Raw genomic sequence first — 144,179 nt, forward strand, 5'->3', positions numbered from 1 at the left:
AAAATGAGAAGATTAAAACATTTTAAGTACAGAAAAGCATTTGCTACCAGGCTGTCAGCAGTTATCAATTATATTCCATTTAAAAGAAGGCTTCTGCATCATAAGGATCTCAGAAATAAATTGTGATGAATTTGCGCTTATTTTTATTCCATCCACATACAAATTAATTTTGAGAAGAGGTTTGGTATTACGGTGCATTATACATAGAAATAGCTACCTTTCCATTTAGAAGGTTGTCTTGTCGTCTCCCTGGCTAAACATGAATGGGAAATGTCTGCAGGTGTAACTGCAGTTTTGAGATCACAGTTGTAAAAACTAATCTACAGAAATGTCCAAGTAATTGCCAATAGAAGGGGAAAGGATTTTAATTAAACACTAAATATTTTGCCAGTGAAAGTAATATACAACATTGTCCATCCCAGATGCAGCTCTGACCTTCATTGTCAGAAAATGTCAAACCTTGAATTTACCTTCAATCAGATTTCTCAGAGGTCAAAGTCAGATATTAATTGACTGAACAGTCAAGGATAATGTTGTGACTATAGTAACCAATGCTAAGCAGGTCCTGTATCATAAGATATGCTCTTGGTTCCCTCTTCCTTACCCCTAGTCTCATTTCCTGACCAATCACATAGAGTATGTCTCAAGGGAAGAAAAAGAGAGGAAAATGAAGCATGTAGCTCCCCTGCTGAAGCAAGATACACCCCTATTGCTTACCAGCCCGTGATGCTACCCAAGAGAGCAAAGCCTATGCAAGAAGGGGTGACTTGGCTGACTTTGTCTATTTGAGGGGAAATCTAAAGGAGACACTAGGAAATCAGAGAGAATAGTCCCAAAATTTGGAAGCACGAGCTAAAAAATATCTATGGGCAAATTCTTGGTGGAATCCTAGGAGAGGGGGGTTGCAGAGGGACTCTGTGAGACAGAGAAGCTGCTTCTTTCTGTCTGATTCCTGCTGCCTACAGGGAGACAGAGGCGTTCATATTCCTTGCAGATGAAAGAAGAGGACACTAAGGAAATATCTGCATTCATTATTGATTTCTCCTGCCAACTGAAACGCCTGCAACCTCCAAAATTTGGATAATTGCCAGAAAAAAAAAAAAAAAGTTATAGTAGAAATTCTAAAAATAGATCTGGTGAGTTCCTATTATTCTTTTTGTTGACTGGTCTTGGACATTATATATGTGAGAAGAACGTGCATTTTCCCCTGCATGATTCATCTGTAGATTCACTATTATTCTGAGGGCAGTGAACTCCTTCAGAAACACTCTTTTCTTTTTAAAGAAATATACTGAGAAAATGATTAGGACTGCCTGACATTTGATGACAGATATTTGCAAGTATTTTTGAAAGGAAGTACTCCGTGATTCGAAAATACTGTTCTGAAATGCTAGAACCCAGAGAGATTTTCTAGAATAAGAGTTATATATTACCACTGTTACATATTATATTGAGTATTCCTAACCAAACAGATACTTAACAGTATTTTTCATGGATTTATTCAAACCTGTTTTTCCTGAGCTCTGTTGATATCATTACCTTCAAAAATAAATATTTATTCCTTAAGTAATATGGCTTTGAGCTGACTTGAGAACGCATTTCTTTTTTACGTCATGGCTTCTGACACAGAAGAAACTAAACAGGCAAGATAAAATTTGTGCTGGTCAGCACACATTTAAGGGTTTATATTTTGTCTGCTGCTTATAACAGTCTGTCATCAGTATAGTGTGACATAGCAGTGTTGCAGACATATGAGCAATATTTACTCAATCTGAGGACAGAAGAAATTCAAGACTGGTATATGTGGACAATCATGCTTCAAATTTACAGTGGCAAGACAACTCCTCAGATGCAGATTTTCAAAGCTATCTGAAAATCAAGAAGAATCAGGTTCCAGGATCATACAAGCAGAAGAGAAGACAATAAATTCTGATTTGCACTAAATTATTTTATGAATTTTTTTATGATTTGTACCAGGAAGCATTTACTTCCTCAACAAGAAGGCAAGAGGAAACAGCAGGATGTTTATGATATAACTGCTATTTTGCTTTGCTTAATTTAATTTTTAGCTTTATAGTTTTTTTCCTTCAACCATGAACAAGGAAAATCCCTTTTGACACTGGGCTTGATTGCTGCCTTAGCAGGAATTAAATATCCAGCTTCTTATAGCTCAATAAACTCCTCAAATCCTGCATGAACAAAGCTCATAAGCACTTGCCTCTCTTCCACAGACACCAGTGAGATGTAAGCATGTGATGGAAAAAATATGAATAAAAATGGCAGTATTTATACTTGTAAAGTCATGCCAGGTTAGAGATACTACTGTAAGTTGTAGAGGATCTGTGTAAAAGCAATAGACAGGTGCTGAAAGTAGCATAGCTGTGTTAGTGTGATGCTAATCCCAAGGCAATTTAGCCTAACAAGAACAATTAGCTCCAGCACAGCACTGTGCTGACACAGCTGTGGACCTATCCTTGCAAGGCTGTATAGTCCAGAACTGCTTTAGATACGGCCCACTCAGCACTGCTCAGAGAGGCTAAAAGTTTGGACAGATTTTGAATTCAGCCAGTCTGTTCCCGTGCACACACTATGATGTGCCTAAGTAGACTGGGCTTTTCTGATTACTCTATGTTTTACACTAATTTGGCTATTCCTAACTTTGTCAAATTTGGACTGAAAACCCAGTGACTGCAACAGACCAGCGCAAGTGATGAGTAGCAAAGGGCTCAGCCATGCAGCACAGGAGTTTGCCATCAAGTTCTCCTGGTTGTGAGCCTTGAAAATTATTTCTGATTTACTCTGGTGAAGTGTCAGTACGAGGAAGTCCCTGAGCACTGCTGCAAGAGGTTTCACAGAGCGTGGGGGAAGACTGTCGCATGCTGTTAGACAACACTGATTGTACAAAGCTAAGACTGTGCTGTGAGACTGAGCTCCTGTAATAGCTATTCTCACTAAGGGGAGTGATGTTGGAACTGAGGGAGCAACACCATGAGAAACATGTGCTTGTGGCACCTTCCTTCCATCACCTAAGTACCCTGTTCTTCCAAATCACACAAAAAGCATACATGGGATGAAAGTAAATACCTTGTGTTCTGGATCTTGAACTAGAAATTTTTGTGTTCCTCTAGAACTTCTAGTTCTTTCTTCCAAAGAGTACAAGAAATTATGATGCTGCTGCATGCACTTATTTGGAGAAATGCAGTAGATGCCTAATATCAGCACAAACCTAGCATAGAGATGACCCACTTGTATATCACTCATACCTCAAGAAGCGTTATGGGATTCCAATTTAATGTGATAAAATGTCATTGCAAACATGAATTTCTAAAGCTATCACTCAGTGATTATAATTAGACCATGGCGACTGCTTTGAATACTAAAACAACCATAAGAGGTGAAAATTCTCTTAATTAGCAAGTATGCAGCAAATGTGTGAGGCTGACTCATGGGTAAGGAAGGTTCTAATTAACCTGTCCCAGATTGAAATGATTAGGAGGGCAGCTCCAGTAGTGCAAAGGATGTAAAAACTGTATGTGCTATTAGGACTTGTATTTTTCCATCACTGGACCTGCTCTTCACAGTTATCTTCAGGCACTTCATCTGTTATCATCAGCAATTCTTGAATTAGCTATGGAAAAAAATAAACAAAATCCAACAAACCCTGCCAATGCTTCATGAATATTTTCAGATTTTAACCCTTCCAGTCACTATAGCTGTATGGAAAATTTCTGCATGAACGTCTTGCCATCCTATTCAAGCACATGTTCAACACTGCCAAAGGGAAATCTAGACCAAATGGTTTGGTAAAATTACCACCCACTCCTAATAAAAAGCAAGAAGCCATTTCATGCTATTTGTTGGCATCTTGTTGACATGGCACCTCACACGGGTCCTCTGAGAATGGACATCTGTTTAGTTTTGGATCATTTTAGATGAAAATGTGCTTAGCCAGTATAGATAATACACCTACCAAATTCAGTGGCCATTTTTCAATGACTTCCCCAAGGAAAAGTCAGGCACCTCTTTCAGATTCAGACTACTGCAGTACTGAGCTATCCTGATATGAGAGGCACTGTACAAAATCAGTGCTACATTACTTGCAGAAAATGCAATTTAATTTACTTTCAGCATCAATAACAGCATCACATACTCTACTTTTGATATGTCCGTATGAGCTGCAACCATATGTCTGTGATGCATCTTGGGAAAGATGTGCCTATTCTGAGCACTGAGTACTTACACTACTTTAAAGGACAGAGGGAGAAACAACCATAACAAAATCTGTAATATTCCCAAGTAGAATGTGAATTATAGTTAGAAAGCCCAAAATGATCGTGTATAAGATGGGCAGAGCAAAATACTCTGAAAGTTGTCCACTCTCTGATGTCCATGTTTGAATGGGTACTCACCTCCAATCAGCCAGGATATAAGACGATTTATTTCAGGTGATAGATTCTTATAGCAGCCCCACAGATAATGCTTTTGACCTCTTCCATTGCTCTAAGAGATTCTGTCAAGATTGGGAGTTTCAGGGCCTTACACATTCTTTTGTTACTTGATGTAAGGCTGTGGGCTCTTAGAAAAATCAAATCATAAAAAATACTGCGTCATTTTCCATATGCTGCCATGAAGATATCACCTGTCCTTTACACCACACACTGATTTTTTTCCTTGAGAATCAGTCCATGATCAAGATAAGGATGCTTAATTTCTAGGTCCTCAGTATCCTGATACTTGACACACAGTGGTGCTTCGTACTACCAGAACAGAGTCTTTCTGCAGAGCAGACAGATCCAGCACAACGTCAACACAAGCAGGCACAGCAGCACCTGGTTTAGGTCAAGAAAAATAATGACTTCTCCTTCCAGTCTTCTGGAAAACCAAAGCCTCAGAGGCAACAGCAATAGCTAAAAATAATAATAAATAAAAATTAGGAAAAAAAAATAAACGAAAAGAGAAAGAAGTCCCTATAGCAATGTTAGCGAATGGACTGGTAAACTATTTCTGATATAAGAGCTGTAAGTCAGACTTGGAAACTTGTTAACAAAGTCCTCCATAGGTGAGAGAGTGCATTTACATCTATATGATTCAAACTGACATACATCATCTGAGATCTCTGCTGTACATGCAGGAATCAATGTGATTGATGAGCTTGATTTCCAGAAGAGTAAAGTCCTCATGACATTGACTAACACCGGAGGACATCTGATATGGGGCAAGTATTGATATGTTGCCGCTGCTGAGTGTTATAAAGGCTAATTGCGACTATAAGTTGAAGTGCTTGATAGCCCTGAAGTCCTATCCAGAGACCTGGTGAATTGCTGTAGTATGACTAATGATTTGCAATATACACAGTAAGATGCTAATGAGAAGTAACACAACTATTTAAAAGTCATTTCTTGACTTCTTGTGAGTCAACTGAATAACTTGAGTGTTATACTGCTAACCTACACTCCTTGCATATAGTATTACCCCTGTCTAGCAATGGAGGTGTGTTGCAGCACCAAAACTTCTACCATTTCACCACACAAAATGACAACCAGCTGCTTTTCACTCACCAAGGAGAGTTTCTCTAGCAGGATACAGGCTAAGAGTAGAAAAATGTGTAGTTGTATTCCACCTCCAGCACCAAATGTTAGAAATAATTTTTTTCCATCAAAGACTTTTTTTTTATGCTTTTTAGATACTTTCTCAGTGCCTGTTGGGGAACTAGCTGGAAAACTCATTTAGATAACTGGAGTTTGGTTTAGAAATGGAAAATAAATATGACTGTGAAAAATAACAGGACAAAGAGGGATAGGCCTACCCTGAGTCAGATCCCCTTGCTTATATGACTGACCAGCTTGTGTCCCTTGACAGTGCTCAGCCAGTTTCATTTAAAGGAAAGCAGTTTTGTGGCTAAGTAGAGAACCTCCAGGAGGTTCCTCCTAGGCTGAAGTCCTGAGGACCAAGACTTCAAGATTCTGCCGGAGACTTCAAGGCAAAACCCAAAGATTACAGTTCTCATTTGATGGGAGAGGACTTTCTGCACATGAAGCATGTTCTTGTAACCTCAGCACTAACTCAAACACCTGAGACAAGCATGTGCTGGTATCTTCATTACCAAGAGCAAGAGAAGGGACAGCAGAGAGGCAGGAGCAGTTCTTGTATCTTTGCGGCAGCTCTGAGCTGGATGAGGGAAGGTTCCTTCTGGTTTCCCAGAGGTGATCAGAGAAAGCCTGAGAAAACCAGCCACAGGAGAAAACCTGTGCCTTTGCAGTGAAACAGCCTGAACTCTCAGACCCACCATGGAGGAAAGAGAAGCTGAGAGCTACCAGCAAAGTGGAGGAGAGGGAAGAAGCTGGAGCATGAAAGGAAGAGAGCAAGGAGCTATTTATAAGAGGGAGAGATGAAGAAAGTGGGTTATGTCCTGGAGAGGCAATTATCTAGTCAGCTCTGCCTGGGAAAGTTAAACATTTGGTTGCATCAGCAGAGCTTTGGAGCAGCTGTAAATTGTTTATCTGGCAACAGTCTGGGTTAGACCATATGTCAGCTCAGGGTTGCCAAGGCTTGTTCATCCCTGATATGGGACATCCCCTACTCCTGGTCCCTGAGATGCCTATTCCCTGCACACCTCATGAGGAATGAAGTGCCAATTCCTTATGCTGCGTAAGGTCTTAGTTCATACACTTGTTCATAAAAAAGAAAAACGTATTTCCCTTAAAAAACATATGTAAGGGACAAGATAGCCAATCAAATAGTCCTGTAATATGCATTAATGATAAATATCTTTCTACAGAAGAAAGGGAAAAATCTATTAATAAAGAGTAATAGATTTTATTGAAGATTTCAGTCTTTCAGAGGCATAAATATTTGGTATAGAATTTCACACTCAGGAAAAGGAGGTTATACAAATATGACCATGGTATAATCTTGGAAAATATTAACAGTTTTCAGCAACAAGGGAGTTTTAGGAGGGAGAAAAACAATATTGACTTGTTGTGTTTATTCATAGCATAGTAAAGTGTCCTACACCTGAGAAATTCCAGTAATTAAATACCTAATGTAAAATCATACAAACAAAGGTTAAACAACTTACTTAAACTTTACAACTTAAAGGCTTATGAAAGCTAAACATTGTGGGTTAAGAAAAAAAAACACCTCTTTATCTGAGTTGTAAATGGATATAAATAACACTTGGAAAAAAATGGCTCACTCTTCAATGGTTTGCTTAATTCAGTTCTTTTTCTATTCTTTCTGTGCTGGCTACCAGCTGCTCATGATTGTGTTATTGAAAGGGTTCCCATCACCAAGCTGCATCCTGGAGCTCTGACAACCCATCTCAACCATCCAAAGTAAACACTCAAGTCAATTATTGCCCATTGTTTGAAAACTCTTTATCAAATTCTCATTGAAGTAACAGTGAACATGGATGTCCCCGATGTATGAATCTGACCCACTTTAGACATATGTGCTCAGATATGTGAACTAGTTATCGGGAGGTCCTTTCTAGAGCACTTTCATTTTTGTTTTGTAGATGTTTTGTTGAGTTTTTAATATCTATCTTAGATTCTCATCCTAAAGTAGCTATGTAAGTTAGATGAATTTCTACCTGTTTCTGTTATTTGAGTTTAGCTTTGGAGGGAAGGTCTTCGACATATAACTTTACAAGTATGAGTAAGGATAGCTATACTACACAGCTTTGCTTTCAATGCTGTTGTGTCTTTCTGTGACATATTTGCTACAAACACTACAGGGAAAGATCCATTTCCTTTCAAGATGCTACTTGTCATTAGAAGCCTAAGTACTTATTGTGCCTGTCTTACTATTGAGCTCCAAATTTTAGGGCAAAGGATTTGAAAAGACACTCTTAAGGAGAAAGGATCAGTTACACGGAAGCTTTTTAAGGAAGCATAAAAATTGCCTTGTTTAAGACCCTCAGTCTCTTTTTAAGATTAGAGTACCTGCTTCTCTCACTCCTCGACTGGCAAAGAGTTTTGTGTCCATCTTCATCTATATCCTGATGGCTCCAGTGGAGCCGACAGGACTATTGACAATACATATGGTTTAGCAGCTGCACCTTTTTTGCTGGAACAAAAACTTGATCTTTCTTCCTGGTAGATGCTTTTTACATCAGAGGAAGCCCAGGGATTCCACTCTTCTGTCCCTTTTGTCAGCATTCATATTTAATTTAATTATAAAGCAACAGATGATGCCATAACAAGTTTTACACTGGACACAAAACCAGTATTTTTTTGTGCAGCTGGATTTAACTTCATGGAGGAATTCCTCTTTTACTCATAACAAAGGAGCATCCAGTACTTCTCCAGGGTATCACTTGAAAGAAATCATGAATGACTTTAAATGAAAATATTCATTTTTTTCTTTTAAAGTAAACCCCAGGTGGAACTTTAATTTGGTAAAATACAGTATTCTCATTTTGAGTCAAATATTTTCTTGTTATTTTTCCAGGAAATGTGTTCAGCAAGGCTTTGTTCTTGCCTAAGTATTGTGTGACTGTAACAAATCACTAAAATGTCCCTGAGATGTCTCACATCAGGGAAATTGAAACCCTGAAAAATATATGTGCTTAGCACAATGTTTCTACATATTGTGAAATTGCTACTATAATCATAGGATTTAGTGTGTTATGGGAAATGGCCTTTTTCTTTAAGGCCACATTCTCAGGAAAGCTCATACTTAATTTGGAGCACTGAGATAAGTTTCATCCATATTTAGCTCAGTACTTAAACACATATTTAAATTTAAGGGTGTTCCAGTCCATGAGACTGAAGCACTTGATTAAACTAAGTCATTTGCTTGCGTGTTTTTCCAGATTAAAATATCCAGAAGTAAATAACAGTATGAGCACAGGCTGCATCAGTCTCTAAAGTTCCAACTCCACTAGCAAACTAAACAATGTCAGGGGATGCTCTCTGGCCCTGAAGGCAGCTGGCATTGAAGGTCTGTCAATGCCTATAATACTAAACTGTCCTGTATTCCAAAATAAAGGGTAATTGCAATCAGATTACCTGGTGGGAATAGTCCCTGGGCCATGCGGATGCTGAGACTGTGCCTGGGAATTGTTTGGGAAAGTTCTAATTTTCTGGCCCAAAGCTATGCTGGGGACTGCTCTAGCAATTTAATAATGCTGGGAAATAATTCTAGTGACTGTCGGGCCATGGTGTTGACTAATTTAATAGTATAGCCAAGAAACACATCCAAAGGCATGGGCTTTAGAGTTTTGTAGCTGTTTGGGTGCTATTATAACCTGGCAAGTGCTGTAAGAAACTGCACTCTGTACATCCAAGAACCTTCCATTTATTTCAAGAGGGTTATGCTCTCAGAGTCTTCAAAAAAAGAAAGGAAATTTTTGAAGAGATTAAGACTGCACACAGAAGACTGAAGTACAAAATAATTTGAGCTGCAAAGGAAAGATGTCCTTAGGGAGAAGGATTGAGTAACTTAGTATTATTTAACAGGGAAGCAGTAAGAAAACAAGAATAAGAAAAGAGTGTTTTGGGCACACTAGTGCATTAGAGGAGAAACACATGAAGCAAGGAGAGGTGAGGTTCAGAACTTCACAGTTGTTTGATTTCAGCAGGATTCTGACTGCATGACTGAGCAAGAAGGCCAGATCCCTATGTTGGACCAGCTTTGTGGGTAAGCAACAACATGATGCACCAACATGGACAGGCCGAGCATCTCACTTTGCTTCTACGCTCAAATGGAGCTAGAAACGCTTGGGAAAAAAGAAAGCCTTGGGGATTAAAAACGCTCCTGCTCAGAGGGAGGCAGAGGGTAAACAGGGGGCATGCAACATCTGCTCTGCCACATGGTATGTGCTTCCCAGTTCCTGTTATCAATTTTCTCAGGTGAGTTAGCAGCTCTGAATCTCCTTCCCAAAGGTAGGTGAAAGCCCCCATGGATCTGCTCCTTGAGAAGCTCACACTGGGGCCTAGAAGTCTCCACTGACTTGGTCTGTGATACCCCTTTATTCAAGCCTGTGGTGAGAGAAGAATTCTGCATGCTGGATGAGATTCTTTCCACGTTCAAATCTAAATTTCCTTGCCTGTTCGAATGCCTTTTTGCTCGAGTAAAATAGAAGGAACCAACACGCAAAGTTTTGACTGTGTATAATTTGATTACATGAACCTCCACACAATATACTTCTCAGTTTCCACTTTAATGGGAGAATTTCCATCAAAGGAACACACTCTGAGATTGTCTTAACATCATGTTTTGCTTAGAGCCCTGTTGGAGGGGACACCACCTCTTTGTGAAATATTCCTTTTCCCTGACATTTTACATGTCTTGTTCGCTAAGTGCTTAACTTTGCTTGATTTAGTGTTTCTTAGGACATCAAATGGGAGCTTAAGGTAATCTGAAACTTAGTTCAGGAATGACAAAGAACTTATTAAAGTTTATAATTGCAGAAAAATTAATCAAAGAGACTAGCATGAGCCAAGCACTTGTCATAGTGAAATACGGAATAACTTCATTGAAATAAATCTTAATTATACTTAAGTCACTGCACAGTGTGACTTAATTAAAAATAGAGCAGTGAGAGCATTCTGGGGAAAAAAAGAACAGTGATTATACAACTATTTCATTTCATATTCCTTCTTTCCCCATTCCTTCTTTTCCTTCCCCTGGGAAAAAAAATTAAAACTAAAGTTTCACAAGTAAATTCAGATATGTCTTAACATATGTTAGGTAACATTCTAAGTCTGAAACAAAAAGCTAAGAATGATAACCCTGAAGATAATCTATTTAAATAAAAATAGTTCAAAATTATACATGCAAGGTGCCATGCATCCATACCTATTGTGTCCATAAACAGTATGGTGCTTTGCTAGATTATAGCTTTATGAAATATCAAGTACAAGACTGCAGAGGGGGTTAATTGAAGTTAAAATAGACAATATGGGAAAGTTTAATGGAGACGTTACCAAAGGAAAAGTAGCTTCTCTGCAGCCTCCTGAATGCAGCATGCAACAATGGCTTTATAATATAGACAGATAGCTAAAATGCTCAACAAACATACCAAAAATATAAGAGGTTCATTTGTCAAGACTTCAGTTCTTGATAGATAGAAAACATGCAGAGTCAGATATATCATGGCAATAAATATGTTGATTTCAACAGAGTTATCTCAGCTATGAATTTGAAGCAACACATTTTGAGAGAATGAAACCAAACCAAGTAGAAAAATGTACATAGGGTTTTTGCTGGTTTATGGAGACTGCGTATAAAAATAGGCATTAAAACCATATCCCAGATGACTCCTGGTAGCTGGTTAAAAAAAAAGTAGGAAAAAAAAAAAAAGAAAAAAAAAAAAGGAAAATGCACCATATGTGAAGGTGTCAAATTAGTATGTGTGGGCTGTGTCCTGTCTTCACAGATGCTTATGTAGCTCTACTTGAGCTGAACAGGTGTCATGTGGCCACAAAAGAGGGCAGAATGTATTAAGAAAGACCGAAAGCAAAATAAGTGAACAAAAGGAAAAAAAAGAAAAATATGAGCCCTCCCCCAACACACACTATCCAAAAGAGTCCATTGAGAACTAGAAAACTGGAAAAGTAGTATTTTTCAGCTTGAAATAAAACTTTCATTAATCCACAGAGGTGAACATATCTGCAAATGTGACAATTGCAACAGACTTTCTCGTTTCTGGAAAACAGTTCATAAGTAAAATAATAAATTGGTATCTATGGAAGTTAGTTTTCTGCTCCACATTGCATTTTGACATAGAAATTTAAAAGTGCTAGTTCTAGTGTATAATCAATTTTTCCTGCGTCTGGTATGTGCAAGTATTTGTGTGTATGTCTGATGTTTATAGAGAAGCTGTTTTAACATCTCATCATACTCTAGCTCATTTCAATGTACCATACCAGCAGAATCACCTTTTGTGGACCCATCTTCAATAATATCATCTTCTGATTTCTTAGCTCATCGTTCCCTACTAAGGGAACGCTGGTGCCATTTTTTAGGAGAACTGTTCTGCATAAAAGCCAAGCAAAAATTGATCTGAGTTAAACTGGGAAATTGCCCCAGATGCTTGGGAGGTGAATTGGTAAAGTTTTTTCTTTTCTCTTTCACTTGGTACTTGGACATTGTCAGTAGGATTAAATTAACCAAATGGAGATTAATCTGCAATGCAAGTCTGTGTCTGAAATAATTGCCCTGAGCCCCGTTTATCACCAATGCACAGAAATAGGCACTTTTAAGGTACATTTAATCCTAATGCAGACTTGTAAAATGGGTCAGATGAATCTCATGCTAGAAGTGCCTTTTCCTCTCCTACGGCCATAAAAGAAGCTCAGATATAAATACCTACATTGTCAATGTCTAAAGTTAGATGAGATGAATCACAGTTTTGATGACTTTGGAAAATGCTACTTTCTTCAATACAATGTCTGCCAGAGATCCCTGGGATACATCTGGGCACTACAAGAGGACACAAGCAGCTTTCACTGAGAGACAGAGTGGGTGTGAAAAAGGAAACCTCCAGAAATGACACCCAGGGATCACAGTTATGCTGTAATAATTCAGATTTTGTGCAGACGATGGAGAAGGGAAATGTAAGATGAGATACTAAAATCTTGACATTCACAACTGACTGTTCTAAAAAGGATGGATATTGCACAAAATCTTCAAGATGCAAATCCAGGTCAGTAACACTTGCCAATTGGAGATGCATTTGAGCTATATTCCAACATTAAATACCCCTGCTTAAAAATCTTGCTAAACAACTTGGACCTCAGCTTTACAGCTGGCCAGTAGGTATCTTGGGTCCAACCAGTAATCTTGATGTCGATACACCTGAAGTTTACACCAGGATTTGGACTTTGAAAGCTTTGGCTTTCTACAAAGTTCTCCTTTCTCTAAATCCTATGATATCCAAACGATCCTTTGAACTATTAAGAGCTTTGACCACTCCTAAAACACAGAGGTCATTTTTGGCAAATGATAATGGGGAAGGAGAGAAAGAGGAAAAATTGCATTCCTTGAAAAATGAAGCAGCTAATCAACATCAGAACCAGTGTTCAAATGGCTTTTTGTGTGGCTAGTGAGCTTTCCCTGGCTCTCCCTAAATGCAAACAGTAGGAAGGGATAGGAGATGGCCTGAACAAAGAATGAACTTCTTGCAGAGAGTGAAACATATGTACATGCCTTCATCAGAAAACTTCTCTGCAGGTCTGAGACTGAGTTAACCAGCCACAAAAAAACATGTATACACATTTTGGAAGGCAAACAGCTTCCAGACATCTTTTAAAGGAATCCACAAGTAGTACAAAGTAGACATAAACACTCCATATAGTGATATCTTTACATAGCGTCCTCATGGATACTATATATTCAGGAAGACATTGCTCATATAGGTGATGCTATGCCATATTCCAGAGAGTAGAAGGCAAGCCCTTTAAAACACCGAAAGGGGAGATGGACATGGCAAGCTCCAGTGTAGGACTGGGCCAAGAGCAAGCAGAAATGGCTAGATCTCTTTTCGCTCCTCTTGCGCTACTAAGCTGTATAGTTTACAAAGCAGAGACATTCATAATTCTTTACAGTACAGTTTCTAGCATCATGTAGTAACTGCAGATTTACTGCACTTTTCTATGAAATTTCAACTGCCAGAACAAAGCTTTATGTTGCAGACAATCAGCAACTCAAATATTTAGGAATAATAGGAATAATAAAGACATTCCGCCCTCATCTCCCATTCCCACAGAGGGACTGACCTGTCTTTTTACAGGTAGTGGTTTGCTCAGCCCCACGCAGACTGCAGCAAGTTCTTTTTTCATATGTGGCAAGTATTTGACTAAGATTTTGCTTAAGGAAGGGACAAATCCCACTTCCTGAAGCATATTGCAGGGAGCAGCAAACATATTCCTCTGCCCATTGGACCAAATATATGATGCTAACACTGTGTGGATGCTCCAGAGCTGGCTCAGCTATTCCACTAACACATAATCGTATCTGTAATATACGCTACCCATCATTACTTTTAAAGCAACGGCTTGATTAATATTCAGCATTTAATGTTAGCACTAAAAACTTAGGAGTCTGAAGTGTTACACTGCAGGAACTGCAAATGCTGTTGCAGTGGCAATGGCCTGTATTAGTTCCATGAGATCTATTAGTTCAAGGGGAACTTCATCATTTAAAAATACCAAAATGTAGGTAAGGTGGTGACCAACAGTTGTAACCACTTGGGATAAAGATCATATGTCAGTTTTTAAGGAACTAAACATTACATTTTCAAATGGCCTATGATTATTTCTTCTCTGTATAAACTGCACCTCCATCACTTGGCAGTATAACTTTGCCATCTTAATTCACAATAACATTTTAATTGCGGTGTTATAGATAAACAGTATACTAGAATTGGGAAGTACTTTGGCTTAAAGTGTTTTAAACATCTACTTCCCAAGTGCATAGGTTTTGCTTTAACCAAGTTGCCCAAGAAAATAAGGAAAAAATATCATAGCATTTTTAACTGTCTTGGTTTTGTTCCCTTTTCTCAATTGAAATGTTCATGTTTTTCTGTGGACAGCTTTATCAGACTATTCTGCCTTTTTCCTTCTAATAGCTTAATGGTAACTCATTTTTCACCCCTGCTTCAGTCTTACATGGAACAGATCAAGCAATTCCCATCAGAGTTACAGTCTGAAATTCAGGAACACTTAGTAGACAACAGACTCTTCCTTAGTGGAGAATGAGGATTCAAAGGAAACATCTGATATTATTTTTACTTTCATTATTTTTGTTAAAAAAGTTTGCACCTTGATGTGTCATGAATACCCCTTCTTGATCTTCCTTTGCCTTCTCAGACCTGGCCAGCACAAGCAGCTGAGATCTTTGCTCTATTTTCCCTGCATCTCTGTGCAACGCTTTTTAAAAAGAGATTTTTTTTTTCCTAAGCCTTTCAGACTGCTGTCACATGATCAGGATTCTCCTGAATTTCTATGCATTCAATCTCTTCTCGTTCCTTCCTTTTGGCCCGTTTCTTTTTCTTGTGGTGCTTTTTGGAAGGTGGGAAAAAGGTTAGAAAGACGGGCAAAATAACAAAACAGTGCAGAAGTGTGCAACTGCCAGCAAGCAGCAAGCATTTGAACAGTGTGAAGGTCAAGTTTGAAGGCACAAAGAGAAGGGGGACCAACCCAATAAGAAAAGAAGTAACATTTTGCGAAATGGCTGTCCCGTGCTCTTGGAGGGAGTTCTTTATACACTGAGTTCGGGTGTGCTCCGTAGCTAGTACAAATGTATAAAGCAGGGGTGCACAGTGATCTATGGCAAAATTCAAAGTGTAGATAAGGCACAATATAGAAATGCAATCCATGTCTACATTCCATAAGGTCATCAAGCCAAGGACACCCAGCTCTATTGAGGTGACACTGAGAATTAACCAGAAATTTCCCAGAGGATGGATAACCAGGAAAAAGGTCAGTATTAACACCAGCAGGATGCCAAAACCAGAAATCAGGACAGGCATAGTTACTGATAAACCATAGTGGTCCATGAAGACAAAGGTAGGATTGAACACAATGAACTTGATGCTCTGTATAAGAGAGAGGGGCCTTAACTTCTCTAGCAATTGCACTGCCTCCCTCTGTGTGTTTTCACTAGTCCTGGCCACCAGGTACAAACGAGAAGCAATTATATTGTTCTCATCTCCAGCCTTGGAGAAAATGATATCATTTTTGAAGTGCTGGAATTCTGGCTTTTTTAAAAAGGAGTTCTGGAGGATGCTGATAAAGTCACTTTTGTTGGCTGCTGTTATATTACCCACTCGAAGGTATTGGTAGTACTGTTCAATCCAGGATACTGTATTGAACCCCTGGATCAGTGTTCTTAGGTCTTCTTGCACAGTGCCATTCCAGTACTCAAGAGGTTCGTAAATGTAGAATCCTATCACTGGGCTATAGTTGCTGAAATACTTTTGCTGGATGACGGCATAGGAGACGCTTGGAGACTCACTGGCAAGAAGGTTGATAATGTTGGCTCCATCATTAATTTGTAAGCACCCCATAAAGGAGAAAGACGCATAGATGAGATATAATATCACCACAAATGGTTTGACATAGATATTGGTAATCCACTCATTATAATGTTCTCGGAGAAAATGCTGGATAAAGTGATGCTGGTACGGGTTGGTCTCATGATGAGAAGTGTGATGATGGCCATCATTCATCATAGTCTGGAACCACACAGGTTTCCGGTCCAGGTATTCTGCTGAAGGGATTTTACAGCAGAAGATGCTGTGATAACGGTTCTGCTCCAACTGGCCAGCAAAGACCAGGCAGGAGCCAAAGAAGGAGAAGATATAGAAGTAATTCAACAGAATAGAGACACACATATTCTGGCAAAAGACTTTTACAGCTTCGATGTTGGTGAAAGGGCTGGCACCCATGCCAAAGGCTATGAAGTACAAGGAGCTTGTCATTGTATAGGAGACCATGACATCTGAGTAGGCATCTGCTACTCTGTCTTTGAATGGCAAGTTCTCTCTTGTTCGACGCCATCCTGAAAGTAGTTCAAACACTCCTTTGGTTCCATGACCTGAAATGATAAAACAAAATATGTATATGCATATAGTGAGTGGCAGAGCATATTTTTCATCCTGCAGCAGTTAAAACAATTGTTATGATTTTCATACCAAATAGACAAAAGAAAAATGGTCACATACATCTGTCTAAATCTAGTTATCAGAATTCATGTGCAGGTGCTTAAATAAACAGCCTGATATTCTGAGATTCTCCATGTTCAGTATCCCTGTCCTAAATGATGAAATACACATCAAAAAGATACTCGCTGATTTTATTAACCGTTATATTTCCAAACGAACTGCCTATACAGGACAAAGCAAAATATTAAGTCTAGTTAAGTTTGGGGTTCATTCCTGAAATTCCTTGTGGCAGCCTACTGCATCTTTCAAGGTTTAAGGGATTCCTTTTGACACACTTGCTAATGCAAGAAGCAACATTTCTTCCAGAGCTTAAATAAATAGTGTTACCTGAGAAATGAGTAGATGCAAGCAAGAAATGGACACCTTGGTTCTTGGAAATGAACAAAGGAAAAAAAATACTGTTATTAAACATACATAAACATAACATCTTTTATAATTGTTCTCTGCTTGCTATGTTACGTTGGAAAGTCTCAGTTGCTCTCTGCAAGATTCCTGACTTGTTCCTACCTGACATGATAGTGATGATGACAAAGAATACAATATTTGCTACATCATTAATCCACATTAATTGTCTTGCAAGCTTATGCTTTCTCCATGATCTTGTCTCTTTGTCTCTGTCTCAGCTACGAAGGGCTCCTCCTGGAGAGGTGGAATTCACTCGCAGTGGGAGGATATTCGGAAAAGAGTTACAGGTAGTCAGTGCTCCAGGAAAGATTCCATCCTGAAATGTATTTTAGGGTTATGACCTTTTATGTTAAATTGAAGTCAGAATTCAGGAATGCTACAACCATTAAGTTTTGGGGCAGAGCTATAAAGTTAAAGCTAAGTTTACTTGAAGAGGTTTAACCAGTAAAGCATTGTACATATACACATATATACACACATTCATATATGTCACTTATAGTTAGATTATATATAATCTTTTAGTTCCCTCTATAGAACATGAATTTTGAGGAAAAATAAGAATTAGCGCTAAAAACACAGTCAAAAGTATTGGCTTTCTGTCTATCCAGGGCAACATGTTTCTCCTGCAGGCCTTGCATCATATGTGCCAACCCTGAGGTGGTACTTTGGATATCTGGGTGTGTCAGACAGTACTAGATATGGGGTATCTGAATCATTCTCTGGATATCTTTATGTTTGCATGTGTGCGTCTGAAGCAGTCCTCATAGTCTCCCATCTTCATGGGAGGGGAATCATCAATGGATCTTCAATGGATGGGAAAACAAACAAACAAACACAACAAAAAAGAGCTTCTACAGATTTTAATCAAATGTAGGTCCCTGCTTTAGGAGTTAACCAACTCCAGGTTAACTGCCTCTTCATTGACTATCATGTGTGATTTTCTTGGTGGGGTGACTGTCACCCTCCCGCTCTGTCATCCTGAGCAGGATGCAGATTTCCTCTATGACAAAGGGTATACAGGAATACAGGCATGATAGCTCAGAAATGGAGGGAGGATCAGCCTGGTATCATACAGGCTCTTTTCACCATAAAGTCAAAATTTGCTTTGTTCTGAAAAACTACTTGATGAAATATTGATAATAACCTCAGCAGCCAGGTAGCTGCCAAAGTTCTCCTACCTTCTCTTATCACAGCCTTAAATTACAACACAGCTATTCTGTCTGGAGCTTTCTTAATGTTAGCCAAAATGCAAAAGTTGGCAGTCTTAACCTCAGGAAGGATAAACCCTCTAACTCCCACTCCTACCAATTTAGAATCAATTCTCAGTTTTCAATTCTCTGTTTTTTATGCTCTCATAACAGCAGTTTCATCCAAAACTCAGTGATATCAGTGGAAACACTCCTATTCCGTTTTCTATGCTTTGGATCAAACCTTGATCAGAGCAACTGTAGAAACATCTCCTCCATCCCTGTATGTACATTTAGTCTGTGTCATAAGAGAATTACATGCAGCAAAGCAGGAGGTAACATTCTTGTAACTAAGCCAAAAATACAATAGCAGGAGATTTGCAAATAATGAAGTGTGTAATAGTGAACAAAAAGTCTGTTGATTTAAAGATAAAAGTCTTTAAGTCTTTTAAGACAAAAGTCTTTTGATTTAAATTGTTTAGATTCGTACAGCTACTTATGTTGCCCAAACCAGACTCCTGACAGCAATTCTAGATGAGGAAAATTACAGCGTAAACTGTCAAGTTCTGTAAATGCTATCTGTTTTACTGCAAATCAGCATCCCTAGTGAAAGATAAACACAGAATGTTACAGAAATCTTGCAGTTAGCAAAAAATCTTTGTGGAAATGTTTCCATCTTATGAATCAGCATCTTGCTTTTCAGAGGGACCTTGGATTTCTTGGTAAGTTTGTGGTGAGTCAGTTCATTTCCCAGGGCATGGCATCCTGGCACACCGTCACATTTGACAATCTAGCAGAAAAAAATGGCTGTTTATCTGCATAGATTTACAGAATCTGATGACTTGATACAGAATTATCTTATATTTAAAACAAGCATGTAAATAGCCTCCACTGTGTGGACCATGCTTGCTGGTCATCTGCAAAGACGATGCTGATCCACTATCCATGTCATGGAATTATTTAAGTTAATGGTATAGATGCTGTGTTTAATTTTGGAAACACTAGAGTGCAATGTTTTTCCTAAGATATCTGTACTCATCCCCTTTCCCTCTACCAGTTGATTCTGGGTCATTCTTTTCCAGATGTTTCTGTTGAAGGTCCTGCTAGCCTCTGATTGTACCTCTTGAAATTTCTTAATATCCCATATATATGGCTGTAACACCTCTCCCTTTCACACTCAGTTCCCAATACTTCTTGTTCCTTCTCTTCCAAATGGGAACAGTTATTTAGGGTCTGCACAAGATTTTAAAATGTCTTTCTTCTGCAATCCCTTTTCTCCCTTCAACAACAAAACTGCAGACACACTGGATGCAGCCAAGGTTGCTCTATCTCTGCCTAGTTGACCTGACAAATAATAGAGATAGTTTTTTAAGGTGCATTAGGGCACCCATAGAGTCGTTTTTCCCAGTTTATCATCTGAGATTTTGGCAGGCAGCAGTGAAATTCCTGCCAAAGTCAGCAGCTGCATTTGCAACATCATGTTTGGAGACACTGATGGACCTTCATGAATTTATCTAATTCCTTTTTGAATCCACATAATTGTGGGAACCTCTTGTTAAGAAAGAGAGGTAATAGTGAATCATAAAATCAAATAATAATAAAAAACTACAATAATTTGGAAATACCAAAAGAGTGGATCATTTTGAAGCTTTTAAATCAGAAAATCATCAGAGCAAGTCTTTTCACAAAAACTGTTCAAGTTATGATGAATAGGCACTTCCCAAAGAGGCATGAGGTGAAGAAATGCTCTAACAGCACTATCACCAATTTGTAGTAGTATTGACTTTTTCTCTGTTTATTATATAATCTCACTTATCTGTCAGTCTGTGAGGTTATGTTCACTCTTGCTTCTGTACCATAGCTTTATTCTTATCCAATTTTAAATTGTAGTGCATTAAGTTCTCAGCAATTTGTGCCTGAGTGCATTTAATCTTAAGGTAGGTATATGTTGATAGAATAGAATGGTTCTTCCTTCTGAAACTTGTATACAAAGACCACCTAAGAGTATCCACTAATGTGTATGCACTAAATTGTGTTACAACTGAAGATTAACATGATGTTATTAAACTATAGATTTTTTTTTCTAATGGAATGAGTAATATCTGATTCTGTGATCTTAAGAAATAAAGCATTGAAATTTGCAAACCTCTTTCAGGATGAAACCTGCAAGTGCTTTTCTTATTATTTCACAAATGTAAACTTTTTAACTATGACCTGTTTCCAGAAAACTTCTGCTGTATGACACAAAAATGGGAACTAGGGAATGCTGTGCAGTATTTCCCTTGCTTCTGCTAGAAGATCTGGCACTGACATTTAATACAGAGATTTTAGGGATTTGAGAATGTTTTATAGAGGAAAGGGGCCTCATACCTTTTTATGGAAAGCAGTACAATTTTTATTTAAATTTCAAAATGAGGAACATTTTCAACAGTACATTTAGTATTATGGCAAAAGTCTTATGTCAGTGGAGCCCTGCAGACTTGCTCTCTCAGGCATTGCCCTCTCCATTGCTCAGTGGGGACATCAGCTTTCCTTCATAAGAGAGATAAATGAAGCTCTGCTTCTCATTTTCAGATCACTAAGCACAGCTAGAAGGCACAAGAGCAACAAAGGGGTCCAGATCCTGTGAAATCTGACATTCTGCTTGTGCATACGTGTGTAAAGCTTCTATTTTTACCAGATAGATACCTATTTGATGAAACAGCTATTTTATCACTAAAAAATCTATACAGACTCCCCAAATCTTTCCTTAACTGTTTTCACTATGTCATCACTATGTTAACATGTTTTTTAGTCTTTCAGTCTTTCTTGTTTTTTCAGTTTCTGTTCTTTTCTCCAGATGAGCAGGTTCATTCACCTTCCCCACAAAGGAGAAAAAAGAAGTTTTTTGTCTGCATTAGATATTTTTCTGACATTTCCAATCATTCAGACACCAGAGCACCAGAATGAACCTGTGAAACTGTATTCCTTCAGCTTCACCACTAACATCACTGACAAAATTGGCAGGAGCATTAAGTGCACTGGGCAGTTTTAAGAGGTTCACAGAGTCCTTGACTCTGGGTCAAAACTGCCTGGTTTCCCTGATACTAACATGACATGAACAAAATATAGCAATTTTGAATTTCCCATACAAGCAACAACCTATGACTACTAAGGAAGAGAAAAGACGGGTGGTTTAAGTCCATTATTTGCGGAGAGTAAATAAAGAAGGCTGAGGGGAGATGGAAATATTTGCTACTTTTTCTTTTTCAATCTTCAAAACAAAAGATTAATTATAAGCACATATTTGAAATAAATTTTAAGAGAATAAGTATAGAAACCAGAAGATTCACAGAACTGCAGAATGCTGTGAAATGGACCTCTGAATATCATCTGGTCCAATTGCCCTGTTCAACCAGCATCAGCTGGAACAGGTTGTTCAGGACCATGCCCAGGCGGATTTTGTGTATCTCTGAGGAAGGAGATTCCATAACCCCCCTGAATGAAATAACAGATTAAAGACTACTTTATTCAGATAAATTAATTCAGGTTGGAAGAGTTTGGAGAAGCTAAAAAACTGAGCAGATCAATCTCCAATTTATTAGCAGTTGCCTTAGAGAATTCATATAGGTGGGATGGTTCAAGAAGAATAGAGAGCGCAAGCATAGTATTGATCCTTGAAAAGGAGACAGCTAAAGGCCTATAGAACTTAAAGCCTACTAGCTTAATTTTTATCTCAAACAGTTATAGAACAAGCAATGGTAAACTAATTTACAGACACTGAAAGGATAAGAAAGCAATTGGAAAAAGCCAATTAAGATTTATTAAAAACAAGTTATATCAATTCAGTCTAATTTCTTTATTTGAAAATTGGTTGGTAATGGCAAAAGGGAGGAACATATCTATCTTAGTAAGGTTATTAATACCTTTTTGCTGAACTTACTACATTTTTATACTGTTTTACTTCACACTCTCACAAGCAAATTAACAGAATGCCGTCCAGAGCAAAAAAAAAAAAAAAAAAAAAAAAAAAAGAAATATGTATTCAAGTAGTTGAAAGAACACAAGTACAAAGTTGTTGGAAATATCAACATTGGGATACCAAATGAAAGAAATACCTAATAAACAGTAACAGCTGAGGGAGAAGCAAGACAGATTATTTAGGCAGTATGATAAATTTCAAAGGGAATATGCCTATAACATGTTCTTGCTGAAATATAAACAAAGCTTACCTTTGGCTGAATTAGCAGTATCATATAAGATTATGGAGGCAAGAATTATGCTTGTTTTGAAATTATGGAGGCATAAATTGGAGAACTATTTTGAGTTGGGGCATGATAATTTAAGAAAGATGTGGGAAAAATGGGTTGAATGCCTTCAGGAATAAAAATGACAAACAATATCTTTGTTGTGAAACATGAAGAATGCAAAGAATAGCTGAATGAACTGTTTTTGTTGTTTTTGTTGTTTTTTTTGTTGTTTTGATTTGCTTTCCCTGGTGACTAGAGTGCTGATCGGGACTTGATAGCAGTGCTTCAACATGAAAAAGGTTGTTAGGGACAGCAATCAATTATTCCCCTTGTCCACTGGGAGGAGAACAAGAAGTCATTGGCTTCATTTGCAGGGGAAAAAAAAAGATTTAGGTCAGATATGAGAAAAAGAAATGTTTCTTCTTCTAAGGATCATTAAACACTGGAACAGATTGTCAAAGGAAATTGTAAAGTCTTCTTCATTGCAAGCTTAAAAACACAGACTAGGCTAATAAAAGTCAAGGGAGATCTAGCTATGTCCTGTCTTAGTGCTGGGAGCTGGACTCTGTTTTGACTCTAACATATCCTGAAGTTCCTCTCACCTTTGCACTTGTATAATCCAATTTAACTTTCACCAACAACATTACTTAAGCCTGAAAACCAACCTATTTTTGATACTGCCTTAAAAGAGGCATGTCTATTAAGTATTTATTTGTTGCTTTTGCTGTAACCTGTAAACTCCTTGGGCTTGGAATTTTATCTGACTTTATCTTTTGGCTTTAAATCAAGGTCACAGAAGTGGCCATCAGAAACCACTGCTTTTGGACTTTTGGATGAAGGGCCAGCATGACACTACATACTCTTTTGAATCAAGGTATAAAGAAGAGGATTTGCTCATATAGGTGATAACTATATAAATCTGTATTGCCTCTGATATATTCAATGCAAAACTGAAATGTGTATGGTAATAGGGCTTTCAATAGCATAAGAATAGGGTTTTTAAATCATAGGAAATTGTCATTCAAAGTAAGTACCTAAACATAGTTTTACTCTACTGACCCAGGAAACCCAAGAATTATATTCGGTTTTTATAATCTTGCCATGTCTTCAGAGGGCAAAGACTTTTTTCTTTAAAATCAGGTTGATGAGCACTCATTACATTTTTTACTGAGAGTTTAAACTTCTCTGCAGCTAGGTTATAGCACATGACCTTTCCATTACTTTGTCTAGAATAGAAAGCTATAGTTTTGGGGGGATGGTGGGAGTTATGATTTTTTTTCCCTGGGAATAGACAAACAGAGCACACAGAATATTTTTCTTCTTCATTACTGGAGAGCCTAACTCATAGAATCATAGAGTCATAGAATGGTTAAGGTTGGAAGGGACCTCTAGGGATCATCTAGTCCAACTCCCCTGCACACACAGGGTCACCTAGAGCACGTGGCACAGGGTGGCATCCAAGCGAGTTTTGAAGATCTCCAGAGAAGGAGACTCCACAACCTCTCTGGGCAGCCTGTTCCAGTGCTCTTGTCACCCTCACTGTTAAGAATTTTTTCCTTAAGTTCCTGCAGAACTTTTGATGTTTCAGTTTGTGGCCATTACCTGTAGTTCTGTCGGTGGCCACCAGTGAAAAGAGGCCAGCACCATCCTCCTCATTCCTTCCCTTGAGGTACTTATAGACACTGATTAGATCCCCTCTAATCTCCTCAATTAATCTGGTGGAACATCTGGGCATGTTTCAGTTAAGCAATCCCCATAATAGCAGGGGCCATGGCCATTAGCAGTATATTGACATGACCTGTTCACTATCTAACTACATGTTTTGAGGCCATGTAGTCTATAGAGGTGAAATTTAACCGTCTGTTAACATATTTGGGAGGTAAGGCTAAGCGATCTAATATTCTCTTCTGGCCTTGAACTTTATTAAACTATGAACTTATCCAAGCCTATTTATTTGAAAATATGTTATTTTAGATAATTTAGGCTTACACAGTCCCCTCTTTCTAAGAGGAGAAACTTTCTATTTGAGCAATGTAGGATTCATTTGTTCTTCTGCCTAATGACTAATGTTACTACTCTCATTTACACTGAATAAACTAATGCCCAAAGAGATTAAATAAATCAATCACAGTCATAGAGATGGTGGCAATTATCAATAAAGATATTCAGTTGGGCATGGATAGACTCCATTTTATTTGCATCCATGGAAAAAGCTATAGTCTTCCTGGAAAACCAAACTTATTTGAAGAAAAATTCCCATAGAAGATAGTGCTATAGTGAAATGCCAACTCTTATAATATCTCTTAAATTCAAAGTCAAAAGTTATTCTCTCTAACCCATTATCATACCAAACTGGGTTCTTTTTTTCATGTCTATTCTCCATTAATCGATTTCTCACATTCATTGTATTAATTTTCAGATGTAAAGTTTGTCAATGGCACGTCATAGATTTATGTGCTAAGTAAGTTTAAGTACATGAAAATCTCTTCACAAACATTAACTCTCCTTTTGCCATGAAGGTTTTTATATAGCTGATCCAAATACCAGAACACTTGCTAAAAGATTTTCTTGACTGTTTGGGCATCAACAAATTGTATCTTCCATGGGCAAAGACCATCCACATTTCAGCAAAGAAGAAGTGCTAGAAAGCAAGAATAAATTACTGCAATATGAAACGTCAATAAATCCTTGGAATCCTTGGTGCATAAGGAAAAGAAGAATATGAAACCTAGTGCAACTTCAGGCAACAGGATACACAAGGAAATATGTGCTTCCTTTTGGATCCTTCTTCCACAGAGGCATGTCTTAGGACAATACATTTGGGGAAAAAGGAATCTTTGATACTACTATAATGTTTGTATCTTGTGAATATCACTTAGCTTTAGTTTAGCTTAGTAACAAAAATGAGGAACAAACTTGTAAAGTTCAGCTTTACAATCTCTTGCAGAAATTTTGTCTAACTAATCATATGATTCTGTATCGTAATTGAGACGTGACATTTTACAATCGCTTCAAGGCCACGTACAAAGAGAATAAATAGAGAAATTAAATGATTTCTAGATATGCTCTTCTTGTGATGCCATGGCAGGTGTGCTTTTTCCCATTTGAGCTAAGCAGATTCATGCAGATGTGCTGACAAAGGGCTTTACACCCTGCTACGCCTTTCCATCTTGAACAATATGCAAGGTAGAATTGTTCTTTCAAACCACAAATTCCTATCATAATAAACTGTCTAATTTACAGAGCTGGGCTCTATAGAAGGAGTGCTTAATGTACTGCAATGAAACCTCAGCCTGCTGAACTGCACATCTTTAACAGCAAGGAGCTCCAGGGAAATCTCCAATGCCTTCAAGAGTGTTGGCATTGCTAGATGTTAGCACTTTGGGCAAACACAGCAAAATGACTTGAAGCTATTAATAATATCATACATGAGGTCTGTTATGTCTAATAGATATTCCATTTTTGCCAGTCTATGACTATATATCAGGCCTGAACATATTAGTGCCTTCCAGTCCCTCAGTGGAAATGCATCCCTGGCATAATGTGAGCCCCATTAAGAAAACAACAGCTGCAGTCCTAAAGTGCATGATGGGGCACTTCTGATAAACATACAGGCTGTGACTGATGCTCTCATGTGTACTTCAGCTGATTGCCTATTTTTTTTCTGTTTGCATGAGTACTTCCAAAAGCCTTTTAAATAATTCTGAGAATTGCTGATGAGACCAAAACATAAAAGAGTTAGTCTCCTTGTGGGCATTTCAGTGGAGCCTGACTGATAGCAACCCTGTCAATGTCTGAGGCTGAAAGGCAAGGAGGAAAGAGGCAAGCATTAGTTCTGCCTTGTGTTTGCTCTATATTGGCACTTCACAGCTCAGTATCAGCCTTGTGCAGCTCCCATCAAATGACTGCAAACCCACAGCTGGAGCTGTACATCTCTCTGCAGTCACTACAGCAGGAGACTGACTGCTTTAGCCTAAGGTTATGTATTTACATGACTCCAACTGAAAATATCCCTCTCTTTCCATTGTTTAAAAAGGGAGCTGAAATAACTGGGTTGGTCCAGTTTGGACTGCAAAAGTTACATGAGCTTTGTTCTATCCTCTGTCTCTATACTGATTTCTTAAATCCTGTTATGGCATAAGAAAGCTTATACAGAAACATATGCTTGTAGAGCAAGAAAATGACTTAATAGAGCACCAGTCATAATCATAGAATCATAGAATGCTTAAGGCTGGAAGGGACCTCTAGAGATCATCTAGTCCAACCCCCCTGCACACGCAGGGTCACCTAGAGCACGTGGCACAGGGCGGCATCCAAACGGGTTTGGAAGATCTCCAGAGAAGGAGACTCCACAACCTCTCTGGGCAGCCTGTGCCAGTGCTCTGTCACCCTCACTGTTAAAAAAAAAAATTGATTTTCAAGATCCTAAAGTCTGTAAGTCACATTAATACTAACCTTCTGCTGTTTTGAGAACACAGATGGCAAAAAAAAGAGATGGTTCACTTGCTTTTTTGGTGTTCTTTTCCTTAATGCTCCAGTTAATCAGCTGCACTGTCCTCACCAGCCCCCTTTCACTCTCTTTTCCTCTATGCCTCAAAATAATAAAGAAACACAGATGTTAACATGCCACAGTGACAACTGGGCTAAAGCACACTGTGATCATTTACTTACATACCATATCCCTTCTCCTCATTCTCAATCTTTCACCAGTTTCTGTTTCTTGTACCACAAAACCTCCAAGGCAAACACTGTTTCCGTGTTTGCACAGAGAGCAGCATAATGCGATCTTGATTTGAATTATGAGTAATTAATGTTAACATGAATTTGGCATCTTTTATTTTTAATCTTATTTTATTTATGGATCTTTTGTATTGACAAGGTCTTTCTACATCTACACCACCAGCAGCCCTGGGTAGGAGCCTGGGGTTTAGCCTTGGGGATGAGCCAAAGACCTGCTAGCCCAGAAGGAAACGTATTTCTAACTCAGCCACTTTGTATTCATATGTTGGCTTCCCACAGTTCATTTTAAGATCACATTTTACAGTGCTTCATGCCTAGAAGGTCATCTTTTTGTCTTGCTGGAGAGATTTGAAATATTTAATGGCAACCTGCTCCCACCCCTCTGTACATTGAAATGGAGCTAAACACAGAAAATATTTAAATGGATGGGTTTAATCATTAAACGGCACAGCTTGTTATGTGTGATTTACTTCTAAGCTAATATATACTGTTTGTAAACAGTATAAAACCTTGGATTCCCACTTAGCTTTCTGCTGTGCTTAGCAATGAATTAAAATGTTTTTTTTCTTTTTTCTCATATAAGCATTTTAATAAACAATATAAATGAGGAAATTACTATATGCTGTTAGAGATTTAAGAGGCATATAGAAGAAAAGGGAACTAATTTAGATAAAGCTATTAATGAATTAATCATTTATTCATTTGTGATAAAAATATAGGGTGGATTTGTGACACTGATCACAACAAGTTTTGTTTATGAACATTATATCTGGCTAGTAATATTCAAAAGAAAATCAGATCAGTGAGATGCCAGTGAGTCTCAAAAATTGAAAGTGCTTTGGTCTAGTATGCATCCTTCTAAGCAGAAGGACTGCTTTAAACTTGGACTGGATGTTGTAGAAATGATGAGTTCAGCTTTTTGCTACTTTTTGACATAGAGAGAGCAGCAAATAAAAGGTGTGAATGAATAATTGCCTGAAAAATGAGCAATGAATTTATATATTTGAGAAATGAAGATGGCACATATGTTTAAAGTAATATTACGCATTTCTGTAGCTACCCTTGAGACATACAACATTTTCCACAATGATTGTGTTTACCTTTCAGTGATGAGATGCATTTGTATGGTCTGAAGTTTCTGAACTGCAGGATGCCAGAAAGGAAAAGGGCATAACCCAATAAATAAATAAATAAATAAATAAATAAATAAATAAATAAATCACCTTTTCCTTACCTAATGAAACTGGGCACTCTCAGGGTCTGGAAACTGGCCTGGACAGAGCTTTTTAGGGATTAATCTCCCTTTGCAAGGGATATAGGCAGAGTGATAGAGGCTGTGTGTCATCTATCCCTGAAGGCTAATGGGGCATTCTCTGTTTACACTGGCTGAAGATCTGGTCCTGCAGTTTGCTTGCTTTGTTGGTTTTGTAATATATTAAAGAGCTCATCTGAGATTGGTTCACTAGGGTCAGCTTCTAGCTGAGAAAAGCAGCTATAACTTTTATCACAACAGTTAATGCAGACAAGCTCAGAAATTATTCCGGCTGGTGGCACTGGGGTGTAGAACATCTGCTCTCCTCTTGTCCACTGAGGTTTACACCATTAGACCAAAACTATTTATCTTGATGAAAAAAAGCAACAAACAAACAAAAACCAACAACAAAAAAAAACCCAAACACCTTTTCTGCAATGGAGAGAGAGCTCCACACTGAAGGGAAAGAGCCCATTTGCTGACAGGGTGATATTTTCAGCAGTGCTGTTAGTGTAGAATTTGCTGATGTTTATTTATTTCAGAGGAGGGACCAAAAGGCAATGCTAGCCTTTTGCTTCTGTCTGCTGTCTGTGAAGAAAAAACTACAAGGATCTGACTCAGCAGCTCTTCAACAAGAAAGCAAATCTCCCTTTCCCCTTCCCAATAAGCCACGTCTGTGCTCTGCATTGCACAAGACCATGGAGGAAGGCTGATCTGCTGCTGTTGCCAAGTCTGAGACAGCATTTGGGACCCAGACGAGGTGCACTGCAGAGCTTGGCTTGGCGCTCCACAGCACTGCAGCCCTGGCATGGGTAGACCCGCTGATGGCATCGCTCACGCCAGGAAACATCCTCCAACGTGCGCTGTGTTCAGCTGCAGGACAGGGGCAGATGCCAAGCAGATGATGCAGCATTGGGGCTGCTGCCCTAGATTGTGATATGCAGCTTGCGTTGCTCTTGCACTGGCTTTTTGGAGGCATGACAGCCCTCTTTTGGCTATTCTCAGCTTGTAAATATACCCTATGGATGATGACTTACAGAGCTAGAATCTATAAATGATACAAATTCCATGAAACCAGTAGCTATGCAGGGAGCGGTGGATGGGGGAAGGCTGTTATACTGGTCCTTAGCATGTCTTTGAATGGAAGAGACCACTTCTGGACATGTAAGTTTACTCTCTACGTTGCTAGATGAAGAGTAAAAATAAATGAGAGAAGAAATTACTCATCCAAATGGCTGGAATAAAATCCTACCAATTATGATGCATGATGCAGCTAAATTGGAAAATTACAGCCGTAACATATGGACGCAACGCTAACTGCTGTGACTCTCAGATAGCTACATACCAAGGTTGTTTAAAAAGCTCTAATGTCATATGAGAGGTTCAGAAAGTTAAGAATACTTTCATGGGGGAAAACTGCATGGAGAAGTCACTAAAGTCAAAGACAACAGGTCTGGCCCTGGAAGTTGGTGGGCCAGGAAGGCCTGGGAGTCTGAGGAGGGCTGGAAAAGTCTGGCTTTGAGCCTCCTCTGATTTTATACCCATTTCTAAAGCATTTGCTATGGGCTACCATCAAGATAGGATGCTGAGCTAGATAAAAGACTTTGGCCTGAATAAATATGAATACTTTTATGTATATCTGTGGGACTGACGGCATTAAAATCCATACGCACATGAAGAATGAATCAAAGCTGTGCAACTCTTTCTGCCCTTAAGTCCGGTATATTCTATCCTCTGAGTTTTTAACATTACTAACTTTTGTCTTAATGACACAGAAGCTTGTCTTTGAGTTTGTATAAATATTTGCCTCACTCAGTGTGTGACTTCAGGTCCTATTTACTTTCACCATTTGCATCCTGCGCTGTATACAGAGTCGGTTGCTGTGGGCTGCCTGCCTCCATTCCACATGTACTACATACATTAACAGTATCGTGTATGTGAGGTTGCTATGGGTATTAATTACCCCAATTTTGAGCGTGAAATTGAGACAGAACAGAAACTTAAGCTTAGAATTATCACTGGGATCCATCAAAGCTCACTTCAAGTTGACCAAGCCTTGATGTTCTTGTCTAATGCAGAACTGCTATTGCACTTGACTGATAATGCTCAAAGTCTGGTGTCAGTCAACATATGAATATGTCATACATCTGGGATCCATATCTGGCTTGTTAGACAAATACACAGAAAAGGTGAAACACTTAACCAGTAGGTATCTGCTAAAATATTTTGCTTTCACATTTTCTGCAAGGCCTTTTTTCAAGACAGATGCCACCAGCGAAAGCCTCCTTCCCAGAGCCGGATCATAAGATCTTTCCCAGCTTGTGGTGCATGGCCTCATCTTCAAGTTGCTTCTCAATAAAACCCAGTGAACCTCCTCATCACAGCAAAATTCCCACAGACAGCGGCCAGTGCTGGATTAAAAATATGACTCCACCAGCTTCCACAAACCTTAAAAAGTCCTTACCTAGTTAGAAGCATTTAGTAGCTCATTCATATATCTGAATCCTGATTTCTAGCAGTGTGTCCAGCTGAGTATAATTAAGCTTTCTACTTAATCATTACTCCAGTGAGGCTCAGTGTAATCTTGAAATGATGCATGAGATGTCCATTTTCAGGGATTCTTTTTTTTTTTCTTTCTTTCTTTCTTTTTTTTTTTTTTTTTTAGAGATACCAGGAGCAGTGGACCAATCATCTTAACAGCTCACCTTTTATTTTATTTTATTTTGAATATTTGTAATTTCAGATGTGGATATTTTTGAAGGTGAATTGTTTTGAATGTGTAATTTCTAATAACTTAAGGCAGAAAATGGTGGGAAAGGGCCTAGAGAGGGAATGACTTTTCTGATTAATTTATTGCTCTGTGTAGGTCTCTACAGATTCCTAATCTACACTCATGCTAATAAATTAAATAGTTCATTCTCTGTCACTAAATCAGTTTTTCAGTGTAAGCAACCCCTAAGCTGTTATACAGCTTCAGAACAGAAAGAAACATCCAAGCCCTGATTTGCTCCTGGAAATTATTTGGGAAAGTGCTAGGGACAGGTCAAAAACATTTCAGGGCACACGCTAACATTATAACTCTATAAGCAGTCACGTGCCTGGCTCTGTTCAGTTTTCTGATAAAGGCTTTAGCCAAAGGGTGATACTGTTTTGCCTTTGCACCTGAACAAGAACCACAACCATGCTGAAACTCGTTGGTGCTACTGAGGTATCTAACTTTAGTATTTATACCCATTTATATGTGAAGCATCTTAATCCCTTTGCAGAACTAAGAGAAAGCATAACATAGTAATTCAATTTATTTTTCTTTTATAGGGATGGCTACACTTATTGATTACACTGGTGGGATGGAGATGGACTACCTTATTTTATAGGATAGCTGGCACAAAAGCACATCACAAGTGCAGACTTCAGGATTTGAGCCCTCAAGTATCTTGACCCTGTGATTTCCACCTTACTTTGTGCTTGTTTTCATTTCTTTCTCTGATTATTAAGAAGCAGCAGAATTTTACTCTGTAAAAGAAATAGGGGACCTGACATGCTGATTCAGCTGATCTCTTTTCTAAAGAAACTGATAAGCAGAAGATTAAGCCTTATAGCAAGCACAGTGCTGTGAAAGAAAAAGGAGGAATGAGAAAAGTGCTAGATCCAACTGCTTCAACCTCTCTGCTTTTAGTGCTCTTTGAAAATGGTGGCAATGTCAGTCATGGCAAAATAAAACAGAGATAACCCGAGGCCAGACTACAGACCACATTTAATTCTTTGATAGCTGTAAGTGAGAGACTTAAAAATAGATGGAAAGAAGTTTTTAGTGTGTTAGCCGAAAAGCTTGCTAAGATCAGGAGGAGGAAAATGCTAATCTGTGCAAGAAGCAAGGTGCTAACTATTCTCTATGAATCACTGACCTCATGATGTGCTTCTCTTTATATTACTTTTATGTCAGCGAAGCTTTATGAATAGCACTTAGCAATGTGCTTTCAGTGAATTGAATTTACTCAGAAAGGAGAATAACAATAAATATAAAATGAACAAACTATATCTACAAATCACTGCAGTTTAAACGTGGGACACAATGCAAAGTTATGTTTTGTTTTAAAAAGAGATTTTCAATTTTTTGCCTCCTGCGGTAAACTATATAGTAGTTTATTTTAGACAATTGATTCTGAGAATGTTGCTCATTCATCCACACTGTGATATTGCAAATTACTGTTTCCCTTCAGTTTTAAAGAACTAAAAGTAATTTCAGATGCTGTCATGAGTTATCATTATAAGACTGAGCCAGAAATTTGTACAGATTCATTCTACCTCTCAAGAGTGTTATAATGGTGTTTCCATTCATAAGGCTTCAGCTGTGCTGTGAAAATTATAAGATTGCTAAATGCAAGCCATAATGCTAGGCCAAAAGTTATAGACATAACAGTGAGGAATATTGAAATTCATTTTGTTATAGCAGTACTAGCTGCGGTCTGTAAGACAGGTGTTGTGCCTTCCAAAGCATATTTTTCAAGAAAAGGAGTAGGTTTCTATAACAAATATTTACCCATAAAAATAATGCTACATAAGCCACATCTTGCAACTTGTTTTTAAGATATAACCTTATCCCTACATATGTAGTGTTATTATTAAATACATTTTCCCTTTAAATGGGAAAGTGAAAGCTTCATGTAGTCCTGCTCCCATAATAAATGGACTTATGCTTGTACAGTGCCTCAATTGGTATAAATCTAAAGGTATTGCTGCCTCCCACAGTTTTCTCAGGATTTGCAGCGTGATTCTTCTAATGGCTCTGGTTTGTGGTATCCTGTAACTGTGCCAAAATCCTGACTCTCAGATGAGCAAAACAAAGTTTTCAGCACTCATAGTTTTCAAGAAAAGCCCCTGATGTCTGACACCAAAATATTATGAGAGCAGAAAAATGTTATAGTCTTTTTCCTTCTTACCTTCCCATTTCTTAGTCTTAGAAATTTGAATTCAATTTCATCATGAATTCTGCCACAAATACTCTCACTGTATCAAATCTTTTTCCGGGCACAAGTGATTCGGAAACACTTCTCTTGCATCTGGATAAAATCCAGAAAATTGGAATTGTGCATTCCCATAAAGTATCTCCTTATTTTCTAATTCGTAATTGTTTACTGTTTAAAAAATTGTTTATCAAATGTAAAAGGTCTCCCTCCTCAAACGTATCTACTTTCTCTCCTGAATGTTGGTTAAGTAGCAAACCAAACAACTTCACCTCAGTCAATAATATCTCACAGAACCCATATAAATTATTAGCCTTATCCGGTACTATTCTCAATGATAGAGACTTCATTTTTCATCTTTTTTTTCTCCTCTACAGCTAACTTCCATGATTACCTGGGCTGACTGCATTCTAGATTTCAGGATGATGTTTTTGCCCAGTATCTTTGGAAATCTACTCTTTTGCCCGTCAGGTCTCCAGCTAATAGTTTGAGCCTGTTGGCCAATTTCAGTCAAATTTAGTTCCATGGAGAGCTGTCAGAGACAGCAGTTTTCTCTGAGTTTCACAAGAATCAGGCATTGACTAGAGGCTGTGGGTTTCCTCTGTGCCTTCCTCCAGGCCAAGACAAGGAGGGAGCTTTCTTCTTATTTCTTCTGCTCAGTAATGCCTCCTGGCCAGTCAGCATGCCCATACGAGCTAGGCATTTCTCTAAATCAACTATATCTGCTTTAGATCATTCACTGCATGACAGAAGGAGAGGAGGAGATGTCTGGACTAAAGATGGGTTTAGCATGAAAACATCTCTGTGATCTTCTGTGGCTGAATGATGGAAAGGAGGTCACATTTGATCTATTGGAGTCTACCCGAGGGCTAGTTTTGCTGCTGCATTTACTCCTGCCATTGCCAGCATGAGGAGCTACATAGGGACCAGCTATTGCTGGAGAGGACCTGCTTAGCTGCCTTTGCAGGAGACCTGGAGAATGAATGAAAACATTATGTTTATGGAAACATTGTGTTTATGAGAAAAAAGAACACAGCTGAGCTGATGGTATGGAGAAAAGTGTGAGATAAGTGGGATGGAACTGGGGGTATTTTAGCAGCAGGGCATAGAGAATGAGGGAAGACTTTAGTGTACTGTTGAAGTAGATGAAGAACAGGAAGAACTGGGTATATGTTGGGGTATGTTGGGATATGAAAAGAGGTAGGAGCATAGTGGGAGTATGTGGAGCTGTCCTGACAATTTGGAGGTAGAAAGAAGGAATCTTCAGAAGGCAGAGTTTCAAATGTGGACAACTCAGTTATGTCCGAGGGAAAAAGTCCAAGCCCTATATAAATAAAGGTCTAGATTATCTCTTAGGAGTTGCTGCATTTCATGAGGTAATAATTTGTCATCAAGCCAAGGGGAAGCCTGGCAAAGCTGGATTTCCACTCCATGAAGCAGTCAGGCAGATTGTCAGATTTGGACTGTTAAGTGTTGGGACTGTATTCTGAGGCCTTATAAAATATGTACTGAAATGAGCAGAAAATTGCTGTGGGTTGGAGTTATTACTGTTAGGAGGTCTGCCATTTCCATGCCAAAAACAGCTAGAAGAGATGCCTTTGCATAGTAAAAAGAACAATATCTGCATGGGGATAGAGACTAGATCTGTGGCATCAGCACATTACACAAACGTTATAGTTACAATCTGCCAAGAATCCTGTCATCAATTAATTTTTCTGTAACCCATTCTGCACAAAACTTTTTTGCCTTTGGCACTACTGTGGTGATAATGGAAGATTTTATTAATTCTGGAACAGCGGAACAGGAAGCAATATGTGCATGCAGGCATGCCAGGAGCCCGGTTTAAGGCAGGATGTGCCCATTTATCTCTTCATTGTCTATTCTCCGAGTTTTCATACATGAACTGCATGAAAAACAAAGAAAATAAAATATACCACTGCTTTAACTTTTGGTCCTATTATGTATTTATTTTTTCTTATCTCTTCCCCTATCTCAAATTCATCCTAAGTATTTATATACATGGAAAAGAACTTTAGCACACATGATCAAGAGACCTTCTCAACTGCTTTTGACAAACAGATTTGTTCTTGCATATATAAGTTGCTTCTACATCATCTACTCACTGGTAAAAGGGTATTCAGTGACATCTGCCCATTTCTCTTGGCACTCAGTGATTTCTATTTGACCCCCACTTTTGGTTGATAAAACATAGTGCCTAGTGCCAGTCCATTCATCCTGAGCTTGCCTAAAAATAATTCAAACATCAGATGGATTTTTTTTTTTTTTTAAATAGAAAGGGGAAGTTTTAAGTTCTTGGTCTACAAAGGTGAAGTGCACACCATAAAATACGGTTTTTGGAAGTTACTTAATATAAGAGTTTTGTTTTGGCTACTGCTTCAGATGTATTATCTAAGGAACCTTTTCACACGGTACTTTGCCCCATGACTGTCCATTGAAGAAGACCCTAGAGACATGATTTAGATTGCATAAGCACAATTCAGCTTGAGTGTCTCCTTGAGGGTGCAGCTATTCAAAATGGAGCTAGTCGCTAAATATTTTTTTCTTGGTTATACTTATGGTGTTATTGTTCTTGAGTACCACATCATTTTTCAGTAATTCTTCCCACCCGACTCTTATTTTCTGCTAATTAAAGGAAAGTTCTTTGTACTGTAGTATTGTTTGTAAGTGTTCAGCATCTGTAAGTGTGCTAACAAAACTGCTTTAGGCTTATTTGAGAATATATTTGGAACAAAAAGGAATGTTAGTGTGAATTTTTTACACCCTTATTATTTCAGGTAGGTGACTGAATTGTACACATTGCATATCACTCTGAATTTGGTATCTTGTACCATAATTTTTTGTTTGTTTGTTTTCTAGGAAGATATACAGTACATATGTATGTTACCAATGCTGTGTGTAAAAAAAAAGGCAAAGTTCCTTCTTCCCTTGTTTTAAGAAGTTTGCTTAAAAAAGCATGGGGAGCAAATGAAGTATATCACTGAACCTGCAGATTTTTTTTCTTCTCTCAGAGCACTCATTCTAGTTTAAGTTATGTTCCTGATGCCTCCAAAATTTAATGGTCTGGAGGAAACCTTGCAGCTCCTTGTACCCAAGGAGAATTCACTACAGATACATCTTGAATATTTACAAATTGAGCTTTGTATCAATGTCATGCATAATATGTTATCCATGCAAATGATTAACCCAAAACTTTGTTTCTCAATTTCAGCATTTTGCCTACTCAGTTTCTAGGTACCACAGTACTGCAAAGTTAAGGTATTATGGTTCTAACTAAGAAGCAGGAGATGTCTATTAAGACAGTCAGTTCTAAATCATGCTCAGAAGGAACAACCTCCTAGAGATGTTTTTCATACTGGGTATGCTATGTAACCATGAAACCCTGAAAATCTGGGAGACCATTAGCCAGATGTTTCTTCAGTTCGCACCTCTATCTGTTTTCTCTCAAGATTGCACATGGTGGGTCCTGATATTTCTCACTTGCTTTTGGTAGTCTTTAAATCCAATCTGGGCACCTGAGTTTCCTCTTTAGACAAAGATTGATTAATTGCATCTTAAAATAGATGAGAGGGATTGTCTTCTATCAACACCCACCTTGCATCCAGGGACTTTTGAGGGAGTCCAGGAATCTAATTTTCAGATTGCTAACTTTAGTTGAGATAACATCAGAATTGTAGCCTAACATTCATAGCATTGAAAATGCAATTAAAAATTCATGCAGATATCCAAAATTTTTGGTGGACATGGAAGTTCTTTCACCATCTAGCTCAAAGACATTTTTGAAAATACCCTTAAGAGTCTGCATGTATAGCACCTAAAAAATGACAGTTTTCCCTTAGACACTTACAAAATTTGACTTATATTCCACTTCACAAATGTTTCCTTACTGATTTTTCTGAAAACCTTTTAAAACTAAAAGCTGATAAAATCTTGAGAATCTAAAGACTGAGCAGGATGAATACACCAAACTGCAGCCCATTATTTAGCATTATACATCTTTTAACAGCTGAATTCTTTACTAAAAGCCTTCTTATAATTCAGTGCAGGTTTCCTGTAAGGAAATATTATGATTAACAGACCATGATGAAAATTCCACCATGGTAGTCCTGGGGCAAAAAAAATCCTTAAATACTATAGACATTTACCTTATAACATCCTTAGCAGAAAAGCGTTAAGATTGAAGCCTTGGGCTTCCTAAAATATTAGTCAATGTTTTTCATATTAAAATGTGAGGAGGTTCTTTGGACCTTCATAAATCATTTTGGTGATGAAGATTGAAGGCTCTTCTTTTTGCTCTAAGAGGACTTTTGAGTTTAGTAGGGTTTCTGTCATTCAGAGAGTCTGATCCATCTCTCTTTCACAGTAGTCCTGTTTAAAAATTACTGCATTTAGGCAAATCACACTTTGAGTACCAGTGTGAGTGCTCAAAGAATCAGGCTAATAGTCAATACAGACTGTGATTAATTGACAAATACTGACTGTCGTAGAAGCAAATGCAATGCAGTGATTCAGGAAGGAGGAGTCCCTCAATATTGAGGACAAATTCTCAATATTCTCATTACTTCAATCATAAATTCTGGTGCTAAGTGCCTCATATCATTTTTTCCAAGGTACAAAAATTACTGTACAATGTCAATTAGCAATGTTATGTTTCCCAGGAAATATACTCCACATTAAACAGAGGCATTTGCCACATGCAAGACATAAAAAACACATGAAGGGAAACTAATGATCTGGTATACATTATTTATGAGAAAATGAAAATAAATGCAAGAACCACTAAAAGAAATCACTTTATATGTCTTTTTCACATTAAACTTTGGGTTCCTTCCACTGGATGAAATCCATCTCTGCTTAATGGCCCAAAACAAGGATTAGTACCAAATTGTTTCTTACATAAACTGTATTTCACCACCATAATTCCAAGAGACTCTTGGCTGCTGAGAAATACAAATTGCTTGCTGCTGTACCCAAATTGCCATATACAGAGTGTATCTGAGCATCCTCTGGTTCATGTGGCAAATCATTAAAATACTGACCACAGCAAAAACCTTCTAGGATTCTCACCCGTGTTTCCTCTTGATATGATAACAAATTGCTGGTATCTCTTCTTTGAATATCATTTTCTTTTTTTTTTTCCAGCAGTTTGCCCAACCTACATATCAATGTGACAGGTTAATCTAGGTCAAATATCTCCTGTTTACCTATGTAAATGTAATTTGGGGTAGTGTGGAGAAATTTTTAAAAAGTCGAGGCAAATTGTTTTTACTGCTTCCTGTTTCTCCCTGGTATAGCTATTGTCAGGGAAGGATATCAGTTTGGTTGGACGTGAACTGTTCTTGACAAATACATGTTAGCTGTTTCTTATCACCTCCGTATCTTACAAGTGATTGCCTACAATCCTTTTCCCTAGCTTTTTTGCCTTTTGCAGTTAGGCTGTCTGGGCTGTAAGTTTCTGCAATTTCCAGCTTTGCTGCTGTTTAAAGATAAGTATTATACTTGCCCTTTTCCACTCCTCTGGGTCCTACCCTGTCCTGCACAGGTCTAAGGAAATAATTACTCTAGCTTTCAAGAATATTTCAGCTCGTTCTATCAATCAGCAGTAGATCTGTCTTTGAACATTTGAGAGTAAATTTCATTAGGATCTGATGGACTGGGGACATTTATCTTACCTGACAACTTTTAGTTGCCAAAAATCACTAGAGACATTCTGTGATTCTATGATACTGTGATTCAGTGGCCTAAACATAGGCATCTAGTGCCTGGGGTATTCAAAACAGTCTCACCTGGCTGGATTCAACACCCACTGAGGAATGTTTTTTTTGCCACTGAAGAATGTTTTTTTTTTGGCCACAGTTCAGTTTTACTGAACTACTGTCCAGGTTCTGATGCCCAAATTTTTAAATCTGTGCTGTAATCTGATTTTCTATGGGTGCCTCTACATCAGTACTTTCAACAGCACCCTGGAATAGGCACTGGAAGTCTGTTTGCTATACTGCTAATTGTTAGAGAGGTCCCTGACATGGACTTGGCCTGGATCAGGTAGCATTTTCACAAATAGTTGCCAGGCAAAGTTTAGCATTTACCATGAGTCAGGAACTATTACCAATAGGTAATTTGGATATGACTTTTCTGTTCTGAAAACTGAAAGAATTTAAACATATGGATATTGTAAGGTAATGCCAAGTGGCCTCAGGGCCAAAGAACAAACAATTGCATTGCCTTGATTGATAACTGGTATGGATACAGTCACCACTTCCAAAAAATATTAGCAGCATAAATGTTTATGAAAATGAGAGTCTAAGCAACAAGTAATTGCTTTGGTTTCTTGTTATACAGATTCAACTCAGAATCAAACAGACCTTATTTGCCTTAGAATTTTATGAATTTACAAAACAATTAGAATGAGGTTTGTTTGAACAGCTCCAAGCCATCTTTTTATAGTCAATGAAAGAATGTTTTTAGGGCACAATTCATTTCAGTTTAAGGAGACTTTGAAAATAGGTCAGATGAATCATGGCCTAAAAGTACCTGTTTCATACCATTGAATACAGAGGCAGCATATAGAGATTAGCCCAGGAACTAACTCAAACATTGAAATCGAGGATGGCTACAGTTATGAGAGATTAATCTCACTCTATATTTTTATTTATTTTGCTCAATAAATTTGTGAATTTCAGGATTTCAATTCCACCTTGTAATTTGATCTTTGCAAAGCTTTCACAGCTCTGCAAGATTTAATTTGTAAGATAGGGTTTAAAGTAAATAATTAAATCAATTAAAACACACTGAAGATCAGTCTGCTGTCTTTCTGGCTCTCTTTGACAACAAATATCCTGTGTCATTCTTTTTTGGTTTCATTTTTTTTACATAGTTCTTCATCTAGTTGCCTTATATATTTCTTGTTCCTCTAATTTATATTTTGATTAGGTAAGATAATCATATTATCTGTTTTTCTTTAAGAATACCCTGTAACTTTTTACTGTCTTAATAATTTCATGTTATAGAGTCTGCCTACCGATTCAAAAGCCTTTCTAAATTTTCAGTTTTGGTAGATAAAGACCAGAGAGCAATAAAATACTAATAAACATCTTGGTGCAGTTAATTTAATCATGTATTAATAAACATTCACTTTCAGCTCACTCTGCCTCTAAGCTCTTGATTATTTCTCCTCTATTAGTCAACAGAAACTCCCAAACTATCTCTGTTCAATTGCTTGTTCAAACTGTCAGAACAAGTAATTAGCACCAATCAGTAATTCTGTGCTACCTTTTCTCTCCATAACTGAATTCCAGCAGTCCTATGAATAAAAACTCTTCTGTTTTCCTGAATCCTCTAAGTTGGGTAAGAGCTTAGCCCTTAGTGGTATGATTGGGATGAGACACCAAAATAATTTTGAGAAGCTGGGCTTCTGTCACATTATCCTTTCTCAACTGAATGACGCCAAGGATTTTTAGCTTCCTTATCAGGTCTACCATGAGAGACCTGATGTTGAAGAGGGACTTATTTAACTTCCAGGAAGGGACTTATTTAACTCAGGAAGAGAATAATCAAGATGATGATGACTTTAAAAGGTGCCATGGGCAGAATTACATAAAAAGAAAATTATGCTGATCACAATTCTTGTCATGTGGGAAATACAAGTAAATAGTTTGAACTGATTTTTGTCTTCTCATGTTCAGCTGTGTGTTATATTAAGCAAGAAGGAAGGCAAGAGCTATATCTTTTGTTTCCAAAAAGCCAGAATAACCCAAAGTCTCCCTGCTCTATGAGGACTGGCTGAATGTTTTTTGGAAACCACTCGCACCAGCTTTAGCAGGTATCAGTGATTTTGTGTTTTGGCCCTTCCACTCATTTTTCAGTGTTTCCACTGTGCTACTTGCTTTTTTTTCTACCAGTTCAGCTCTACAGCAGCGGGATCACAGGGAAAATTAATGCATTAGGCCTATCTTTTTCATCAAAAGACAAGAAAAACCCTCCTCCTTCTCCTCTTCCCTTTTTCCTGGATCTTGCCCTTCAGCTTGCATGGCGAAGTTTCCTACTGCAGTAGGTTCTGAGAAAGAGTAGAAAGAAGTCCAAGAATAAGTTTCTGGTGCAATATGACAGTATCCCAAAGTGATTATTTTTTTATAAGCATTGTATGCCTTACAATAAAAAAATGCATCTGTCCTAATTAAAATGTCTGTAAGCCAAGTTTTTTGATCAATATTCAACAAGCGGCTGCTAGGAGGTCAGCAAACATTGACAGGGTCCTGCAAGCAACATGATGAATGAAAAGAGTAAAAATAAATGGAAAAGTTTAGTTGAGCAAGCTTGGGCTTAGCTTGATTTGTAACTGCAGGGAAAAAAGAGATCAAAGAATGTTTTCATTTTCTCCTTCCTATCTTTACAAAGATGAGATAAGAGATATGACAGAATGTTGTTTTTTGTGCCTTCTGCAAGCATTTGCTTTGATTAACATAAAGACAAGTGTGAAACATCTTATGTTTGTGTGCTTTTGCATGCGTTCAAATCACAAAAGGTCACTAATTTACAGCAGAGATTGGAGTCTGAGAAAGGAAGAGATAAAATAACGTCCTACTAAAGCCACTTTACAGCAGGCCGTATGTGTACTGTAATGTGAGGCAGGCAAAGCTCCTTTGTGCTTTTTTTGCTTTGCTTGGTGTAGTTGTATCTGCTTTCCAAAATATTCATAGAAGAGAATCTATGTAATCCCCAGAGTATTTCACTTTTAGATACTGGGTTAGCTAAATATACTATAACCGGTAAAAAAAAAAAAAAAGGAGTGTTTGGAAAACATTTTTATGGCTTAAGTATCTTTTTATTTTATTGGATGTTTCCCTAGCAAAAGAAATTAAGTTGCACAGAACAAAACGGTGCAATGTGAATGAAAAAAGAAGGTGTAATTTTGAAGCTAGAGCAGCACACCCCTTCAATTTCCTTTTCTTTCTGATGAGTTTACACTATTGTGTCCTAAATTCATAAAAAGCTCTGATTACCATAAGATATATTTTTAACAATGGACAGTTATGTGTGAAAAGTCATTGGGTAATAAATATATTTCATTAAAATATTGTCCAGAAACCTCTGTCAGAACTAAAAATGTGTTAGCATAGGCCCTTTATAGTCTATAAAGAGCATGAAGAGTTTCAAATGCCAGGAAAGGAATTTTCTTCCATAGTGCTAACCTAAACAAAAATAGCAAAGACTATTCAGCTGCAGAGATGTGGTAGGGGCACCAGTAATAGTATAATAGTGTCAGTTCAGAATTACGAATGCATAGAGAACACAAAAAGCCTGAAGCATGAAGAAATATCTGCCCACTTTCTTTCCTTATTTAAAAAAGCTAAACTGATGTAGTTGAACATAGCAGAAGCATTTCCAAGAACTCATCAGGAAATTTCATTCAGATGAAGGTTGTTGAGTGTTTCAAGAAGCTATGACTAAAAGAAGAAAATCAGAATTTCAAACAGAGTCAGTGAGAAAAGACTTATTTGCTGTGAAAGAGTTGGTTTCTGTTGTTTTTCAATTGGTGTCTGTTTTTGCATTGTTTCTGTTTTAAGGTAGGTGAAACTGGTGACCCCTTTTAAGATACCTGGAAACTAACAGATGTATAGAAATCAAGACATGTCATCTTTTGCTTAAAAATGAGTCTTTTAGGAAGGGAAGAATCAATTTTTTATTTTATTTTATTTATTTATTATTTTTTGCCAAGCAAGTCTCAAACAAGCATTTCCCTGCAAATCTGTCAAAATAGTCCAAGGTATAGGTATGTTTTCTGAATAGAAAAACAAGCCAATTTAACCTTAACTACAGAGCCATGAGTAACATTTGCACAATAAGCACTGAGGTTGTTCTAAAGCATCACTGCCACTTTTAAGTTTGCCATTTCATTTGGCTATGAAGTGTGACAATAACTAAATATACTGCACATCATAAAATGTGAGCATCATTTTAGACTCTAGGCTGTGATTCAGGAAACCATCCCCATTGAAACAAGCAGCTAAGCATGTGCTTAAGTGATTGGATTTAAACACGTTTAAAGTTAAACATGAGGAGAAATGGAATTATGTCTGTTCTTAAATGCTTTTCTGAATTTTCACCTTAATTATACTTCTTTAAACCTAAGTACATCTGCTGAAATCACTTAAAATACTTTGTATTTACTCCTGCACAAATGGTAGCAAGATCTAGCTCCACTGGTTCAGCTGCACTTTTTTCAAAGTAGATTTCCAGTCGACGGAGAAGCTGCACCAGGGAAAAAGCAGGGTCACATCACAACAGAATTTACCCCTAAGGACATTAGGGGAGAGGTTTTCTGGCCTTTGGGCCTTTGAATTTTCTTTTTTTTTTCTTTTTTTTTTTGTCATAGCCCTTAGTAAATATAAATACACTGCCACTTTTTGCAAGTCTCTACAGAATTCTTCAAGCATGCCTATGGTGGAAACAAGAGGTAAAACATTTATGAGAAACATCCTGGAGGAGACCAAAAACAGTTTTGAAGCACATTTAAAATGCTTGGGGTTTGTTTTATTTTAAAGGCCCTTGAGAATAAAATCATTCAGTATATAGGTTGGCTAGTGGAAGAAATTCTTCTTTTGTTGTTTAAGTATTTTGGATTTAGCTTGCTTATGAAATGTTTATTATGCTCTGTGTTCTTCTTTTGAGCCCGTAGGGATTTTTCAACCTCGTTAAAATGTGCCACCTGCCAGAGACATCCGTTATAAGATTATAAAGACTTGAATTTATGTCTCTGTGTTTTTCTTAGGCATAGCAATACCTTGAAGTTTAAAGAAAATATTGGATAAGTTTTTACTTTCACAAAGCACCTTTCTTAACCTTTTTACAATTATTAATATATACATATAAATGAATTTTCACTTGTGTTAAAGAAAGAGAGGATGATTTCCCTTGTGAGGTCAATTGACATGATATGGTTGTTAAAACAATATACTGCTTCCCTCTCACTTCTCAATCTAAAAAAGTGAACTTCTTGTTATTGCTTCATCCCCTCAAACCATCCAGGTATTAATGCAAAAAAAGTAGATATATGTTAGAAAGCATATTTTCTCAACTACACCAAAGATTGGCTTCTAACTAATATTGATATTGGATTGTATGATGTTCAAAGACCTGTATTATTTCACACTAAGGAAAACATTTTTTTTCTGGAAGCATGGCTCTTGCAGGATCCCAAGTTATGCACTATTCCATAAATAAATATATTATTAAATGATATTTAGTTATTCTTCTACTAGTGGTAAATAGCACTACACAGCACAGGGTGTTAGAAAACATGATCCTACAGATACAAATGGAGATATTTCTATTCACATGAACCAAATATCTGATTCATTGACTTTTACCTTTTGGCACAAACGGCAAGCAAAGAAATAGATTAAAGTTATAAATCATGGAATATTCCCTAGTGGTGTTGAATGATGCTGGATGCAACTATCACCAGAAAGAAGTCTACTGTAAAACTTTTATTTTTTTACTCTCATACTTTAGTCTCTATGGTTTCAGCTTCATTGAAGATAGCTGCACACATGATTCAGCAATTTAAAAAATGATCAGATCGATTTTTGGAGGCACTGAGAAATCACAGTTCTTAATTTTACAAAGAGTGGTGGAAGCTTTGCCTCTTTACAAAGAGGTTCATCTATCTATTTTCAACCTCTTCTCCCCTAGCCCTGCTGCATGGTGAAACCCAAGTCATGACAATGCTGAAAAGGGTCAGAGTGAGTAGATGTTTCTAGTACTGCCCAGTTCCAGAAAAGGCCCATCCAGCTGGGGTTACCAGTAGCCTAAGGGATGGGGAGGGTAGAGTGATTCTCCATATATCTTTCACATGTAATGTGATATTTAGATGCTGAAGTCTGGCTTGATCCTACCTAATTTTAGGCAACTAAGAGGCACCTATATAAACTGTTGTTTACCCTAGGCTTTCTTATCATTCTTAAAAAAAAAAAAGAGGATCATAAGATCAGAAAAATGATGGAAATGCCTGATTTCCGAGAGTAACTGAGGAAAGGGGTTTATTTCAGAGCTAGATCATTGCAACTTTCTGTATTCAAAAAGCAAGATTTTATAGTAAGCTTTGAAATTGAGAGTATATGAGGCAAAAAGAATAGAATAGTAAGGATCTGAAAAAAATGTTCACCACAGAAAGGGTACTACAAGATCATACCAGATTTACCCTGGTGAATTAAGTCCTTGGGCTATTTGCTTTAAGAGGTGCTTTTCTGTGAGAATAAGGACTGTCTAATTGCTAATGGAACCAGGTGCAATGCAGTTTAACGAATGAGAAATGAAGCTATGCCAGAAAGAAGCCTTGAAGCACTTTCCAACCACGGCCATTCCCCACAGCCCAAGGACTGCAGGAGCTAATGGCAACAGCCACTGGAATGGGGAAATATCCAGAAACGGTGGTGACAGGGGTGGGCTTTTTTTAAGCAAGAAGGTTACTTCTTATCAAAGTCTATGAGCCGGTTGAGGAGCTTGGGATATTTCTTCCCTGCTGTCAACCTCTTAATCTCTCTAGAAGATGCTTCCACCTATATCCATTCAATTGTCATGGTCAGTCTTTGAAAACTTTCTGCCCCCTTTCCTATGGCCTAATTCTCTTTGTGTAATTATTTTCTGCTTTTCCTTTTTTTTTTATCTCACAAGAACCAGATTTTTTTTATTAGTGCAAACTCCTGCTAGCTGCAGCCATCGTCAGGGGTTTCTCTGCTCTCCTATGCCCTCCTTATGAGTGTTCTTATTTCCTATGGTTATCTTCCTTCCCAGCTACTCCCTGTCTATTGCCTGTTGTCCCTCTGCCTTACACAACACAGTAGGTTTGGAGAATAAGGTGATTACATCTTACCTTTTCAGGTTTTCCCTCACTTTTGGCTACCCACCTTGTGATTTTCTCAAGGTGACAAGAATCTTAGGGCCCATCCTGAATTCAATGGTGTTAAGGTAATTAACACCACAATGAGGATGAGTGCAATATCCCTCTCATTCTTTTATTGCTTTAGTCACTTGTTCAAGAAATATAATGCCTATTGCCTGTCCTATGAAGGAGGTCACACCACATGATCATAATAGTCCCTTTTGTCATTTCCTCTTGTAAAGAATTTTGCTTGGAAACTGGCAGAGTCTCAGCTACTTTTCCTTCTTTTCATGAACAAATGGTCGTTATGGTATTTCTTCCTAACACAGACACCAAAGCAATGTGACAATAGAACCTTTTTAAAAACCCTGACTCTCAGCAAACCTAAAATAATCTTCTCCCACCCCTTTGGTGTGGAGTGTGCACCATTCCTCTATCAGGACACCTGCTCTCACAGATGATACATCATATTTCATCCTATGCTCACAAATGCAAATATATATTTATAGGCTTACTATTATTCAAGATCATTTTCCCATCTCATTGGATAGAGTAACTATATGCCAGCCTGATTAGTTTTTTTTTTTTTTTTTCACATCTACCTGTACTAAGAGTGTTAAGTTTATGGCAATTAGAGAGGAATCACATCATTTTACTCTCAAACAGAGCTTAAGTTCAAGGATGCTTGGACTATTATTCCCAGTGGTGACTTTTACAGTGAATTTTAAATACCAGGGAAAGATGCTTAAGGAAAAGGGAGAAAAAGATTTAATGGATGAACTTGTGTTTGTTCCTATATGTCTATTTAATGAGCGAAACTGCCTTCAGTCAGGAGCATATTGCCCATTCACTTTTAGAGTGGAAGTTTTTTTCTGCTACCCATTCTTTCCAGCATTGTGGAATAAAACTAAACCCACCAATAATTGGTAGCGATGTTTCCCCAGTTCAGATTTGGGACAGTGTTGATACATGTACTTTTGTTTGTGAGCATGTGCTGGATGAAGCAACAGGCTCCATCAGGAACTCATCCAGGGCTGAAAGTAACAGTCAGGAGAAATTATTTGGGCAGATTAGCAGAGCCCGGTTTGTCCTTAACTTCATCAGAATGGGTCTGATTTATGCTAGCTCTGACACATACGTGTGCTACTTTAAGCTGGAAATTTTAGCCTAATCAAGCTGGAAAATTTTATGTCATTCATCAAGAGCATCAACATTTAAAATGGAAATGAGAATATGCAAATATTGCTGCAGAATTTTGAAGCCCAGTTCTGCATTAGGATAGCACTGAAAACTTTTTCTGAGTTTTGTTTTTCTTTTCTTCATGATCTAACCCTATTTCATTATTTTTCTGACTGCTAAGCAATTCAGATCAAAATCTAAAAAGTACCCACAGACAATGATCATACAGAGCTCAAGGAAACATGTAGAAAAAAAGGAACTGTGGTGATTCCCCTCAGAGCTGTATTGAGAGTTTTATCATTCTGCTTTCCTTTTATGTTATCAGATGATATCTGTCCTCCCTTACATAATGATAGGTAAACCAAAGCTGCTGATACATTTTTCAGTGAAGTTCTTGTGAATTATATGCCGTCAGGTATAGAGCACATGGCATGAAAGGCTTATCTCACAAACACGAAAGCTACAGAAAGCTCACATTATTCTTGAAGAAGTCACAGATGGCCTGGTCCATATCTAGCCCACACTCCCTGCAGTAATTACTATAGTAAAAAGCCAGAAAAGAAGCACAGGTTAAATATTGACGGAGGATGATGTCTTGATCCAAAGAGAGCATGGTTACACAGTTGGAGCCTGAATGCCATCATAAGCACTGGGCCCTGGAAAAGAAATATTCTCATTGCCACCTCCAAGACAGCTGCCGAAACACAGGGGAGGATGTTCCTCCACACCAGATGAGCAGCAGATTCCCTGCGTCCTCCAGAGACACTGGCATGAGAAGACTGATCCTTGGAGCTGCCTTCTTCTCCTTACCCATCATAGAAACAAGTCGGATTCAGGAATATCCTTAGCATGCTATAAATGCTTCTTGTCAGAAAGACCATTTCATAGTTCTCCTGTCCTCTGATGTCATCCTAAAGGTCTTGATTCATCACAGCAATTAATATGTGCTGAACACTTTCTTCTTCATGAGTGTTTTACTTATGTCATAGCTAACATCAGTATTAAATACTTTCATAAACAAAGATATTTCCCTGAATTATTGGTATATTATGCAAGAGCATGCTGAAGTTAATAGAATTTCTATCAGCTTCCGTTGTTATAAAAACTGAAGATTTTATAAACCAAAAACATGGACTTCACCAATTTAGTTTTATAGTAAAAGCTTTTCCTCAGCACTGTTGGTGACTCAGTCCTCAAATTACCATATTTCAATATATGATCCAGATAATTAGGACAATTTTTTTTAGCTGGTTGTTACTTTTATGTTGTAGTTGAGTCTCCAGAACTACTAACTTATCTCCACTGAGGAGAATCTGCCCTCTTTTCTGCATTAAATGGATCATAAATTGTTGCTGTAACTTGAAGCAGCATGGATAGAAAGACTGTGGGCTGTTCTTTAGAGAGTTCTTTCCTGCCAATTCCCTGCATTCCTGCCACTGCAGATGTTTGTATTTTAAGATCTAGTTTGTTTCATGAGATTTTGCATTTAATGGTGCTTTGTACCTGCAGAGAGCATACAGGAGTTTTTCCAAAGACCCAGAGGATGAAATTCATCTTTCCTGAATTTTGCCATGTATTTTTGTATTTAATCTGAAATACTTGTTCTCTTTCTTGTCTCCCTCACTTGTCAATAGATTGGGAGAAGAATATTAAAGAGGGGATTCAAGCATTTTTCAACTCCTGCCTCAGGATTGGGAGAACCAGTTCCTGGAGGCAGTGCTCTGTTGACTGTGGGTCCAGCCTAGGCAGCTCTCTTGGACTGGATGCCTAAGTTGGGAATGGCTAATATTCAAGAAGATGCATTGTTTTACAAGTCATCTTTACACGGCTAATCATATCCTCTGCTGCACAGGACTTGGAAAGATCTCAGGGAAAACTGTATGTTTTCTTTCTGGAGGGAGTGATGTCTTGGCCCTCCCTGAAGTAGTGCACAGGAGCTGGAGGGCAAAAATAAAATAAAAAGAGGTGAGAGACAGGAAGCTACAAAATGGCTTTCACTGCGCTTAAGGACACAGGAAAATAATTTGGGATCACAGGAAAAAAATTTAGGCTACCAATTCTCAGTTTCAGGACAGCAGCAGGACTTCAGCATAGAATCACAGAATCACAGAATGCTTAAGGTTGGAAGGGACCTCTAGAGATCATCTAGTCCAACCCCCTGCACATGCAGGGTCACCTAGAGCACGTGGCACAGGACTGCGTCCAAGGGGGTTTTGAAGATCTCCAGAGAAGGAGACTCCACAACCTCTCTGAGCAGCCTGTTCCAGTGATCTGTCACCCTCACTGTCAAGAAATTTTTCCTTAAGTTCCTGTGGAACTTTTGGTGCTTCAGTTTGTGGCCATTTCCTCTAGTTTTGTCAGTGGCCACCAGTGAAAAGAGGCCAGCACCATCCTCCTCACTGCCTCCCTTGAGGTACTTATAGACACTGATTAGATCCCCTCTCAGCCTTCTCTTCTCCAGGCTGAACAGGCCCAGCTCCCTCAGCCTCTCCTCATAGGGCAGATGTTCCAGGCCCCTGATCATCCTTGTGGCCCTGCGCTGGACTCTCTCCAGCAGCTCCACATCCCTCTTATACTGTGGAGCCCAGAACTGGACACAATACTCCAGATGTGGCCTCACCAGGGCTGAGTAGAGGGGCAGGATCACCTCCCTCGACCTGCTGTCGAGGAGTGGAGTTCAGCAGTGGAGGGGTAAAGTTCCTGCCTTCCATGGATTACAAGTTTGCTTGATTTATGCCTTGACTTACAAGTTTTCCATCCTATAGGAGGGAAGCACCCCATGGCTTCATCTGCAGAGGCAGCCCGGTCGATTTCATTGCCTTATTAAAAATGTGTTGATGCAAAACTTCTCCTCAATGCTCATAGCAGCATCTGCGTGGATGCAAAATATCATGCAAATTAGGTAATTAACTAGGTTTTGCTTTATTAATAGATAAATCAGAGCAATAAGAGTCTCCTAAATAGTAGCTATGCATTTCTCCAAAAATAGGACATCGAATGCAATTATTTTTATTAGCTCTTTTGTATGTGATCACAGAGCATAAGAAGGAATTAGAGTTCTATGTTTGTTATTATTTAAGAATCCCCCTAGCCTCTTTATTTCATTTGGCTCAAAATAGATAGCAATGCTGCTACTGTAAATCATTAATTATTAGACTCACAGTTTGATTCATAAATCAAAGATTAACACCTTTAGTTTGTTCCTAGTGATGCTAGATTTAAGAGCATGTTCAAAGTTCAAAGAACAGAAGGTTAAAATGAGACTATATTTAAATGCTAAGGTGAGCAAAGAGATCATTATCCATAGATTAATCTGTAGTTATGAATGTCTGTTTAGTACAAATAAGCATGAATGAATTGCAGTTTTTGAGAGTATGCCCTTGTGTAGAACCAATATGCCAAAGGAAAGCTCACTAATATTTTTTAAATATCTGTCTTTTTTTTCAGCCAGATTTGCCACTATTAAATCTGTTCATTTCAAAAGTTACCTTTTATACATCTGTGGTTGTATACTTCATTATACAACCATTTCTTTTAGAAGGTAATAACATTTCAATTATGCTGCATTTGTGAAGTTGTTTTTATATAACTGTATGTTAGACTAAAATATTTTTATTAGTTCTGTGCCACAAATTGTGCTTATTAAGCATGAAATAAATAGAGAAGGAAATCAATAGCTCCATCATGTAGATGGAGACTGTCAGTTCTGTGAAAAATAGATATAGAAACTATTTCAAAGTTAAGTGCAATGTATCTATGTTATCATCTCATCATACCTGTAGACCAACTACAGTAGCTATTTCTGAGAAAAAGAAAGGTATCCTTCTTATTCTCTCAGAGTAGAAATTTGTTGTAGAGGAAGGCAATAAAAATATTTTAACTAACACAAAGAAGATAGATACTTTAGTCATTAAAAGTTCACCAGAGTTGGCGAAAAATATTCAGAATATGCAGTTGATTATTTGGGGATTTTTTTCCTTTTCTTTTTCTTTTTTTTTTTTTTTTCCCTCTCACCTGGACCTCAGCCTGAGTCTCTTTCCCATCCAAGGAAGGCTGCTTGTGGCTACTCGTTCTATTTTAAGCTTGATTCTCAGATCAAAAAAAATGTGTGGTCAGTAATTTTCCAAGGTTTAAATGAAACATTTTTTAAAGGGAGAAAATCTCATTTTAATTAATCTGTGTTTAAGTGGGAAATTTAGAACTTTTGCTTACCTAAATACATTGCAATTTGTAATAAAGCCTTATCACAAGCCCTGCAAGCACGGTGCTGCAGCCACTTAGGGAAAATGTGTGGAATTCCTCCTGAAATAACTGCACAGCCAAGCAGAAGCTGTGTCAAGCTGCCTGCTGGTGTTTTCTGCGGAGATAATGTCTTTTTTTTTCTTGTGTGAAAGCAGTATGTATTAAGGAGAAATGCACCGAATCAATAGGATTCTGGTAACCATGAAAGTATGTAGTTGAGCCTCATCAGTCTTTTGACTTTGGGTGCACTTACTTCAGGGGTGTAAAAAAAAGCCATGTACCAGTTCTCCTGCAAACAGATTGATGCTCAGGCTGTACCTCTCACTTTACTATATCCCATTCCTATAAACTCTCACATTTAGCTGTGAAATGCCATAATACAAAATTGCTGGTAAGATTTTTATATAATTTCCTTGCTCACATGTGTTTGTGTATATTCTTTCAGTGCTGTCTCCTCAGGACATTGCTGATCGTATATCCCAGTCAAGGTTAATTATGTTGTGACTTTAGCTAGATACTTGAACAGACTGGTGCTGATATCAGCTAGGGATTATTATCATTATTATTTCCTATTGCTGCTGCTACTTCCCTGGTGAAGCTGATGCCTGTAGCAATTCTGCTGGCACCATGGCTGATACTCTTGTTCATTTATCTTTTCACTGAGCAATAGAGTTTTCCTTTTTCATCCTTATCAGCCAACTTCTAGTATGCCAGAGGTGTTTCCAGTAAATTTCTAACCTTTTCCAATATCATCATATCTCTCCTAAGAGGATATGGTTATTCTTGCTTGTGGGTGGGCATGTTTGGATGCAGATCAGCAGGTGAGCATGCTGCCTCCTTTTACCATTGTCTTTAAATGCTAATTTGTATTTGATTAAAGGTCCCAGAATGTATAGCATGTGCATATATAGTATTAGCATGATTGTGAGTCCTCTTGAAAGGGTTTCGGTGGTTGCTTGTGGCCAAAAATGGGGAGATCAGCTATACCATAATGCCACAATGCATTTCCACCTCTGCAGGAAGACCCTCTTTAGCCAAAGTGCCAAGTACAGTTGCATCTATCAGAAATAAATACTTGGTAGTGAGTTTAAAGTATTTTAACTATAGAGATCAAATCAGAAAATAACGTAGTAGATGATTGCTTTCTTTCCTTTTCACATGGCTGCAGAGCCCTTGTCACACTCCCTAGCATATACCTAGCCTCCTCCATAGCCATCCCCTATCCTTTTTTCCCAGCAGAAGGATGTTGTAGTGCAACAAATAGCCATGCACATAAGGTACTGGCTGCATTAAAATCTGAAACTCAGGTTGGTTCTGAGCCATTGGTCAAATCCTTCTCTTTTTGCATCCCTCTGTCTCCCCAGCGTATTTGGGTTGCGAGGTCCCCAGGGCCTGTGCTGGAATGGGTCTCACACAACAGAGCCCTTCTTATGCTGGCACCTCACCATGCAAATAGCACAGGCATAACAAAAGGAGAAGCCAACAGCACATGTGTTGCAAAGAAATCCCAGCCAAATTAATTTCTGAGGCAATTCCACTGACTTTGATTGACTGTAGTGTGAATTCAGTGATGACAGGAAGAGAGGGAGAGAAGAGGTTGATTTCTGTCATTTCTACATTGATTTATTGAAAAGGGTTTTGAGAAAGGGGGAAAAATTATGGAAAGTCAAGTAGCAAAGTCCCTTTTCGGACAAATAACACCCATAATGTCTCACTACTAAACCAATAATATCTTTAATATCTTTTTTTTTTTTTTTTGGTCTCACAGGAAAACAAGCATCCGAAAGTAACTGGAGCTCACCTTTTTAATGATGTACTTCTCTGTTCACATCAGGACCAAACCAGCAGGTCCTTCCTGATCCAGGAAGGGGCAGGGGCACTTTTGATCTAGGACAGAAGGGGCAGGGGCACTTTTGAACCTGGAACTCGTCAGATCTCACTCCAGTCCCTGTTGCCCATCATGGGAGAAGAGAGGGGCTGAAAGGTAAATAAAATCTAGAGCCAGATTCTGCTTGAAGGGGAATAGGTAGACACCACTTAGACAATCAGCAACACTGCTTCTGTAGACCATGGCAAAATTTTCCCCACTGAAATCAAAGTAAAGCACAGTTAAGCAGCATAATTAAGATCATTTTACCAAATGTATGGCTTTAAAGAACAAAGAGATAACTTAGGATGACATAGGAACAGTTATAAACTGAGTCCCCTCTAGTAAGCCAGGCCCTTCAGGGGTCCATGGCAATGTCATGCTGCAGCCTCAGAACAACATTGTATTTCTCCAGGTCCTGGGGACAAAATGGGGAACTGCCACTTCCAGTAGAACATGAGTGACCGTGATAGCAGGGAAGTGAATTTCCCTTTCTAGCTACACTTGGATCCTCATGCTGCTCCATGCAGAGAAGTTGCAGCGTTTGTTGTTGTTTGGAGAATTATTGTGTTGAACTGTTTAAAGAACAGAATTGATAAATATGAGGAGACACAAGAGAGTATGGATTATGATTCAACCATGTCACCTCGTCTACGGATTATCAGCACATGCAGCATTTCCATAGGAGAGCTCTGCAAAGGGATTTGCAGGGATTCTACTGATAACAACAGGGAAGCTTCGTTATCCTGAATTCTTTAGCAACAGAAGCAGAGCTTTGCAAAGAGGTTAGAGGAAGAGCTAATGCTTCCTCTAGCATATGCTAGCTGCAAAAACAGAAATCAGACGTTAAAGCTAGACCCAAGGAAAGCATAAAGACCTATAGAAATAAGGGCATGCAAGGTTATGGAAAGAAAGAACTTTTGATGATGCACAAGAATTGCTAGAAGTCAAGTGTATAGGAGGCAAAAATGGATTCAAGAGAAGTTTATGATAAGCTGAATCCAAAGAAGCAGAGAAATAGCATGGCCAGATGTTTAGGTAGCAAGCAATATATCCATAGTCAGTAGCAAGCAATATATCCATAATATGGACAAAAGGGAAAACATGGTAGAATTATTTTATTTCTAATTCTATTCGAAACTAATGCCTTTTGCTAGTAATTCTAAATATAGCTTGCCTAAAAGCAACACTGATCTCCAGAAGATAATATGTTCCCAAGTGATTTGTATATAGTTTTTATATAGTGTTTTGTTATCCTGGAAATGAAGTGTTGAATATTGATTTCAGGAGTGCAAGTTACTAGAAGGAAGTCAGAAAAGGATAGCTATGAGCAGAGAAAACTTAAAGAAATCGTCTATTTCTGTTCTGTGCTACAAGCTGAGATGGTGGATATGGACTGTTTTGCAATCCAAATCCTGATTATCACAAAACCAAGGAGTGTATTAAGAAGTGAGCACTGCAGCTCAGATGAAGAAGAGCTTGTATAGCTCATACCATGGCTTCTTCCCTTTATTTCATACAGCTAAAATATGATAGCAGTTTGAAGGGAATTATGGTTGCAACCAGTGTCACTGAATTGCTGCCAGTTCCTACTGGAAAGACACAAAAAAGGAGGAAACACATGAAAAAAGGGGTGCCATCGACCAAGGAGGTGAAGAGCTAATCACGATGTTGATCTTAAGAGACAGAGTCCAGCAATTACCAACCACTGAAACTACCTTTCATGTCTAGACAAAAGGCAAGATAAATATTAAAGGAGAATGTCCTTAAAAAGTGCCAGATAAGGGAACTAGGTGAAATTAATCTATGTTCTGGGGGAAAACACACAGTTTAACTGATGTATGAGCCTTTCACTGGCTCTCTGTTGGGAATCCATGCTAGCCACATGGTAGTAAACTGCATGTGGAAGTATGAAAGAAAATGCTGTTAAGACCAATGTGTCATTGAGAGTAATAAGAGAACAAAGACTATTGCAACAGGTGCAACATGTCTTGATTTGAGAATATCCCTGTGATGCAACATCTTATACAGTCCTACCACTATATGGGTTCAGGCAAAGCAGAGAATCAAAATCCAGCATGCCATATGTACAGTGGTAGCTTTCCATTTTTTTTTTAACACTCATTAGACCTGTAGGAGTAAAAAGACATGTAAGTCTAGAAAACTGCACGAGATGCTCTAAAGGTATTAAAAAGTAGAAATGCACTAGAAAAAAAATGAGCAAAACGATTTAAAAAATTCTATGTATATTAGATGGGTCAGAGAATCTGACCACTTATTAAAATGGCTGTTATAAAATCTCTAGAAATTAACATTGGGCTTTCGGTGTACTGATTTTAAGAAGACAGGCTTAAATAACATATTGCTTTTTATTAACAATGTCTTTCAGAATAAAAGAAATAAATAAAAATATAAGAATAGTCTGAAAGAATAGTTGTAGGAACCTAGTATAAGAGGACAATTATTTTAAGTACCCTAAAGGGGGGCATAAAATAACAATAGTGGGATTTAAGATATGAAAATTTAGGATGAGCATAAACTAAGGTATTTACTTGATTTATCATGAAGAGAGAAGACAGAATTTCTATTTCATGGTAACAGAAGCTTCATAGCTTTTAAGACTAGGACAAAATATTATAATAGGGCAAGTTAATGCATCCTCTAATCTCTACATTAAAAGCATCACTTCTTTCTAAGCTAGAGGCCATCATCTGAAAAACCCAGTCTTGGTTTGAAAGCTTCTGGTCATGCAGGTTGCATGAAGTCCCGATAAATTGTCCTATTGCTCTCTTGATATCTATTCTAGAAAAAGGGTCATCAAGTGCAGTAGAAATTTTTTGCTTCTCACAATTGACTGTAAAGGTGTCTGTGGAGACCAACTCAGATATAGACACCACACTGCTGACATCTACATTTGGTTGGGTCAATCCCACTCCAAACGCCAATTATTTATTATCTTGTTCTCACTAATGCTGCTCACAGAACTAATGCCACCTCCACACTCTGTCTGCATTTGCAACACCCTTTGTTAACAACAGTAACACATTGGGAACTCATATTCAATACACCATCTACTGTGATCATATTATTATTGCTTTTGGGGATACAATTTCTCATCTTGCAATTGTGAATGCGTTCTTTGTTTCTAGATGCATAATCTATCATTTAACTGTGATAAAGCACAAGCTGATCAAATGAGCCTGCCTGATGATGTGCTTGGGCTGCAATCTCATTATTTTTATCTGCCAAGCCTTGCATTATCTGAGAATTTTAATGATGTTGATTTTTTTCCTCCAGAAACATGAGGAAAGTTGTTGAATGGCATAGAAGAAACTCCTTTTGCCCCAGTTAATAATGTCTTCTTGGGAGGAGGAGTCCAGAATTACAAATTAATATTTCATGATTACCTTTAATATAAGCTGTAGTGACTTAATATACACATGTATCAGAACATTCTGCAAGAGTAAATCAAATTACCATTAGCTGAACATATTAAACCCGTATAGTTTCTTTTCTTGCGTACACTTTTGGATTTATTAGAAAACAAACAGGCTTGTCTGCTATAGTCTGTTTTCCACACTCCCATGGAAATAAATATTGTACCATTTCAAGTGCTGTCTTATAACACCATATTTACTGATTGTCTCCTAGATAAACCTTTTTCTGAGGTTTTAGAACATTTGTTGGCATCATTTTAATATTAGGATTTTAAGACTTTCTAAAAACTTTTTTTGACTTCAGTAAATTTTATTTTCTTCCGCTTTATCTTACTTCCACCCTTTCCCAGAAGAGAAGAAGAAGGGAAAAGGTGTTAGAGTCCAAAGTAAAAAATCTGAAAATTGTGAAAATGGGAACGGTTCACTTCTTCTCTTTGTTTTGTCTTCCACGAAAGGAAAAAGTTACACATATCTGAGGTAAATATGCTTTTGAAAATCTATATTCAAAGGCATTTATGAGAAATGGCTCTCTAGTTTTTCTGCATTTTGACAAAACCTAGATCCCTAGTTCTCTGAAGACTCTCTGAAACCATAAAACCATAAAACTACAAATACTTCAGAAGAGTCTCAATATGATAAAAGAATAACTTAATTGTTAGCTCTCTGTTGGCAGTTTAGATGTGCAGATAACAAATGACAAGAGTCAGTTAGGATTTACTTACAATAGAGGTTCATCAGGGGTTAAAAATCCAACCAGGGTCTGGGAAAGACTTGAGCAATTACCTGGTACTGATGCTTCATGATGCTTTTGGCTGCCTAGCCACCACTGCCTATGTTTTAGGTTGACTATAACTGTTTACATTACAATCATATTTCTAGTGCCAGTTTGTTTATTGTTCCAGGAACCATGTATTTGGTTTCTCAAAACTCAAAGAAAGAAGTGGATATTTATCTGCCCATTGGTGGATACCAAGACTTGCCCATGAGATGGGTGCTATGCCTTTGAGTAATATTGTGTTTCTCTTAGTTTCTCTTAGTTTTTTTTTTTTACAACAGGAGAAATCACCCTCAAGTTTAGAATAGCTGCTCACATTTTAGAGATTAAAATTAGTGGAGACAATGCTCCTTCATTTATTTCAGGTTTAAGAAATCTTAAAATCCCAACTTTGCAATCACAAAAAGCTGCATTCCAGTAACCTAGAATTTGCTTCCAATTCTGATATTGATTTTCACCCATTATTTCACATACTGAACTCAATACCGGAGTCTTAGACTAAAATTTATCACCCTGAAACATGTCATTCTTATTTTATCACATAAAGTTAAATCAAGTCTGCTCCATGTGAAAAAAAAGACCATTCCTAATGACTTCAGCTTAACCTTGATAATAAGGGAACTTCAACATGAATTATGTTTTTCATTCGCCTAGTTAAGTGAGGAGCAGATCAGTGACCCCACTACATACATTATTAAGGGAGAAGTCATGGAAGAACCTGATATACAGTTAAAAATCTATTTTTCAGATGTTTTCCATACTTTTGCTTTTCCATGTTAAAGTTAGGTCAAATAACCCTTTCTAAGGATAAAAAAAAGCATTGCACCCTGTTCCCATAAAGGACAATAAATATATCACTGACTAAAGAAACTAAAGATACCTTTATCTTCTCAAAGAAGCATTAAATAAACTTCAAGGAAAGTTTATCAATAGCTAACACATGAGGATTCATAAGGAATGCCCTGTTGGTGTGTGTTTTGTTACACAATGTCAGGTGCTCAGGAAAATGGTAGGCAGTCATGACAGGAGTGGGTAGAAGAGGCCCTAAAAGAAAAGACAAGCTCTTGTAGAGCACTGAAAAGAGCTTTGCAATTTAATGTTGACAAAATATTTTTCTAGAATTAACTCGTGAACAAAACTCTGAAGTGCATGTGGTTTAATGATTTCATAGTTATGGAAGCTGAATCATGACTGTTTACCACATGTATGGCTTTTCCTTTTTTAATATAAGAAGTGGGCATAACATTTTTGTGTTGTTCTATAACATCTTCTGCGTTTGTGTATACATCTGTCTTTGTCTGTCCTTGGCCACAAATAACTTATGCATCTACTGATCAGTTTAAAAAATTGTAAACTGAGAGATTCCAGGTGCAATTTCTTCTTACTTGTTATTACTGCCTTTTTTTTTTTTTTTCCTTGAATTAGACCATAAATAGCTTCTATTGCTTTCCCTTTAGGGGGAAAAAAGTAAGCATATTAGAGGTTAGAACCCACGTAAGAGCTTTTCTGCAATGTGCTTCATTAGCTGCAGAGTTCAGAATTTGGCATTCAAATGATCTAAGAAAAAGAACATTTCTGTCTATGTTTTGTAAAGCCTTCAGTACCTCAGTATTCAGCCAAGGTTATTGGTTTAAAAGCAGGAGAGCTGCATGATAAACCTCTCAGTATTTCTTAGCGCTGATGAGAGAGATGTTGAAAGCTCATGCAAGCAATTACCTTCACAAAGGACACTGAGTTCTACCCTTGTAGAGAGCCAAGGGCTAGAGCAGTCCACCTCCCAGGAGAAGAAGGAGCATTTAGAAAAGTTTGGGTTTGTTTCTCACATACTTTCCTTTCCTTTCACTCTGCTATCTACTCCGAGCACAAACAGCTTTTTTGTTCCCCGGGCTCTTAGTTTAGTTTCAAAACCTTTAAGTTTATGCTAGACTGTATTAAAAGTCGCTGCAGAAGGATGAGCGCTTCCAGTGTTCCACACTAAGTGCCCACGACAACTCTTCGACTTCTGCTTCTGCAGCTCTGTATCCTCCTCTGAGAATAGTAATTTCTCAGCAGCAATAGTAAAAATATCAATTAAAAGTAACGGTAAAAATATCAGCTAAACACAAGATTTCACTTGTTAGGGTCATACAAGTTATTCAGTAGTCTTCCACTCTCTGTCTTTATAAAGCAATGCAAATGCTCCCTCTTGTTGATCATACGTACAGTTTCTGAATTCATGTAAAATGTGTAAATTATTATTTTGTACTAGTAGTGTTAATTGATTTAACGACTAAGCTAGCAAAGCTGTTCTCTCCATAGGTATATTAATGATAGCTGAATCCATAAACCAAGAAAAACTACAGCATTTAAAAACCCTATTGCTGATTTGCATTTGAATAGGGGCTCTAGCTTAGGCAAATCTAAGTGTTGTATCAGATCGTGAGAAAATGCTTGGATTTTCAAAATCCCAAATTCTAAAATCTTCCCTGGATTTTAAAAGTAGAGGATGATCATAGCACTCTCTACTGCTGAAATAACACAGATTCCTGCAGGAAAACGCAATGGTCACATGCCAGGGCATAACTGAGTTCCCAAAGTACCCAGAGCAATTTTGAAATTGTCTAATCATGCAATGCGACCATTTCATTCACCAGTGAAATGCAGCCATATCTAGGTACAAATCAGCAGCTTCTTAACTGAATACTACCTGCATAGTATTTTCAGCCATGCCCCTCTTATGGATACTTTATCTAACCTGCACAGCAGAGGGAATGTGAAAAAGATAGCAGTGCAATTATCCACACTGGAATTCAGCCAGGGCCTTGAGGACAGGATATCCAACCATGCAGAACAAAAATAAAAGGGTATATTTAGTGACCTGAAGCTGCAAAGGCCTGAGATTTTCAACTCATTCGATTGGTGAATGGTGCCCGGGCCTACACCTCTCACTGGTACTACTCTCACCGCCAATTTTAGCACCCAAAACAGCACATCCTTCCTCATCTTACAATTAACCAAGCGCGGATGAATCACCAAATGCTTGGTTCACCACATCCAGCATGATTACTGCAAAATCTGAATATACATCCATCTGATTATGCCAGTGATAGGGAAGATATCTGTTGAATAACACAAGTTGCTGCTATTATTTGCAGCCACTCATGGATGATGAGCAATGAGGCCGGAGCTAGTGTGGCTCCAATGTGGGGTAGGTTGCTGCATGCGGTTATCCCACCAGAGACTATAAGTTACTTCATGGGGAAAAAATAGAAAGAAAAAAAAGGCTGGAAATGGAAAACAAAAGCAAATTATTAAAGTTGCGAGTGGTTAGTGGTTGTACAAAGGAGACCATATGAAATCTAGGACATCTGGTAAAGCATATTTGCAAAAGACTTTTTAAGCTTTTTGTACTGCAGACAATTTTCCCCATTAGAGTAGAACATAGTAGATAAATAACAATTTATTACATTTGGCAAATGGCTCATTGAGTTCTATTTCCTGTTCCTGGTTCTTTAAGCGTAAATTCTCCAACCAAAAGAGGCAAGCAATAGGAAAACTCCACAAACGGAATTTCTTTGTGTCTATTTTTGAACCAGGGTTGCAAACATGCTCATTACATTTCCTTATCACTAAATTTTAGTGTTGCAATCAGATTCAAAATAATTCAAAAAATTCTAACCTTTTCTGAGACAGGCTGAACGTGTGGCCATAGCCATGCCTTGCACCAGTGTGTTCTACAGGCTGATTGTACATAAAATATATTCCAACAAAAACCAAATGCTTTTGCTGCCTTTTTTGTTTTTACTGAAAATAAAAATACAAATAATAAAAAAAACAGAAGTACAACCTTGGATTTCACTGTGAAGCAGCAAAGTAGCTAAGACGAGCAGACTGTGTCATTGACAGAGTGCAGGATCATTCATTCTTTGCTTCTCCCAACAGGAGAAAAGGGCAGTGAAGGGCAGCAACTTTCCTCCACACACCAAAGAGCAGAGAACAGGTCCTTCCAAGGCTCAGCTCATCCCACATCTGCTCTTAGCTGCAGATCTGCAGTGCTCCAGCTGAGACCAGAAGTTATGAGCCACCATCCATCAACTCAGCTAGTGGAGTTAACAAGAAAGTATGAACTAGCGGAAAAGACCCATGGAAATAGATTTGTCTGTAAATGATATCCAAGATGAGGTATACACAGCCCTGCATATAATATATGCCAAAGTATCTGCAAATACATAAAGAGATACTGTAAAAAATTACACTCCAAAGTCAGGCCAGTCAGAATCTGAAGTTATAGGCATAAGCTACAGCAAAGAAAGTATTTGGAAATATCTTTGTAAATGTATAGCCTTTTAAGCACTGGAACAAGCTGTCAAGGCAGGTTATGGAATTGCCAGCAATGGTGCTATTCAAGGCTGGATTTGACACTGCCCTATTAGAGATGATATACGTAGAGCTAAATCATTTCTGCCACGATGCAGCCATCTTTTGAGTCAAAACGAGCCAAATGTAAATGTGATGTGCATTGATACATGCTAAGTACAAGGAACAAAACTCCTGCTAAATGAGATCAATGCACAGAAAAGGTGTATCTAATAAAGAACCTTAAATAACCCAGTTATGGGAATAAGCATTGTCTTGAAGGGATAGAAAAATGAAAGTGAGACGAGTTCAGACAATTGTGTAAGGTATTTGAAGAGGAAATATCCTCTACTTTCTGCAAAGAATGCATTTATTGATTAAGAGCATTAAATATACTTTCAAGTGCAAAGAAAACTATGCCTCTTAGCCTTAGACTTTTTAACTGGAAACACGCATTTCTCCTTAATCAGACCCACTTGCAGAAATGCTCCTAGTAAATTGGAAGCAACTCAAATGACAGCTACCAATCTGTTAGTTACAGATGGAGAGCTGAGGAAGCTGTTTTAATTAAAAAAAGTGTATTTGGAGACAAATTCTCATTGGAGTAAGTAAGAAGAGACAATATATTTTGTATTTCTCTCTGCTATAATGGTGGGCCTCAGAGCATGTTGCAAATCAGTACTGGTGCTGTATGCTTGGGCAATGGTCCAAGGACAAGTGCTTTGCTTTGAGCTGGGCCTCTGAATTACTGAGCACAAGAGCTGTCCCTCTACCTCCTGGGATGGAGTAACCACCCGGGATTTCTGAACTGATAAGAGGAAAAAAGGCTTTCCCGTTTGGCTCCAGAGGAAAAGCCAGTCTGCAATCTGTATGTCCCATCAGTTTACGAATGTAAGTTATATATGTATACTTCATGTAACTTTATTTGTTAAAATCTAAGCAGTGAATCTAGGCTCCCTCTATGGAGCTTTTATGAAGAGAGATAGGTGCCTGCAGAGATGAACTCAACTCATCCTTAAATACATCCTCAATGATGGTCCAATTGACTATTTATTATTATTAGGAAAGAAATTGAGGTCATATCACTTCAACTGAGGCAGAAGTATTTGGGACAGCTGCGGTCAGGTGATAGAAACCCTGAGGTTGGCCCGAAGCAACATGTGCAGGCCCTGTCCCTCTCTGTTGGGAGTTTGTGACCCATGTGTGACACCCTCATCTGCATGGTGTGGGTGCAGCAGAGCATCCCAGGTTGCTCTTCTGCTCGTCTACCTGTCAAAAATGATGTTATGGAGGGGTCATCCTTTCCTATGAAAGCATAACTGTAGAGAATAGAATAGCTTGAGAGTATACCAGATCATGGGAATATTATCAATGTGAAGAATATTTAAACCCATTCATGAAAATTATTTGTCTTATCTGTCCATCCATATAGTCTTTTTTTCTTTTTTGCATTTTTTTTTCCAGCACCCTTTTTTTTGTTGTTGTTATTCCCATTTCCTACCATAAAAGTCAAGAATGGACATTTTCTGATTTAGGACAAAGTGTTTGCATTTCCTTAATGATCTGCTAAGTGGGTGAGGACATGAATTGCTGCTATATATAAAATGCCAGATTGACTGTATTCCTAAGGCAGGGAACTGTAGGGTTATTATGTCTCTTTGTTCTAAGCCGTCAAAACAGCTAGGAGATGACCATATACCATTACATTCATATGGAATTTGCTTTGCTGCAGGAGCAAATGGACAAAAACAAAGTCAAATTTTCCTCTTAAAATATCATTTCGAAGTTGAAGCTGTAATCAGAAAGTCCATTCCTTGAAGCAAAGGTTAGAAATGCTTTGATACTTTGAGTACTTCTAAACTAGAGCTAGGGTGAACTTTAACCCTCAAATTTGTCTTCTGAGAATCATAGAGTGCTTAAGGTTGGAAGGGACCTCTAGAGGTCATCTAGTCCAACCCCCCTGCACACGCAGGGTCACCTAGAGCACGTGGCACAGGACTGCGTCCAAGCGGGTTTTGAAGATCTCCAGAGAAGGAGACTCCACAACCTCTCTGGGCAGCCTGTTCCAGTGCTCTGTCACCCTCACTGTTAAAAAATTTTTCCTTAAGTTCATGTGGAACTTTTGGTGTTTCAGTTTGTGGCCATTTCCTCTAGTTCTGTCGGTGACCACCAGTGAAAAGAGGTCAGCACCATCCTCCTCACTGCCTCCCTTGAGGTACTTCTAGACACTGATTAGATCCCCTCTCAGCCTTCTCTTGTGCTGTGGAGCCCAGAACTGGACACAATACTCCAGATGTGGCCTCACCAGGGCTGAGTAGAGGGGCAGGATCACCTCCCTCGACCTGCTGGAGACGCTCTTCTTAACGCACCCCAGGATCCCATTGGCCTTCTTGGCCACGAGGGCACACTGCTGCCTCATGGTCAACTTATCATCCACCATGACACCCAGGTCTTTCTCTGCAGAGCTGCTCTCCAGAAGGTCGGTCCCCAGCCTGTACTGGTGTCTGGGGTTATTCCTCCCCAGGTGCAGGACCTTGCACTTGGTCTTGTTGAATTACATGAGATTTTTCACTGCCCAGTTGTCCAGTCTGTCCAGGTCCCTCTGGATGGCAGCGCAGCCCTCTGGGGTATCAGCTACTCCTCCCAGTTTCGTGTCATCAGCAAGCTTGCTGAGGGAGCACTCTGTGCCTTCATCCAGGTCATTGATGAATAAATTGAACAGGGCTGGACCAAGGACTGACCCCTGGGGGACACCGCTAGCTACAGGCCTCCAACTAGACTTGGCACCACTGATCACCACCCTTTGAGCTCTGCCATCCAGCCAATTCCTAATCCACCTTACTGTGCACTCATCCATCCCACACTTCCGGAGCTTACCCAGGAGGATGTTGTGAGGGACGGTGTCAAAAGCCTTGGTGAAGTCGAGATAGACGACATCCACCGCTCTCTCCTCATCTATCCAGCTGGTAACTCCATCATAGAAGGCTATCAGGTTAGTCAGGCAAGATTTTCCCTTGGTGAATCCATGCTGACTACTCTTGAGCACCTTCTTGTCCTCCATGTGCCCAGAGACAACAGCCAGTATGAGCCGTTCCATCACTTTTCCGGGGACGGAGGTGAGGCTCACTGGCCTGTAGTTGCCTGGGTCCTCCTTCTTGTCTTCTGAGGCTTAAGAAAAAATACTTTCAGCACACTTTTTCACTTTTTCCCCCTATAATTTTCCATGACATTACTATTAATGATAATAACAAGACATCTCAAATTTATTTCAACAACTGCTAGAGTTGTCATCCAAAAGAAGTTAGATGACTGAAATAATTTGAAGTAATAATAACTGCCTGGAGTCTTGTTTGCTCTTGCCTTATCTCCTTCCATTTGAGAAACTGAGCCAGTGGATGGAATAACCAGGAATCTTCACCAAATAATAACCCTGCATCATAAGTGAAATCTCGGCTATCCATTTTGCACCGGCATGTCAGATATGGGGCTGCTACCGAAAGCGATTAGTCCACTGTTTTCTAAAGGAATATTGTGTGTAGTTCTGGGCTCCCCAGTACAAGAGGGATGTGGAACTTCTAAAAAGGGTCCAGCATACAGCAATGAAGATAATTAAGGGACTTGAATACCTATCTTATGAGGGAAGACTAAATGAGCTGGTCCTGTTTAGTCTGGAGAAGAGAAGATTGAGAGGGGATCTTATTAACATGTACAAATACCTGAGGGGAGAATGAAAAGAGGATGGGGCCAAACTATTCTTGGTGGTGGCCAGCAACAGAACAAGGGGTAATGGGTAAAAACTGAAACACAGGAAGTTCCACCTCCATGTGACGAAGAACTTCTTTCCTGTGAGGGTGACAGAGCCCTGGCACAGGCTGCCCAGAGAGGCTGTGGAGTCTCCTCTGGAGATCTTCCAAACCCGCCTGGATGCCACCCTGTGCCACGTGCTCTAGTGTCCCTACTGGAGCAGGGAGGTTGGACTAGATGATCTCTAGAGGTCCCTTCTAACCTCAGCCATTCATTCATGATTTTGCATTCATGATTTTTTATAACACAGTTAGTATTATTTCTGTAAATAGTAGCAGTCAAAATATTACAGTGTGTTATGGGGTACTCGTGGAGCTTAATGGTATCAAAATGCTGAGTGAGAAATAACCTCTCCCCTGAAGATCTTCCAGTCTTCATAGAATGGACTTGCAAAGAGTAGGATGTGATTTCTCACTTCCAATTACTGTTAATCCCTACTTCTAAAAAATAAATATCCTTTGTAATACCAAAATATAACTACAGTGCAATTACATGGTAGTTACATTTTTAACCTAAGATTTCCAATAATCTCTATAATGACATACTTTATTACCTGATCAAAAATAATGATGGTATAAAGTTACTTAATTAATAAACCTGTGTTTAAAAATACACAGTCAGATCCTCAGCTGAGTTAAGTCACCATCTCTCTGATGATATCAGTCTGGTTCCTGAGCATTAAAAACCAAATCCTGGGAGCAATAATACCTCAGCTATGCAGTTAACCTTTTGGTTATATTAATTAGTGAAGATTAGACATGGGATATCATAATTATGTCATGTAGATAACATCCCTTTGAAATTGCATTGTGACTCCAAACACAAAAGGCACCTAAATTTCCACCACCCTAAATGGGAAACTGGGAAATTGAGTCACTTTGCTTTAAAAAATTCTTGCCTATTTCTTGTGGCAGCAGTATACAAACGCATTGAAAGAAATGCAACTAAAACTTCAACTGATGTACTCGGGACCTATGAATATGTTGGTTTATGGTCTGTCCAAAGACAAACTTCCTGTACAGGCACTGTTTGGAGCTCTCTGGGATGGATGAATCTGGACGAGAGTGTGTAAAGCAAAACGTGTGGGCCAACAATCTCTACAGCCATCTGAAAAGGGACATCAACAGAAGAACAAGCAATCAGGGCAAGGTGTTGTTTGCCACTTCAGTATCTTTTGCTTTCACTTTAACTTGCTGCACAAGCAAGGCAGTGCCACATTGAGCATTAGCCTCGCTTGGACATTAACATCCTGAAACCCAGCAGTAAAGTTTGACAGAATTTGGCAGCAAGTATGAGTTTGCTTCACCTTCCTCATCCTCTCTGCCCTGCTATGCAGAACTACACCTGTGCCTACACCAGGAATGTGTCTACACCATCTATACTGTTCAGTACCGATGACTCAGTAAGAGGCTATGGCAACTGTGTGTATGAGGCTGACCACAGTTCCTTGGGGTCTTCTGCCTCACTCTTCCCTTTACTTTTTGGAATTTGGCCCATCAACTCCTTTCCACCAAGGTACCTTGACAACTGCTCCAGACATCCTGGGTGTAGGACCTATGAAATGGATACACACAGAGGACAGAGAAAGTAGAAGGTAGAGGGCTGGCCATGTGCAGGACTTTTCTGGAGATGAGGAATGAACAAGTGTGTTATTTTGTAGGTGTTTGTTTTAGTTTTAAGAAGAAATATAGGACCCTCCTTCAAACCTTGACTTTAGTTTGGGACTGCAGATTTAGCTGTCTCTCACTGTAGCGTAAGATTGGACATGGATACAACAAAATTGAGTGGAGATTCAGAAATTAGCTGCAAAGACGTGAAGAGTTAGGTCCAGACATAAGATTTGCAAACATCAAAAGGCAAAAGCAGGAAGGCTTTTGGGTCTGGACTGCCTTGCAGAGATTTTGCATGGAGGGTCATCACTGCTGTTCAGTCTCATGATATGATGAAATTATGTCCAAGATGGACCTGACTGCACAGAAGAGTGCTCCCTAGCAAGCCTTTTGGGGTGCATTTTCATGTTCTCTTTCAGCATACCTTCCTAGAAAACTAACTAACCACACAAACATGTCAAAAGTGCTGGCAAAACAACAAGAAGAAAAGAGCGAAAACAATCCTCCTGCTAAAGGAACTGGATTTTATGTTTGTTCTTCAGCTGCACCTTCTCCTGCCCTGGTGTCACGCAAAGGAAATCTTCACAGCTGATCTCAGACTTCACAAACAGAGGGATTATGTACTACAGATACTGACAGGCCCCTTTGCTTACAGCCTTGGAAACTCTACCACTATAATCTCCTTTTTGAGATAAAGTCCATCAATCTTCTTCGTACATCGAACCATTCCCCTCTGCCGCTTCATGCAAAACTGAAGGAGAAGCATTCATCAGAAACGATGCTAAAACCTTCCCTCTCCTTCCTGATTTGCCTACTGTTTTAACTTACTGTTGTCTGACCTCCATCAAAGTCAGGTTAACTCATATCCATTTTCAGTGCTGAGCTGACTAGTTTTCAATAACAATTTCTCCTTTGTTTTATAACAAAAATCAATAAAACTGCCCCTCTCTCACATTGGCCGAGCTTCCAGCAACGTCATTTGCTCTTCATTGTTGCTACTGCTTTATTTTTCTTTCTTTTACCTTACCTTTTTTTTTTTTTTTTTTTTTTTGGCAAGGCACAGATCAATTTAACAAGATGAAAACGACTTAGACTTTCACTCAAGGTAAAATCTGCACTTTATAACCCAGGATGTAATTTACAATCCTGTCATTAAGCTTGGTTAATCCTATTATTATGAAGATAAATAATTACCCATAGCGAAGAAAGGGATTCCCAACAGAGTAGAATTATATTTTCCATCAGTAATGAAAAATATCCCTGCCGCAGTGACACTGGAAATACAGATAGTGAGTACTCCCAAGAGTCCCAGGAAAGGTTTGCTACGGAGGCAGTCCTTCATGGAGCTTGAGAGGGTAGCAGTCAGGAGAATCAGCATCAGGCTCACCAAAATCTTGCCCCTGGCCAAGAGACTGGTCTTGTGGAAGTCCTTCCAGAGGCTAAAGGATGCGAGGGAGTAGAGCTGCAGATCTTGGTGATCCAGCTGCATCTTGTGCATCAGTTTACAGAATTCACTCTCCCATTTCTCCCCAATGAGGTCCTGGGTAACAGAGCCATACGTTTGGAGGTAGTAAGTGATTTGGATGGCTCTGGCTGATTTGACTCTCTGGTCTTTGCTGTTTGGCACTTCCATGACCCCTCCGAGCTGGTGGCCAATAAAACTTCTCCTTCCATCCTGGGAGGGAAAGTAAAAAGACGAGCATGTGGTTATCTTGTACAAGTGATACTGTTTGACTCTACTTTTCTTTCCAATACATGCAGAGAGCGTGAGTCAAAGGCTACTGCAGTCAATAGGAGTCTTTCATTCACTTCAGTGGGCTTTGATTTGTATCCCTATTCCCTCTCTCTCCCTCTCGCTCTGTTTCTTACTCATTACATTACATTACGTTACATTCTTACTCATCTGCAATTCGGTGCTGCAGTTCAGGGACTGCCCAGATACTCACTGCAGACTCAGGTGTTCAGAGACTGAAATGTTGCATGCAAGTTCCTCACCCATGGGAGAGGTTCACTTTTCCACATTTTAACTGTGGCAGACAACAACAAAACTCCAATTACAGAAGAATAAAACATTTGAGAAGAAGATCAATTTATGGAACTTTTGTGATTTCTTGCTACTCTGCAACTGCTTTTTAAAAAGCATGGATTTTACAGAAAATAAGGCACTGGTTCCAACCTCGGTACACAGATGTACACCCACAGAGTTTAATATAGCTACTCTGACTCCAGAACAGTCCATTTAAAATCAGACTTTGTGAACTGTTTATTTGAACTTTTAATTTACTCTCCTCCTCAATTTAGCTCAGATTTTTCTGTATATTTCAAGAATACAAACCTTACTCTGATCTTACTTGTTTCAGTACGTGCTAGGACAGAGTGGTGAGCTCCACGACAATCAGTAGAGGATACAATTGATGCATTCAGGATCTCCACCAGTGTATTTACAGGACCTGACTGATTTGTGTAGAAATATCTTGTCTTTTTAAAATGCTTTCTTTCTCGTTTTGTAAAGCTTTTTTTTTTTTTTTTTTTTTTTTTTTTTTTTTAGCAACTGGTTATTCTAGTGCTCCAGGATAACTGCAGTTATCATACTGCAGTCTATCACACTCCAAACCCAAATACATTAGATTGGATAAAAATGCACTAGTACAAGTAATTTTTTTTTTGTCAAAAAAATCTAAAACTGGGAATAAATGTCTGCTTTAAACCAATTAACAGACCTTCATTTCTTTTTTTTTTTCCCTGTAAATGGGATTAAAAGTTTTCAGATTTATTTCCTTTTGTATTTGAAAAAAAATCATAACATTCTCAAGACAGTTTATATATAAACTGTCTTGCAGGTGTGAGTAACATGAGATATTACTCTTTGCCTAGAGGTATTTTGGAATGAGCTGACTGACAGCTCGAATTTGGGAGACACTCTGTCCTGCACAAACGCATGACAACGCTCACCTGCAAAAGGCTAAAAACATTTGAAGGAAACACTTTTAACTTTTTTCATGCCCAACATGAACTGTTCCTGGAAACACTTGCATGGCATGCAGGTCACAACCTGAAATTCCAAGGTCTGTGCTACACAAAAGGTCAGACTATTATGTTCATAATGATTCCTGTTGTTAAGAAAAATCATTGAAGCAAGGTACCAGACTGTATGAAACATAGATAACTTCTGAATTGCCTGCTCTTTGAGTAAATAAATATCAGAAACAGAGACAGTGCTGAAGCTATTTCATATACTCACCTTGTCTTTTTTGTGGTATGTAAAGGAAGTGATCCTCCTTTACAATACAGAAATTTCTAACTATGCTTTCACGGCAATAACTCACACTGTTTTCAGCATTAGCTTGCCACAGACCAGGGAATGTGGTGAAGCGATTTTCAGAAGCTCTTTTTTTCCCTATTCCCAGGCATTATTTCCCATGGAAGTAATGGCTTCTGGTGAGGTGTCCTGCCACAAGCTGACATAAAAGGTGATTTGCAGTCTGATGCCAGCTGCCCAGATCACCTGAAGCCTCATTAAAAATGTCATATAAGCAGAGACAGCCTGTAGATAGGGGCAGCTGGTGCTGTTTGGAGTCCAAAAATCCTTATCTCTAGCACATTATGCAAAAATCCTGTTTTGAACTCGTTATTTCTAGATTTCCCAAGGAGGGTCACACCTAACACACACACTCACAAGAAGTCCTTTTCAAAGCTTCATTAATTAATGCTTGAGCAATGCAGCCCCAATTTCTATCAGAGGCAACTTCACAGCTAAAAATTGCCTTTGACGCTGCTTTGATATTTTAGGGAGCAATTTCATGTTTCCCCACTATATATGCAGTGTTGACATTCAAATGCTTTTAGCCACTGCAGGACACTTTAGCAGAACAGCTCCCATCTGAGACAACAAACTGCAATTTAGACTCCATTGATTCACTGTGCAGCACTGCAAGGTTGCTGCAAACTTGGTGATGGCCATCTGCCTTCCTTTGCAAACGGTGCACCAAACGACAGCTACAATTCAAGGGAAGCAACAGAACAGTCACAAACAAATCATATTCTGCCATATCTTCCACAAAACAGAAGATAACAGCTATTTATTACTCTGATGTATAGTAGGGCACCCTGCTCATATGTCAACAAAATAGAGAGCATTGAGGTGGAATCAAGAAAATCACAGATGCTGAATTGCTCTGAGGGCATTTTATCCATCCCCTTCTGTCGAAAGGAAGATTATTTCCTATGTATATAAGCATTTTGCTTTTTCTGCTTTCAAATGATGCAAACAAGAACCTGCCACTGAGGCATCAAGGAAAATGGGGACATTTTCTAGTTGAGCTTATATGCTGTCTTTGTCTAGATGCTCCACAAGGCACTGAGGTCCTGTTCTGATAGGCAGGGCTTGGCCAAAGCTCTGTTTCCGACCTCAGTGGGCAAGACAAGTGAAAAACCTGAAAAGAAATTCCATTTATCACACATTACAGATGGGACTGCTGGGTGGGAAAAATGAAGGGCCTGCATAGTCAGCTTAACTTTCAACATTTCACAAGGACTTCTGACTTAGGAGCCCCACTGCTTCTCCATGGTTGACACTGATGAGCAAGCTAGGGAAAATATTTGACCAAAACATCTGCTCAGCTATGCTCTGGGACTGCCTTGGTAAAAGAAGGAGACATGATTAGCTGGGGTCCCAGGATAGGCGTAAGGTTTAAGAAACAAATGAGGCCACCTCTAAAACAAATGCCTAAAGACAAGACGTATTGAAGATGATCCTCTCATTCTGGCCAGAGAAAAAAGCACTTTCTGATGGTCAATTAGCTCCTCATTCCTGTTATGCCTCTGCATGATGTTGCCTATAACAGATCTCTTACATGTTTTTCCTGAATAAATTCCTACTCCTTGATCTTCTTCACAGGAAAGCAAAATCCCAAAATAATATAATAATAACATTTAGTCAGTATACACCATTTTACACCCTTGTATCTTCAGAGGATCTGCAACAGAAGACAATCTCCACTCTTCCCAAGGCCACTAACATGACTGGAGTCTGAGCATTGGTTCCCAGACTTCATTTATGTGTCTTTCTTTCTGTTTTCCATATATCGCTCTCCCTTTCTTTCTTTTTGTCTGTCTAATTAGCACTTCACTATATCTGTTCTCTCAGAGGACTAAAAGACGCATCATCACTTCTGATGTCACCAAATTTGATCCTAATCTAAGCATCTTTAAGAATGACATGAAATATAAATGACTTGATGGGACGTGTGATATCTGATCTTAAATGGGAGCCAAGCAAAACTCTTCGCTTTGATGGTGAGGTATTAAAGTGTTTAAAGTGTTTTATATGTATACTCTCTCTTTCTTTTTTGTTTTTTTAATAGACATCCAAAGCTGTTTGGTAAAATAACATCCTGAAATCAAGGTGGAGGAGAGCTAAGGACTCTCAGGGAGTTGAGAGGTGACAGAAACCAAAAGCACTGTCCTCCTTTTCCTCCAGAATGATGGATTTTGCCATCTATATTTATGCAGGCCTTGCCTTGCACATGTTTGAAAATCAGGGCTCTTCGTCCACTTGGAGTAAAAATCACTCCTGTCGAGAGGATGAATGCAAAAAAAAAACCCCTGAACCATCATCTGCAGTATTGCATGCTAGAAATATTTCTGCAAAGCACACTTGAATATCCAAAGTATCCTTAACATCCTAAATAGCTATAAAAATTTGGCTTGCACCAGAGCTGAGCATAGGATCTCCTGGGGTAATCAAAAACAGCTGCTACTACTGAGCTAAATAGCCTTTACTTGTGTGAATTGTAGGTATGGATCCTCTGTAAATACAGCCCAAGGGGGCATTAGTGATACTTTCTTATAATTAAATTATCCCGACACCTTTTCTATTTGCCTAACCATTACAGAATCGCCACGGAAATCATGACTGAACACACTGCTCTAGACGTGCCTGCATGGTGCCTACTCACCCACAACCTTCCTCGGCTCTGGTGCAATCTCTGCATGCTGTGGCAGTGACCCCTCTCCCTCCTGTTCCAGCTGACACCAACCTCCTCTGCTTCCCTTTCACTGGGATGCTGGAGGACTTGATGTGTGCACTTCATGCAGTGGAAGCCCACTGAGGGGTTGACATCTATTTTAGGTCCCTGATACCTGACATCCAGATGACTCTTAGCCCAAATATATTCTTAGGATCATCGATAGCAAGTTTATTTCCTATTTTGCTTTTTTAACTACTACCTGTTATCAACTGGGTGATGGCTGAATTAAGGATCTCCTGATTAAGCTAATTATAGAAATATTAGAAAAAAGCATGTAAAGCTGGTTAAACTCTGTTTTACCTTAATAGCTTAAAAATATCCTATGCAACCAGGGATGTGTGTTGAAATATATTGTGTGTTAAGCATCCTAATGAGATCAGTGCCATTGTTTCTTCCCATCATAAGGACATTCCTGCTCTACCAAATGCAGCTCAGAGTGAGTATCACATTAAAATCCATGGAGCTTAAGAGTAAGTGAGCTGCTTTAATTGAACTAAATTTATCAAGGTTAAAAAAAAAAAAGTCCCTTTTCTTTGAAACATCATTTAAGGATTGAAATATTGAGTTGTTCCAGTCTCCCTTTAGCTTTGTGGTAAAGCTTTACAGTTGCTGAAAAGAGGCAGGCACATCTAGAAGGTGGTCCATCCTATCCTGAAGTAACTGTTGAAAACAGACTTGCCCTCTGCCTTTTCCTCTTTCCCTCTACATTAGAGGTACAAGGGTGCTCAGAACTGATACATAACTTTCACCAGGCTAAGTCGGGAGAGATCAACCCGCCCTCAGTGACAAGATGCAAACCCCAAACCAGCTGACGTGTGTTGTAATCCCCAGTTCATGCTGGCCTTATCACAGGCATATCCTGAAGATGAATAAAGACAAAGGTCTTGAGCCTTCTCCCAGGGAAATTATGGACTGGTAGTGTGACTTTTAAATTACATACCCAGAACAACTAAAGGCAGAGAATTGTCTTGCATGTCCTTCTAATGAGTTTGGGTTTGGGTTTCTTTTTCTTGCAGCTTTGGGTTTCTAGTTTTCTGCTAGATAATTTGGAAAGAAATGAGAAGTATATTTCAGGAGATTTATATACTCTAGGATTAATAACAGAGAATGACAGAAATGTTCATAACATAGATCCATTTCTTCGAAGTATGTCAAATTATGAAGGTATTCATAAGGGTGCTATAGCAAAGTGTGATTGCTTTTAGAGGACTGTTCTCTGTAGAGAAGTTTTAATGTGGTTGGTGCTGTACATGCGGTATTCTTGACTGGGCCACCCTTCTTTGCTTCATCACATTTTCACTTTGGGTTTTTAAGTTAGTCACCAGAGAAGGCTTTTGAGTGGGGAAGAACATCTTCCTGTCCTCTTGAACATCACTTTTCGAGTGAAAATCCAATACAAGCCTCCTTGCTCCAGTACCTGTTTATCCCACACTATGGCTTCCTTGCTTGATTATAATTGACCTGTACACCCTTTCTGTATCTCTTCCACTCTTTAGCCTTCAAGCTCTTCATTGCTTGAAGGACTCCTTCACTTCCAAGGTCAAATGCCTCTTTGATCCATCTCAGATCCCAGCCCAGGTTTTCTGGGAAAAAAATGGGTGGATTTGCTGCCTGGTTCAGTCCCCAACAGGTAGTTTCATCTCTGGTTGTCTTAAACTGCACCCATGCATCTAAAGACACAATGGTGTCCTTGAAGATGCTGAGCAATAGCTGTGCTGGCTGTAGTTACACACATACCCTCTACAGGGAAGGGCATTGGAAATGGGGGCTTACAGAAGGTGCAATCAGGACTCCTAGGATTGAGAGAGAATTACTGGGGACAGCTTTCATTCACCTATTTGCCTTTTTTCTTCCTGTGTCCTTAAGTGCGAGTAGGATCCCAACCACAGCAGGGAAATCACTCTGTCAATGATAGTTCATGGAGTGGCAGGAAAAAGAGTGACTGCCTCCTGTCCTCGATCAATGCATCCAAGGGCGAAGGACGAGGCTGCTTTCAGGTGCCAAGTAGATAAGGGAGTGACCCTTATGGTTTGCAAGGCAGAAGAGGAGGAGCCCTGTGTTTGGTGACACCTTCTACAGGAGGTCTGTGTCAGCAGGACCTCTTAAACCTTTGTGTTCTGCCAGTCTAAGTCTTTGTGACCTTGAGTTCTGCCCTGTCCAGGACCTCCAGTCCTTAAGGTAGTCACCTTGGGCTCAGCCCTCTGCTTTTGATAGCCTTCCTCTGTGCATGTCATGTCCCTGCTATCCATTGCAGAGCAAAAAATCACACTGTTTCCCAGCACTGTCGCCCCTAAATCCTCTGGGATTAAGGATGATGGAAAAAATAATCACCACAAACCAGCATAGCAATCTCCATGCCCATGCACAAATGAATGAATGTCCGAGGCATTCCTATGGAGCAATAAATTAGATGAAGAGTGTGCTCCGAGCAAGGATTTACATGACAAGGAAATGGCCAATGAAGCAAAAAAAGTGGAGGGTGGCAGCGGTAGTAAAAGGAGTCTGGAGGTGGTAAGAGAGAAGGAGTCAGCAAGGGAGTAAATATAGGCTGTGGTGTGATGAAAGCAGCAAGACATCCCTGCGGGGTGCTGAAAGCAGCAAGACATCCATGCAGGGAGCAGAGCACCAGGGAAGAGGGTGGCAGGGGGTCTGCAGAGACGGGAGCAGGCGGCTCTGCCGCCCCCGCGCCAAGCGGAGCGGGCGCTCCGTGCCGTGCTCGGCACAGCCCTGCGAGCTCGGCGCGCTGCACTGCGGTCTCCACCACTGCCTTCCCATCCCCCTCCGGCCGCACTCCTTCCCAGCTCCCGCACAGAGCCAGGTTTTGGCATCCTCAGCTGATCTCCAGGTTTCAGCATCCTCGGGTAACCCACGGCAGAGCACAGGCTGTTTCAAGCATTGCAGCCCCAGGAACTTTGCTTTGTACTGCAAGTAGCACACGTGTTGTTTCTGCCCACCAACACATACGACTCGTGTCCCTACACCGCTACACCCATGGCCCCTTGCAGGACCCATGTTTGAGGGAACCCAGGCAGCACGGGAGGGTCTAAACCCCATTCCAGCTCTGGAGAGATCCCAATGGCCTGAAACAAGTTGATATGCAAAGGGGCTGAGGTGTGGGAAGGGATGGCACCAATAGCCCAGGCACTGTTTCAGGTCTGGGAAGATGCAGGGACTCAGTTTAGAGATCAGGGGCTTCCCTTTGCCATGCAAAGGAGCTGCAGCCTCATCACTGGAGATGAACATCTGTGACCCTACATTACTTGCAGCCTCCAGAGAGCAGCCAGTGATTTGCAGCTTTGCATTGAAGAAAATGGAGCAGAGCAGCTGAAGTGATTCCAACAGCAACGGTTTTCCTTATTCTGCCAGGGCAGCATTTCCCCTTTTCTGCTTCTTTCCCACCAGCAGCTAAGGTGTGGGGATTTCCCCAAGAACGGCTTTGCTATCACAGCACCTTCACACTTCTACATGTTGCCAAACAGAGTAGTATTTTATTTTATTTTATTTATTTATTTATTTTAATGCATTCACCTCCTGCTGTGCAGAAAGTGTTGTGTGGCTTTAGGAGGGGTAGGGAAGCTCCTGCATTGCAGGAAATGGCTTTGGCTCTCCTGCTCTGCAGACTGGGACTACCTTGTACCCTCTGCCAGGTGCTCAGCTAGCAAGAATTCAGCTAAGCAGCTCCAATTAAGAAAAGCTGAGCCGCAATTGAGTGCAGAACTGCTGCTTCTCCCAAGGGACTTTGTTTGTGCCAAGGAGAAATGTAAGGATGAGTCATTACGGAAGGAGCATTTATGGCCCGAGGATGACGTGCAAAATGCCAGTATTTGGCTATATAGGCATTAAAATATTCACATTCATACACCTATGCTGGCATGTGTATAAAGAACACCTTTACTAACTTTCATAAACTGTATGGATCTAGATCATTAAGCTTTTATTTTAAAGACTATTCTGTATTAACTCTGATTTTGTTCACAGCTCAAACTCAATGCTAAAAATGTTCAATGGAATGGGAGAAAAAAACATGGAACATAAGAACATAAAAATTGCTTCTTTGTAGCAGGCCAATGATCCATCTATCACTATTTTCTGTCTCTAGACATGTCTAAAGCATGGCACCTCCACTGGGGTTCTCATGGGTTTTGTGGATTTTTTTGCCCATTGAAAAAGAAAGAGAGAAGTTTGCTGCTGGAGAGGTGAAGAAAGGTTGTGACGGTCCAAATTTGAGTGAAGAAATTTTCTTTCCTAACTGCAGGTACTTGAATGAAATAAATAAAAGCTCCTTTTCTGCCTTCTTTCCATATAAAAAAAATTGTAAAAAAAAATCTGTCTGTAAAAATTCACTCTTCAGTGAAACTAAGGGCTGTCTGAGGGACAAGTATGGGAGACATTAGTCATCAAGGAGATCCTAAACAGGGATCACATACTTTTACTGGCAGGTCAATAGACTTTCTCTATTTGTGTGTGCCCCTCTGTGCTCCTCTTCTTCATACAGTGTAGGGAAATCCCTACACTGTATGAAGTCTGATCTACACAAGAAATAGGAAGAAAAGCAGAAACAAAAGAAAATGAGTCTGCCTGGTTTTATTATTCCCGCTGGAAAAAATGTTAAAAATTAAAAAAAAAACATAGAGAGCAAAAAGGGAGGAGTAAAGCTAAAGTTTTGATAGTGACACGGAAATTTTTTTTTCTCTTTTTAAAATTATGTTTTATCTTGACAAACGTCTGTAATTTTTTCTCATCTTTGCTCTTCCTGATTTCTCTGGAGAGCATCAGCCAAAGCACTGAAACGTTGTGATGATGTTTTATCAAAAGTAAGAACAGAGGAAACGCCGAGAATCAGAGAGAGCCAAGACTTCTGGGCTAGCGTGATTTTGAAGTGAACTTCCAGCCAAGGATCATGCAGCATTTTGCAGGCTTCCAAAGCCCTGGATTTGCATGCTGGTTGCTGCTGCATCTGTTAAGATGCAGCACTCCTACTAAGTCCTCCTAAGCCCTACTTAGGAGCTGTCACTTTTACGGTACTCAATGAATAAAAAGGCACGGCATAAAGCGGCTAAAATTAAGGACACTCAACACTACTAGCTAAAAATTCCTCCTTTTTAGACCATAATTAATCAGTCTTATCGGTTTTTTGTTTTGTTATGTTTTTTTAATCTTGAACTTGGCTTTGTGACGAAGCTTTTCCACCCTAGAGCATTCCCTCTCCCTTATAGCACACACTGTTTTTTAATGAGTCTGGCCATTGGTTGTCCAGAGAGAGCCAAAAACAAAAGTCTAGTTTTAGATGCCTTTTTTTTTTTTTTCCCAATCACTGGGTCAGAATCTGGAAAGGAAGAGTGAGAATAAGGCATTTAAGTTGGCGTGCATTTATGTGCTAAAATATAACTTATGTATGTTGTGATTCTGGATCTGCATATGAGGTAGCTCACTCCCACCCAAGGTACTTTGGAATTCAGCAAGTTCAAAGAGATTTTTTTCAGTCTAAATATGAATATCAGCAAGCTATTTTTATTTTTACAAAACCTGCCCCAAGATCACTTGGTAAAGCACACCACTTGTTATAAAATCCTTGTTGATAGCAGGCCATAGAGCTGAGTATAGTGCCATGTGTGCTTCACTAATATGTTAAATTTGGCTATCATCAGCCTGATTTGAAAAAAAAATAAAACTCATGGCATTCACTCCCCTCTGGAGAGGTGGGAAGTTGGCTGACATTATGAGGGCCAGCAATTCCTTATTCTTTCAGCCCTAATCCCCAGGAGGGGGCATCTTTCCTATGGAGTCTTAGCTGGTATGGTCCGCAACAATAAGCAAGTCTTGAACAACACCACGCAACGTGAAAATTTTGTATTATCTCAAACCTTCTTCCAAAAAGGTTGCTGGAGCTGCTAGCTATTGCCACTAACCGCCCTCTGTGTGCTGTAAGCAGTTTGTCTTGATGTGGTTTTGCACTGCAGGGAGCTGGGAGGACCCATGTTAGACACAGCAGATGCTGAGGAGCCAGCAAAGACTGGTCACCACCAAGATCTGGCATGGTCCAGGGCTCAGCTGCGCAAGGTGCTGTGCAAACATCTAACTGGAGAAGGCGCCCATACTCTGCAGGTCTTCCCTTCTGATGCCGGAATCCCCTTAATCACTAAATTTGACAGCAGAAGTTGCTGATGCTGCCAAGAGAGGGGTCCCTTCCCTCTCATTCCTGAGCATCAGGTTGTGGAGCATGCAGTGAATTGGACTGGAGAACCAATCTGGGCGAACACAAACTCAGTGGGAAGGAAGACAAGAAGCATCTCCTCTACATTGCCAGATGGCTCAGGGACTCTTCATTTCGTACACTCAGGTCCAGAAGCCTGGGATTGGTGGTGTCTGCTTTGCAACACCTGCATCATTTCATCCTCGAGGCGGCTGCATTGTGCAGCTGAGGATTGGTCCTTTAGCACAAGTGCAAGTTAATATTAACTTCAAGCAGCGTTTCTGACTGGGATGTGTCTCTTCTAGCAGAACTAGACTTTAAACATGGAAATTCAGGATTTAGACTCTGGGGCCCGGAAGCATCCTCCTTAATTAAGTCTTCCAGGTTAGAAATGCCACAACGATTGGGTTCCCTTTTAGACAGAGCAGAAAAATGGGTGCCTGCAGAGGGCAGTTTTCATCTTATGTGGATTGAATGTCACACTTAGGGTGCTTAGACCCCTAAAGCCTGGGATGACTCAAACCCTAATTAAAGTACCTTCATTAAATGCTTAATTTCAGGTTATATATATTCCTGCATTTATGTTAATGTACTGCTATTGTTAAGAATGAGTTCAAGACATCAAGAAGGAGGAATATTTAGTTACTGTGTACAAACACTTTGGAAGAAAAGCTGTATACTCTTTATTGTAGTAATAATAGAAGAGCCTTTTGAACTTATCTGGGGCAATTCCCTGTAAGACTTCAAAACATTTTTTTTTTCCCCAAACAGACATTTTAAAGTTTGTTTCATGCAATATATGTCAAAAAAGAAGGCTTTTCAAAGTTTCAAAATGCGAAGTTATTCTGCAATTTATATTAGCATCATCTGTTTGGAAAGTTTTCGTACTGGCAAAACAGGAAGAATTGGCTTATTAATATCTATATAGATACATAGATATAGAGATAAATATAATAGCAGTCGGTGGAACTTTGTGGTGAAATAGCCACCTTTGGGATGTCAAAGAAATAAATATTTAAGGAAAGTACAGATGAAATAAGCTAAAGAGTAATCAGATAGTAAAATATTGCCAGAGAGGATCTCAGCATTCATCTGCATAATCTCAGTCTCTCCACTGCAATAAACTGCCAATATCTGGCCATTTATTTTGCAGGCGCTTGGCATTTAATTCTAGTTCCTCCTGTGGAAGCTAATTCTTTATTCAGATGAACATATATTACATCTTTGCAACTGTCTCATAATAATTTCCAAAAGAGTTTTCTAAAGGCCTGTCAGAGATTTGGTGAGAGACAGCACTGCAGTGGGATAGACAGGCAGAGCAAAACCTTGGAATTTCCCCATGAAATAACACTGAGAAGGGCTCACTCAACCTGGTGCAAATACCTGGTGCAAAGACTATTCCCTAGCTCATTCAGAGACATTTTACTCAGCATAAGCCTGCTCTAAAGATCACCAAATTTAGCATCTTCTTCTGCTTTGAGAAATTTGGTGAGTTTTTTTCCAAAACACTGTCTGAACTCCAGATATGGAATGGGCTTTTCCTACAAAAGGTGGGCTCTGAAAAGGATGAAGGACCAAATAGTGATGTGTCCATGATTTCAAAGCAGAAAAAGGATCAGGTGCTCTATCCGTAGGGGTTGCAAAATCCCAACTCTAACACCAAATTCATCTCTCACCTTGATCACATCATTTAAACATTTAAACATCTTGAATTCAGCATCTGAAAAACTCAGTTAATTGGAATCTGCTTCTAAAGGAGGTATGGAAGGGCCTGAGACTGCCCTGTGGGGAGCAGAAGCTGAAGAAACTCTTCAGAAAATTGCTTTATTTTCTACTCCAGCTTCTAACCACTCCAGTTCTCACTGTGTAAATTCTTTGACCCAGCTGGTGCTGACAACTCCTCCCCATTTAATATTATCTGTGAATTTCATTCCTGTGCAATTCAATTCCACTTCCCGGTAATTAATAGAGATGTTAGATGAGACCAGACCTAACACAAATTCTCCAGATACCCTGCAAGATACTTCCCACAAACTTGTTACATTCTCATTTATCATGATTCTTCATTTATAGCCTTCCAGCCAGTTTCCAACCCACATGACTGATTTCCCATCCAAGACAATCTGGATCAATTTTTCAATTAGGATTTCCTCATAATCCTACCCTGGCCAAGGGATGGACTAGACTGACCTAATAAACCTTTTAGATTTCTAACTTCTTGGTGTTATGAGTAAGAGATGTGTGATTGCCCTCTTTTGACTAAATTTCTCCAGCTGTGCCATCGCATGTCTGCCTTTACAGAGGAAAGACAAAATAAGGGAGAGGAGCATCTAAGTAACTCATGGCAGAATACGAATATTTGAATAGTTAGTCTTGCATCAAAATCACCATCCCACTCTCTACAGTGTCACTTCACAAAATGCCTATGGAGTGTCCTTTCTATATAGTATTTTGTCCTTGAAATAAGAAAGACTCAATTCAAAATGGTCTCACAGACAGAGCAGTCTAAGGGTGTTCTTGATTCCTTGAATTTCTTTCTGGCTGTTCTTTATTTTGGTTATCTTTTATTTAGCTGCTCTGAAGTAAGGAAAAACATATACTGTTCTGCTCTTTTTTTTCCCCTGTCATTTTCACTCCTTCAAAGAGCAGTTGGATTTTCCACAAAAAATATATCAAAATCATTCCTAAAGGAATATTTTTTCAGATCTGTTAAGTAGTGACAAATAACCTGTTTTAACTTTCCCTTTGAGGTGCCTATATGAAAAGACCACGAACATATGCAAGTGCAGTTAGTATTTATATAACATATTTTCTCTTCAAGGATGTCATATTTCTTCTCCTCACACCTCCAAAATGTTATTCTCAAAGCAAGAAGATGGCAAAAGCTGTAACAAAACCAACTTGTATTTAAAATCAATTTCTCTTCAAAAATAAAACATCATGAAATACTTCAGGAGAGCAGGAGAGCTCTTAAGCAAATCAGACTGTGATTTTTATTTTTGGAGATGAAGATAAAACCTAATACTTTGCTACACTTGAAACTTGTGGAAAGAATATATTGGAAAGACATCTGTGAATATTCAAAATGTTTATTTTTCTTCACCAGTGTCCCAGCTTTCTATGTAATTTGAAATCATTGATCTGTTGTGCATCAGCTGGTTGACCAGTGATTTTTATGCAGCAAACGGAAAATAGGTTAGGCACAGGAAAATTAATACTAATTAGGAAAGTAAAACCTCTGGTGGAGATTTAATGCCACACTGCAGAAATCTGCCTGAAAAGAGGCAGCTTTGCCATATGGATCTCAAAGTATATATGGCATAGTCACTTCTGGAGGATATTTTGTACTCATCTGTGAATCAAATCTCACTCAGTGGAATGTGAGTCAAAAATACAAGTCAAGTTAAATGTTTTATGAAGAAAAACACAGATGAACATTCTGTGCCAGCACTGAATTTGATAATTTATTTAGATAATGGGCCAAAATTAACATGGAAAAAGCTTAGGAAAAATAGGAGATTAATTCTCAGACCCCTTTAAAGAAGAAATCATGTTGCATAATGAAGTACTGTTAACAAAATCTTTCTTTGTGATGGACTGCAGTATTTGACAAACTAAATCTGCTCAGAAATCTAAATGCAAGGATCACTTGGTGTGTCATTTCAGGGCACAGATGTCTCTTGCTCTACACCAGCACAGCATACAGCAAACAGACCTCTAAATGTTGGCTCTGAGGGCTGGGTAGTGGATGGAAAATCTGCTTCCTAAAGGATAAAAAGATTTCCAATATTGTTTTCATCTTAAATCAGAGTGAATTCCCTTTCCCCAGATTCTGAAATTCTGCACAGGGAAAAATTTCAAAAATAATTTCAGAGCAAATTAAAACATTTTATTTTAAAGTAACATTTTGTCTTGATTTTTTCTTTTGTATTCTCATCTGCAGTACAATGTTGGAGCCAACTATTTTTAAAGAAGATGCCATTTCAACACAAAAAATGAACACTTTTTGGGGGCATATCAAAATTCTCCTTTCTCCCTCCAAGGCAAAATTAAGGGCAAGACAGAAGGTTTTACAGGACGTTTTGATTTCAGAAATACTGTATGTTCTGAAAGAAGATCTAGTTGAAGCTTTTGGGGCCCTCCCTATATGAAAAACAGGCATGGGATTTAGCATAAAAGCAGCAAAACAGGCAGTGGCCGCTTCCGAATGGTAGTGCACATTATGTTAACACCCATGCCGGAATACAGCCCATGTGTGTGGTAAATATAGCACTTCCTCATGAGTGTGACAACACTTATCCTACCCTGGTGGAAACAACTACACGAGGTGCAGGAGAGTGAGACTGTCTCATCCACAGGCAACTTTTCTGTCTTATCTAAGCACCTACCTTGTGCATCAGCTTTAGGTGTCTATTGAACCTGTGCTATAGGTGATGTTTGTTTACCCTGTATCTCTGGAGGACACTGGTTAGGTGTTTGGGCTCAGCTTCCCTGTAGAGTTGTTCAGTGGCACCTCCCTGATCTCGCGCCAACTATGCAAGGAATTTAATAGTGACCGACTGACTCATTAGGAGCTTAATCTTTAATTCCAAATTAGGTATCTTAATCAGGTGATTTGGATTTCCCTCAAATCCTTGCTACATGGCATTGCCTGCAGAGCCACAAGAGGGAGGCAAGAGTGCCCTTGTCTTCCCAGATGTCCTCAGTGCATGTCAGCTCCAGCACCCAGGCAATGGTTATTTTTAAAGAACTGTTCTGGGAGATGCCTACACTTTTGCCCTTGTGTTTATTTATAAAACATCACAAAGTTATGAGGCTGATATTGTCTTTTTCATCCTAGCTGTAGTCTGTTATCAGATCAAAACCTTTCTGTACTGTAGATGAGGTAGCAGTTTGCAGGTTTAATAACCTGTGGTCTCCACATCAGGACACACTCTATCAGCAGAGGGTACTAGGTGAAGTCCTACTTTGGATCAGAAAGTTATATCAGTGCAAAAGCCATTTCAAGGCTGTGAAAGGCCCAGATGCCATCTCAGAGCGTCGCTGCTGGCCATGCAGACCTGGGACTATTTAGGAATTAACCAGCAAGGTGTGAGCAGGGCTAAGGAGAGAGAAAGCTGCAGCAATATCTTTGTGGCCAACCACAGCTGTCCACCCATATATAATTCTCACTTTGCCCTTGAGCCAGCTCCATTCTTTCAGACAGCTCCATAATAATTCCTTATAGCTGGAAATCTTCCTGTTGCCACCCAGATCACACTTGCTTCACATCTTCAAGGTCTTGCAAATACTACACCCGAAGCTCCCGATATTGCTCATGAAAGACCTAGCCAGTATAAGTGTGAGGCTAATACACAGCTAAAGAATCCTGGGTGTCAGGGCAATGATGTCAGGGCATGTGGTCATCCCTGAAAGGTCCTGGTTCCTGGATCTCCGCATTACTGAGGAGCCCTCCTCAGCTTGCTCCATGGTCTCTCTGCCAACCTGCCCAGCACTTCCCTTCTCTGCCTATAACCTACATGAGTGCCTTGTGCCATGGTAGGTATGAAAACAATCAAGACTAACATAATGAGCAACACAGGCACACAGATTTTATACTTAGCCCTTTCCCCATTCCGTTGTTTTCTCCTCTCTTTTCTATCACACATAGCACTTGCTTTCCTAAACCACTAAGCACTTGTTTTTCTCTATTATTTAAAGCTGCTTTTGCCTCTGAATCTGTCACATACCTCATGTCTTGCTGTTTGCACCATGAGTGTGTGTGGGGTCTGCAAAAATTAAAGGCTTTCTGTAAGCTCAGGGTCTTAAAAACTCAGTTCACTTCCTCCTCTCATAAAACCAGGCAGCGGATTTTCACAGAATCACAGAATCGCAGTTTTTTGCACCACAGTTCTGTAATAACAAACATGCAGAGCTCTACAGAGGGCTCTCTCTCTTATCCCTTAATAGCTGATAAGGTTTAATATGTTTTTTTGTTCTAAGATTAACATTTTCAAAATGTCCAGCACATGCCTTATCTACATCACATTCTTATTTACTATTTAAGAAAGATATGCCTGAAACACATGCATACACATGTGCACATAAAGATCATTAAATAATATACAATTTTTTGATGCATTTATTTTTCCACTTTTTTTTTTTTTTGCATTTTTTTCTCCCAATTTAACCACACACTACATATTTGATCATCAGCTAAGGTCAACTAAGGTTGTTTTAAGGATTTCCTCTCCACCCATCTCTGCTCCTCTCTTCTCTGCTCCTCAAAACATTTTTACTCTAGCCAGGGATATCGCACTTCTCCTCTGAACTAAGGCTTATCTCTTGCTTTGAAAATCCAGTGGGTTCTGTAATTAGCAGATGACAGGAATAGCAATCCACTGCGAATCCAGCCTCCACCAGTCCAGAAGGCGGCATTCAAAGCCCTCCAATACTCGCCATAGCCAGTACACTAAGGGACTTTGAAGAGGTTTTGGAAAAGGATGTGGATGTGTGAGCTTAGAAGGAGGTGCTATGTCAGAGCAGAAGCGCAGACTGAGCACACCCAGAGTATGCCTAGAGTATGCCCAGAGGCATTTTTAGCACTCTGATCATTATAGGACCAAGACAATATTTTAACTCCAAATATTTAGTAAAGTAGATTAAACAAAGATTTTTTTCTGCCCACAGAGCAGTGGCTGCTGTTGGAAGTTAGGAAAGCATTACTGAACTTTCCACCTTCGGCCACTGGTTGTTGATATCTAGCCCAGATTCACAGTGCTTAACAATTGTTAACTGCTGATGGGATTTGCACTTAAATCTTCCTTTTACTGGCTACCCAAACCACCTTCCAAATACTTCCTTGCTATTATTACTCACACCGTGGCAACATCTCCAGGAGGCCTAGCACATACCAGGGGACCCTGCAAAAGTGAGGAAATGCAGTCTGAAGAGCAAGAGGATCTGGTGAGCCAGAAAAAGCGATTTGCCTTCAGACATTTTCTGTGCTCAGCTTGCCTGATCCTGCCTTGATCCGAGAGACTAGGATTAAAACTATCAATCAGCTGCCTCCAGTCTTCCTGGCCTGATCCTCTCCTTGAACCTAGTTTGCAAGTATGGTTTGACTTAGTGTTTTTGACAACTGCAGAGCATTTCACAGGATCCTGAGCCACAGACTTGTCTTGGGACGGGTGGCATCGCAGTCAGTACAGAGCTTCATTGCTTCAGAGGAAGCATCTGGAGGACATTTGCCCAGTAAAAGCAGGTCTCAGGAGAGAACATAATCTTATACACTGATACACTTATTGCTAACTATTATTACTATTGGATATTACTGATACACACATGTCCAAGATGTCCGATATACTCCCTGCCCCATTTCGGTGGCTGATATCTCAGAGACATCTGAGGACGGGCTAATTTTAGACTTCTGGGAAAGACTCCTCAAATGCAGATGGGGCAAAAATCATTTAAAAGTACAGCTATTAACATGAGAACAATTGTGAATCTGACCAGTGGTGAATCTGCAACTGTAGGTTTTGAGATGCTAAGTGAATCCAAGTAACTTTTCTATGTAGCAAGAAAGCATTCAATATTCAGCCGATGTGCCAATCACAGATGTGGTAATAGAGATATTGGTTTTACTGGCTGCTGTTTAGCCTAGTGTACATAAGTGACCAGTATTTAATTAATTGAAGGGGGTGTTACAAAAACCAATCTGCTCAGAGAGACTCCTTTAAACCAGCAGTTGCCATGTTCATTCTGATCTCAGATAGGTTAGAAATTCTAAGTTACCATATTTTCTCAGAAAAACTAGCAAATAAATATGAAAAGAAGCAGTAAAGGTGAAATACAGGGGAAAAAAAAGAATGTTTGTGAGCTTTTATTTGTCTCCAGGATAGGACTGGGTTTTAGTGTTTTATTTTACCGAAAAGGACAGAAAATTTGAGGGAGTTACTGACAAATCAGGGTCAAAAAACTCTCCTTCCTTGTATCTGAGTGCACACATGAAGTAATCCCATTGTAATCAATAATTCTGTCTGTACTAAGAAATAAAATGCTCTGGCCTCAAGGGCAAAGGCACAACATATCCATGCAGATGCTTTCTTTTACCCCCAGAACAGAGTTGGTGTACTGGGATCAGGCCCCTGATGCACACTAACTCCCAAGCCATGCTGACATCCTGGAAGATAGCCCACTGACTACATTTCTGCAAGGGACCATGCTTGCAATTAAGCAATTTGATGATTGAGGGTCAGTGCTCAGTGTGGACTTTGAGTTCGGGGCACAAGTCAGACTTCAAGTAAAAGAATATCGCTCCGTTGTCCGGGCTGGGGAGAGCACAGGCAATCTTGCTCCTGGACTTAAGGAAAAGGCTCCATCCAAGACTCCACTCATCCAGCCCTGGTTTCCTGCTCTATCAGTCTATCGGTGTGACCTTGGACAAGTCACTGCCTGGCTGGGCTGCAGACTGCAGCATAGCATAGCAATAACCATAAACAAGCTCGCCCGGGTCCTGCAAGCCACGGAGGCAGGCATGGTCACACTGCTTGGTTTACCTGGCCTCCTGGAGGAATAGACCAGCCTGCAGTGACCCTTCCACTGCCACAGCAGAAATAAACCCTTCCTGGGTGTTGGAAACATCACTGCAGTCTGCACTGGGGAGATACCTTGCTCCTGATGGAGAGAACAGGACTTTGCTATTGACAGAGGGCTTGTGAAGATAGACATATCCAAGCCTGAAAGTTGCTTGAGTACTATAGCAAGTAATGATTAAATGATCATTACGCTTCATAGGCAGATTTTCTAAGAAAAACCCAAGCAGTTTTATTAGATTTTGCAGCCCCCAAAACAGCTGTTTCCCAAGCAGAGCAGTCTGCTCGTGCTGCTCGCCTAAAGCTCCCATGAAAGTTCTGGCAGGAGCTCCCTTGCAGTCAGACTTCAGCTGGCCTCCCTGCCTGAGATTATCTAATAAATCTGAGCAGAAGGCAAGAAAAGGGATAAAGTGTGAGCAACTCACAGTGTCTGAGGGAGCAAAAATACAAGAGGCTTTACAGCTCCTGGAGGGAGAAGAAGAGGGATTGAAATGGCTTGAGATGGTCGCTCGGGGTCTCAGATATGCACAGGCTGACATTCACCCTGCGTCGGCTGCAGGTGAGCACATTTGGGACACCTTCCCAGTTTATAAACTCACTATGTTGTTCTTGGAAGAATTTTATTCAGTCTGAGGCCACTATTAGAAAACAAGACACTGAAAAATCTACAAGTATTAAGAAAACTATGTGGCCTTTCAGAAAGTGAGTGAACCTGGATGACCCTGCTGTGTCCTTATGGCTGCAGAAAGACACTAAGGACACGGGCTAACACAAGCTCTGCTCCATAGTGAGTAAAGGTTGCCAGATTTAGCCCTCAGTTTTGCATTTCCATTAGGTCCAGCTGTAGCCTTTTTTTTCTTTCATGATTCAAGCAAAAAACATTTTTAAAAAATCTCATAACCACTGCCAGAGAGATTGCTCCCTTGAAAGTGCAGCCTACAAGGTGTTTCTGTCTAAACACATCCTGACAGCACTGGGGCAAGCTGTGGAGGTGCAGAGATAGGGGAGGAAGCAAATACACCTGGAAGCCCAGCTCAAATCAGAAGCTGGTCACTGCTTGCAGGAGATCAAGAGATGTTTGTCCCCAGCTTCCTAACACTGCTGCCTTGGTAGACAAGGCACCGAGATCATGGAAAAAGGTGCTCGCCAAGCAAAATAATCCATGTGAAGGAGCAAAAGTATTTTGCTTCCAGCATCTGGACCTCCAGATCTGGAGCTCAGGATACTTGGTCACTCAAGGTCAGCCTAGGTCCTGAGCTGACCACAGCACCACAGACCAGTAAGGACCAAATGAGCAAAAAAAAAGCCCTGCCAAAGCTTGTTTCTGAGGTGGCCCATGCTTTTCCGTTCCAGCTTCCTCAGCAACACCAAAAACTCTCCCTTTCCATAGAAACTGCTTGTCATCATTAGCTTTTGTGCAGCCACAGATTTTGGCTGCTCTACCTCTCTTTCCTGACATGTAGGTAAAAAGCTCCCAGCTCCATCCAACTTTAAAAGTACATTTTTAATGGCATATATTCCTTCACTTTGAAAATGATACGCAATGACATGGGGAATTTAGAAGTGCTAGTCTGATATTCAGCATCTCTCAGAGCTGGGTCTTTATAATTTGGGTAAAAAGAAAACCTTGTGTGTTAAATAGCCATCTATCACTTTTCTTCCACTAGTCTCTAATCTGGAACTTATTTTTTTCTACCTTGCTTTACTCTTTTCAAAGCAGAGAAGCTATAGGTACTATCCTGATTAAAAAAAAAAAAACTAAACAAAAAACAAAACTAAACTAAACAAAAAAACACCCAAATAGCACATGACACTACCTAGCTTAGCTGGCATTTCTCTACGCAAGAAAATTAATCTGGATTAGTCTTTATAAAAGTAGTTGCTGACAAAGTTTGTCCAGAATAGTGGTGCCTCTGCTGCATTAGCTTAATCCTGGCTTTAAAAGTAATCAAACTGGAAAGAAGGCATTTTCATTACGTAATAGTAGGACTGTCTTCACAGTAAACTAAAAGGCACAGTGTATGTAGGGGTACTTAATATGGGATAACTCCTTGGGGTTCTGAGCACTCAGGACTTTTGGACAGCAGCGAGGACACCTTTGCATTTCCACACACTCCATTCCCCAGAAAACAACTGCCATAACATCTAGCATAAGTCCCAGGTGCCTCACCTTTTCCTGAACCAAAGAGAACAATAAAATCAATCTATTTCTCAATTTCTGGTTTTGGGACAGGGAATGGCTTTTCTTTTTTTTTTTTTTTTTTTTTTTTTTTTTGCCTGGCAATTGATACAAAACAAAACAAAAGATAACTTCAGGATGCGCCAGGACTTGCAACAAAACTGCCTCCCTCCTCCCCAGGGATCTCTTGGACAAAAAAGGGGACAAATTTCCACTAGGACCCTCTCTGTCTTAAAGGACAATAACCTCTTCCCTACGACCATGCCTAACTGTGCTGTGCAGTTTTGCTAAACACAGTTAAATAAAACCTGCTTCTGGTGCAATGCTTAGAGGAGTCTGGAGGTTTGTGATCATTTATGGAAACTTCTTCCACCAGCCGCCTGCAAACTTTGCACCTAATTTGCTCCCAGCCGGTTAGTCCTGGTCAACTGGACTGATCCTGATGAGAGGGAGAGGGGAAAGCCAGTGTGGATTCACATCCCCAAGATCCATTGTTCCTCTTTTTTCCTGCCACTGGAAAGCCTGAAACTTCTTTCACCTTTTACCTTGTTTCGCCTTTGCGGGAAGCCTGACGGGATCCATCCCAAAACTCCAGCCCATCCATCAGTGGCAGAACTAATTATTTTCACACTGAGCAAAAAAATTCCACCTCCCTTCCCCTTCTTTGCATGCAGATAAAGGAAAAGAAAAAAAGAATAAGACAACAGGAGACCTGAAATTGCTCCTGTCCAAGCCTCCTTCTGCTCCTACGGCACTCATAGAGACAAGGAGATCCAGGAGCTCACTGTGCATTTAAGGAAAACCTTTTCTGGTCATGCTAAGGACAAATTGCCCTAGCAGGCAGGGGGGGTGGAATAGGTGCTAGTGAAACCCCAGTTTTCAAGCCTCCCCCACTTTATAGACCTTCTGCCCCTTTCCCCGAGATGCATTAACCCTTCAAGGCATTGCAAGGTCTCGCAGTCCCAACGCTGATCGCTACTTCTTCCCCGGGTTTGTCAGCGCACGGTTCTCCCGCCCTCCCTCCTCGCACAGAACAACAGCAAGGCACCGCTTTCAGCTGCTTCCCGAGGAAAGCTCACATCACACATATCTACATATATATAGAGAGAGATACGATTATATTTCTCTTTGCTGTTTAGGACAAGAAATGAAGTGCTGCCTCTTTAATTGGCAAAAGCATGCAGTAAGAGCATACCTTTAATTTAGTGTTGGGATAGCTCACTTGCACCCTGGCTGTTGTCTTATTGGAGAGGGCAGCCTGCCTCAGATCCTCTAGCACTGAAATAATATCATCCAGCACGCATTTCTTATCCTGATTTCTCAACACACACAGATGGGAAAAAGTATAATTATAGCCTTTGTAGTTCACCTTCATTTCCAGCACAGCTCGGTGGATCTGCAGGATCACATCAGCCTGATGCAAAATATTGCCTCCGGGTTTGGAGAGGAGAATCACCCTGCCATACCTCCCCGGGGTGTGCAAGTCCGAATATAGCTGGCTTTTGGATTGATCGAGGGAGAAAAGGCTGCTGGCTAAGCTCCTCTCGATCTTGGCCAGGCTGTGGCTGGGGGCTACCAGGCTCTCCAGGTCAGTGTCAGGCTGGAAGCGGTTGAGCAGGCTGAAGCCGAAGATGATGGTCAGGACTGCGGGCACAGTGAGGAAAAACACGGGATGCCTGCTCACGAATAAGCCCAGCTTGTAGAAAATCGACTGGAGCCCTCTGTGTATCACCTGCCGCAGCATCCTCCACCAGATCCAGCCTGCAGATGCTCCTGGCCGTCTTAGAAAGCACATGTGACATGTGTAGCTCCTTACCCCTTCCTGTCAGTTCCCCTTTCGCTCTCCCTCTCTCTTGCTACTACTCCTTTAAAAGACTGCAGCAAGTTGCAGCAAGGCAGCCAAATATTGATCAATGGTGTGTGTAAGTGTGTGTGCGCCGGCGGTGCAAGGGACCCGAGTGAGGGGCTCCCTGCTTTCTTTTTTTTTTTCTTTTTTCCCTATTCTTTCCCTCCCCCACCGGCAGCCTGGCAGCACCCCCCTCCCTGCCCGCCCCCCACGTCCCCGCGCGATGCCCCCGTGTCGGCAGCGCGCGCGGCTCGGGCTGCGCCGCCGGCTCCGCAGTGCCCGCGGCCGCCCCGCGCGGCGCCCGCTCCGCCCAGCCCCGCGGGAGCCCGCGGGCTCCTCCGCGCCGCGCGGCCGGCGGGGACCCCCTCCCCGCCGCTGCAAAGCGCCGGCGCCTCCCCCCGCGCACACGCGGGCAGGAGGGGGGCAATTGCCGGGGGGACACGGAGGATGATGCTGCGTTTTAGCAGCCTCCCCCCTCTCTTCCCTCCCGGCACTTCTCCCCCCGCCGCGATGCGGGGCTGCAGCGGGGTGACTCCCGCTTCGTCCCGCTGCTTCCTCCGGCGCTTCGCCCAGCTCCGCATCCCGGGGTCCCGCTGCTGCATCGCCCCGCTGCGTGCAGCCCGCCCGGGGCTGGGACCGGGGCTGGGGGGGACACTCCTCCGAGCAAAATCATCCGTATGGCTTTAGGAAAGGGATATCTCCCTGCTTTTCCCCCACCTACAGCCTGAAGTCAAGCAGGCAGAACCGCCCCAGGCTCCCCCAAGGGGAGAGATGCTCTAGGAAAAGCTTGGGGTGCAGGAGAGAGGAGAGGGTTCATTTCCCGATTACTCCCTTTTGTTGTCAGAAATTCTAACATCTCTTTTGATCCCCACACCCGGGTCTGCCTGCAGTTCCAGTGTCCCAAGAGGGTAGGAGGAGGCTCCTATCACCCTCCAGTTGGAAAAGAGGTTTCCCAAGGAAAGCCATGGGCAGCCCATTACATAAGAGCAGAGAAAATCTGCAGCTCCCGGGTCCAGAGGAAAGCTGCAAAGAAATGCATGCGTTTGCAGCAGGAAAGCTGCGCACCCACTCCCTGGGCATGAAGCTCTGCTCTTCCAGGAGCTTTAGCCAGGACCACATGGGACAGCAGGTCCAGTCCCAACAGTCCCTTGCAGGACAGGTGAGAGCAAAGACAAGCTTGCTTTGCAGGAACTTTGTACTTAGTTCATAAGTCTAAGTTACAGCAATAAAATTAACAATAATGAAAAAGAAAAAAAAAAGGTCTCTGCTTGATGCCTCCCCCTCTACCAAATTCTTGCCATATTTTAGCTAGTTTAGTTATGGAAAGGTTAATTTATTTCAGAACTGGCCCAAGGACAAGGTACAAAGACTGAGAGAACAAGGTTCTTCCATAACAAACCTTTATTGAAACATAAAGAAGGAGAATGGAAACTAGTGAACTTGAGACTGTCAGTTAGCAGATTCTGCCTGCTTCAAGGCTAGACCAGCAATGGCTGTGCTCAGCTTGAAGCAATTATCAGTGCCTTGGCAGAACGGCCTTATTTTTTAGGCATTTGAATAAATACTGCAAATACATCATGCCTTTCGAATTGAGGCTGTTTTTATTTAGTGGCCTAGATATCCAGAAGTGGAGGCACTTGCACACGTGGGCTGAAATTCCTACAGAGAGCAAGAAGAAATTGGTTGAAGATGGGAAGTTCTGTGAAAAAAAGACCCTGTCAGTCTCCCACTTGCTCAGAGCGTTGCCTGTGATGGAAATCTGCCTCAAAAGTCTTAGAAAATGCTAAGCTCCATTGGTACAAATTACAGTTCTTTGTCTATTTTATGACGCACTTATGCCGATGGTTGAGTGCTCCTAGTGAATAAAGCCTAAATGTAAAGGCTTTATTGAGCCTTTGTACTTACACACATGAGCGAGACCTTGAGTGAGAAATCAGAAGCTGATTCCTCATTACTCCACCAGCAGGCTTATAATAGCCTCTGACAGCATATGCTACTATATCTAAGCTACGGGTGCTCCACCAGTGGAAGGTTAACACTGCGGGCTTCAGCATCAGAAGCTCTGCCTGGAGCCCTGGGGTGCTTGTTATTCCTTGTCTCTGTGGCTTACAAAGTGTTGGTATCTGCTCTGGGATGGAAAGAGATGCAGTCACATTCTTGGTTGCCATGGCCTTGCCCAGGAAGCTCTTCAGAGATCATTGCTCAGCAGGTTGGACAGGTCTTCCTGTTGACTGCATTGCTCAGCAGCTTGGCACAAAGAATCTGGTTCACTCTGGAAGTTGGTCCCTCTGAATAAGGTACCCCAAAGCAGCTAGACTGATTTTTGTCTTGAGCATCTCCGAGTCTTGTATAATTTCTATCTGTCAGGATAGAGAGATGAAGTAATCAGATTTGGGACAGTTAAAGCATGGATGAAAGCATGGGAAATAATCTACCTGCTTCCAAAAATGGGACAGTATTGGGAAAAGGGGAATCCGAGTGTTAACATGAGACACAGGAAACCTGCAGATAGTGTAAATAAAAACTATCAAGGAGCTGAAGGGAATGGTGTAAGCACACTGGGTTATGTACTAGGTACTGAAGAAGATAGAGACTGATGCCTGAGAGCCAGGTTGCCACACATTTATTCACAAGGAGTCAGTAAAGCTACAAATAGTCCTATTGACATAGTGATTTTAAGTTATTGTGTTTTAATAGCTGGGTGGATATAATAACAATTAAGGATACTAAAAGACTTCAAACAGTGAAGAACCAGAGCAATGATTTAGAATAGCCACACGAGCTAGGGATATTAGAGTAAATAAAATGTATTTGAGACAGATTAGCATGTCACAAACATAGAAGGGAGTAGTGGAAGTTACAGGAGTAGGTACTTAATAGTCTTTGAAACTTTTGTATAGGTGGAAATGAGTGTCAGATTCTTTCCATATATTGCTATATTTTCAAATGTTCATTCTTATCATAAAAGTTTTATTCATCCAACTGGGTCATATTAAGTATCTACACAGCATTTGGTGAAGCTGCTAAAATGAGCCTACTCACCTAAGTAAAGAATTCCAAGTCAGGGATTTAGAATGAATCACAGAATCACAGAATGCTCAAGGTTGGAAGGGACCTCTCGAGGTCATCTAGTCCAACCCCCTGCACACGCAGGGTCACCTACAGCACGTGGCACAGGACTGCGTCCAAGCGGGTTTTGAAGATCTCCAGAGAAGGAGACTCCACAACCTCTCTGGGCAGCCTGTTCCAGGTAAAACAGTTAATATTTGTTGAATAAAATTAGACAATATTTTTCCATATGAAAAACAAGTATTGGAAAGAGTTCTGTATAAAGTTATTATTTCATTCTAAATTCACTGGATTGTTTGTCTTTCTTACACAAACAACAACAAAAAATAACCCAGTGTTTTAGTTTTGAAAAGGAAAAAAAATCAAGCCTTTGGGAAATTGTTTAAAGTATTTTTTCAGTATTTAAAGTCATTTTTCACAAAAAAGGAAGATTTCTTGGATTTTCTTTAGAGGTAAATATTTTTTCTACCGTGGAGGGTTTTTTTGGTTGAAAAAAATGTATTTGATATTTTTTAAGCAGCTTCTAGCATACTTGCCGTTATCTGATAAAATTTTCTGGTGTTAACAAGGAGTTGCAAGATCTGTGACAAATAAGAGCATAATAGTATACATAATGTTAATATATTTCTTGAGAGGAATGAAGAATTAAATGCTAAAATAAATCAGCTTGCAAAGATAGCTGGGAGCAGTAGGCAGTAGAAACTGCTAACTAATATGTTTTGTGTGGGTGGGGAGGTTAAGTTGTGGTTTTGTGTTCTTTTGTAAGAGAGAAAATATTGATTCAGCTGGAGAAAATGGAAATGACTGAAGAAGACACCTCAGATGAGAGAAAAAAATCAAACAAGTATGCTCCCATGTGTGCTTCTCTTATCACTTCTGCAAAAATTAGTACACAGCTTTTCAGCTCTTGTTACTGTGCTTCCTATTATCGTAAAAAGCTAACAATGAATATTCATTTCTTCAGTCACCATATGTCTTTATTTTCATGTCCTGTCTATTTGGAAAAGTACTTATCACTTTGAAAACAAAGGTTTCTGCTACAACCCATCTTTAGATGGAAATTTGTGAAACTGTAAATTCTACTTGCTACTGTTGTTGTTCTTAAGGCTCCATACACAGCCTGTATCTGTCCTGGAGACTTTCAAGCCAAGCCTGTGATGCTACTGTAATTATTTTCAATGTTACAGATCCAAAGGAAGTTGGAGAAGAGAATCTTAAGCACAGTAGATCCAAAAAGAAAGTAAAAGGTATTGATCTTGGTTCTGACTTCCCTTGAATTATTTGACTTCTCCATTGTAGATTGAGGGTACTCTTGTTATTTAGCTCATTTCAGAGGAAGGTGCAAGACAGCAGTGTTATTTTATTTTTAAAATGAAAGCGTAATGCTACAGGTCCTGTAGAAGAGATTGCCTTTATAAAGCATTTTCCTAAGGCTCTTCATTCTTCTCCTATACTGGAGGCTACTTCTGCTAATTTTGTCAACCTCCATACCTTTCTTTTTAGAGATGGCCTAACTCAGCTTTTGCTACACAGGGTGGGGTGAGGAATTAGGGAGGCTGCAGCAACTGAGTCTTGCTTGGAGTGAACCTCATTTTAGTTATGTCTTTTTCAGAAATCCTACATTAGCCTATTCAAATGACTCAAATCCAGCAGGTCTTTAAATGTCCTATCCACTTGGGAACTTCAGTTCTATTTTGATGAAGCTCTAAATACTCTCAGCCACAGTTAAAACTGAAGTTGTGCTATGGATATGACTGTACTAGTAAACTAAGCAGTGCCAGGGCCCATTTTATAGCCTTGGGGCCAGCTGGCACAGATGGCTCTGTCTATAGTGTTAAACTATCTTGGTCTCCAGAATAAGGCAGCTGCATCCAAACTGGCTATTCAGAATGGTCCCTGGCTGGTGCTGAATCCTCAGCCATGCTCAGGATATGCTTGGGAAATTACTAGATGGGATGGTCCAAAACTACTCCAGAGACCATCCTAAAAAATGAAGAATATAAACAAGTGCATTCTAGTGCTTGGGAATGTTCCTTGGCACTATTCAGTTTACTAACAGAGGTAATTACCTCATCCTGTTAGTTAGGATGAGATTTGTCTAATCTAATATAGAAACCTATATCCAAGACGGTTGTCTGGATCTACCTTACTCAGAGAGTAGTAGAGAGAAACATTTGGGACATCATATGAGATCTCCAACAGAAGTCTAATAAACTCACATGAATTGCATCATAAAAACTTCATCAGATACAATTGACTATAAAAAGGACCCAGAAAGATGAGGTACTATATTATGAACTTCTAAAATAAGGTGAACTGCTTTTATCTCCCACCTCCATCATGTTATCCTGTGGTACAACAGACTGACAGAGAGTGTAACATAGGAGCTAAAACAAGCGATGAACTGAGGCTCTTTTTACGGTCAATCACTTCTGTTGCCCCCACACCTCCCCATATTAGTATCCTCACTTATCTTCTGGCTCTGTGGGCTCAGTCTTTGCTGTCTGCATGCAATTACTTTCTGTAGTTTTGCTGCACACTCAGGTGAGCTATAGGGATGCTACCACTAGTGGATATTTTGAACCTTTCCTTACATCTGTTGGCTTCCCCTGTATAAAGTGAAGATGACCTCATCTCCAGCCTCAGAGTACCTTATGAAACTACATTCTTATTATTCACAATATCATTGTCTTCTCTGGACATTAATACCACAGCAAAACCCCTAGGCAAGTTAATTATTCTGGCTCTTAAAAAAATATTGAATAGTATGCAGTATCAGAGGCTTAGCAACATTTAATGAGCAGAAAGAAATATTAAAAAATGAAAAAGTTTGGGCACTTTGGCACTTTTCTTTCCTTTTTTTCTTTTCCAAGCACTGAACGATGCAGATATTCTCTGAAAACACCTTGACTGAATTTTTCTGAGAAGAATCTGCCTAGAACAAATATCTGTCATGGAAAATTTCAGCCCAAATGACTAAAGTACAGCAAAGCTTGAAGCAGTTGAAGACAGCGTCTGACTATAAGAATTGCCAAAGAACTTTACCAAGAGATGATATACTAACAGTATTATAAATACTGCAAGCCTTTCAGCATACACATAAGAAATCCTGCAATATGTAAGAACCACATAAAAAAACACATCTTCACTATAACCCTTACTTGTGAGATGGACTTATTTATTTCCATTTTACAAATAAATAAGGTTCAGATTCATGACCCTGGTTTTATTTGCTCAGCTGACTCATCTGAAGATAAGTATAAGCATCGGCCCACCAGATGGATGGGGTGATTAAACTAACCTTTGAAGATTCCTCCCTTCATTGACCACAGATAAACCTAGAGTGACTGGAATCCTAGGAAACTAAGATTCAAGGTAACTGCCTTGAATCCTATCAGTCCAAATCAGTCCAATATATCTTTACTTTAAACCCAGAGCCTAAAACCCCACACAGCTAGGCCTGGTGTCACCCCCTGTCACTTTACTCACCTAATTGCAGTGCCGAAGCAAGGAGCATAGAGACCACAGGTTTCCTTTCTAATTAGTTAGGAGAGGAGAGCACCTCTGGAAGGCTCCAGAAGTGCTAATTGGCTTGAATGATCTTTTGAAAGCGCCGATCTTTTCCCAGTACAGACAATGTTCCCAACATAGAAAATGCAGGGTAGTTTCTTGCATCTGTAGGTGCCTTAGTTAGTGGTAGAGGCAAAACTGTGCCCAAGTTCGTGGTGAAGGATTCAGTCTTAAACTGGTAACACAGTCCCTGAATCATTCTTTCTTATATTTCATTACCCTTTTGTTTTTCTTCTGCTTCCTAAAGTTTTATCTTCTGGCTGCTTTCGGAAGGTATGACTAGGTCTGTGTATACCGGGGCCAGATTCTGTTTGCAGGTCCCTTGGCAATAGCGTAACAGCAATCGTAACAATTTGCATTTATATACTACCTTCCACCTGATAGCCTCAGAGTGCTTTACAATACTGATTGATCATGTTTCACGTTACTCCTGTGGGATAACTATAAAATAGAAAAATAGAAGAGTGGGATAACTATAAAATAAAAATAGAAGAGTTGGTTATGAATGCCTGAAACTCATAGATGGATAAAGAGAACACAAAAGCATATGGAGAAACCATTTCTTATTACTTCATAAAGCAAGGAACTCAGTGATTTTATGCCCATTTACATCATCTGGAAATTTGGTCTTCAGGACCCAAACCTCCTTACAACATCTGAGTTTAATTCATGGCATTTGTTGATCTTAATGGTAATTTCTATACGCTCCTAACTTTTGATTCAGTATATGCATTGTATATAGTAAAGATGATTTTCATATGTGGGACCTGGATTTTGTTTCATAGGTCTCTTTTAGTGAGTTTAACAAGAGCAAAGGCTGCTCAACCAATACTTATGAATGAACAGTGCAGTAGAGAAAATGTATCTTCTATAGGTTCTATAGGTTCAGAGATTCCATGGGGAGGGCAGTTCAGGATGCCTGACTTGGTGTCAGGTTCCTGATGAAACAGTCTTCCCAGAGAGGAGCTGAAATACCCTCTGTGGTCAGAGGAGATAGGCAGGACTCTTTGGAGGTCTCTGAGGAGATAACTTGCCTGTCTCAGCCTTATCATGTAAATTAGACACGTGCCATCATCAATTGCATGGGAACTTAGGTACTTGTTCTAGGGTTGCGTCAATAGGAGCCAAAAATGTGGGTGTTACTTAGGCAGTTAAACTAAGCAGGATCATTCCTAATGAAAAGGTGTATCAGGAAAATCCCATGTAAACCTTGGGGTGGCAGGAAGTGGGGAAATACATCCGTCAACAGACCCACATCCTATCCCTACTTGATAGACTCCTCTTTTCAAAGGTCACTTTTCTGACATACCCCTGGTCATGTTGAGTATGCCACTTGCTAAGTCCTGACATTTATCCTTGCCACCCCTCCTCATTGTTAGCTGTGTGACATGTACTATAAAAACCTTTTTTAGCTTTGTGAATTATCTTGTTCTTAATCTCCTTAACATGCGCCTTATTGATATTGTGTGAAGCTAATTTTTTAATCAAAATGTTATGCAGCAGAAAGTCAAACAACACACAGAAGTATAAATATATTACATCTGTGGTGTCACCTTAATTAACCAGTCTTGGAATATCATCAAAGATTTAAATTAAATTCATTTTATGAGATTTTTTTTTCTATAAATTTTTGTTGACTAGCATTAATTAATTATAGTCCCTATTAATTCTTTATTCTTTATTAATCTTGTACTAATTTTGCCTCTTTTCCCTCTATCAACTCTATTATTGATGTTACACTAACTTTTCCAGGATACCTCCTTCATCTTTTTTTATTACTAACACACACAAGCAGTTTCCCAATCTTCTACATCACAATTTTCTACACCACCTGGGTTCTGTTTTTTGGAAGATGCATGTCTTGAGACTCCTGGGCATGAAAGCTGTCTCATTCTGTGAATTTTCCTGATAAAACTACAGTAAAATGAATGAAAAACTGGTTAGAAAACGAGCCCTTAAGAGTAAATATGATTAGTTCATTTTCCAAATGGATTACTGTGACAGATTTCTCAATACTTTCTCTTTGATTGGTTATTACGGATTGCTTTCACTTATGTCTTGGTTGGTCAAAGAGTGAATATGAGCAAATATGATTTGCAAATTGTGGCAAACTTTAGCGGGGACTGAAAGGACTGGAGAATGGAATAGAAATTACAGCAGGCTGGGAGAAATGCAGGCAGTTTACATAGCATAAAAGCACATAACTAACTAAAGACAGAATAGAGGACACCTGAATTAATAAACATTTTTGAAGATGAGTGGTGTACTGCATCACAATCTGGACACATTTTAACATGAATTCTGGTAGTTCTCAACATGAACAAACATCATCTGCTTACACAATGACTTAAATCTTCATATGGATTAATTTGTTGTTTAAAACGCAAAGAGATAAACCAGAAATACTTTCAATTTGGCCACTGCAGAGGGTAGTCCAGTCTTGGAGCTTTAATTTTGAGGACATAACTCAAGGCCAAGATGCTGTATGAAAGATCTTCAGTGCTGTTGCAGAACAAGTGGTCCTCTCTGAGCTTTCATTTCTACCTGTTAGCAAAAAAGGGCTCCACCTTTGAATCATTTGTTGGAGGAATGTTTGTCTTGCTCATGCAGAAGATCACTAAGTTGTGTGCCTTTAGGCAATGTGACTATCTCCCTTCTGAAATCTCAAAGAGGATGCAAAGCATCACTGTGCTCTTACTCATCTGAAGTTGCAGAAACCTCCAGTATTGCAATAGCAGCTTCTTCCTCTCTCCCTTGAAAATAAAGTCTGTGTAATAGAAAGTTTCAGAAAGCAGCACTCATTTAAGTCACGATTACCCAAGGTATACACTGGGTTGTCTTCACTACAAGCATATTCCTCTGCAGTGTGTGACATATTGTAGTTCCTGAAAAAAACATGAATTGATGCTTCAGTCAATATTTTTCTCTGGTGCTCTTTGCTGAATTTAATTATTGGGTTTGGCTTCAAGATTCTGTCATCATCAGCATGAAAATGATTGCCTGAGTAACCACCAGAGCAGAAACCTCATCATTTGGTATCAATGGCTTTTAATTAAATTGCAATTAAAGATAAATAAAAGTTTTCAAAAGCAAATTTGTCTCTGTTTAAATATATCTAGTTCTGTTTCCTGTGATGTCAAGCTGCCCCACTGAAATGTCAGTAGCTATGAAACCCTTTAGCTGCCTCTTTAACCTTCGCTGAGCTGATTCCATTTACTTACAGTCCTGTGGCTAGAGAGTCCAGAGAGCAGAATTTGAGTAAGCAAATTGTACAGCAGCTCTGCTGTAAGCTGACCTAGTTGCCCTCTCTATGCTGCGAACTGTTCCATCTTGCAAGAGGAAGAAAATTATGTTGTGTTTTAGGAGTGCCATGCCAAGATCCTGAAGTACTTTGCACATTAGGAGCATCATCTCAAATAGGATGTGATACTCTGTGAATATCACTTCCCTTCCCCTCTGTTTTCATTCTTCCTGCTACCAGCTTCAATTCTTCATGCTCTGCATGTTTACTTCCCTCCTGAGACAGTATTACTCCCTCTAGGCAAATATTCCTTGCAGTATGCATATGCAAAGGCAAAGAATGAAGGAGACATGCTAATGGTTTTCAAATATATGCAGGTTATTTATAAAAGAAGGAAGAACAAATGTGTTCTGCATGTCCTTAGTGAACACAATTCTATGTAATAAATTTCCACAAGACTGAGGTTAGATATTGCACCAAACTTTTCTAACATGTACAGTAATAGAATTGACTGCCCCAAGAAATGGTGAAATCCCCAACTCTGAGAGGATTTATGAGTCTGCGGTGGTTTTCCTAGCAGTACCTCTCTTGAAGTTCCTCTGTTGAAGAAATACAGGTGTGAAACTCACAAGCTATGAGGCAAAGCATACGTTTTCAATCTCATTCTCCTCAAGAGAATACAGCATTAAAAAAAAGAAAAAAAAAGAAAAGAAAAAAAAACAAAACAAAACAGAGGGTAGTCCTCCTCCAAAGCAGGAAAAGAAAAGAAACCTCTTTTATAATATGCATGCTCTTATGATTGTCTTTAGTGTCTGGTAAAATCTGGAATACATTTTTCCAGATATTGGATATTATCTATTTATGTGCATTTAATTAAGCAAATACACAGAATAACCCAGAATCCCTACATTTAGGATTTTTTTTCCCTATCTCTGTTTTGTCCAAAAATTGTGAATGATAAATTTTGTATTTGCTAAAGTTTATTAAAAATTCCTCCCTTATAATTTGTGTCAAATATTTTTCACATGGATCCCAGAATTCAATTAAAATACTGAGAATAAGCATTTTTAAAATGCTCACTTTTTATTAGTTAAACAAAATTATCTTAAATGTACTAGATGAGCCAGTGAGTGAGAATAGCTTTTAATAACACTTCTCATTCAGGATGAACTTAAACTATTATCTGTACAAACAAATCAAACTGATTGCTCCTGAACCTCACATCCTCTAAGATTTTAACATAACAGAACTCATCCTTTCAGCCTGGAATAAAGAATTTTCCTCCTCCTTTGATTTCCAGTTGAATTCCTACCTTTGAACAAGCTAGAGAGAGCACCTATAGCACTGACTATGCTAGTGGAATCAGCAGGAAATACTCTGCACTGGGACAGACCTTGTTGGCATCAGCATCTATTCAGCTCTTTAACAAATCCTATTTCCTGTTGCTTGTTTAGTGCTTTTCACAGGTTAAATAGTTTCACATTTTTGTAACTCTGGTAAGAATTCTGCACTGCTTGAAATTGTTTATGTGATTTATATAAATATCAGTAACTATATATCTAAATTCTAGGCTATTCAGAGCAGCGTAATAGAGCTTAATTTCATATTAAATATTGAGGACAGTTATTATTAAAATAAAAACATAATTTAAAATCAATTTACCTGAGATAATTGATTTTATAATTTAATTACCCACCATTTTGCCTATAATTTCAATACTCACTGTATTTTATATTGCAACATTGAAATAATAGATAGTATGAAGTGATTAAATTCATTTAGCATAGGATATTACTCACCACACATTAGCTATTTAAAAGTTATGTTTTGTCTCATCCAGTTAGGCAGGTCCCTTAATAATTAATAAAAAATATATATATTTTTACAAGGACTTAGACTTTCTAAAGACCTTTTGTTAATATGGGATGGACCAGCCCTTGGACATGTCTGGGGCTATTGGTGGGGCTTGGATAGCTAGTTCAGCCCAGATGCCTTATGGCTGAAGTCAAGTAAGATGAACTTCCTCCTAGGGAATATTCGCATCACCCGTGTTGTCAGCATCCACCATTTAGTCAGGTGCTCTACCAACTAAATCATTCACTGTAATAGGGATGAAAATCCCAATCAGGATAGACATGAAAGTTTCTCTTTGAGCAGAAGTTGGTGAATGTATCAGCAAAACTGTCTTCCTTCTGTCTTGATGTAACACAGCTTGTGATCAGAGACTATTATGGTTTTCAGCAAACACGACAGACTCCCTATATTTATCATGAAATAATCCTGGCATAGCTTCATCGTGACAGGCTGACACTTTTTGTTGGTCCTCACATCAGTCTTTCCCCAAACACATATTTTTTCACGTTGACCATTGGACATCCAGATATTCCTAGGCAGTATACAACCTAAAGCCAAGCCTGCTGTCCAGCAAAGATCAGGGCTTACCTCTAGATGAACGCTCCTCTGTGCAGGTTTTTTTATCTTGGATGTTTTCCTTTTGGTCATAAAGAAAGAAGGACATTAAAATTGTTAGTGCAATGCCACTTCCCGGAGAGAAAGTGGAGCAGCCTCCAGAAAGCAGGCAAGGGAGGTAGAAGGGATCAGCAGGAAGTCTGAAGGGTAATACCATGCCCTTGGCATTCTCTGCACAGAAAAGCTGCCAAAAGTTTCTTTTCTCATGCTGCTTTTTCTGGAGGCCATTTGACTTCACTTAGCTGGTGAATGGAAAGCTGCTCATGAAACAAATTTTTGTGAGGCCAAATGTCTCCATCACACTCTTCTTGCAAGACATTGTCTCCTTCTCAGTGTATTTTACTTTGGAAACATATTTTTTAACACATTCCAGATATTCCTGTTTGCTTTCCTTTAGATCTGTTCTCAAAACCCACTTCTTTGTGGCCTTTTCACAGAAGCTTACCTACTACAGGACCTCTGAATTTTATCTGTTAAAAGCAACAACAATAAGAAACACAACCACCTCCTTCTGCCCTCTCCTTTTTCTGCAGCAATATATAATATTTCTTTCACTTCCAGATTGTGCTATCCTTCAAGAAGAAATTACTCTTTCCTCTCAATTCCATACAACATGTACTTATTGCTAAATAACAACAATAATAATAACAAAAGATGAGTGAATGCTGCAAAGTGCACATCTCAGGAAATACATGTGAGGATAAGAAATTGTACAGCCTTTATTCGGCCCACATCTACCAGCAATCTGGACATAAAGGAAGATACCCATTATCCCCTTCTTGTAACTAGTGGCCATTTTACCCACACAAATATTTGTCTATTTGCCTCTGGTCATAACCCTCCAAGCCAGCTCCAAACACCCATTTAATGCTCATCTCTGCTAAGCTGATACACATATCAGTAGCGTAATGCTGAGGGAAGAGTTTTCTCCTTATTTCCTTCACACATTTCCCTTTTCTGTGAAAAGATGACAGTTTAACAGGCCTGATTTGTTGTTGTTGTTGTTGTTGTTGCTGTCAGGTAAACATCTTCTGGAAGAGGCAGGCTTTCCTGTTCATCTGAAGCCTATTGTGTCTCCCATTTAGATCAGGGCAGCTTCTCAGTAGAGCCATACACAGCAGATAGCTAATGCATTGCTGGCACCATCAGGCTGAACTGGCCTGGGGGATATTTCATCACTCACTGTTCCTTATTCATTTAGTAAAATGGTAATAAAGAAATTGAAACAGGTGGGTCTGACAAGAAAGTAGACTTGACTCGCTCTGAAAACAAATATCTACCTCCATCTTGACATTTATTATCTGTAAACTGCTTGACTTCTTTTTGGCAGTGTTTATTGGGTTAGGAAACCATTATCCTGTCATTTCCCTGTATTGCAGTGACATTATCACTTTAGCAAATTCTGGTTCTGAATTTACAGTTCTGTGGGCACTTTCAGCCTTATGCTGCTGAATGCACAAAGCAAGGCAGGGCAGGCTGTTGAACACACAGGTGATGTTCCATCAAGGTTCCATCAAGGTCATCAGATGAACCATCTTATCTACCTGGTAATGAAGAACAGGTACAGGTAGGGAAAATCCTGGCAACTAGACAGACAGAGGACTTCTATTTCCTTCCTTGCAGCACAGTAAATTTTGCTACCCTTCATTGCTGTGCAATCAACAGTCTGGGACAAATTTTTCTTAGGTCAGAATCACAGCATTCCCAGGAATGCTAATAATTCCTGAAAACAAAGCACAAGAATGTATTAGTTGTCTCTGGGACTAAATGTCACTGTTGTAATATCATTCATCTTATGAGGATTATCACCCTAAGCACGTACCCAGGAATTATGTTTTTTAAAAAAATGTAATAATAATAATAATAATAATAATAGTAATAAATATTAATTGTCATGAATTTACTTCTGCATGAAGATAAATGGTTTTAAGATTGGCTAGGGAGTCAATCAGAATTGAAAGTTATGTGTTTCCTATAATTAAGCATATCAGTGGAATAATGTGCCATTGCTGACCAAACTAGTCCAATGCAAAATGAAGATGATGTTCATTTTGAGGTTGGGTTTGTTTTGTTTCCCACGCCAAAAAATAAAATTCTTTTGAATCCATGCACTAAACAGTGAATGCAATGAAAAGCCATTGTCTGAAGCATGCTAATGCATTAAGAAATATGTGCTTCCTGAAAGAATTAACAGTTTCTCAATATCTCAAAGATATATTGTTTTAGAGGTGCTCCTCTATCCACTGATGCATAAGAACCATTCTGTATCTACTGTGTTAGTCTAACTGCTGATTTCCCACATGGACTTCAGAGAGTCATAATAAAACAAATCCATCACAAGGAGTCACCACAGCTTTTGCAGACAATTAATAAACATCCATAGGCTAAATCACCTAGCTAAAGAGCTAAACAATTTCTTCCAGTGTTGAGAATCTGTAGCAGCATTTGATCATCTATCTCCTTTATGAAATACACCATAGCTCCTCTAGCGAGAGTCCTACTTCCTATTACACTCTGACATCTAGCTGAGCACAACTGTTCCCACTCTAGTTTGGCAGCTTGTATTTTTGCTTTACCTGAGGCCAAAGTTTCCTGCTCCTCTTTACCCTTCATAATCCATGAAAGGTCGTGATGTTCTTGATATTTATTAGAATATTCTCTTGGTTTTATTAAGAAAGCTGCTCTTCCTAATGAAGCACTAAATTTCTAATGCATGTCAAGCAGCCACAGTAAACATGCTACAGGCCTCAGTTTGACAGCTTGAGTTTCTTCTTTTTAGAATCTCATGACATTTCCTACTTTCTAAAATGCTAACCTTGGCATGTTTGCCTTCATATGATGTTTTTAAATGATAAGGTGAACTTTATCTATTTCTCTCTTTCCCTGATCTCAGAACCAGTTCTTTATGTACAGATAGACTCTATTTCTACACCATATCCCTTACTTTCTGCATTTGAGATTGAAGAGCCTGTGAACATCAGAATACTTGACTTGCCTTTTTAAAAATAGCTATTATTTACAAAACCATTCTTGTATCAAGTTGTAGGGTCCCATTTTTAATAGTTTTCCTGTTTTAAGACAGTATTCCTTTTATTATCAGCCATTTTCTCAAACATCCTAATGAGGCATTCTTGGGTGTAAAATATCACACACACACAAAATCCCAACGGAAAAAAAAATGCACAAAATTTTGGTGATAGCAAACATGAGAAAAGGATTAAGCCTGAATTCCAGGGAAAAGGTATAATGATGGTATAATGCAATGTGGCCATGATGCTCAATGACTGTACCCATGGTCATGTGTATTTCACCCACAGAAATCTCAAGCATCTTAATGATCTCAGAATTTTAATGCCAGTAATTTTCTAACACTGTTTAATCTAGCCAGAAGTTATACCCTCGGCAATTATCCCAGCATCATTTTCTATCTGCCAAGAAGCAATTGGAGAGAAGTAGCACATTTGTGACAATTAGGAATCAATTTGATTGATGCTTTAGCTTGTCACGCATTTTTAGAAAAGCCTCCATGTGTTAAGATATTTTGATTTTGCAAGAAGAAGCCAGGAGTCTAATTTCAATTTGGTTGTCTGGGTTCCCTGTTTGTTCGGTGGAGAGCTGAATGACCTGCATGATCCATTCTGTCTCAAAGTTGGTAGGATGAACGTTCCCTCAAGTGATACCACTTTCCAGTGACTGGGAATGACATTATAAAGTCTAATAACATAATCTGAATAACTTTGCAAGATTCTTGACAGTGTTGACCAGGTTTTCACTGAAACATAACAGCAAATTAGACATTTACATGGAGCCACATACATGTGTTTTCTTATGCTTAGTCGTCTGAACCTGGAAGAGAAGCCCAGCCAATATAACAAGCTCAGAGTCAAGGTTTAATTTTTAAAGAACGGAAGTTGGGTGAGGAAATTTCTGTTCTGTACAGAGACCTGCTCTGTACAGAAGAATCTTTTCTTCATCGGGCTGCAGAACATTAGGCGATCTCTCATTGTTTAATTGATTGTTCTCTGTCCAAATTAAACAGATCATCTGTAATTACTGCCATCAGCCAAAAGCCTCCCTGATCAGAAAGTTTTCACTGAAACAAAGTGGGGGTTTTGCCATGGATTTCAGTGGAGACAGGGACAGGATTAATTTCTGAAAGTTTTTGTGTCTGTGGATATCCTGAGAGAATCCTTTTTTTTTTTTTTTTTAGCATCAATCTAGAAAGAAATTTCTGAAAAGTTTGCTCCAGCTTTCTTGATTCAGACTTGCCAATACTTGGGCTGCCTTCCAACACTGTGTTTACATTGCTTTTTCTTCCTCCTTAATTTTCCAGTGACATTAAAGATTATATGCACTGAAAGAGCCTAATACATAATGCAAAGCACAACTAGTAGAAGAGGATGTAGCAGAAAACAACTCAACTTTAGGCCATCAATCTCTGCTTTCTTCTAAATCCTTCTGACAGGAAAGCACGGCATTAACACTGAGACAGACAGATCAATAAATGTCAAAAAGCATCAGATGTAAAACTATGTGGATATTTAGACCAATATTGTAAGCCACGATATATTTTCATACCTAATTCGTGAGAATAAGTAACAAATTATATGAGTTTGTCTTGTAGAAGTAAGTGAAGAGCATGGGATAGAGACTATTGAAGGAAGAGGACATCATTGCTTAAAATATGTCCTGTTGAAAGGAAAAAAGAGTATGAAATGAATGTTATCTTTACTTCATATCTTCTAAACATTATCCATAAGAAGCTAACTATTAAAATTAAAAGTAATTAAAGTGAGATGCAAACAGGTGGATTTTTTAGCTAATGAAGAAGCTATATTCTTTGATGTTCTTGGAGGTCATAACTATTCCGTAGTATTCCGTAGTAACTACTTCCCATATTCATAGTGTTCAAACAGTAAGAAGTATGAACAATGTAATCTGCATGGCATCCAAAATTTAAAAGGAAAATAGACATTTGTAGCAAAGCTGATCAACATTTTTTGACTGGAAATATTTTTTTTTCCTTTTGAATATGAGGTTTTGCTAAAATCAACATAGAATTCTGATTTCATCACTGTTAATACAGACTATCACAGGAATATTTATTTCAAAGAATAAAAAATATTCTTTGTTTAAAAATGATTTCTCTTTAACAGCTTACATGGTTTCAATATTCTTGATGAAATTAGGAGTTTGTTCTACAGGATTTTCTTTTTTTTTCCCAGAGTTTGGTGTTTAGACAGGTTCCTTCCTTCTTGGGAACATATAAACCTTGAGGGAGCAATTGAAGAAGTTAATACTTCTTCTGACAAAGATGTCCAAGCAATATGAATTCCCCATATCTCAGTTGAAACTTGAAGAATTTATGAGTATTTCAAGTGTAATAGTTCTGTAGTTTTAATGTCCATTGCAATGCCTGCTGAAATAGCCAACAAAGCACCATATATGCATCTGTAACCTTCATGGTTAGGAGACATCTAGAAAAATGCACGCCAAATCTAAATTTAATGACTGAAATTCATTCCATTATTGGCTTACAAAGAAAAATGTAGCTTCATGGGAGATACCTTTATCATCAGAGGTATAGGTTGAGATAATGGGCCACAAATATCAGGACCAAGAAACAAGAGCTTCTCTAGAGCTAGAAATCTGATGGAGATTTCATTGAACCTGGATGCTGAAGACCTTTAGCCAAGTGAAAAAGCTTTTCTTTCCCTTGATGGAGGATATTGTCTTTGTAAGCATTTACTCATAATAATATTTGGAGTCTGTGTTTTGACCAATTTGCAATTGTGAGGTTCCATCCTGAGAGAAATACCGAGATTTCTATATTTGGATTTGTTCTGCACCAATATGAAAATTCAAAAGAAATTACTATGTAACTTGTAGTATTTTCAGGTTGTAATTGTCCCTTCACCTGTAAATGTGAAACTTCCATTACATTTTTTTCCTCTCTTCTCTTTAACTTTCCTGAACCAGAAATTTCATTTCAGTTTCCATGGCAAGGAACCATATGCCACTAATCATCTGTCTTCACCTTTTTTTTTTTTTTTTTAATTCATTGAAAATAGCCTAGGCTTGCAGGGATGACAAAAAACTTGAGTCCTTCTTGAGTGTATTTGTACAAGCAAATTCCCCTAGCAGAGACTCAATCACTCTTTGTAGCCATCCTATGTGTTATCATGATAAAATATTAAGGAATAATGGTAATATATGTATGCTAATGTATTCAAATAAGGTTAATATTAAACCTTATTTTAATGAGGAATAAGCAAGGACAGACTTTCTGAGCATCATGAGTCTTCCTAATGCACTGATCAGGATGCTTGCTTAAGCAATCTCAGTGAAAAAGGTTCTGTGCCTCTGATAGGCCCAAGCATTAGATCTTTTGTTGTGCTTGTGCCTGACAGGAGGCTGTCCTTCCAGAGTCGTTCAAAGGATGAGGCTGAATGTTTGCACTTGCAACATTTGCTGTAGAAATGTTTGTCCTCTGCCTGTTGATAAGAGGCAATGTTGATGGAGGACAATGTGCAAGATGCTGCAGACCTGAGCTGACTCTGTGTCCACATTTCAAACTGCCTAGATTGCAGATTAATCCTGTATTTCTCTGATCCAATGTATCCAACCTAAAATCCTTAGTAATTTCAGTGATATTTAGATTCATCTCTAAATAGTATATTACTTTTCTAATGATAGTTGTTGAGAATATTTCAGATGAGCAACTCAGGACCTAATATTTGGAATATTACAATTTAAGGTAGATGAACCCTTGCTTATTAAGATGTGACTTCTACTCTAACACAAAAAGTCTCCAAAAGCTTATAAAAATCTGTCCACCATCTTTTAATTGATCTCTGGCAGCCTTCCCCCGGAGCTCAGATCTCTCCTGAGCTGGTGATTCGCACACAGTCTTTTGCTTCAGAAATATGCCTGAAATAAAAACAAGCTTTGAAGTCAGAACTCAATCCAAAGGCAAATAAAGTCATCAGAAATCTTTGGATCATGCCCTTTGAAAAGAGTAAAGGAACCAACTAATACTGCTCTTTGAGTTTTCCTTTTTATTCATATCGTTTAGATGAATGTTGTAGCTAGCAAGCAAGCTTTATGGCAGAAATTTTCATTGAAAAAAAAGTGGGTTTGAAGGGGAAAGAGAAAATGTTTACAAAAAGTGAATTCACAAATTTATAAACATGAGAATTCACTAAATAAATTATTGTAGAACATGAGGAGGAGGATACATCTCACCTAGCTCTAACCAACTAAGGAGTATGAAAAGTCTACTCTGAGTAACAGAGCCACAACTCCTGTCCAAAGCAAGAAGTATAGGGTCTCTTTCAATTTTGCAAAGCCAACAAAACAAAATATCCCAAATTCTTATTTGTACCAAAGCGGCCATTTGCTTATTAACAGTGATCAGTACGATGCATCTCACAGAAATAAACAAACAGGATTGTTGCCCTACCATTGATTTGATTGAGTGAGCATTACAAATGAAGGAAAACCAACTAATAAACAATGTAACAATGTAGATAATTGCTTTTTGCGTAGTTAAGACACAGATATTGAGGAGATTTAATTCTGTTCTTGAGCAACAAACAATCCCATGAAACAAATGCAAGCTCTCTGAGTATCAAAATTTTAAGCCACAATTAAGCAAAGACTTGAGTATTCTGATTCAGAAAAACAAAGGATATTTGCTGAACAGCCTAGGAGTAGTGAGCCTGACGAACTTGCTCTATTCCCACGCCTTTTCTTGTAAGGAGATTTCACAGTTTCTCTCTTCACAGCCATTTACGTAGGCAGAATAGTTGGTGGCACAGGAAGAGCTTCAGCTCTTCCACTGTGGAGAGGGGTTTGGGGTCACATAGCAGGTGCAGTGAAAGAAGAAACGGCTTTGCTCTGCTGTGAGTGAAGACTGGAGGGTGCTGAAGAGCTGAGGGTGAGACCACAAAAGAGAAAGACAAGAGAGGAACAGATAAGAAAGAACATTGTTGCAGCCACCTTAAAGTGAGGACAATCCAGAAATAACATGCGGGATATACAAAAAAAAAACCATGAACCAGCTTACAGAGAATTAATTATTGAGTAATGCAAAGCAATAACTGTGGAAAGGAATTCTACAACAAAATTAATTCCACAATGAGCAAGCTATTACAGCAAGAAAACCTAGCGATCAACAAATATGAAGAGATTTAGCAAAGAACAAGAGCTTGCAAACAAAGAATTTTCAATTCAGCTATCGGTGTGTGACTAAGCTCTATTTTCAGTTTTGGTGGACCTGAAATAAAACATTTACAGCATTTTTTAATTTTCATTTCCTTAAGACCATTTCATATGAACAGTGTAGTAGAAAATTCATTTTGATTTTTTTCATGTACTTCAATCTGAAAGCAAAAAACTAATTTCAGATAAAAGTCAAAGTTTTTAGTCAAAAATTGTTCTCCAAAGAGTACCCACATTTTCAAACAGTTCTGGAGCCATTGTTCAAGGACTTCACCCTGTTCTTCTGTGGCTAAATGAATGATGCTGAGAACAGGCAGGAAATTAGAGGTAATGGGCAAAAGAATAGGAAAATGATGAGCAGCAGGTCTAAAATTGCACTGGATAGATGATTGCCATTGCCTAGAAATGGGTATTATGAAAGAAACAATCTGAAAGTCTCTTCTGGTCACTGGAATACTTGGTCATATCACTTTTTACAAGTAGCAGAGGGAACGAAAAAAAAAAAACAAAAACAAAAACATGTTACTATGAAAGCAAGGAAAAGAGAATGCCCTTGTGCTGAAATACAAACACTTGCTGCCAGTGGGGTCTAACATTCTTTCACCAAATACCTTTCACTGTGTTGAGATTTAGTCCATATTTTTGGTACAGCAATTCTGCCTCTAGATACCATTTACCTCTTCCCATTCGGAAACCTCTCCAATCCAGCAGCCCACTGACACATGGAAGTGCAGATCACCTTCAACCCTGACAAGCTGTGAACTTAATTCTGTTCTGCAGCATCTATGAAATCCCTAACGATATCAGTGGAATAGAAATAGGGGTAATTGGAAACTGAATGTGACCAATTATCTTTGCAATTTCAACCCACAATATGAATAATGTAGAAACTCACCTCTGAGTTTGTCTCTTCTGCAGGGTACTTCTTAAAAACTTCTTGGAGGTTTATTATACTGGCTTTAGGGGAGAAAAATATACAGTGAAAGAATGCACATCTTGCCTGCAGAGGAACTGTAACTGTGTGCCTGAAAAAAAGATCACTGGCCAATGAACAAAATCATCAATATTTAATCTCTTGCCTTCCTTTTGATATACAGCTCTAATTGGGAAGTAGTATTCAAGCTTTTGAAAGTGACCTTGAATGTTGATTAGGTTACTCCTCCAGCAGTGGAGTCTCATAATTTATCCTAGACGCTTACAAAGCTCTGCATAATGTGGGACATCCAGGTGTTTACAAGGAATGCCGCTGTTGGAAAGATCACTGGAAAAGAGTAGAGATTCTTATACTTTTCCATGGACAAACAGTACTCAGAGAACCTCAGAGAGGCTGTTTTCTATGTTATCTGGAGTGAAGAAACAACCAAAATACAGTCGCTGTTGTAAAGAACTGCTGTACAGCCGTGGATGCTGCAGACCCAGTGCAAGTTACAGCCGAGTACAAAACGGTTGCCCTTTCCAAAAAAAACCAAAGGGGAGGTACGCAAGTAAGTCAGTACAAAGGACGGTGAAGACACTCTGTGTTTATCTAGATATGTAGCGGAATGTTATTTATTAGTGTTTATAGAAGAAAGTATAAGTATTGAGTTAGTGTTCAGCTGTAGCACAGAAGGGCCTGCCGCCCTGATTGCTGATGTTCAGGTGAATTTCTTTTACCTCACGGAGGAGGTCCCTAACTAGGTTTTACATGCAGCACAGTATCCACGATAAGCACGGGGGAGTGTTACTCCTGATTTAAACTCAGGGGTGTGATAAACTGTGCAATCAGCTCTGCATGCTCAAAGTGACGCCTCGGCTAAACGAAGTAACTCAGAACCGATCATTTTACATGCAAAGAAAATTACAGAGACCCTGCTTACAAATCTGCCCCTTTCAGTATCTTCTCTCTGAGAATTGTTACACTTCACACTCCAGGCGTGCTTCTCGTCTAACCTGAAACTGAAAAACTATTCACTCAGAAATTAATAAATGTGACCATTCTGTCCACAGATAAAAAGCAACAATGTGAAATCTGTTGCTTCCAGTGAAGTATCTACTGAGACCTTACTAAGTTCAAGTCATTGTAGTCACAATTCTAGACCGTGGCCTCCATGGTGGTGCTCAGGGGAACAAGTTCTGAGACAGCTGAGAACATCTCAGCACTTGCTGTTACTGCCCTACAGTATGAGAAGCTCCAGATTACAGAGGTAGAAGACATAGTCTCATTCATCAAAGCAAACTGTGCAAATGGAGTTTTAAAATAACACTCTGTTTTGTTAGCACAGAATCACGGAATGGTTGAGGTTGGAAGGGACCTCTAGAGGTCATCTAGCCCAACCCCCCTGCTCCAGCAGGGACACCTAGAGCACGTGGCACAGGGTGGCATCCAGGTGGGTTTGGAAGATCTCCAGAGAAGGAGACTCCACAACCTCTCTGGGCAGCCTGTTCTAGGGAAAGAAGTTCTTCCTTCTGAACTAAAGTTAGAAGTATCTCTAGATAGGGTATATAACTTGGGACAAGCTTCTCTTGACTTTGCCTGACATTCCGTGACCGTCTCCCCTCTGTTTGGCAACTCAAGAGTTTAACAAGAAAATAGACTTAAAAATTATTACATATACCTCAATTTCTCACTGAAAATATATTCTGCTAATCAAGCCAATTTCAGCCTGAGAAATAAGACTAATAAGTGGTGTTGCACATGGTCTTGGGAATGGGAAAGATAACCCAGCAGAGGAGCTTCCTTCTGTCATAAGATTGGGATCATATGTCATATGAGGCCATGAAGTTTGGAAATATACAGAACATGAATTCACCTTTGTTCATCATTCCTTAACTTAAACTTAGGATATGTAAGGAGAGCTGCAGGCTTTAGTTTAGCTCTAGCTCAGTTGCTGTTAGGCATTTAATAAATCCGTCCTTGGAGGTAAGCTGTTTGTGGAAGAAGTTGAAACAACCACCTTAAACTATTACATCTAACTTCTCTGTAGTAGAAATTCTGTAAAATGAATCTTGTCCTTAAAACATGTACTATGGGATACGCTTTAGGTGCTGCCTTTCTTATTGTAGTTATGAAACACCAAACAAGGAGACTGAAAACAAAAAGAATGGCTTCTTGGCTATGCCTTAGAGAGTGGTTTTTCTTCTAATATGTGTTTTACTGTGCTACTAAAGGTTGGGTTTAGTTCAGGTATCATCTTCTGTCAATCCCTTGCAGGACTGAAGACCTGGAGGGTTGGTTTTGCTCTCTTATTCTAATTATACATATGTAAATTCAGCAGTAAGTTTCTTTAACAGTAATTTATCACTTTCTCACACCATCAGGAATTACTTTTAAAGTTAGGTAAAGACTCCTTTACAAGATGAGTCCGACTTCATGGACATTTGCCAACACCTGGGAAATTCAACAATATGAGGTGAATCTACACATACTATATTGGGCTTCGGCACATGCAACATAATTCCTATAGACAGTATCCAGGCTATTAAAATTGCCCAATACTGAAAATTAGGAGATATTTCTGTAGTTCTGCTGACAGGGTCCTGTACTTTCTGTGCTGATATCCTCGGCTTTTATTTAATGTCTCTGTATAGGCAGAGAGATTTTATTAAAAATATATATATTTTATAAAAAAAGGATTCCAAGAGTTCCATTTCCTTGCTATTTCCTTCTGCCCAGGAAACATTCTCCCAAATACTATATGTCTTACACTTAGGATCTTAGTTTAATCTAGTCAACTGGATGCCAAAGTCATCAAGACATTAGAGGGTTTTGTTTGTTTGTTTGTTTTCCATTATCTTTCTATTTCAATGACAAGTAAATTATGGTTAATACAGCTACTAGATTGCAGTTTAAAATCACAAAAGATGACATTTCTTAGAGCAGCTTGTGCAAATTTTCATCACTAGTAAGTTATGTCCTTTAAACCACGTACTCACAATTCAGCAAGTAATGACAAATATTTCACTGACAGACACCATTACTTTACTTATTCATTTATGTAAAATCCCTGTAAACATGTCCAGGCAGCACAGCATTCTATGCCAACCATTATTAGGAGGCATTAGCTTCATTTTGTTGAGTAACCAGGCTGGAATAAAACAATAAATGAGCAGTAGAGTAAAGATGAGGGGTAAACCTTTATTCAAATAAAAATGTGTGCCTTGGAGTTTTACAGAGACGCATGACTACAAATGTTTTCAGATTTGCTTTTATTTGAAGGTCATTATCTTCAGAAACAATGAGAATTACTCTCACAAGATTATTGTGATGTTAGAATTGAGCTAGCTGATTTTTTTAGTATTTTTTAAAGTTGTTCACTTCTGGAAATGGCTTGAGCAATTGGGTTTATGTACAATTATCATTTTAAAAGTCTTATACTAGTCATTACAGCTACTGTAAAAATACAGAAGAAAAAGAAATTCATTTTTGAAAGTTTTAAAATAGTTTCTAATAGGCGAGTAAAAAAGAGTCATAAAAACAGATGATATAGTAGGCAGTGGTTTGCAGCATCTCACTAATCCAAATGTTATTAAGTTTTATAGACATTACAGCAAAGAAGATAATTAAAAAGAATTTAAAGGAGAAAAATGACATGACCTTGCAAATTATTCACAGAAGCTGCTATTTAGGTATATTATTTTAGCTTCTATGCTCTTTAGTAGGTAATCTTTATAGTGTTACGTTATAACCAGAATTCTGTTAAGGGATCAGCCGAGCTTTTTCCATACTTTGTACCACAGGTGACCGACTGCATAAGAACCACTGAGCAGCATTTCTTGTTGCAGACCAACAGCTTGTGTATTCTGATTTTTTAATGAATCTTCTTTAAAAGCTGTCACATGAGCTCTTGTAAAGAAAGAATAGTTTGCAGGACAGTTAGCCTGGATTTTTTAAACAAACTTTTGCTTTTGACATACACAAAATGGGTCATTCTATTAAACTTAATGCTATAACCAAAGTGAACAGTTTTCTTGTCTAAGAACAGGTGCTAAAATGCTCCTCATTTTCAGACACTGAGGCACATACCAGTCCAGAATTATGTAATATAATTTATATGTCATTCATTGGTCTCAGTCTTCCTGATACAAATCCATAAACTCATTGACTTGTATCACATTGTTTCTGGACTTTCAGACTCACCTAGACTAACAGGAAACTAAAGGCTGTTTATGAGGAGCTTCTCCTAGGTATTAGAAACATAATAAGGAAAAAGCATAAAGGTGAAAGTTAGCTTTATGTGTCAAGCAGAGGCAGGAAAGTATCTCTCACTATTAAGTGAGAGAGAATAGGTAAGTTGAAGAGAGTGAAGACCATGAAAAACAAGAGAAATTCCTTAATTGTCTTCAACAACACAAAAGACACAGCATGTTTAGTTAAACACATACACAGAAAAAGATTGTACTGTTAAAACAATGCACTAGAAAAGTAATCTTTACAGGCAAATTCTGGATAGACAATGATAAGGAAATGCTGTTTATCAAAGCTTGGTATACCCAGCATTCAAAGACTGGACAGGTTTTAACCGCACAGATGGATGAGAAAGACTACATCTTATTCAGGGAGTGTCTGCAAGATTTAGAAAAGGTTGACATGAGGTCTTAGAGAGAAAAGCCTGGGTGAAATATCAGGCCCAATGACAAGCCTGATTGACATGGATGATGTTATTTTTCAGAATGACTGAAAAGGAAAGAAGAAGGCAAGTAAGTACAAGGAGGACTGGAGATTAGGAATGTTGTTTTAATAATGTTGGATTTGAAATGAAACATAAGTCAGACTAGAGACAGACTGACATCTTAATCATCAGACATGGGAGACTGCAAGCGATTCATTTATGAAGAGATGGGGTTTTTGTTTGTTTTTATTTTTTATTTATTTATTTTTGATTACATGACTGGAATTTTTCCAGACTGGAATATGTTCTGAAATTCAGCAAAGTTCTTACATTTCCAAAGCAGTATCTGTTTTGCAGGCTTGGAAAAAAAACATTGTTATAACCAAAGGAAGACACTTATGATTTGTTGTTGAGATGTCAAGGATGATTGAAAGGGAATTCAGCTGCATTTTTGGATACTTGACTGCTTTGAAATTTAGGGCAATCCAAGATACTAGTTTCCTTTGGAAATGTAGGCAATGTTTGTTGTTGTTGTTGTTGCTTTTCTCCCCGCTGGTGTCTCGCAGAACTAGCAATAGATAGCAGGAACACTTGACTGACTGACTTACATTTTTTTCTCCTATGGTGTTTTTCCTGCCTTGATTTAAAACAAACTCTCTTGGGGGAAAAAAATATCTTCACTTTTTTTTTTGATTTTATATTCATCCCATTACAGAAATGCTCCACTTTCATGCACACAAATAGATCAGCAGAGAATACAGTATTTAGACAGTGATGATCTTAAACTATTTTAAGAGTCAATACTAGTCATCATTTGCATCCCTATTATTTCAATGACCCACTGCAGGCAGTACAGGAAAAATTCTTCCCCCCTGCCCTGCCCATTCAGAAAGGAGCTTTCTGCAGAAAGGTTGAGATCCACTGTCATAAGTCCAGCATCCACTAAATATGATGGAGCAAGATTAGAAAAAAAGAAAAAAAAAAGTGCATTTGGCTAAGTCTATCATACAACTGAAAAGAATATGAAGCAAGCTCCACGTTCGGTCAAGGGAGAAACCAGGCAAACACTAACTTAGAATACTTTATTCATTTACCCCTATCAGCTGCTGTAAATTCTGACAAAATACAACACCCATCTTCTCTCTCTATCTAATCACAGAAGACACAGACTCTATTTTTCATGCAATGGAATAGAGCACGCTGCACCTAGCAGACGATAAAAGAAGATTCTGTAATGGCTAAGCTGTTAAGAGAACACATTTTTGCTGTTGTCAGACACTGGTTGTATGGGAGCAAATTGAATATAGCTAAAGGTAATACATAAGACTGAAGAATTGCCTAACAGGCAGCATAAAGGGATCCTGGCTTCAGAAAAGAGTGAAGAACCACAACTGTATCAGCCCTGCTTCTCCACTCTTTCTGATTCAATGTAAAGCTTTAGTCAAGGTCCTTCCTTAGACTATTTCAGTTGGGCTTTCCTATAGGTTATATTTAACAGTGGTCTATGCGTGCCACATTCAAAGCATCTGATATCAGCAGTAGTGTTTGTAAAAGCATTTGGACACCTGGTATATGTAAAATATAGTCAAATCATCAGTTAATATTATGGCCACAGGGATAAAAACATAGGAAATAGTGACTGGCCTATATGGAGTATCTTGATATTTCATTTCATTTCATTTATTTCATTTCATGTACAAGAATAAAGTAGGCATCCATCAGGCAACATTTGCCTAATTTTCAGAATAGCCAAGCACCGAGAAACAAGGCTTAAGGTGATAGTATCTACAAATGCTCATCATTTAGCAATTAAATGCCTACTGGGAGTCAGACAGGATTTTCTGGAAATGTAGGACAAACCCTAAAGTTCTTCCTCATGTATGGTGAATGTCTTTCTAAGACTGAATGAATATGAGTTATTTTACAAAATAAATCATATTCTACCCAATCAACCTGTTCTCAGAACAGACAGGATTAAAATAGCCACAACCAATAGCAATAAATATCATTTCCTGTCCAACTATAAACAAATAATATGTTCCCTCCAATTAGGACCATGAAGGCAAGGAACTATATGTCAAGACAATATTGCGGACTCAGAGAGTACATCTGCATCCTCCAAAGCAGCAGACTCCAAAATATCATCAATATGAGGTAAAGTTTGCCTGACCAAGTAAGGATTCAATCTGAGATAAGGATCTGAGATAAAGACACTGAAATTTTATAGTTTAAAGTTAGGTGTCTGGCGCATTAGGGAATAGAGTCATTTCCGACCACATAAGTGCCCAGTGATATATGAGATTCTTTAGAACATTTAAGAGATTAGCACAGGCTGGTAGTATTACATAGGAAATAGAGGAAACATGCGGTCTTCTGGGTCCAGCTGCAGGTCAGACAGGCTATCCTGGAGCACCCCAGACCGTGCTAGAAACATTTAGGCAACTGAATTGGCAGAAACGTCTACAGTGATGATGCCCACATATAATTAGCATTAATTAGCATGGAGAGGCAAGCACTTCTAGAGCAATACTAATCTCTAAATACTAAAACAAGACTAATGAATCATATCCTGAAAATTCCTATTTCTCTCCATTTACTCTTAAAAGCTACATTGTTTTGAGAAATTGTGTATGATTGATGTTTGTCTATTGCCCAATCCATGTCCATAGTCAGTCTTAAACTCAGAACAACTTTTTTGGCCCTAAGCTCACTGTCCTTTACAGAGTTTTTGACTTTGGTTCATTTTAGGTTTTTTTTTTTTTTTTTTTTTTCTCAGAAAATTTGCTTATCTTCTATATCAGGTAGCAGTTTCTCCTGTGATGTGAAATACCCACTTGTGGCACATTCAGCAATACAAGTAGGGGAGGAGGGACCCTGCATTACATGCTTTATCCTTCCAAATAGCCATGTCAGCACTTTGTAGAAGCAAGGTTTCAATTTTCACTTAAAATATGGACTCAGTAACACTGCCAGCTTACATTTTTCTCTGCCAATGAGCTTGTCCACCACAGCCACTGAGGACACAATCTAACAGCTACTTCTCTTCCCTGGTGTTCCAGCTTCCTTCATTTTAACACAGCACTGTTATTTCATGCCAGTAACTGTCAACATGGCAACAGAGCAAGGTTTGAGGAGAGCAACAAGACATTTCATTCGGTGAGGCAGTCCTAAACATATCTTCATCAATTACGGCACTTTCCTATAAAAAATGTAAGCAGCAGCGTTAGTGAAGTGTTAATATTATGAGAGATATTTCTTATTAATGTCACTACAGTAAGTCAATGTAAGACTCCATCTAAAATATTGTTCTGGGTCATGAATCTCCAAAGAATTAAAACTGGGGGATCACTCGATTCAGGGATTCAGGGATCCTTTGCAAGAAAGGTAAGAGAAATGGAGTCTCTGTGTTAAGAGGAGACTAAAGAAACTTATCATCTAGTGCAGTAAAACAGAGGATATGAATGAGAATACACTGGTGTAAAATATAAACCTGGGGAGTGAGAAAAAAATATATTTAACCTATTTAACCAAACATTTAATATTTGCCCAAATAGTCACCCAAAAACTGTGTGTAAAGTCAGCTCTGGAAAATGTAACCATTGGAGACACAAGGCTCTTTTCCTTTAGGCAACTCTTCATCGCAGTGACTCAGGTGTATCACAGGTCAGGCTGTATTCCCTGAGAGCAGGCAGATGTCAAGACCCAATTACATATTTTATAGGATCCCTGTAGCATCTGAGTATTTTGGCGAAACTGTGCATCATATTTATTTTCAAGGTTATGTGCAAGCTGAATAACGTTTCCTACAGAAGCCAGTATTGGTGGGGAACATTACATATTGTATGATCTGCTTTAAACCATGTATTCTTATCTAGAAAGAGTGAGAACAACACATAGGAGAAGAGAAAACTGAGGATGGAGACCAAAGATTGGATTCATCTCACTTAAAAAAAAGACTGCAAATAGAACTAGCAACCTTCTTTACACTTAATGAAGAGAAATAGGTGTTTAAGGTGTAATCCATCTGAGCAGTTTTAAACAGTAATATTATGATAAGAGACTAAAATCTAGATTACTACACTGGCCAGAAAAATCTCAGCCGAGAAGTTTTTAAAGAAGTTAGATATAACATGCTTTTTACGGAATAGGAAATGGAAGATTGCAAGATTTTACTTTATGAATACGTTAGGCACAGGTATATGGATAAAAAACTGTCTGAGTTTCAGTTATTATGTATATATAATGAAGCTAGTAGTTTGGAGGACATTTTTGGAAGATACAAGGTAGCTAGCAAATTTTGCTTTCACTAAAAAATTTTATATAAATGTGGGCTAGTTTCAAGGTTGATGGGTACAAGTAATTATACTTTGTGGAGATAAGAGATTAAACTTTCAGAACTCATACCCAATCGGCTGCAATGTAAGAGCTAATAATAACTGTCCTTGTGAAAATTCAAAGTAGCATCCAGAAAAATCAGAAAAGGCCAATACTGACATTCCTGAAATAACCAAGGAAATATAATTGCTGTGAATAAACAAACAAAAAGAAAGAATATCTTTGTACACCAGAAAGAGACAAAATATAAGTCCAATTAAAAAAAATCTTTTCTAGGTCACCTTAAAAAGAAGCAAATGCCAGTCTTCAGAAAAATAAAAAAACGCAGTTCTGAGTGAGGAAAAGAATTTTGAAAGAAAAACAGTACTTCATAAGTATAAATAAAAATGCACGAGTTAAAAGAAATACATTTGCTTTACATGAGATTTCAGTCTTAATATCCAAAAAGGCAAGTGTAGCTGGCAGAAATTAATAAGTCAAAGTAGATCTTTTGAATATGTTTGAAGATAAAAATTCAAAATGGTTGAGAAGTTTCTGGATTACTGTTTAGACAAAGAAATTAATGAGATTTAGTCATGATAAAGATCTTTGAAGAAAGATTTTTTTTTTGACTGATTAATTCATTTAAGCAAAAAGAAAAAGAAATCATATATAATCAGAAACTATCACTAGCTAGTGTCTGTGACAGTTCAGGCACTTAACACTCACAAGCTTGTGGATTTTGCTCTTGGGATACGAATAAATATTGCAAAATGTTATTCAGCGGTCACATATCAAGGAGACTCTCACCTGAACAAAAACTATCTCCAAATGCAATTGGGTTGGTTGGTGATTAAATGTCTCCAGATCATCATACTTCAGTGACCTTCCTAAACGCACTAGAGATAAAAATAGGTAAGGAATAGATATCTGGGGACTACAGAAAAGTGTCTGTTCTACATAGACAAAGCTACAGAAGTTTTAAGTCCTACTCTGCCCATATCACTTTCACCACAGAAAGAATGCAGACCTCAGATAATAAATAGTAGAAACTGAATATATGAATTTGACTTCTATCAGGTGTTAAGAAGAACCTAATGGGGAAAAGAAAATATTATCTTACCTTTCCAAGAGTGAAGAATAGAAAGATTGGGACATTTCTCTGTATTTCTCTGTTCTGGAAGCACTGCTTAATGTAGTGTGGGTCCCTATTGCAACCACAAACATGCTGTTTGTGCCAAAGGCAAAAAGTCTTCAAAGAATCAGAAGTGAGGTTCATCTCACCTAACTTTACAAGTTAATCTGTGGAGATATCTGCATCTGAGCTGCCCATGTGCTTTTTATCATGAGTGAAGTAAGGACTTTTAAGAAATGATTCATCTAATGTCTCTCTTAGGATAAGATACCTTTCATCTCAAAACCACACATTTCTCCCCCCTTTATAATAAAGGGAGCCTAGACAACTGTTGCATATACAACAATAAGCATTACAGTCACTTACATACACCCTCCAGGTGCCTATTTCTTGTCTGACTGCAAGAAGCTTCACACAATTCCTCCTGATGCTCAAAGGAACATTGTAAATACCATTTTCTTAGCAGCCTGAGATCTGTTGATGTCCTCTCTGGAAGCCAGAGAAAGACTTTGCTCTTGGCAGATAAACTACAGCTGGGGTAGCTACCCTAAAAGGGTAGCTGTTTGAGAGCTAAATGAGTCTGAGAATCCAATAAAGATGCCAATGCACTGCTAGCATCACCTCAGGATGTGAAATTAGAACATCACTCTGTCCTGACATCTTGTTTGCTCTTTGTATTAACAGCCAGACATGTTTCAGGGCTATGACATGGTGGTCTATCAGTAATTAAGATTAAGGAACATTCTTTGTTGACAATTCACTGATGAATTAACTTGTCTCCGCATTCAGCCCTGTATTCAAGAGTTTCCTTCATTCCTTAGCTGGGACAGAATCCTTGTTATGATTTATTGCAATCCTTATTATGATTAATAGAGCTCTACATTGTTCATCTCCTGGGGAATGGATGCAGGATGCATATTCTGCCCAACAAGGACCACATGATCTTCATTTTAGACCAACCAGTTTCATTACAGCCTTCCAAATAACATTTTTTGGGTGAAACCCTGTTTGTCAGTGAAGATCAGGTGACTAGCTTTGTGATTATTTTCTGTGTTGTTTAAATGCATCTGGCTACATGTTACCAGACAGTTTCTATTGATTTTCTGATGGAAGTGCAGTATATCAAACTATCATTTAACCTCAATTAATTTAGTACACGTCGTATGCTAAAAAGTATATATATCTAATACTAGAATAATTTAAAATAACAATAAGGAAAACACTTTGGCAAAATTTCAATTAAAACACTCTTACATTAGCCATGACAGAAAGAAATAAAGATGACAAGAAAACATGGGAAGTGAAAAGATTAAAAAGTGATTTAGGGGCTTTTCCCATGCAGAGTTAAGAAAGCCTACTTGTTTGGGATGTATTTGTTTACTATGTTTAGAATAAGACAGTGGCTACAGTGATCTTTAGACAGATTAATTTAATACTAATGACACCTGTTTATCCTACATATATTCAGATGATTTTATATTAAATGACAAGATAATAAAAGGCTTCTATGCTGAGATTCTCTTCTCTGGCACTGAACTGATTAGGCAGAGGTTCCTATTTGCAGATCCTCTGAAACCCTAGAACAGTAGTCTTGGAACTCAGGTCGATTAGCTAAGATTTATTTCCAGTACATTGACCATTTATTTGTGTAAAACTTAAATTTTGAATGTAAACTAGCTACTAATTATACAATACAGTGCACATTTAAGTTTCTAAGTAGATTTTTTAGCTGTTACTATTCTTGACTTCCTTCATTTCCAGGTTATATCTGGAAGTCCCTACATACAACCTAAAAAGCTACACTCATTTTACTCATGCTAAATATGCATAATGAATATTTGCTTATGCAATAGCTGTCTACTTCTCACTGAAGAGTACTGAAAAAACTGAGAAGTACTTCTAAAAATGCAGTAGAACTGCTCTAATGATCAGTTACCATAGCTCAGCTAAGATAGGTAGGAGAGAGGTTGAGGGTTGAGGGTCTGTGGCCTCTTAAACTACTGCTAGTTCCACAAAATAATGTCTGATTTTATACCAAAATCTGTGTTTCATAGTAGAGATCACTTTAATTACGTGACCTCTAGATCCTGCTGTATGACGGTGGGGTAGCGATGGTGCTGTGATAGTGTGGACTCTGAACACGTGCACACTGGAGTCCACTAGTGTTTCTTTCAGCAGCTATTTAGTGAGTCTGCCAGGAGGAAGAAAACCTAATTACAGTGCAGTCGCTTCACTGGGGTTGTGATTCACAATTCGTGGTGTGATTTGTTTTTATCTGCGCTGATGGCATCTTTAGGATGTAATATCTAAGTTTAAAAGGGATAATTTAAAGAGTACTGCATTCTTTTTTCTTTCACTCCTCCGTCATATCAGCTTTCTCTGTCATTTTTGTAGTTTCAATAAATAGTACTACCAATCCAGTATAGTATCCAAAATTGAATGTCAAAATGTAGTGAACAAGACCTTTACTATAAGACTCTAGTGGGAGCAGAGGAGACCTGAAAACAATGCAGAGAGACCCATAGGAATGGGATATTTGCATGTGTGGGGAGACAGGATCAACTGCTAAGCACCATGCAGACCTCAAAAATGTAAGAATCAGAGGGAAAGCCAAGTAAAAGTAATAAACATCAATGCAGACTAACTGAAACAGAACAAGAAAAGCCTGCTTTCAGATTCCCAAAGTTATTAAAATGCCTAGGAAGCTCTTTCCCCTGTATTTCACTGGACATTTAGTACTTACAATTTCTAAGTACTGTAGACATTTATTGTGGAAGTCTGATCCTGACTCTCCAGGCTAAATGATGGGAGGCACAAAAACAGCCACTTCCATATGAGATGGAACAGAAATACTCAAGGTCAAATAATAAAATTCCTAAACAGGACTGTCAACAGAAACACTGGTCCTTGGAATTCACCTTTCAAGTGTTTGCCATGCACAGATGCCTATTTAAAACCATGTTTTTAACCATTTTGCCTAGAAACATTTGGGATCAGGGCCAGAAGTTTACTAGATTAGTTCTCCAAATATGTTTTAAGCTTTCTGGAGAGAGGAAGATACCCACTTGGGTGGGTAAATGTAGTCATTTTGACTCAATCCTTCTGCTGCTTTGTGCTAAAGAAATGGAATTATTTTATTTGCTAAACTGAGTAAAGCTCAGGGGAAACCCTGCAGCTCAACAGATCGCTTGCAAGAGCCTGAAGTAAGGAGAGCAGTGGGTTCTTCCCCTGTTGATCCCAGAAGCAAAAACCACCTGTAAACTTGGTCATGCAAATATCTTTTCTAGACAATGCACAAATGGCTATAAAAAGAGGGGGGAACTTCAAGCTCAAAGTAGATTTGAAGATCTCAAGGACACTCACTTGTCTCATTGAAACACAGGCCTTTCTCATAAGGTGACTGTTCAGTTCTTCATAGTCTTGACAGTATTGTCTCTTCGGCTTTGCAAAAAAGTTCCCAGTTCAGCAAAAGCTCTGGAATGAATTTGGCTCTAGGGAAAAAAAAAACAGAAATCTGCAATTTTGGGAGTAAGTTTGTTCTGGCCATGCCAGCCAAAGTCTAATGGCTAATACATTTTAATGGGACAAAGAGACACCAGAAGAGTTTGGCGATATAAATAAATCTTTTCCCAGCTCTAGTGTGCTTGACACAGGTTCAATTCTAATCTCATTTGCAGAGGTCTGACCATGACTGGCTGTATTGAAATTGACTGCATTTTCCCTGTGTGAAAATAGGACTAGACCCTATAGCTACAATTAGGTAGAAAAATAGCTTTATACAATAAGGACTTGAGTTGAAAGGAAAAGATACAGTATTTCATGTAGAAAAGTAATAAATGCTTAACAAACTTCCTTGCTTCCTCTAGGACTGTAACCAGCCCTGAGCTCAGTAACACGACTTGAAGATGGGAATCGGATGCCTCCAGAAACTTCCTTATTTTGAATGATTACTTTAATTCTGCACTGAAAAATTAAGACCAGAGTAGGCTGAATTAAAATATTTTCCCTAACAGATTTGTGGGTGCAGAAGAATTTAACCATCTTTATCCATGAATGGATTTTATTGTATCATTTTTTTCTTATTTTTTTCCTTTTATTTATACTCTTCCTTCTATGCCTGATTAGATGTCTTTGAGGCATAAGCTCATCAAGCTCCTGAAAGTGAAGACGAAAAATAAAAAGCTCCTGCATGCTGCACTGCAACCCATTTAACCCACACTGTGACTTCCTCCTCCTCCTCCTCTCACTTCTCCATCCATCTTTGCTGATGTTACTGATGATAGTTCGTGTTGACTCCACTACCTTCTAGCTCATCCCATTTATGCTTTGTCATTTCTTACCCTACAACGGTTCTTCTCCAGGAATATTTGGGGAATTATACTTGTCCTAAAATGTCACTTCTCCAGGTATATCTTTAATGTAGTGTTGAAAAACTGAATGCCCTGGAAACTAGTAATTTTATTCCTGCAGTTGCCCTCTGCGAATACTAGGTCAGTGGCTTCATGTCCTTGTTTCGAGGGCTCAGATAGTTGGCTAGCTTACAAGTCCTGTGAGGTGTGACCCCTGCTCGTGGGAACATCATGGTACCACACAGCGTTGTAGACTAATGAAAGATCTGTGCTGCAGAAGTGGATTTGAATCAACCAAGGTATTTCTCTTTTGAGGAAGCATAACAGCATTTCTAAAACCAAGGATTTAAATGAGAGAAAAACGTTTGGCGGTACTACAGATTCTGTTAATAAATACTGCATTTTGTGTGTTTGTTTGTTTGTTTGGTTTGGTTTTTAGAATATTTGCACCTTCCAAAAGTATTTCTAATTGTTGCACTTCTGCCACCTCCCCCAAGGTCACATGCTGGCTCCATTTTTTTGTACTGTTATTGCAGCCTTTTTCTGCTAGGCTGACCTCATTCCTCCTGGCCTCCTCAGAGCAATATTGCTGCCATCCCTGTGCCCATTTTTCAGAGCTGCTGTCTTCACTGAGAGCCCCTGTGGCTTTCCTTACTCCATCAACCAGTTTTCAGCTTCTTAAGCTGAAACGCTTCTCACACCAGCCCTTTCCAGTTGTGTACTATGTTCTCCTCTCATGGTGGCTTGAATCTGACCTGCTTTCCTCACACACTGCTATGTTCAACTTACATTTTTCCCACTCTTTTGACATGACTTGGCACCTGCTTTTTTTCAGGATAGTCAGATACATGAAACTCTGTTTCATGGCACAATATTTTTCATTGTCAAACTGGTCTCAGTAAGAGTCAGCACTTCCTACAAATACATAGTCTCATGCTTTTTCCCTTAACTTTAAATATGAGTTGATCTGTTTTATCTCTCCTCTCCTAGCTAGACCATAATTGTTGTAAGTCATTAATAATTTACAGTCCTTTTGCTTGTTTCTCATGCTGTTTGTGTACCATTGATGCTACGGTCTTCACAAGCGCAGACTGTTGCTAAATGAGTTACTTTAAACTCATTAGCCAGTAACTTCTGGCTTCTGAGTCAAATCTGGGGTCAAATACTGGCTCATTAGCCAGTAACTTCTGGCTTCTGGGTCAAATCTACACAAAGCAGCATGGAGAACTTGTCCAGCTATTCATCAAGTTTCCTGAGTTTTTCAACTTGTGTACTCTGTGATACTGCATTACACACTCCTCCATTGATTTCAATTATTTTTCTGGAGGTTCTGAGAGATCTGAGATCAGCTCTGACCCCAGTTGACTTGGGCCTAAGTCCTCAAAGGTATTAAGTGCTTGCTGAAATGAAAGCATTCATAGACAAAGACAGTGAAGTATGTAAAAGTATTTTCAGACTCATCCAACTGATTTATTTTTTCCAAAGTTCTCAATCAGGTTTCAGATCACACCTTATTTAAATACTTCCAAAGTTCCCAAGAAACTCTAATCTATGACTGTAAAATACTTGTGAAAATCTGGCTCTGGTAACTCAGCCATGATTAATCAGGCGGAGGGAAATCATCCTTAATAGGAGTCAGAAATTATGAGTAAAGTGAAAGTTTAAAATCTAAGTCTTAAAGCTTCCTCACTCTTCATTAATATGTGAAGTAATGAGTTCAAAATATAGAAGATAAAATTACCCATCAGTGAAAAGCCATTGTCTGGAACAATTATTATTATCATTCTTTAATCATCTTTCTCAATCAATAAAGGTTGATATGCATTTTCGTGTTTTATCTGTCACTGAATGTCACGTCAAAGAATCGTGACTGATGTTCAATCAAAAGATTCAGCCTGCTCCCAAATTTCTCATTTGTTATGCCTCAGAAGTTGCCTACAAAGTAAAATCAATACTTCCACCAATCTCATTAGCATTTGGTAGGCAATTCTTCCTCAAAAAATTTATATCAATTGCTGCATTTGACAGGCAAAGACACACCAAGCCTTTGTGTAGACAATCATATCACCACATATCTCCAAACCATCATCTCTTAGTTTGTTCAAATGCCAAATTTGCATTTTATTTCATAGTCAGACACCTGGACTTTTTCTGCTGAGGTGTTCAACAATGCCTTCAATCTTTTTGAGACAATGCAATTGTGTTTATAGTATCAAATAAAACTAGTCAAGGACCTTTTTCTACTACTGAGGTCAAACAGAGTGGAAGAGCTTATTTTTACAAATCTGTTTCCATACATCTCTAACCCTTCCCCCAGTTCAAACTGCTTGCTGGGACTAGTCCCTGGTGGATGGCATTCCCTTGCTTCAGGTCTAGGAGAGGTTTGGGAAAGTTTCAGTTGGTATGGTCAATCCTGGCCCAGGAATCCACTAGAAAATGGTGTGGGCACTTATGGGAAATACTTGATTCCATGTCTCAGTCACACATTTTTTCTAGTATAGACAAGGTCTACCAAACCTGTCAGTTCCAGCATAAAAAAAATAAATAAACAAAACCCACACACATAATATTTGAGGGTGTATAAATAGCCTGAAAATTCTTAAACAACAATGAAAATACTATGGACAAACAGTTCATAACTCCTCAGAGAACAGGCGCTATATTCTAGCAATTATAAACAGTACAGACGGGATTCATCTGACCAAACATAATTATCTTCAGTACATGACCAGAGTATCTGAGGTCCATTTTTAATGTGATTCATTTCATGCTAAAAAGGAAGTCTAAAATAGGTTATAGACATTGTATCTGCAAGTATCTGTTTCTCTCTGTTTAGTATAGTGAGAGCAAGAGTATAATAAAAACTCATGCATTATAAAGTTACATGAAACTACCTGTGATTTTGAGCCACACTCTGCAAATGGTCCAGGTTCCAGTCCAGTTGCCAGAGGAGGGGAGATAGATACAAACAAGTGAGGCAAGGCTTTTTGCTTTAAGACCACGGGTCTTGGCCTAGACTCAACATTTACCAAGGTCTTGTTGTTCTCGATTCACACAGGCAGGCTCCCATCATCTAAAAGATGCTATAACTAACTAATACATTGTCATAACTAAATAAGATACTGGGATTGTATACACAGTCAGTCAAGACCTAAGTATTAATGAATCATGCTTATATCTAGGCAATTTTTCTTACATTGACTTTTTTGGTATAAAAAAGACATTGAAAGCTACCTGCAAAGTCAATAAACTGAATGCATTTCTCTTATAAATATATTTGTAGGCAGTGAATGGACATTCCATGTCTAAAATGAAAAAAAAAGATCCAAGAGCAAAGGCAAAATTAACCATACTCTAAGATGCATGATCTCTTTGACTGTTGGAACTACAATTTTCTCAAAAATCCAACACACTGCTATTATGTATTTAGAAAAGCACCTACAAGGTGTTTAATGGAACAGCCAATGCCTCATTGGTTTTTGGCTAATAGTCTTTTCTACAATGATTTGGAAAGTGTCTATAAGCAGAATCTTATTGCATAAATCCCTGCGTTCTTGTACAATATTAGCTGTGTGCTTTGCGGATGAAAAGCATTATGTGCTAGAAGAGCTAACCATTATCATTTATCTTGTCTGACTTTCTGAGTCTAGCAAAATGGTGTCAGTCCCAGTGATTTAACCAGTGTTTCAACAGTCTGTAAGGCATGTTATCTGGGAGGAAATGGGCTGAGAGGAGGGAAGGTTGAGGCAGAGACAGATACTCAGTTACTCTTCAAAGTCTTGAACAGATCATTTAATGATAATTATATTGATGCTAGTGCTTATAATTCTCACCCAATAAAAAGCCCCCAAACTCTTCCTTTACCTAGGGAGACACTTAAATTTGGTTGCAATCTCCACGTTTGCCCTTCAGGTTTTTTATGACCTACAATTCTGCTTGTTCATAAAATGGATCCAGTGTTAATCTTTAGATATCAGTCTTTGGTAAAGCCCAGTCACCATCAGAAATTTGTCATCACTGTACCTAGATCAACTAAAGACAAAATTCAACTAAGCCTGCTGGTCAGGCTGCTCCCAAAATTCAAGCAATATATTATATATTGATATATATTAATTATATATTTTATATATATATTTATGATGAACAGTGGGGTTGAATTGATTTTATATATTTTTTATGTGTATATATATATAATGAATAATTAATATATGTTAATTCAACCTCACTGTTCTGGAAAACTCATGATCAAGCTAAGACTTTCCCATCACTCCCATGAAACAAATATCAAATATGTGCAAATAGCTGAGGGAAGAATGTAAGGAAGATGGGGCCAAACTCTTCTCAGTGGTGGCCAGTGACAGGACAAGGGGTCATGGGTGCAAGTTGAAACACAGGAAGTTCCACCTCCATGTGAGGAAGAACTTCTTTCCTGTGAGGGTGACAGAGCCCTGGAACAGGCTGCCCAGAGAGGCTGTGGAGTCTCCTTCTCTGGAGATCTTCCAAACCCGCCTGGATGCCACCCTGTGCCACGTGCTCTGGGTGTCCCTGCTGGAGCAGAGAGGTTGGACTAGATGATCTCTAGAGGTGTCTTCCAAACTCAACCATTCTGTGATTCTGTGAACAACAGTGCTCATTAAATCAGAAAAAGAAAAAAAAGTGGAGCAACTCCATATCCATGATCCATCATTTCCTACCAGATGAGGAAAAAGGGGGGCCCATGACTACTTCAAACATTTTATAGAAAACAAAAATTTTAAAAATACATACACATTAATAAATGAATGAAATAAAAATTAGAAATATTCTTGGGAACAGGTATCTGACCTGTTGCCCTCCTCGAACATCCAAAAAACAGAACAATCTATGACTTAAAGCACACTCATTTTCACAGTATCTTCGAATGATTAATTCTAATCATCTTCCTACTCATATCAATGGCTATTTTGGATCCCACTCACTGGAGGAACAAATGTAAGACTATGAGCAAAACATCTAAATTCATCCCTCTCTTTCTTCTGCATCATCTGTGAAGTTTTTGGTACATTTCAACTTCAGAAAAATACCTCTACTCCTTAAACTTTGGCAATTACTCCAGCTGGCTAACTGTATTTATCGCAGAGCTGAATGAGTAGTAAGAAATAAGCTTCTTTTTTGTTTTATCCAAAGATGAAGTGTCTATCAGAGGGAGGTGGCTTTCACAAAGCTGAGCCTTATTTCAATTTGTATAGTATTTTGAAATATAAGCTAGATAGATAGCTTAGTTGCATTTGGTCAGTGAGTGGAATTTTTATCTTCCAATTAAGTATTTGTAGCCCTTGTAACATAGGCTCAGTGAAACCAGACTTCTTGGGGGGCAGGAGAGGGAAATGCTCTCACGCTCCCTTCTTTGATTGAGAACGTGGAATAATAACAATATAGAGAGGCAAAATAGACGAACAGGATTAATGAATTTTAGAAAATACGGGTCTTTTTTGCTGCTTGGGTTTGCTTTGAATATGATATCATGTTTAGGCTAAATCAAGCTATCGTACAATTTGTCAGCTGAATGAATAATACTTTAATTTTTCATATTCTCTTTTCACACAAAAATGAATGGGGTGTAAAAAGCCAACTTGCAACAGTGTAGCTGGATTGCTGGCTTTATCTGCTGAGGACTATGAGGAGGCCCTAGGCTAGAGCCCTGACTGGTGGCACACTGAGGTCTGACCCATTGCATGGTTAGATGGTGAAGCCTTTTCATCAGGAAAGTACTAATTGTGGAAAGTCCATCTGGGAGGAAGGTACAATGGCTCAGCACTGAAATATCACATAAGACAAGAGGCTGCAGCTCTGTAGGACTCAGATACTCTACACTCAAGTGATGCTTAAACTGTTCTTCAAAAGTCCTCACGACAGGGAACATGAGAGAGAAAGAAGACCTTGTTCTGGCTGTATTTACTGATGTGAAGCAGGCAGCTTTGGCCGACTTTTGCCAAGTCATGCAAGATACTCACTTGATAAGCCAAGCAGTGATGCATTTGAGGCATTGTGCAGATAAAATGTGACTACAAAGCTCTACGGCAACTTTACTTTTTACAAATTAACTTTCTGCTTGAGACAGCTGAAGTTGGGGAAAGCACATCTGGAGTATTGTGTCCAGTTCTGGGCTCCACAGTACAAGAGGGATGTGGAGCTGCTGGAGAGAGTCCAGCGCAGGGCTACAATGATGATCAGGGGCCTGGAACATCTGCCCTATGAGGAGAGGCTGAGGGAGCTGGGCCTGTTCAGCCCGGAGAAGAGAAGGCTGAGAGGGGACCTGAGCAGTGTCTATAAGTACCTCAAGAGAGGGAGTGAGGAGGATGGTGCTGGCCTCTTTTCGGTGGTGGCCACCGACAGAACTAGAGGAAATGGCCACAAACTGAAGCACCAAAAGTTCCACAGGAACTTAAGAAAGAGTTTCTTGATAGTGAGGGTGACAGAGCACTGGAACAGGCTGCCCAGAGAGGTTCTCTGGAGATCTTCAAAACCCGCTTGGACGCAGTCCTGTGCCACGTGCTCTAGGCGACCCTGCGTGTGCAGGGGGGTTGGACTAGATGACCTCTACAAGTCCCTTCCAACCTTAAGCATTCTGTGATTCTATGATTCTTTGACTCTCACTCATGGCCGATAATGGCTGAGGACCCAGAATTGCTGATAATAATACCATTAAACATTGAAACATCAAACTGTGCATACAGCTTATGGTTATGGGTAGTTATAGGCCATACCCAACTGCTTATTTTAGTTGCTGAAGTTAGACATTACAGCTATACCTGCATTGGTAAATTGAACAGTGCCAAAGCCTGGGTTCAAGAGCTGCTTCAGCCATCTGCGCTGTCACTTTGCTGGTACAGGACAGGTTAAGGAGAGTTCTCCATAAAAACTCCCAGGTGGAAAATAGGAATTGGCCAAATTTGGGGGCATTTTTAATATGCAGGTGGGATATATAGTGCCCTGTTTATAAGACTAAGATAGGTGAATGCTATGGATGTGAGCAGATCATTCTATTGGCCTCACAGCCCAAGCAGCAGGTCCTAGCTCTGTTTATTGCTGTAATAGAAAATGTGCTGCTAGTAGGACGGCATATAAATAGAGGAAAGGAAAGACAGAGCAAAGGTTTTTGTGCACTTCCAGGCGAGAGAGTTAAAAGACACAGGGAGGCATCTGACAAATCTCGGTGCAACAATTATTTCTTCCCATTAACTTAGACAAAACAAGTTAAGTCATTATCATGACACTTAGTAGCAAAGATCCTGTCTTACTGATGTGTGGGACAGAAAAGAAAATTAACTTTCTCTCTTACAAGTGTCCTTCTTCCCATAAGTTTGCATATCCCCTAACTCAGAACAGCCTGGATCAGAAGGGCCACCTATGCTCCACTGGAGTCACCCAGTGAAGTCCTTGCTCCTTTCCAGAGCCACTTCCTAGAAGACACAACGGCGCAGAGCTGGCACTTGTCTTTCTCCAAGGCAAAGCTTCTTTTCAGAAATAACAGAGAAGACATGAATCTTCATTAGGTCTATGTTTGTCATTAATTTGGGTGTATTGGTTTGCATTTCCCTCCCATAACACAGAGTCAGAGAATACAAAGAGTCACTCACTTTTAATGAGTTGTACGAGCCATAACAGTGAAGAGTATGACTGGCCTTTTATGAGGCATTCCAGTTTCAACCAGCCTCTTTCCAAATTGGTTGAAGAGAAAGATCCTTCTTACCTCAGAAACCCTTTCCTTTACATGGTGATTTGTTTGCTGTTATCTGACAGGCTTGCTATAGTTATATCAAAAATTTGGCGTTCTACTTGACCATCACCTAAGAGTATTATGTTGTCTCAAGACCACTGAATAGGCTATGTATCCAAGGAGTTTCCTCATATATATCCTGTGGACTCTCCCGTGATCCACCAATGTCAGAAGAGCTGCAGGCATTGTAGGTAAGTTCAACTTTGCCAGAGAAAGGTAGAGAAATTCCCTATAGCAGTTCACAATTCACCTTCAAGAAGAATGCAAAGGATATCCAAGTAAAGCGTCCCCCAAAAAAGACATGGATCACAGAGTTTCTGAGAAAAAATTTCAACTGAAAGTACAAAAGAATAATACAAGTTTTCAGGAGGAGGGAATTCCTTGATTTATCCACATTTCCTGGTTAGGGAACAGAGGCACAGGCTGTGTCATCATTTCTTTATGAAGACAAAGATGTTCTGTCACTGCTCTCCTGCTGCCCTATTGCATACAGCAAGAAAGCAAGGAGCAGCTTCACTGCATAGTTCCATTCTTCTGTTCTCTTATCTTATCTTCTCTCCCTCCTTCCCCTTCCTTCCATAAGCCATCAACTACATAGTGGCAATTGGCTAGCATCAATGTTCTTGAAAGTAAAGACAAGGTCACCGATATCCAAGATTAAAAACTGCAGACAAGGAAGCTGTCTTGCGAGAACTGCAGCTGACATTGCATCCACAAGGACAAAATGCTAGGGCAGGAGATGTCCTGAAATAGTTATGAGCTAGAATATATACATTTGCCTTTGGTTTCATATCTGATGGCTTTGTATTATTTTGAAGATACAAGATAAAAATTGCAAGGTACAAGATAAAAATATGGAGCACCTAGGAGCTGTTAAGGTTAGCTAGTATAGATTAAACAGGCTCAATAATAAAATGATATAAAGGAGGAAACTCTCTGTTACACTCTGAACACTCTCTCTGTAACACATACATGTACAAGATTTGAAGTCTAATAATGAATATTTTCATTCAACATTTGTTTATGCTTTCTCCATATCTTCCTTCATCATCAAGTTCCATTCAGACTAAAATGTTATGTATTAGGCTTTAACTAGAAGGCCAAGGTTCTCTTAAATTAGTTGCTGAGTACAATTAGATTAGATTCTGAGTACAATTAGAAAATTAGATTCTGAGTACAAGTTCCCTATGAGATCTGACATGCAATTTTGAGCTTTTCATTGTATTTATTGAAAACAGAAACTCTCAGTGTCATTTGTTCTATAGATCTCATTCAGCTGCATGTTGAACAGTGCTATCCAGACATTAAAAGTTATGAGTGTTTTAAGCACTTTTTTTTTAATGTCCTGGTACATCTAAGGGATTTAAACCATTTATCCCATGCAGATACTCAGGTGATAAATATCTCTTGCTGATTTTACTTGCTTCTTAAAGTACCTGCAAGATCCATCTGTTAAGTTCTATATGATTTGAGAACTTTAAACACAGGGCTGCTGATGTTTGTATGATCACTTTGAGACGAAAGTTTGATCCAGGAAAAGCAGTGAGAGATATGTGGATATAAAGAGTAAGTGAACTTTTCGCATGACCTTGGGCTTATGTCGTTTGTAGTGGACATGTGAGCTGCTTCAAGTCATATGAGTCTAAAGGTGGTTTAAACTACTCCAAACATTTGAAGTAGGTTGAACTATAGAAGGGGCTCTGAGGATTTAAGCTACATAAACCACTTTCAAGTTTTTAAGTACAGTATTATTATTTGTTTAGCTGAGCTTTACCTTAATGGAAGCTAAATGAAAAGGCTTTTTTAATAATAATAATAATAATAATAATAATAATAATAATAAAAAGGATAATAAAGTCTTAGTCGAGAAAAATAATTTGGAGAGATGTGGAGGCAGATGGATGGGCTTTTATGAATGTTATGGGTCTGATGGCTTGGAATCAATAAATTCAGCAATTATATAAGTAAAATCATAAATCTTGGGAGCAAAATTCAGCTCCAGATCGGAGTTACAACATTTACTGTCCATACTGTTAGTGCCAGCATCTCCAAGTCATTTTCTGTCCAGCCATCTCTAGAGTTTGGTTAACAGTTCTATGGATGGCAAATGAGTGCATTGTACACCAGAAGAATCAGAGGGTAAGGGAAACACAGGGATGGAGAAATCAGCCACATATCCATGTCGTGTACCCCAAAAGCCCTCTTCAGAGCCAGTGAAGGCACCTCACTGAAGGCACTTGGGTTGACTCTTTTTCCACCACAGATGGTCAGATGTTGGATTGGTGCCTACAGGAATGGACATCATGTTCAACCTGGTCCTGCCAGCTGCAGGACCATGACTGTGCTGAGATCAGGTATTCTTTAAAAGGAATCTTGGGCAAGAACTGCTAATTTTTTTTTGAAGCCTAATTATCCAGGCAATAAATTAATATTTGCACTTCTTTATAAAGTTCAGCAAACATTGGCACAGCAAACACGCCCAAACACAGCTCAAAAAACAAACAGATGAGCAAAAATTTAAGAGGATTCTTGTAAGATAACTGCATCAGGACAGGACATGAAGAGGGAGCGGATTGAATGCTGCTGCATTTATGGATGAGTTGATCCAAGTAATTCATGTTCATACCAATTCATGGCACTGTGCAGTTAAGAAAACAAAGTACAATCGCACAAATTGATTAATTTAATTGCTTAAGTAGGAATATGCCCTTTCCCCAGACTACAGTACAATGATAATAGAGAATAAACTCTCAGCTGCCAAAAATGATCCATGCAGAACTGACACATTCTTTTGGGGGGGCTTTTTTTTTTCCTTTTTTTTTAATGTCTAAAACACACAAGAATCCCCACCTCTTCATAATTTTGCTTCTATTTCTACTCTATTTGTCTGCCTTTTGTGATCCAAATTTTGATGTCTTAAATTCTATCAAAGAATTTCATTAATCCATGCTAACTCACTGTTTTGATATCTGTACTATTAATTGTCATTGTGTCTATTTAGGCTCTATTGTCTGCGTAGCAGATATCAATGGTCTGATCTTATGATATGGGCGTACTTTATATGCAGTGCACTAGAGAAAGCAAATAAGAAACCAGCAGCAATATTTTCAGATTAAAATTTTCCTCAGTTTCATCCCTGGATACTCTGCTTTCTAACGAATACTTGACTTTCCTGTTAGAACAAAACCACCATTTGGGACACACATTATTTTCTAAAAAATGAATGTAATTTATATGCTATTTCAACTGCAAATAATTCAATCTCTCTAAAAATTAATGCTTGGGAAGAAGAAATTAAGGTGCTCTTGCAGAAAATTGAGATATATAAATGTCACATGATCACTGAAAAAATGAGCAAATGTAAGAATGGTCTTTCTCTGAGACAAAAAATACCATTCAAAAGCATCAGACCAGGCAATGGGGCTTTCAGTGCTTGGCAGCAATATCAAAACCAGGAGAAAAAAAAAAAAAAGCTTTTTTTTGGGGAATGTTTCTACACTCTCCTGTCAGTCAGTATCTCTACAATCAGGGCTTCATAGCTGGCATCCAACCAGACTAGATCAGGAGCGTTGTTCAGCTGAAGCTCGCAGTTCAGAAAGACAGGGCAAATCCATCTCTAACCTTAGGTTGACTCCAGACCTTCTCCCAGTGACTGAGTCATGGCAAAATGGGTTTTACTTCCACTCCTTTGTGGCTTGCCTTCCTTCTCGCATAAAGTGCAAATAAATGCTTTTAAAATAACTTTGCATTCTGCAAAGTAACATTGTTTTTTTGCTGCCAGGTGACAGAATCGCAGTTCTCAGGGACACTTGTTTCACCTTGGGCATTTGGGCTCTTTGCTGCAATTAGCAGTAACTTTCTGAAGGGAGCATAGCAGGAGGTCTGGTGGGGTTGGGGATAGCAGCTGGGCTTTGGTGGTGCTGCCATGTCTCTGAGAATAAAGTATTTACTGAATATAGGAGGAAAAATGCGAAGGAAGAAGGACATGAGGGAAATTGTCAGATCTGTGCTCTAACCAGGAGGATTTGGAAGGGACTGGGATTGTAGTGGATTTTTCTAGCAAAAGGTATTTAACGGCGCTCTGTGGCAGAGCTACTGCTGGTGACCGTGTGCCTTCCCTCACCTGAGTTAGCTGCAAGAAGAAACAAAAGAGCATCGGAAAGGCCTTTTTGGGAAGAGAGAGAGAAGGGTTTAACTGCCAGGACTATCCGGGATTGCTGAACATCCTGTTCCAGAATGAGTTAGCACCGCTACACAGTAGTTGGACTTAGGCTCTATCTTTAATTTTAAACACTTCCCTTAATCACTGCAGCATCCTACTGCTGTGTGTTTACTGGATCCTGTTCATAAAATATTTATCACGCTGTTTCTGCACCAACAAGGTCTAACAGAACACTGAAATGGGAAACAAAAACTTGCCTTTAATAGGATAAATTATGCTTTTCTAGCATTCATTAACTGCTATCTTCCTTACTGCATTAAAAAATCTGTTACATTTTGCAAGACAAACAGACAGTGGGCATCCATTGAAAAAAACCATTATTTATCACAATTTAAGATTTATTATGGAGGGTGTGTGCAATGATGATTCGAAGGAATTTCCTAAATACTGCAAGATCTTGTGGCAGATTGAACTAATGTGAGATATTTGTCTCCAGTGGAGATGCAGGCTCTCCACCATGACAAAGCTCTATTATGGTCTTAGATTATTGTTTTCCAATTATTTAATGCTTAGTTTTCAAAGGAAGGAAGGTAGAGAGATTGTTTCAATATCAAGCTTATGCAGTCAAAGGAACATGATGCTGTTCTAACTGTCACTGATTATTTTGATTATGGAGCATCGCCAACTTTTAGAGTTTATTCTGATGTCCTTTTTTATAGCCCCAGAACAGGAAAAACTCAGCTTCCCTTTTTTAATGCATAAGAAGTTCAATTTCTTGTTCTTACTTCCTACTAGTTCATGGAAAAGACTTCAAATGTGAATGCTTGAGAAAATAGCACCCTCACCTTTTTTTTTTTTTTCCCTCCAGCTTCTATTTTTAAACTAAGCTTTTAGTTCTGGTCAGTACTCAAAATCAGCTATATTACTTATTGCTGACCTTGAGCATAACCTAACTGTGGCTGTGATAGACAATCTACAAATGTTCAAGTCCCAGCACACAGACTAAAATAAGTATTTTGCTTGAATTTTCATATAAGTTAAATCTTTGAATTCCCTCAGTGTGTGCCTTGATCCACAAAGCTTCCAAATGCAAATACACTGTGAGAAATCAGAACCAAACTCTCAAAAGCATTAAAGAACATAAGCACTCCCAGCGCATACACTATTCTTACGCTCTTATATATTCTTATATGATCTCATTCTTTCCTTAAAGTCCTGAAAATGAACACATTGTAATTGTAATTACTTCGCTGTATAAAGTAATCTTGGTACAACTTAAGAGAAAGAAGCAATTAGATGTCCAGGTACTTCATGGTGCTGCATCTCAAATGTCAGCTAGAATCTCTGCAAGCCATGAATTGCATCCCTTGGGGGACTCGTTCCTTTTAATTCAATTTTTGCTGGGTAACTTATATGTTGGGATTGAGCTATTATTTCTTTGTTAGCAGAAAGCTGTGTGTCTCCCCTTGGATCTAGCTAGTAACTGGTACGCAGGCCCCCAAGAAAAGGCATTTTTGGAGTTTTAATTGAGAGTTTTTCTAAGGGTGAAGGCAGGTTTTAAATTATATGCTGGAGGACAGAACCATCCAGTCATGAATGCTATTGCTGTGCTTGCTGTTTGCAGTGTGCAGTCAGGCTTGGAGAGAAAAACTTGGGAAAAAAAAAGTGAAAAAGAGTTATCTGTCATCTGTGCTTTCAAATACAAAGTTTTTTTTTCTGTTCCAGTTTAGCTTTTACAAACTATCACTTTTATTCTGATATTTTCATGACTTAAAGTTACCTTCAGTGGAAAGTTTTCTTTCTTTTTTTTTTTTCTTTTTTTCTCTTTTTTTTTTTCATACCAAAAATCAAAATATCATTCCAAATTCCTGAGCAGCTTTGCTTGCAAGACCTGGCAACAGGAAGGAGGTGGAACTGGAAGAGCAGTGCATGTGGACCTCTAATCACAATAGTCCTGTGCTTTAACCTTTGCTTGCAGGTTAGTTCATTTATTGCCAGTAATATAGCTACTGAAATCAGCAGAAATGCAATGAGTTTAATAGGGTATTGGATTCTCACCATGCCAAAGGAAGTTCCAGTCTCAGAATTGTACACTTTTTAGCCTCCAAACGCTGTTGTAAGCATGCACATACATCTCCACATATTGGATTTTTAATTGTGACAAAATAATCCCATGTCATTGTTTAGTCTCAAATGCAGCAAGTCTGATAGCGAATTGTCTTGTTAAAAAGAGTGAATATTATTCAATTCCTTTAGACATACTGTAGCAGAAGAAACTGCTGTGATTTCATTTCCCCAGTATTTTTTTCTTAAAATTGAGTTAAATGACCCATGAGTTTGATTAAATTGAAAATTTAATGTATTGGCATTTTGAATGCCTTAAAATTTATCTTTTTCATGATTTCTATTTATGTCCTAGTTTTACTTTTCCCAGACACCTCCTTTTTCAGAAGGCAGTACCAACTGCCATACAGGGAAATCCAAGTTTTAAAGAATCTGCAGTTTCTTTGCTCCTCTGCACCAGGTAGGACCAAGTATATCATCTATATCTGTTTTCCAAAAAGGTGTTGCGCTATTTCCTTCCCTCCCTCCCTCCCTCCCTTCCTTCCTTCCTTCCTTCCCTCCCTCCCTCCCTCCCTCCCTTCCTTCCTTCTTTCCTTCCTTCCTTCCTTCCTTCCTTCCTTTCCTTTCCTTTCCTTTCCTTTCCTCCCTCCCTTCCTTCCTATAAACAATAAAGAGATAATAATTTATTTTGTAGGAAAAAAAGGGATATATTTATATAGGTTTCAGGTAGATTGGGGTTAAACTGCAGCTTGTGGTGGTGCATGCTAAGAACCATGACCACTGCTAAGGCTGCTAAGGGAAGGATCCTGTTTTCCTTACAAGTTCTGCCAGATATTAGTAGTTTCTGCCAACGTTTCCTTGTGCCTGCAAAAGCCTGTTTCTCAAGCTGATTTTCTTAACGAAGGCTGAGTTAAAACAATTCAACTGGTTGCAGGGGAAGGAGAGAATGATTTTGCCTATCTGAAGATGAAACTGAACCAAACATTACAACAGTTGTGCTAAGAATTCTTGCAGGATTCTTGCAGCTTTCCATGCTGCCTGGAGGTGGGAGAGAGACAAGGAGGCAAAATTGAGAAGATGGTGAATGGTGGGAACAGCACTGGGGACCAGGGCATGAATGATGGGAATGGGACAGAAGGGCAGTTGTGGGCCTGGGAAGGGGAGGGAATGGGCAAAACAGAAAAAGAGGATCGGGAACATGGCAGAGCTTAGAAACTGGTGCAAAAGTTGGCAAAGAGAATGTGGGAGAGCAAAGAGTAGGAGGAAGCTGAAAGTTAAAGGTTTCTCACCATGGAAGCATTCTGTCCTCCAAAATTCAGAACTGATATTTCAGAACTGATGTCACATCCCTTTGCTTTCCACAAAACAGCTGTGAGACTAGGTAAGTGCATCTGTATGCACATATATGTGCAAGTTTTTCTATCCATAGTGGGATAGTTGCATGCTGAATGTTTGTACGTGCACCTATTTCACCTAGAAATGAGATGGGGTGACTAGGAACCATTATATTGCTCACTCTTTGAGTGCTTAACGTTATAATCTTAAAGTCAAGCAATTCTTACCTTAAACCACACTTCTCAGTATAAAAGACAGAGGTCTTGGCCTTCTCCTGGGAAGCTCAATGAGGTGTACCTTTAATGCAAGTGCATATGGGACACTAAACAGGTTGTCAACAAAATAAAAATAGCTGTGCAGTAGTGTGAAAGGAAATAAATGGAGTTGGAGCCTTAATTAACTCCTTCTTTAAGTATCAGACAGCAATCAGCACAAATTACAGAGTAGGAGCTTTTTGGCTCTTGAAAACATGGAGTCTTTGCTTC

General features: G+C 39.0%; 1 protein-coding gene across 2 annotated transcripts; it reads right to left on the bottom strand.

Annotated features, from left to right (window-relative positions):
• Nucleotides 1-14,832: 14,832 nt before the first annotated feature.
• On the bottom strand, nucleotides 14,833-92,560 carry PTCHD4 (patched domain containing 4). 2 transcript variants are annotated; one of them, XM_010220579.2, is made up of 3 exons: nucleotides 91,940-92,560; nucleotides 68,791-69,271; nucleotides 14,833-16,545 (listed from the first exon to the last, which is right to left on the bottom strand). In XM_010220579.2, the coding sequence occupies exons 1-3, from the start codon at nucleotides 92,363-92,365 to the stop codon at nucleotides 14,912-14,914; spliced, it is 2,541 nt and encodes an 846-aa protein (XP_010218881.1). In that variant the 5' UTR covers nucleotides 92,366-92,560; the 3' UTR covers nucleotides 14,833-14,911. The 2 variants fall into 2 exon arrangements, with proteins under 2 accessions (XP_010218881.1, XP_010218872.1); XM_010220570.2 differs by having other exon boundaries at nucleotides 91,766-92,560.
• Nucleotides 92,561-144,179: the final 51,619 nt, after the last annotated feature.

This window comes from Tinamus guttatus, unplaced genomic scaffold (assembly GCF_059628265.1).
Source record: "Tinamus guttatus ecotype Peru unplaced genomic scaffold, ASM5962826v1 Tinamus_guttatus_pri_ptg000080l, whole genome shotgun sequence".
NCBI lineage: Eukaryota > Metazoa > Chordata > Aves > Tinamiformes > Tinamidae > Tinamus > Tinamus guttatus.

Coding starts and splice junctions, on each gene's coding strand:
- PTCHD4 (XM_010220570.2), bottom strand. CDS start 92,365: ATGTGCTTTCTAAGACGGCCAGGAGCATCTGCAGGCTGGATCTGGTGG. Junction 69,272..91,765: donor ATCCCAACACTAAATTAAAG/GTATGCTCTTAC, acceptor TTTCCCTCCCAG/GATGGAAGGAGAAGTTTTAT. Junction 16,546..68,790: donor AATCCCTTTCTTCGCTATGG/GTAATTATTTAT, acceptor TTATCATTTCAG/GTCATGGAACCAAAGGAGTG.